Genomic DNA, 144,179 nt, shown 5'->3' on the forward strand with positions numbered 1-144,179 from the left:
CTTGTTGTTCAGCTTCAAATAAAATTTTAGGCTTCAATTAAAATGGAGAAGAAATAGCTAAGTGTTTAAATTCTAAAGCTAACAATGATTTGCCTCAATCCATACCTGAGTCTGGTACATGTAGTGTTGTAGGAGTAGGTTGAGGCTGAGGTCGTGGAGAGGGAGGAGAAGCTGATCGGGCTACTGGTGATGGCAGTGGATGGCGAGACATATTGGATATTTGAGAGGAGGAATTGGACTGGCCTGCAATAGATCCACTTGTAGACAGGAACTCAGACATTTCACGTAGCCTACCAACAAGCTTCCTTTTCTTCATGGTCACCTATATGACAAACAAAAATTAGACACTTATTCCTAGAATAAACAAACAACAATAGTAAACATAATAGACACCAAGTAATTAAAAGATATCACTCATATAATAAAAGAAAATGCACAACAAAACCAGCACAAGTCAAAACCACCATCAATATCATCATGATCTTATATACATGGCACATTGCCAAAATCACAATTTATACAAAAACAAAAAACATGATATGTCTAAATGAATTCCACCTTATCAAGTGAAAATGTCACCATCCAACTCATCCATACTATCAATGTGCACATGGGAGTACTATTTTGACTCCACTTCCCCGACATTAAGCCACCATTGTTCTGAAGGATTTGGATTATACCACACTTGCTTTGGTTGAGAAGCCAAGATAAAAAGCTCATCCCCAACCCGGTCATTCTAATATAACAATCTCCGGAAGTTAGCTAAGGTGAAGTTAAAGGGATTCAACTTCACCCCAGCTGTAGGATGCACCCACTCACATTTGAACAACATGTACTTGATATCTATAGAGTAGATGATCTTGATAATCTCAGTCAGTTTCCCATAATACAGTACAAAACCATCATGCAGACAAACACCACAATTTTGTCTCGTTCGCTTGTTGTCTAGTTTGTTCACACGAAAATATAACCGTTAGCTGTACAAGAATTCAATTTAGCGGCTGAAGGAGAAGAAGGTGAGACAAAGCCACAATTTCTTCTGATAATGAGACATCCCTCGCCTCTTGCAAACTTCGAACATGTTACAAATAACTAAAATTATTAGTTGCATAACAAAAACTAATCCACAATTTGGATTTGTGTCTGAGTAACTTTTGAAGGAATGAAGGCTTTTCCCTTCTGATCAGCATCATTTTTTCTTCTTAGAGGTCTGTTTTACTTGCTCTCCACATCTTTAAGATATTGGGAGTAGAAACTCATACATTCTTCCATTAGATATCCTTTTGCTATCGACGCTTCTAGACATGCATAATGTCTTACGTAGTTCTTCAATGTCAGAATGAACCTCTCTATTCGGTACATCCAACGAAACTACACAGCCCCACCAATTAAAGCTTCCTAAACTAAATGTATCGGCAAATTCACCATAACTTTAAAGAATGATGGTGGAAATATCTTTTTCAAGATCACACAGAGTAACAATGATGCTAGAACGTGCCTCCTTCAAAACAGCGGCACTGTTAACTTTGGAGCACAAGATTTTAGAAAACTTTTATAAATCAATCAGTCCTGAAACCACATTTTTAGGTATGGAACTCCTTACACAATTGTTGTAGAAGGATATGATGGTCATGACTTTTCAGCCCACAAATCGTACGATCCTTCAAATTAACCCGTCGTGCAATACTTGAACAAGAACCATCCGGCATTCTGGACTTTGATAGGCCTAATAGGAATTTATCTTTCCCTTCATTGTCCATATCAAATTCAGCTCTCTCAAAGTACTCGGCACCAGACTCCTTCTCCTTCACATGGTATTCCTTTCTAATTCCCAAGTGCTCAAGGTCACGCCGAGAAGTCAAATTGTCCTTTGTTATGTCTTTAACTCCCGTTATTGTACAAATCACATTTTCAGCCATATTCTTCTCATCATGCATTGCATCTATACTGTATTGTAGCATATTGTGTTCCCAATATGAAAAGCTCGTATAATATATATTTTTTTCTTCCAATTATGTTTTTTCTTTTGCGCTGGATACTTTTCCACTTTCTCAGGTCACATCTTATGCCTTATGATCATGTCTTCTTTTTTATACTGGGTAAGCATACCATTAGACTGAAGTTGTGAGAGATGCTAACTCCATTCATCCTAGGAGAAGGTCCACCAACTTCAACTTTTTAATCATAAAATGACTTTCTATCTCTCCGGTACCTATGATTGTAGGGTAAGAATCTCTTACTGTTCCCATAAGACCACTTGTGCCCATGCTTCAACCATCTTGACCATTGACTTATGTTGCAATTCGGGCATCCATATTCACATCTAGTACTCCACCCCGATAAATTAGCATATACAGGGAAATCATTGATGCTCTAAAGTAATGCAGCACATTTGAAACATTTGATTGGTTGAAGGATCAAAAGTTTATACCCCTTCTGCCCATAGTTCTTTTAGTTCTTCTATCAATGGTTGCAAGTACACATCTATCTTATCACCATGCTGTTTTGGTCCATCAATGAGCACCAAAAAGATATATATACAGTTGCTTCATGATATACTTAGGTGGCAAGTTGTATGGAACTAGTACAACATGTCAAGTACTGCGATTTAAAGCCTAAGTCCTAAATGGATTAAATCCATAAGATAAAATTCCTAGTCATACATTCCTTATATTAGTTGTAAAACTTGGGTGTGTTGTTGCAATATGCTTACAAGCAAGAGAGTCAGTAGGATGCCTAAACACACCATCATCCACACGTTTCTCTTCATGCCATTTCATGAGGGTTGCTGACTGTGTTATTACAAAAAGCCTCTGCAATCTTGGTTTAAGTGGAAGTATCGTGCTTGCTTTGCAGCTCTTCGTTTCCCATATTCAGAACTCCACCTCTTTCCCTCTATCGAGATGCATTACATATTAAACAATGATCAAGATTTGCATCTTCTTTACTAGATAGCATACAACTATTTGGGCAAGCATCCACTATTTTATACGTGAATCCTAGATCATCCACTAACTTCTCGGCTTCATAATAAGATTTAGGAAGGTTCACACCTTCCGACATACACATTAAATATCTCCAACAACTCTTTGAATGAGGTGTATGTCAATCCATGTAAGCTTTTCGCTTGTACAATGCGAACCGCAAATGACAAGGCAATGTGCTTCTTAGAACCAAGATATAGAGGTTGGTTTGCACTTTGCATTAGCTTCAAAAACTACTTAGTAGACTCAGTTGGCCCGAGATTAGCACCCTCACTTTCTCCACCACCATTCTCACCTTCTGTTGTAGGTATATTTGTTGTTCCTATAGCATCTTGAACCAATCTAGTCATCTCCATATCCATATAACCATCTGATCCCGGTAGGACTTCATCTATTTGCATTGATTCCTCACATTGATTAATCATTTCACCATGTTTCGTCCATATCTTTATACTTCACCCAAAACCCATTATCCCGAAGATGCTTCCTGACAACTGCTCTTCCAAAAAACTACCTATTTTGACATTTTCTACAGGGGCAGTATATGCTAGAACCTACATCCTTGTTGGCATATGCGAAGTCTAAAAACTCATCTAACTTCGCAAAACATGGCCATAACATCTAGTGCCCCAGTCAATCCATGACTTGTCTAAAGACATTCTAATGTAGATGTTGGCTACACCTATATGCAGACAGTAAACAAAAAGCTCCACCAATAAAAATCAATATTAGCTAGAGAAAATTAAATTAAATTTGGTGATTGATAGGTATTGGAGCAGTGACACTCGGTGTGCAATGGCCTCCGTATGAGGACCTATGCCAAGTATGTGCTTCATTCGATGTACCGTATCACCATACTAATTTCCGAAACACATTCAAATACAGTTCCAATAAAACATGCATTATTTTATCAAATAAAAACCCACACATTCAGAAATTCCTAACAAGTTACTATAACAACATTAGCTTACTAATAAGTACTAACCTATGGTAGTTCTGAAACTATGCATTTTAATCAACATACATCACACATTCAGACACACTTTCATCATTTCCAAGCATACAATTAATTTGTGTCAAGAAATCTTACCGGTCAAGTCAAAGAACTTCCAGTGAATGCAAGCTGCAACAACTACGACTCTTCTCTTCACATCAAATCCAACGCAGCCTACACAGAAGTCACTTTGGTACAACTAATCCATAATCAATTCAAAAAATATCATGAATCAAGATCAGTATAAGACCTACAAGTTCTTAGATTAATAAACATGTCAAAACTAGATTAATAAAGGCAGAATCTTAAAAATTCATCAACTGGCTAGACATGTTCTTAAATTCTTTAAAACCCAAAATTTTATAAATGATGCACTATTCAGTCATCAAACATTAACTCAAGCACCCAAACAAAGTATATCTGAATAAAAACACAAATGCAAACACATGAGAGAGAGAGACAGACAGACAGAGAGAGAGAAAGAGAGAGAGAGAGAGAGGGGGAATTGACCTCATCAAAATCAAACCGAGCTGACGAGTGAGAGGGTTTTCTGGTTTGATAATCGAATTTGGTATTTGAAATTTGGGGATCTAGGATTTTCTACCCATAAATATATCGAAAATAAAAGAGAGAGAGAGAGAGAGAGAGAGAGAGAGAGAGAGAGAGAGAGAGAGAGAGAGAGTTTCCACTTGTTTAGGATTGAGAGGGTGATGTTTTGGGTTCCGTCAGTTTTGGGAGAGGGAGTTAAGGGTTTTCGGGAGCCTGTGTTTTCAAGGTTTTGGTTTTCTGTCTGAATTTGTGTAAGTATAATAAGTGTTTGCCCAAATTTTAGGAAAAAACTTGCGTACAAACTAGTATGTACGCGTGCGTCCAAACTCTCGTTTATTTGCACACTTTGCGAATATAAAGGAAAAAACTTGCGTACAAACTAGTATGTACGCGTGCGTCCAAACTCTCGTTTATTTGCACACTTTGCAAATATAAATACATGATTTTAACCGTTCAAAAGTTTAGTTTAGTACTAAAGATCATTTCTGTAAAATATCAGCATAAACAAAAATCGTCTTCATAGTCGATTGCATCAAACAAATGAACAGTTATGGTGAAAGTTAGTAGTCTCATGATGAACCGTCAATTTGTTTGATGCAATCGACTATGAAGGCGATTTTTGTTTATGTTGATATTTTACAGAAATGATCTTTAGTAATAAACTAAACTTTTGAACGGTTAAAATCATGTATTTATATTCGCAAAGTGTGCAAATAAACGAGAGTTTGAACGCACGCGTACATACTAGTTTGTACGCAAGTTTTTCCCGAATATAAATACATGATTTTAACCGTTCAAAGATTTAGTTTATTACTAAAGATTATTTCTGTAAAAGATCAACATAAACAAAAATCGTCTTCATAGTCGATTGCATCAAACAAATGAACGGTTATGGTGAAAGTTAGTAGTCTCATGATCAACCGTCAATTTGTTTGATGCAATCGACTATGAAGACGATTTTTGTTTATGTTGATATTTTACAGAAATGATCTTTAGTAATAAACTAAACTAAGAATGGTTAAAATCATGTATATATATTCGCAAAGTATGCAAATAAACTAGAGTTTGGACGCACGCGTACATACTAGTTTGTACGCAAGTTTGGACGCACGCGTACATACTAGTTTGTAAGGAGAATTGGTGGTTGTATTAATTGAGAGTTAGCGCCCGTTAAATTTGGGAGTTTAGCAACGGCAAAGTCAACACTATCGCAAATCCTTCCAAAAATATCTCAAACTGAATTTTACATGTCTTTTTTATCAAATTTTCTTATATCAACTATCAAAATTCGTGAAAAAATAGCTCGGAAAATCTCATATACTCGGGTAGAAAATGTTTACCAAACAATGTAAGAAATTAATAAAGTTGATGCTCTCATAGTAGAGATCCCTTTATACAACTAAAATCTAAATTTTGTTTGACTGATTTGACTGAGATGAAAATGAATGTCGAATGGGTTCATTTTTTTTTCACATCACTTAATAATATGTTCTAAATACATGTATGATTCTAAATTTATCAATTATTTATTTTCAAAACTTTGATCATACAAAATCATCAAACGTCTACTAATGTTTCATAACATGTTTAATGCATATACTACCTCTCTACATCAACAACAAATTCACAATATAATTTTCAAAATTCAACCGTTGGATGTGATCATTATATGAAAATATGACTATCAAAGAAAATCGGCTTGTTTTTATCACTGTATTGGTGTCGATCGAGTTGGTCAACTTTACAAACATAGAACCCTACTCTGTAAAACGCCAATATCTCATACTTCACAACTTATTTTCTAGATCCGTAAGCGCTAAAACAACTCATAAAGGTGAGGTGTATCATCGTATGTTCTTATTTTGAAGTGTTTATGGCTCCATGATATGGCTCACTCTTAGAGAAGAATGATTATAAACTTAGTTGACCAGTTATTTAGCGATGACTGTCATTTTAATACTTTGCGTCGGCAGCGCAAAGCCAATACCAGGGTCTCAATATTTTGCGTCGGTTTGGCATTGCCGACACCTAAATTGCGACAGAGGTAATGTCGTCGCATTGCCGTCCCGAAATTTGGACCAGCGGTGACAGCGAATTCGTGCCATTGCAAATGGGTATGGCTAAATGAATTAATTATTGTAGTGCTAATCACTTTTGCTTTGTTTTGGTTTTAATTGTTAGACTCTTGCACATGGACAATCCAACTTGGGCGGGTTGAAAGTAAAAGGTGCTGATCATATTGTTACCTATGGACTCGTCTTGAAAGTTGATGTTGAGACTAGCAAGCAGCTCATCCATGGTGCACCGTTAAGAAAGAACAATATGTGTGTCTCGTTCGTTTGATTGGTTGTTGACAATGCCAAGCTACGTATTCCTATTCCTGGCAAGTTTGCGACTGTGAAGGAGGCTGTAGGATCAATTGTTGGTTGGCCAAAGAATCTACTTGTTAACCTTGCATTTAGCAAAGTCACTGCTAAGAGCGTAAGTGTAGCAATTGAGGCACCCACCATAGTCTTTTCTAAGATGAGAACATATACTAATGCAAAGGTAAGAATTGCATCATTTTAACTTGTGTTTTCATTTGTAGTAATGTTTTATTTATAAGGAAAAGCGTGATGAAAATTTATATTTTTCTTTGTCAAGAAAACAATTGTTGAGACAGAGAGCAAAATGCTTAAATGAGAGGGATGAAGACTCGCTGAACTTGCTAGACATCCCGAATGATAAACCAATTAGCTTCAGATCCTTGTGTGTATCGGCCAATGCTTTATGTTTAATGGCATCACTATCTATACGTTATTTGAGGATTTAATTTTTGGCCATCCAAGGAAAGCATCTGTGGCCGGGGTTCCTTTACAAACACAAAGGCTAAGCTTGATGAGGTCTAAAGTGACAGGGCAACACATGTTGAAATGTTCATAGAGCAGGCAGTCTAACATGTAACCCTACAAGTTTGTTTTTATGTTCCAAGATCAATGGAACTTAGCAACTACATCTTTTGTTCATTAAATTGATGGGAATGTGGTATGGAACATTATTTTGCAAGCAGTTACTCTATCTACCGTTCTTATGTTCATTTTGTTTAAATCGGTACATGATTGACCGATTGGAGGATATCTTGTGTAGGTTGGAACAAATATTATATTCAATAGTTCTATTTGGTTTGTTTATGACAAAAGTTCATTATTAGTAATATGACTGGTTTACTAAAAGCTTTTTGTATATTGTGATTGAATTGGCATATATGACAACGAAAACTAGTAGTACTCAAATAGCACAAAACTGAGTTATAAGCCTTTTTAAACAGCAGAAAAGCAAAACTAAGTGATGTGTCAATGCCATAATGGAATATCCTAAAACTCATACATCACTTACAATCAAATTCCTGGTCATTCCAAAAAACATAACTAATACCTATAACTAATTCAAATAGCAGTACAGGAAACCAAACTGTTGTGTGACTGCCCTACAAATTGCACAAATTGTGTTGACTCATAGAGCATGTACAATTGCAATATATGTTGTCTAACATACAATTACATAGCAGATATCCCAAAACTTATGTTCTTTCTACTAGCATTGAAGTGAGTTCATCAACAGATAAACGATACATGTGTTCATTTCAAATAGTAGTAACCTAAAACTACTTTGAATGCACCATATATTACACAAATAGTGCTGAGTGATACTCTGCTTGCAATCACTTAACTCGTCATCTTAACTGCAATCAAACAACGTATATCCCAAATATTTGGTTATTACTCCCTTGTTATTATTAAACAAAGAATGCGCTATATCAATACTTTTCATACAACACCGAAGTGTTTTATACGATATTTTTATACAAGAGTTCACTACTATTAGATATCATATCAAACAACAATTGTAGACTATTTTATCTTTTACTCTATATCAAACAACTCCTACAAGTGAGAACTTTGTTATCACCAAGACTTTACACAACACTAACGATAACACAACTGCTTTATCAATGAATTTTACGTGCAATATTAAACCATTAATTAAATATAAACTATGTGTTGTCTGAGTGAGTACAATATATGTGTTAGCAAGTAGTTACTCTCCGCTGTCTGATATACATTCAATAATCGGGCTCTTAAACAATGCTTTGTTTGGTACTCAAACATCGGTTTTTATCCGTTGTCTGAGCAATTTGTGGTATAGCATGTGTTGAGATGCTAGTTACATTATTTTCTTTTTTATTATTATTAACTAATGCTCAAGGTAGCAGAAGTTTCATTGGTTAGTGGCTAAGGGCTAACGGTATATATAACCGTAAAGTACTATCCCGTACGTACGTAGGTGAGAAAATGTAACGTAGAGGACGACGACACACCATAATACTGCATATTACAATGTATTAGTACCAAATACTTACTTATAGTAACCCGATTTTTCCACACGATTTAATGAATTATTTCTAAGTTTAAAAAGTTTGTGAAATTCATTAAACGTGTTTGTTCCGCTTTGTGATGTCGGAAATCGAAAACGGAAACATTATCGGAACTTTTATTTAGAAAAACATTACGTTTCCGCGACGTGAGAATCGACTTTTACTTTGTCGCTCGTTTGTGAAAACTTCCTTCATGAAAGTTGTAGAGCTCATCGATACAAATTTATGGACACATAACATGTTTGAATTGGACGTCGGACGTGAAAGTTATTAACATCGGAAGTTAGTTTCCGATTTTGGAAAGGAGTATAAAAAAGAAATTATTGAGATTAGGGTTTCCGAAAATGGAAACCCCTCTCTCTCTCTCTCTCTCCTCACCCCGCCTCCCTCTCCTTCTCTCTCCCCGATTTCTCTCTCTCTACCTCTGAAAAATTCATCTCCGGCGATCTCCCTCTCCGGCCATCCGTGCCTCTCACCGCCGGCCCAGGAAGCCTCACACGGACCTCCGCAGCAACCCTCTAACTCGCCGCGCCTTGCCTCGCCGCGGTGAAGCCGCATGACATCTCCAAGCTTTTGCGATTCCACCGTCGCTGTCGAGCTCCACTCCGACGCCTCTCCGGCGATTTCAAGGCAAGAAATAGGTAAGGGTGAGTTCAATTGATTCTTTGTGTTGTTGGTTGCTGTGATTTTGTTGAAATTGGATCGATTTGGTGCGGATCGGAGGTGGAGAGGGTGAGGAGATACCGCCGCCTAGAGGCGGCGCGTGTGGGTGCGTGAGGTAGCCTAGAGGCGGTCTGAGACCGTAAGAGGGTGGAGGAGGAAGAGAGGAAGGGTTTTGGGGCGGTGTGACGTGATACGCGCCGGTATCAAAGTAGGCGCGTTGGCCCCACGCGCTGCCACAGTTAGTAGCGCGTGAAAGCCACGCGCGGTCGCCGAAGTTGGCGCGTGAATAGTGTTTTCGAAACAGTAAATTGTAAAATTTATTTTTATGTGCGGTAAATGTAAAATTCATTTACGTATGGTAATGTAAATTTCTTTTACGTACAGTCATTGTAAATGTGAATTATGCACAGTAAATGTAAAAGTAATTTCAGAAGGGTAAATTAGTAATTTTTATTTACTGAGACAATATTTACCATTCAATAGTATGCATATGTACAGAAATACGTAACCAGTATGTACTCGTACATGAATACGTAATTCATGTGTATTTGTACAATAATACGTGAATAGTAACTCCGTGAACAGTACCTTCGTAAAACCAGAAATTACTGAACAGTAAAATATTATTATTGTTCTGGCATTTAAGGTTTACGTAACGATTCTAAATTCTTTTCTTATCCTTTCAAGGTGATCGATAATTCAAGTAAAGGATTTACTTTCGGAATCGTGGAATTTCACTCGAGATTATAAGGTGAGCAAAATCTCACTTTTACGAATCTACCCTTGCGGAGATTCGGGATTATGCTGAATTTTTAAGAACGAAATATGACATGTATATGATATAGTGGAATGTATATTTGTATAAATGGTAAATAGGTACATTTATATAGTTTGCTATATTATATACTGTCATGATTTCGTTGTGAATAAGTTGATTTTGGTGATGAGATTTATGTATTGAGCATGTTGATTTGATTGGTACAATATAATGCGATGATTATTGTATCTTGCTTTAATATGGAGTTTGTTAAAACGTTTTGTCTTCAGACGAGTTTTATGTCTTCGGACGAGTTAATGTCTTCGGACGTGTTTTACGTCTTCGGATGAGTTATGTCGTCAGACGAGTTTTATATCTTCGGACGTGTTTTTGTCTTCGAACGTGTTTATATCTTCGGACGTGTTTGGCATGTCAGAACCTAACCTTTGGCCGGGTAAAAGTTACGATACAGTTAGAGCTCTAGTCTGTCTGCCGGGGTACTGCATATGAGGTAACAAATGAGTCATTGGTTTATGAGTACCCATATATTTTGAAATTGGATGACAAATGGTTGTCCAATGTCGGCGGCGTACTACATGAGGGGTAACAGAGGTGTACAAGTGCTCATGAGTACCCGTATTATAAATGCATTTGGGTAAATATAGGGGTTGCCCAATTTCTCATGAGGACATATATTTTCACATTATTAGACAACCAGATGGGCCATTTAATGAGTCATGAGTGCATTTATAATTGTTGATTTGTGGATTTTCGTATATATTGTTAAGCGAGTTGTATTTGTTATTTTACTCATACGAGCTGCAAAGCTTACCGGGTTTGTGTTTATAATCCCGGTGCACCTATTCGATGGTGTAGGGGATAATTCCGCAGGTGTCGATTAGTGGAAATCGAAAGACAACTCTGAAGACTCGGAGTCGTTTATTTCCATCTTGTGGTGAGGAGTTTTTGTGAATTTATGCGAGGATTTGTGTGGATTTATGTGAGGACTGTGAGGATTTTTACATTTCCATTTGATGTAATGTTGAATTATAAATTTAGTTTGTAATAATTGGTTTGACTGAGTTGTGTTGTGAACTCAGTAATAATCCGCTGTGACCTTAAAACGATTTCGAATTATTGAGATTGTTTTAGAGCTTTTCATGATTTCGAAATTTGAGTTTCATACTCGAAATTTTGGGGTCGTGACAGTTGGTACCATAGCCTCAGTGCGTATTTGGCGATTATCAATATCATCCAGGAGCAATGACCCGACTGCAGTGGGGCCCCATCACATGCTCTTCGGTATTGATATGTCGCCAGGTACGCGAGAGTGTTAGGAGCCATACCTTATGGTTTGGTCCTCTAGGGAGTATTGTGACAATACTTTGATAATTCACCTTATTCTGGAATTTCATATTAATATATCTTGGATCTATTTGGTTCAGATTCAAGACTTCACATGTATTGACTAAGTGCTTAATTGTTTCAAGGTGATGAATTTAGAAAAGGGCCGTGGATAGGGCCGAGGACGGGTGAGAGGTTGAGGCCGAGGTAGGGCTGCAGGCCAAGTCCGGAATTTGGAGAACCTTTACGAGGAGGCAGCCCCACAGGAAGAACAGGTTGACCCCACCGCTGTCACTAGAGATGACGGTCGTGTGCTAAAGCTGATTAAGGACATCAGTGGTGTGTCAGCGCCGTCATTTCATGGAGGCCCGGATCATATGGTAGCGGACCACTGGATTGAGAGTATGGAAACCTACTTTAAGATGATAGAGTGCTCTGAGATAGAGAAGAGGAAGATAGCTACATTCTTCCTGAAAGATGATGCACTAGATTGGTGGAAGAGTATGAGGCAGACGGTAGATGTGTCTACCTTCACCTGGGATGGTTTCACGGCTCTCTTCCGAGAGAAGTACTTTCCAGCTACAGTGCAGGAGAATTTAGAGCTTGAGTTCCTTGCGCTAGCACAAGGGGATATGACTATCAGAGAGTATGATACTCGTTTTTCACAGTTGTATCGGTATGTCAGGCCAATGGGTGTGACCTCCTTAGCCCAGAAGTTTCTACGAGGGCTTAAACAAGAATACAAGACCATCATATCAGCACTATGTCTGTCTACAAAGGAGTTGATGTATGAGAGTGCCATGAATTTGGAACAGGTAGATAAGACTCGAGTAGGAGATGTGGGAGATAGAGATGCTAAGGGAAAAGGCAAGGCAATCAGTTCAGGCAGCGGGCACTCAGGGCCGAAGGGTGGATCATGGAAGAGGCCAAGACCCTACTATCAGATTCCGGCTAAGGCAACATCTCCATCTGTCAGGACTGCACCTATTAGACCATTGGCATCGGTGAGGTGTTTCGTTTGCAACGAGATGGGGCACTACGCCATAGCATGTCTGAAACCAAAGAGAGCACGCTGCTACAGGTGCGGGCAAGTAGGACATATGGCTAGAGATTGTACCCGACCCCTTCAGGGTAGACAGGAACGTCAGCAGAGACAGTTACGAGCGGGCCAAGGTAGGGTGTTTGTAATGGGTCAGCGAGACATAGGAGTGGAAGGTACCTTATCTATTTTTGACTACCTTGCTAGAGTACTGTTTGATACCGGAGCATCACATTCATTTATTGCTAGTTCGGTAGTGGAGATGCTAGGATTGATTCCTACATCTCTTGGAAACTCTTTATGTGTCACTTCACCCCTTGGAGTGTCCCTTAAATTAGAGACAATCTGCAAGGCGTGTCCTATTGTGATTGGAAGTAGAGAGTTCTCTGCTTCGTTGATTGTGATTCCAGACCACACCTATGATGTGATCTTAAGAATTGATTGGTTGAGGCCGCATGCAGTGATTGATTATTTTGACATGGTGGTTTACTTTCATAGATTCGGGGATCCAGTATTTCGTTATCGTTGCCTCAAGTCAGATAATGCCATAAGAACATGAGTTCTGGCACATGTGGAATCGGTAGATCAGAAAGTAACCATTGCATATATTGTGGTAGTATTTGAGTATAGTGAGGTGTTCCAAGAGATACCAGGGTTACCTCCTCGAAGAGTTGTAGATTTCTGCATTGATGTGGTACCTGGTACGGCACTTATGCCAAAGGCGCCCTATAGAATAGGACAAAACAAACTTAAAGAGTTAAAGGTGCAGATTGATGAACTATTGGACCAAGGGTTCATTAGACCTAGTGTTTCACCTTGGGGAGCACCGGTTCTGTTCGTGAAAAAGAAAGATGGTTCTCTGCGGTTATGTGTGGACTACAGGGAACTGAACAAGGTGACCATTAAGAATAGGTATCCCTTGCCTAGGATTGATGATTTGTTCGATCAGCTTAAAGGAGCTGCGGTGTTCTCTAAGATTGATTTGAGATACGGTTACCATCAACTCAGGGTGAAGGAAGAAGATATATCGAAGACAGCCTTCAGGACCCGGTATGGACATTATGAGTTTGTTGTCATGCCCTTTGGTCTAACAAATGCAACAGCTGTCTTTATGAGTTTGATGAACCAAGTCTTTAGCCCGTACATAGATGAGTTTGTTGTGGTGTTTGTGGATGACATTCTGATATACTCCAAGTCTCGAGAAGAGCATGTGGTGTACCTGAGAACGGTGTTGTAGACCTTAAAGGAAGCAAGATTGTATGCCAAACTCGAGAACTGTGAGTTCTGGAAAGATGAGGTCAAATTCCTCGGTCATGTCGTCTCAAAAGATGGAGCACTAGTAGACCCGACAAAAGTGGAGGCAGTAAAAAGTTGGAGTCGTCCAAAGAACCCCACAGAGATTCGTAGTTTCCTTGGTTTGGCAGGTTACTACAGGAGGTTTATCGAGGGGTTTTCTAGTATTGCATCGTCATTGACCAAATTGACCAAGAAAGATGCTCCGTTTGTGTGGAAAAAAGCATGTGAGGAAGCATTCAACAAACTAAAGATCAGTTTAACCATAGCTCTAGTGTTGACGATTCCTACGAGTGGGGGCAGTTATGTCATTTACAGTGATGCTTCACTCCAAGGCTTGGGTTTTGTGTTGATGCAGCATGGAGGAGTTGTTGCATATGGCTCTAGACAGTTAAAGATTCATGAGAAGAACTACCCCACTCACGATCTAGAGCTCGCTGCAGTTGTCTTTGCCTTGAAGATTGGGAGACATTACCTGTATGGTGAGAAATTTCAACTCTTTTCTGATCATAAGAGTTTGAAGTATCTATTCTCGCAAAAGAAATTGAATATGAGGCAGAGGAGATGGATGAAACTCCTCAAGGATTATAACTTCACATTAGAGTATCACTCTGGGAAGGCAAATGTGGTGGCCGATGCCTTGAGCAGGAAACCGAGAGGAGTGGTAGCTTCACTTATGGTTTAGGAATGGTTTATGCTCGAAACTGCATTAGAGTTTGACTTGGTTCTATCGGGAGGAGAACCAAAGGTTTTTCTTGGTAGTGTCACTGTGAAACCGACATTAATCACAAGGATCATACAGGGTCAGGCACAAGATGAATTCTCACAAGCTAAGTTGGCAGACCTTGTAGTAGATACACTGGATGAATGTCCTTCTGAGTGGAGAGTTGGACCCGATAGAAGGTTGAGGTTTGGGATAAGATTGTGTGTCCCAAATTGTGATGATCTCAAAGAGGAGGTCATTCGTACGGCACATCGATCTCGATATACCGTTCATCCAGGGAACACCAAGATGTACAAGGACCTATGCAGGCAATTCTGGTGGAACGGGATGAAGAGAGATGTAGCGGAGTTTGTATCGAAGTGTCTTACGTGTCAGCAAGTAAAACAGAACATCAACAACCAGCTGGCATGTTGAAACCATTGACTATTCCTCTTTGGAAGTGGGAGCAGATATCTATGGATTTTGTGACTAGATTTCCCAGATCCAAGAAGGGTCACGATGCTATATGGGTGATTGTCGATCGGTTGACGAAGTCGGCTCATTATCTTCCAATGTCAATGAAGTACTCAATGGACGTGCTAAGGAAACTATATGTGGATGAGGTAGTGAGACTTCATAGAGCTCCAGTTTCTATTGTTTCTGATCGAGATGCACGTTTCACGTCGAAGTTTTGGGGTGGTTAACAGAAGGCGATGGGTACTACCTTAGATATGAGTACTGGTTTTCATCCTCAGACTGATGGACAGAGAGAAAGGGTGAATCAAGTGATGGAACATATGTTGAGAGCTTGTGTAATGGACTTTAAAGGTAGCTGGGAGGATCATTTGAGATTGATTGAGTTTGCCTACAACAACATTTACCATTCTAGCATCGGTATGGCGCCTTATGAGGCTCTTTATGGTAGACCATGTCGATCACCTATCTGTTAGGCCGAAGTAGGTGATGAAGCACTGATGGGTCCAGAGGTGGTTCATGAAACCACAGAGAAGATCTCGATCATTCGAGATAGAATCTGGACCGCACAGAGTAGACAAAAGAGCAATGCGAACTTAAAGAGGAGACATGTGGAATTTGAGATCGGCGATCATGTATTCTTAAAAGTGTCACCTATGAGGGGTGTAGTGAGATTTGGCAAGAAAGGAAAGTTGGCTCCGAGGTATGTTGGGCCCTTTGAAATTCTCGAGAAGGTAGGAGAACTAGCATATCGACTAGCCTTGCCTACTAGCATGTCGGGCGTTCACAACGTCTTCCACATTTCTATGTTGAGGAAGTATGTACCTGATGAGTCGCATGGGATCGATCATAGCACTATTGAGGTGAAGGAAAATGTCACTTTTGTTATTGAGCCGGTTCGTATTCTGGATAGATCCACAAAGAAGCTTCGTAGGAAAGAAGTAGACCTAGTCAAGGTATTGTGGAGCCATCATGATGAGAGTGATGCATCTTGGGAACTAGACTCGGATATGAAGACAAGATATCCACAATTGTTTGTTAAGTGAAGAACTTGAATTTCGGGACGAAATTCCTTTACGGGGGATAGATTGTAATAACCCGATTTTTTGGAATGATTTAATGAATTGTTTCTCAGTTTATAAAGTTTGTGAAATTCATTAATCGTGTTTGTTCCTCTTTGTGATGTCGGAAATCGAAAACGGAAACGTTATCGGAACTTTTATTTAAAAAAACGTTACGTTTCCGCGACGTGAGAATCGACTTTTACTCCGTCGCTCGTTTGTGAAAACTTCCTTCACGAAAGTTGTAGAGCTCGTCGATACGAATTAGTGGATATGTACGTGTTTGAATCGAACGTCGGACGTGAAAGTTATTAACATCGGAAGTTCGTTTCCGATTTTGGAAACGAGTATAAAAACGAAATTATTGAGATTAGGGTTTCCATTTTCAGAAACCCCTCTCTCTCTCTCCTCACCCCGCCTCCCTCTCCTTCTCTCTCCCCGATTTCTCTCTCTCTCCCTCCGAAAAATTCATCTCTGGCGATCTCCTTCTCCAGCCGTCCGTGCCTCTCACCACCGGCCTAGGAAGCCTGGCACAGACCTCCGCAGCAACCCTCTAGCTTTCTGCACCTCGCCTCGCCGCCGTGAAGCCGCACGACATCGCCAAGGCGATTTCAAGGCGAGAAATACGTAAGGGTGAGTTGAATTGATTGTTTGTGTTGTTGGTTGTTGTGATTTTGTTGAAATTGGATCGATTTGGTGCGGATCGGAGGAGGAGAGGGTGAGGAGATACCGCCACCTAGAGGCGGCGCGTGCGGGTGCGTGAGGTAGCCTAGAGGCGGTCTGAGACCGTAGGAGGAGGAAGAGAGGAAGGGTTTTGGGGCGGTGGTGGCGTGATACGCGCCGGTGTCGGAATAGCGCGTGGGCCCCACGCGCGGTCGCAGGAGGTGGCGCGTGTACCCCACGTGCTGCCACATGAGGCGGCACGTGAATAGTGTTTTCGAAACAGTAAATTGTACAATTTATTTTTATGTGCGGTAAATGTAAAATTGATTTACGTATGGTAAATATAAATTTCTTTTACGTACATGTAAATGATATAGTGGAATGTATATTTGTATAAATGGTAAATAGGTACATTTATATAGTTTGCTATATTATATACTGTCATGATTTCGTTGTGAATAAGTTGATTTTGGTGATGAGATTTATGTATTGAGCATGTTGATTCGATTGGTACAATATAATGCGATGATTATTGTATGTTGTTTTAATATGGAGTTTGTTAAAACGTTTTGTCTTCGAACGAGTTTTATGTCTTCAAACGAGTTAATGTCTTCGGACGTGTTTTACGTCTTCGGACGAGTTATGTCGTCGGACGAGTTTTATGTCTTCGGACGTGTTTCTGTCTTCGGACTAGTCTTTACACGCGTTTGGCACGTCGGAACCTAGCCTTTGGCCGGGTGAAAGTTATGATACAGTTAGAGCTGTAGTCTGTCTGCCGGGGTACTGCATATGAGGTAACAGATGAGTTATCGGCTTATGAGTACCCATATATTTTGATATTGGATGACAGATGGTTATCCAATGTCAGCGGCGTACTACATGAGGGGTAACATAGGTGTACCAGCTCTCATGAGTACCCGTATTATAAATGCATTTGGGTAAACATAGGGGTTGCCCAATTTCTCATGAGCACATATATTTTCACATTATTAGACAACCAGATGGGCCGTCTAATGAGTCATGAGTGCACTTATAATTGTTGATTTGTGGATTTTCGTATATATTGTTAAGCGAGTTGTATTTGTTATTTTACTCATACGAGCTGCAAAGCTTACCGGGTTTGTGTTTATAATCCCGGTGCACCTATTCGATGGTGTATGGGATAATTCCGCAGGTGTCGATTAGTGGAAATCGAAGGACAACTCTGAAGACTCGAAGTCGTTTATTTCCATCTTGTGGTGAGGATTTTGTGTGAATTTATGTGAGGATTTGTGTGAGAACTGTGAGGATTTTTACATTTCCATTTGATGTAATGTTGAATTATAAATTTGGTTTATCGGTTTGACTGAGTTGTGTTGTGAACTCAGTAATGATCCGCTGTGACCTTAAAACGATTTCAAATTATTGAGATTGTTTTAGAGTTTATCATGACTTCGAAATTTGAGTTTCATGCTCGAAATTTTGGGATGGTGACAGTAGTGATCAAATCAAATTTGTCTTTAAGTATTGAATCTGTTGATCGATGAGCTTTCGACCAAGGAAAAGGGATTTGAGCCACTGATAACGACAGGCATATATAGAGCCAATAGTCTTTCTTGAGTGAAGACGGATTCAGCCCATAGTTCACAATTATACTCGATCGATCATCAACTGATGTCCTTGAAACTTATCAGAGAGATCATAGATTCATAGTGTACCTACTCAAGGTCAATATAATGCCGAGAGAAAAAAGAGATGGTCAATTAATCACTCAATTACCCTACCAATTTTCATTGTTAACCGATATTATTTTGAAAATACGTTGAATACCACAAGGTAGAGTAATTCATGCGCATCTACATCCAAGTTTAACCAAATGTACAAGTACCCTCATATGTCACTTTTACTTTCTCCAGAGAAGGGTAGTAAAGATGAAGCTTGCATTGAGAAGGCAGTTTTGATATTTTACTGATTTTCCAAAGGTATTTTATTGCTTATATGTATATTGAATTGGTGGAGTGCTTATTAATTTTTTTTGGTATACAGTACGTATATATAACAAATGATTAATAATGTGACAAGGAAACCAGGATGCAATTTTTTTTGTTTTGATCGACCATGTAAATATATTACACCATAATTCTTTTCAAACATCACAACCAACAGTACGCGCCATCTACTTGGGGGATTTGGCACATTGATCACAATAAGTAGGTATATAGCTAGGTGTTTTACAATTTCGAACACAATATCATCGACAGTTACATTACATTTCAATCACGTTGGTTTGAAGAAGCTCACCTTAATACCAGTATCAATCACAACGTAAGTACCAGACACAATCAAAAGCACACTCAAACAAATACCCACAACCCCAAGTATCCAATTGATCCACCAGCTCGGAGTGTACTTCTTTGGCTTCTTCATTATGAGCCACATGAAACACGGATATGCCAAAGTCACCGGCAATGCGATCCCTCCTATCAGTCCGGCCAAGCTTCCCAAGAAGGGGATGGCCACGGCTATGAAGTAGCAGCCGTAAGTAAACATAGCTCGCATAATAACCCTGAGCCACCACGGAGCGGCCTGCTTGAACCTCCTTGTGTAATGGGACTCCATCTCATCGAACATGGGCATTCCGTAGATTTGGAAGGAGCTCAGTGCATTGACGATCACAAACAAACTTGCTAACCCTAGGACGAATCGGGAAGTGTCTCTTGAATGGAAGGCAAACAAGGCTGCAAACATACCCCCTTGTTCTGGTATCTGCCAATCAAACACAATGTTATTAACTAATTAAGGATCGAGGAGACTATGGTATGCTAACACTAATTTTGAGATTCGATTACATAATGAGAATAAAAGTAGCGTACCATTTGACCATATGCCCAGTAGCCTCCGATTGCGAGAGGGAAGATGCACAATGCTATAAGTGTGTATGAAAACCGAACACCCCTCCACATAGGCACGCGTGATGGGTGTTTTTCACTAGAGGGCATTGTAGCCTGTAGATTTGAAGCAACAAATACGAGGGCAATCAGTAAATTAAAAGTCAGAAGTCCTGTGTTCTAAAATTGCAACTAATTTTGTAATATGTTTTGGTTCAAGAACACTTTGGATAATCATCAGCAATTAGTAGACAGTCAACTCATTTGTGTTGAATTTTTGGCGTTGCCCTTATCATATGCTTAAAGATATTCAAGTGAATTGTTGAGGTTTCATTGTCGAGCACATTAAGACTTTGTCGCCACCACGCAAGTAGACTATAGATTAAGTAAAAACAAATTGTCAATTCAATGATTTGGGTACGTTAGAGAGAGACTAAAGAGTATTCCCACTTGTTTGATATGCAACCAAATTTTGCTACGTAATATTATCAATTTAATACCTGTTTGTCTTGAGGCTACAAAAGTATATAGTTGTTTAGTATATTTTCAGCATTGATTCTGTACGTAATTATGTTTAAAATTGGGTGGCTTGAGAGTAAGCTTAGTCGTCTTGGCATGAACTATATTTCATAACTATGTGATTAGTGATTACGGAAACAACTCAAACGCGAGTGCCAAACAGAGGTAAAGACATATTCACTTGTGAAATGAACATACCTGTATCTCAAGGATAAGGTTGTGGCCTCTGAAGCCAAAAGCAATCATCCCAAGAGCATTTAGAACATCGAAGAATTGTATGAACTCTTTGTGGGCCTTGAGAGGATTGTAGGAGACATTAGGAAGTCTACCCTTGTCGACAGACACAACCCAAATGAGCGTACAATAACCAACAGCAGTGATGGCACCTACAAGAGACACGCCGGCAATGGAGTTCAAGTTGGGAAGCTGAGATAGAATCACTGCTCCGCATGTAAATACCAAGTACCACTCAGCCGGTGTTAAGCTCTTGACGGTGCACGTTGGACCGCAGACGATTGAGAAGAACATCTTGCATGTTGCTCCTCCGAGGACGATTAACGCCACGCAAGTTCCGCCGGAGAGGTAGAGAATAGGGAACAGAGCTATAAACTTCGATAGCCTCTCGCCTAATTTAGAGAACAAAAGTAAAGTTTAATAGAAATAGTTAGAACATACATTTAAATAAACTGGAAATATTTCTTAGAGATGCATAATACTTGAGTTCATAATTAAGGTGATTACGCGCTTATTAAGAAACTGCAAATAACCGGCCATACTTGATGAGCTAATTCTACTAGACTACTAATTCGAAAGTAATGAGCGAAAGTGCTTTCTACAAACACTATAACAACATCCAAAGTCCAAACTGACTCATATATCATATAAACGAATCACTTTAAGAACTTCCAAACTACCTAATTAACTCTTACCAAAACATACGTTGCAAAGTTGAATGTATCTGCAATAACGAAGGCCAGTTTCAGTAGATTCATGAAGCTGCACGAGCAAGAACAGAGTGTAAAGTTGCCATAAGAACGCTAACGTCATGCATATAATCCCCCATGTCCTGTAAACCAGAGCAAAACAACCGTAAAAACTTTGCTCACTTCGAAATAGGGCAGTAACTGTATGCAGTTCAAATAGTTTGGGGTCTGACTTACCACCCAAGAATGGTGAAGGCAACAGGGATCACAAGGGCCTGAATTCCAATGCCGGAGCAAAGAGTGTGGAAGGCAGCATAGTAAGCGTTACCATTTCTAGACTCGGTGATGGGAAGCCAGGCGTCTTCGGGGTCAAGCCTCGTGAGCTTGAGAGCCCTCCGTACAGGGCTCCCTATAGGAGTCATGAAACGTGGAGTACGGGATCTCGGAGTTAAGGATTTAGGGGTTTTGGCCTTTATCTCTATCTGGTCAACACCACCCCGTGGCGGAATCACGAGCGGTTCCCGGGGAACGGACGCCGCCTTGGACAGCTTCGGCTCCGAGCTCGCAGGAGCCGCGGTGGTTGCCGGCGCAGCATCAGTGGTTGCAGGCCGGGGAGTAACCGGAGCGGGACTAATTTCCTCCATACTACTTTCGTTTCTCTTGGTTAAACTAGCAAGAGCTTGTTTACAAGAAGCAGCCACTTACATGTAGTTCTATATATAGCCACTGCATATAATGCTGTTCAAATTAAGGGTTTGATTGAATAGAACTGGATTCAAACAATTTAGTACAACTTTTTTGACCCATTTTGTTTATATATCAATCATTGTTCCTCTAGCTAATGGAAGAAGATACGGAAAGATTGTTTGTCGTAGCAAATCAATTGGCATGGATATATGTTATTCAAACTATCGGCGGCCATTATTTTAAATTTTTTTAAAATTGTGAGGTATATGTCACTATTTGATTATAAGTCGTCCCATAGCTTAGAGCTCATGAATGTTCAGTATGAACGTACCAATCAAGGGCCGCTGGGTTTGTTTATCAAATTGATTTTGCTCTTATCCTCTATCTTTCTTCTTTTCTTTTCACGTGGACTAGGTCAAATTGATCATCCAATATTGAATCTATTCCGTTTCTATGTCCCGTAAGTTGACTTGGAACAAGGCACAAATCAAGCACTTGGGGCCTTGGCTAGGGTCTGTTGAGAGTTGAGATATACATGGAACTGATGGAAGATAAAAATTATGGACCTAGTATCCCACAAACAAATATATGGACTATAAGATAAAAATTAAAATCGTGGAAAAGAAACATGAGTAGTGGAAAGTTATGATCAAAATTAACTTCCGTGAAAATATTCACTTGTAAAGGCTAGTATTTATATATTCATATTGTAGGGCAATATTACTAATATATGACCCAGAATTATTGTTGTCATATTATATATATGGCGCTTATTATGGTAAGACATTCGATTCGAATAGTCATATCCTGTGCTTGTAGGTGAGGGAAAGTTGAATAGAAACAAAAGGATATCGAAGAGTGGAAAACGTAGCAGAAAGGCCAGGATTTACCTGTTCTGCGTCGGTCAATTTTAGTAGAAGGCCAGGGATTTTCATTCTGAAGACAATTAGAAAGAAAACGTACGCAAACAATCAACGATCAGAACAAACACGCAGGGTTCTTGTTGGATCTTCTTTGGTTGTGCATGTCGTTTTCTGCATGGGGTAAAGATGGCAGCTGCTAGCTCCCTCATGAAATTAATAGAATTTGAATCAGTACGTTGAATGTCTATTCAAACCTAGCTATCACGTTAATTAGGTTGGCTAACGTAATTGAAACTAATAACGTACCGCATTTAGCTCTATATATGATCGATGTCCAACCACCTTAACAGCTTTTTTACTTTAAATTTGCTCAACTTCTCCACCAGTCCTAGATATTTAACTAGACAGATCGTTATTTCATGTATCAACTATCCAGCTAGCTAAATGAAACCAAGATGTCTGCTCATTGTACATGGTAATAATACATAGCTAACTCAAATCTATGTATTATTCCCATTTTAAGTTTTCAGTGTCACTTTATTTGGGATTAATTGCTTCGAAGATATCTAAAGGCCTAAAGTCTTAATTTAACATTTGTCAAGCTTAATTGGTTCACTATTATCTTTGTTTAGCTAAAACTACTCATGTTGTGATTATTATATGTTTTACAAGTTCAAGTCTGTGTACTCTTCTAGGCCTTATCACGGATACAATTAGAAAAGATTAACTTAATATATATCCACGTCGACTTGCCATATATATGGATTATATGGTTTGAGACTTGGATGCTTGCTTAAGAGTATCTTCAGCTATACTAGTCAAATTTTAGTTAAATTAAAAGTCAGTTTTGCTAGCTACTTTAGAGATACGTTTACATCAGTTCTCTCTATTTTAACTTAATTTGAAGTAAAGTATTCATTATATGTCTAAGAAGTAATCTTAAATGTATACATAAATTATATATAATTATTATAATGAATGTTTTGAATTCAAATTGTTTTACTTTAAGCTATTTTGCTTAACAAATTATCAAATGTGATAGCTCAAAATTAAAGTACAGTTATAATAGAGTGATGTAGTAACTATTTTTGAAAAAAGCTAAACATGTTCTCTATAATAGCTAAAAAACTATAATAAAGAGTCATGATAAATATGTTATAATCATAGATATTGAAGATAATTAAACTAATCTATAAGTGCGTCGAAATTGACAGACTTAGTTTGTTTATACGCCTATAAGCCTCTTTAATTAGCTAGATTTTAGATGCAACCCCTTTCATTGTGTATTATTAACATTATTTGAGAATTCTTTCATTGTTTAATTAAGTCCACTTTCTTTGTGGATCACAGAACTCACAAGCAATGTATTGTGTGCTAGCTAGAGAAAGACCATTCACACATGCATGCAGTTCCAAATTATGATGTATATATGGATAAGGATAATTACATGCACGCATATATATATCAGTAGACTGATATACAACATGCGGCGCTGTTAATCACAATTTCTAAGTCATCGACTTATTGTGTGATAACTTTCAGTTTATATCATCAACTAAAATTCTTAATTCTGCCTTCGATCATATAAATAAGTTATAACATATAACATATTCTACGTACTTACGTAGTTTGTAATTCACTAATGTCTACGCCTTCTTTGACACTCATTTCTCATCCAGTTCATATGAAACCATTTAGTACGTACTATTCGACCGAAATAAAAATTGTTAACAAGTGGTATTAATTAATTGTAAACACAAACAAATTTACAGCTGTTGTAATCTTGGACTTTCCAATTCCAACAAAGTAATGGTTTGAAACTGAAATTACAGTCAAAAAGCTGAATTCGATCACTAGTAAGCTCAAACCAGACGCTTAGAATTTTTTTTATTTGTTTACATGTTTCAGGTCCAGTTTGGTAAAGAAGTATTCCAAGTTGCCGGCCAACAATTTCACCGAGCAGTGACCCACATATATAAGTCACTGAATGTTTATTTAATTTTTGATCGAATACTAATTAGTTAATCATTTGTAATGTGGTGGTCATTAGGATAGTATATATCATATAAATATAGTGACAACGAAATGCATTCACGGGATTAAATAGTTTGGTTACGAATTATTCGTACGCCAAACTAATCGGTAGATATGAGACACATTTGTGATAGAGACCTGTGAGAATAGTAAGATTTGTGTTGACCCTAATTCTTCAATGTAAACTTTGAACAACAAAGTACACATATACAAGAAAAATATCAAGGGTGACACATGAGAGAATATATGTATTGATCATGGCATCATTGGGATGAGAGTCATAGAACATATATGATCGAATAACAATGCTTGAAGAAATTTTAATATTGGAATTGTCATCAATCTTTTTGATGATGTTATGGTATGAATGGAATTATCTGGAGTCTCATTTTAATCAGCTTGACAAACCTCCAATTGTGATATATCATGAAATTGATAGTCTTCATCTCAAAAGTCTTTCAACAGGTGAAGAAAGGTTCGGACTATACATTTATATTTGGGTCATCATATGAGTTTTTTTAGTTGAACCAATACAAAATTGACGTGTAGTCCGCACTTCTCTAAACTCGCGGGTGTCCGCCAAGTTTTCTTTCAGAGCGGAAGTCCGCTTTGAAATTAAAGAGCGGATTTCCTTATTTGACTAACTTTTCGGTCACATTTCCACATTTCCACAGTTCAGTATTTAAATATGTATGACAAAATCATATGTACAAATTTTCAATCAATTTAGTGATTATTAAGGTATCAGAACTGTATTAAATTAATGAACAAATATAAACTCTTCAAATAATTAAGGGGTCACAAATCCCCCATCCAACATAACAAAGTATAAATAGATTTTAATAGAGAGTTAGGTCCCTAAGTGCTCCGTTATAATCGGATCTTTAGGGTCTTTTAGAAAAATTTTGAGTTCATCCAACGGCGCGTCGATTGATGTTGCCGCTGGACGGGAGTTGTGCTTGGATCAATTGGTGGCTGAACAAGGAGGTTGAGGGTGGAGATCGATGGAGGGTCGTTGCTCCAATAATTTTGTCGATCAGATTGCTTGCTCGTTTTCTGGTTTTGCAGGGACCTTGGTCCAATGTTGATGCTTCTACCGCTATTGAGTTGCCGGGTTGGTCTCGTCGGAGGGTGGTACTATCGCCACTGTGTTATGAGAAGGGGAACATAGACGCCAATTTGGCTGGGTTGCTCCGACAACCCAGGTTGGATATGAGCAACTTTTGTTGGCTTGATTCTGTGTTGACCTTGGGTGGTGGTCTCTGAAGGCAGAAAGCAACAACGGTGGTTCGGTGAGATGGGTTTTAGGTTGGTCAACCTATGGAGGTCTGTGGTGGTGGGCCTAGGATGGGTCAACTAGGGTTTGTGTTGTGGCTTCGGTCTTTGGCCCAAGTCTGTTTAGTTTGTTATTTTTCCTTTGTTTGTCCCTCTTCCTTGAGCAAGACTTTAGGTTGTCAGTTGGTAGGGTTTGGGCGTGTTGTTGAGTACACATGTTTATGTTGCACGTTATTTTCAGAGATTATTTAACTACCAGTTCTTTTTTTGTGTCAATGTAATAGGGAGGTTGTCTATGCAAATATGCGGAAGGTTTTGGTCTATGATGCTATTGAAGCGGTTTTGTTATAGAGATTGATGGCGAGTACATATCAACTACTTCTAGAATCGGTTTTAATTGGTTCGGAATTAGGTTTTCTTGCCTCATGTCTATTAATTCTTATGATATGACTAGCAGTCTTAGTATGAATGAGCGGGTGGAGTCTAATTCTATCATCTTATTCCTCTTACTTGTAATCTTATTTTACTGCTATATATATATAGTTTTTTTCTATAAAATAAAGTATAAATATATTTTAGAAATAAAAGAAATACATTGGCCTTAAACAAGCCCAAAAACCAATTTCTATTCTAATTATAAAGAAAGTGGGGTCATAGTTTTTGTTTCGATCAACTTATTGTAATTCAAATTTTAACAAGGAAGATTTGGTATAGTTAGAAAATTACATATAAATCAATAGTGGAGGTGGCAAACGAGCCATTTTTTGTTGTTGAGAAAAATGAATATGTATTAATAAAACCAAAAGTTACAACCGGAGGGAGATTACAATGATGAACATATTGTTGTCACACACCCCTCCCTACAAACCAGCGATATTACAGTGGACAAGAACCTATGAAAGATTCAACTGTAACCTAAGACGATTCCAGAAAAAGTCGATACCTATTCACTGCCAATTTCAAGAAGAAAACTGTTCCAATAGTGTCACATACCAATACCTCTGGAAGACAAATCTCTCCATTACATTGACAACCAAAAGGAACCAACATTAGATAGTCCTTGGAAAATGATATTTACCATAATCATGGCACACGCAACAACGCGAAAGATCAAACTAAACCTACCGACACCCTACATCCTCCTCAAAGGAGAAGAGACAGCAAAACAAGAAGAAAAAAACAAGAAAAAAAACTTGGGCCAATGAACCCAAGCCCCCTAATTCACCCTAAAGAGCCCAAAGACCACCCCCACCGAATCTCCAACAACTAGTAACCCAACGACAGCCAGAGACGCCACTGCCTTCCGATCGTCAAATCGTCACTCCGTTGCCGACGCCCGTCACCACCCAAGCACCTTTGATCGAGTCACTAGCTGAGATGCAGCACTTGCCCCTACATGATTCAACCAAGAAACAAAGACGCCAAGATATGACCTGGACATGAAGATCAAACCAGGTAAAACCGTCGCCACCACCATCGCTTCCCCTAATCTGAGATCCGCATAATCATAGCTCCACCTGCCACCAATAACCCGACCACCATCCCTAATATGAAGCCCCAACATTGCTTCCGCAAACAACCATCACGACTGGAAAAAAAAATCTATCTCTCCGACCGCACACTAGAGATCCCACCAACACCCCCTGCCCCAGTCGGAATCTCCAAATGACCCATCACAACTCCCATCCAACAACCGCGTCAATCGATGCGCCATTGGATAGAAAATAATTTTTTTTTCAAACCCTAGAGCACCTCTGGTTTTCGCAGTGCTCTCCTCTCAGTTGTTGTGAAGCAGTGCCTTATTACATTTTTACAAACGGGCCGTTAAGCATGAGCAGTTAATATTCATATTAGCATGTTACATTTTTTCCTTATACAACAGAGAGTCAGTACTTTTGTTTTTAATGAATCGTGTTACAATTTATTAATGACCATTATATACATATAAACTATATACACACACTATGAATTATATACTCACACAACTGGGCATTCACACAGACAAACATGAGACATCCAATTATTCATATGAGATTCGTGCATTGGAGAACATTAATAGAGAAACAATTTACTAGTCATAATTACAAGTATAAAAGGGGTGTATTTAACTCTAATTTTAAATAATTATGATTGATTTATTATATTATGTGGATTCTGAGAATCCATATAATCTATGAACTCCACACAGGTTCAGCTAAATTTCAATGTAATGTATTTACCAGATTTGTCCTGATTTGCTTGGATTTCACAAGTGCATGTATGGTTTTAATAATAATATAGAATAATAAAACAGAGAACATGGAAACTTAAGAATTTGGTTTTCTTTTTTAACGAACATAACAAAATAATAATGTATGTCTTTTATAAAGTAACACCTCTCATCGGCGGAGTAATTCCCGGCAAGATTTCTCCTCGTTCCGATAACCAGGCCTGCATGAGCTGACCCAATAGTGCAGGGTGCTGACTCGACATGTCAGGTCACCCTGCCTCTGCCTCAAGCGCCGCCCAAACTTGCTCACCAAAACAGTAAAAGCACACTGTACGGGGACGCTTACCAATATCAAGAAAAAAGAAGAGGCACTTCCCCCCCCCCAGTGTGCCCTATAAAAGGAACCAGAAACCTCCCAAAAACCTATGAACTTGAGTTCAGCCCCAGAGTAGAAATTAAGCTTCGGATACTCATAGGCCGACGCACCGCTGGTCCGTGACCTTAACCCCGGTTTTTATGCAAGTTATACATACCAGTGTTGGGATACAAGCTCCGTGAACATGACCCCCCGGATCAGTTCGAACTAAAAGGAGGGTCCCCGTCAACACAACTCTGCCAATTTTAGCAATGATTTTCATAAACGAAAACGAGGACAACCTGGACGACTTTATTTTTAGGCCCACACTATCCATGTGCTAACAAATCAGTCGCTCCGGCAGGTTCTCGAGAAACCAGAGATTTCGGGCCGACTAGTGAAATGGACCATTAGTTTTAGGAGTTCGACATTCACTTCAAGTCTAGAACGACAATGAAGGGATAGGCAACGGCCGATTTCATCGCCGAATTTATTCCTCCGGAGGGAAGCCATGCGAAGCCCGACCCCGTGGTCCCAATTTGGCATCTGCTTGCAACCTTTACGTTGATAACTCAGCCAACCAAAACATCCAGCGTCGCTGGTATTATTATCACAGATGCAGAATGAAATAAGTACCCCTATGCCCTGAGGTTTGACTTCCAGGCATCTAACAATATTGTGGAATATGAGGCATTGATCGCCGGGATCCAGCTCTGTCGCGAGCTTGGGGCAACAAATGTATGCGTCTTCATAATTGGTGTCAATCAAGTTAGTGGGAACTATCACTTCATCCATCCCCACCTCAATTCCTACCAAAATTTTGTCGAGACAATGCTCCAGAAGTTTGATTTATTCAAGATCACCCATATACCCCAGGGCAAGAACATCAGGGCAGATGCATTAGCACTGTTGGCCACGTCAGAGCCTGGCACCACTCCTCCAAACGTCCTTGTTGAAACTTTGGACAAACCCAGCATATCAAAGCCTTACTCTGAGCCATTCGTCGAACAACTCCCCACCACCATCATGGATGGATCATTTCATTGAATATTTAACAAAGGGGACTTTGCCCGAGGACAAATCTGAGGCCAAACGTCTACGACAAAAGGCCGCTCTCTTTATGGTCCAAGACGGCCACCTTTACCGGAGAGGACAGTCATTCCCTCAGCTCAAAAGTCTTACACCAAAACAAGGTCATCAAGTATTAACATCTCTGCATGGCAGCGTCTATGGTAACAATGCTGAAGCAAAGAATTTAGCCTTCAAGGCCCTTCAGACAGGGTACTACTGGCCCACCATGGAGGCGGACTTAAAGGTCGTAGTCAGATCATGCTTGCAATGTCACCAATACACCAACTACATCAACAAACCCTTAGTCTCAATCTCCATCATTGTCTCCCTAGTTCCTTTTTCACAGTGGGGACTAAATCTAATTGAGGAATTGTCAACTGCTTCGGTGGAATTCCAGTATATCATTTTCACAGTAGACTACTACACCAACTGGATTAAGGCCAAGACCATAGCCAAGATTACCATGGACAAGGTGATAAGTTTCTTATGACGTTCCATCTACTGTCATTTCAGTGTTCCCCAATCATCTATCACGAATAATGGCCTACAGTTCGATAATGACAAGTTTTGCCAGTTTGCTCAAGAAAATGGCACCACCGTCTTATATGCTTCCTCGGCACATCTCCAAACCAACGATTAGGTAGAAGCCATCAATAAAGTTATCAATCGGAATTTGAAGAAGAGGTTGGACTCTGCCACGGGCATATGGGCTAAGAAACGTCCAGAAGTCCTATGGGCACTCCGGACGACTACCACGGAGGCAACGGAACAATCTCCATTTCTCCTAACCTTTGGAACATAAGCGGTGGTCCCAGTTGAGACAAAACTCCCTACAGAACGGGTGGCAGCCTATGACCCGGAAACTAATGTAGTCGGCATCCAGCTCAACATGGACTTCTTTGAAAAATGTTAGGAGATGGCACACCTTTTTATGTGAACTATAAACAGCGCATTGCCCGACACTATAACAAGAAAGTGCTGCCTTTGTGGTCACGGGGGGATTATGTCATGACAGAGGTCATCCCCAGACCATTAGGACTCAAGCCAAAGTGGGGGGGGGGGGGGGGGCTTTTGAGATCACCAGTTGTGTTGGGTCGGCCACGTTTTATCTCCGGGACACTAATGGCTGAGAACTTCCCTATCCTTGAAACGCCCACCATTACCATCTCTTCCCCAAATAAGGATTGTTCAGATGAAAACATGCTTTGACATTATTTTTTAAAAAAACTCATACTAAATCGGGTGGTATTCAAAACTCACTGATTTTGATAGATTTATTAAATGGTTGATTTTAAAGAATTCTAAGGGGCTTGGTATAAATACCAGACCCTATTAGAAATCATTATATTTGTAACCTGATTTCACTTTCCCTTTCTCTCTCTCTCTCTATCTGAAGATAAATTACAAAGGCAAAGGTAGAAGAATACAAACTGACCTACTTCCCCGATGAGCTGATCTGTAATGAGAAGACGAACTGAATGTGTGAATCATATTGGAATCTCTCATTTATTCAAAAGGTATGTATCAATCTCCTTTTCAAATAGGTTGTCACGACCCCAATCTCATTTTCTCCATATCTCTGGAAGATTGATCTACATCCATGTGCTTGTGAAATAACATTAATTATAAGACAAATAAAAAAAAGAAGAAGAAACATCACCTGCAATTCTGCAAGTTCCCTCTAGAGCTATTGCTTTTTAAGGTTGCTGATAGAAATCATATAATTGATCACTGTAGAGAAATAGTGATCAAACAATCCTCCTGTTTGGCCCTAAAATAATACTCCGGTATTACCTAGATTCTTTAGGCTCATGGACCGTTTATTTGGGAAAAATGTATTGAAGAGCAAGATTACATTCCTTATTGGAATAGATTTCGGGGACTGATGCTGTATAGAATCTGAATTGAATAAGGAAGGTGAATCCAAATCAACTAAGGGGTTCTCAAGACTTGATCCGCAAGAAATAACACTTTGTGTTCTCTATATAAAGGGGTCGAATGTGCAAAACCAAAGACACAACGTCAAACAAACTATTGCGCAACCGCATAGTCAAGTCTCCCCATGGAGCAAAAGTCCGATTAGCTTCGGCAACCAAGTCTACCATCGAAGCAGAGCTACCCAGATGTACGCCTCGCGCTGCATGTAGCAACAAGTCGAGTCGCTAGCCTAGCTTCTAGCAAACACAAAAGTCTGCACTAGTCAGTAATTCCCTAGAGCAAGAGAGTCCCGCTATCAACGACACATTATAAGCTCTGCTTTTCCCCAAGCGGTCTAAAGTAAGATCGGCCATCTACTTGAGGTGGAGTGAAAGGTACCTAGCAACTCTAGTTGTGTATAGGTCATTCGAACTTCAGCGGTTTATCAACATGCGGAACAATCGTTCAAGAAGAAGACAGTACGTGAGCGCAATCATCATCAACAAGTAAGAGTTGTACCTAACTCAAAGGTACTGGCACAACAGAGAACGAAGGTTAGAACCATCTAGGGTTCAAAACCCAGGCTTGCTAATTGTTCCCTGAGGAAATCTTTACTTGAGAGGATATCCTCCTTGCTCGAAACCAGAGCACTCGCATTGTGTTCTTCACAACAAAGCGACTTGCAAAGGTTTAACAGCAGTTGAGGCATTACTAAAATTTAGAGTGATGGTGCCACCAGAAGACATGCAAACAGCTTTCAAGGAGTTGACAAAGGTAGTTAAGTCATTGGAGGAGTCATTCGGCGAGAGAATGACTGCGGTCGAGAGAACGTTGGATAATGTGTCGCAACTACAGTCGACACAGGGTCAGTATCTGGCTGAGACCAACGACAGATTGAATAAGCTGGTTCTGAGTGCTAACGAGCACGCGAACAATGCTCGTTTACAGTTTGAAGGCCAGGACGAGCGGTTCAAGCAAATCGAAGAAGCGTTGGGAATACAACGGACTGTCACCGGGCTTTACGAGAAACAGAATCATGACAAGCTTAGGGCCACCAAAAAGACTAAGTCCAACAAGAAGGTTAACGCTAGTGACGACGACGACGACGACGAAGAGGATGAGGCCGGTGACAAAGATGATGAGGCTGACAAATCAGATGCAGAGCCTATCAAACCCGCAAGGAAGAAGAAGATGAATGCTAAAAAGGGAAAGTTCACATTTGGAAATTCAAGACGTTCAAACACATCCGAGTTTGAGGCACTTCAGAGGGCCGTGGAACTTCTTCAACTAAGCGGGAGACAAGAGCGTCAACACCAGTTCCGTCGCGAGCGTCAAGATGAGCATCAAGAAGAGCCTGAGAAAGAAGTAGAAGAAGACCAGATCCTTACCAAAGAGCAGGTTCAGAAGATGATCCAAGAGAGTGTGGGGACCATTCATGGTCATGCTGCCGCGAACATGTCCTATATAAGTCCATTCCCAGAATGGGTGACAGCATGTCCTTGGCCCTCGGGTTATCGACCAATCAAGTTCCAACCTTTCTCAGGAGAGGGGTCCGAGAATGCAGCTGAGCACATCTCTCATTTTCACAGTGATTGCGGGCCATATGCATCTAATCCAATCTTCAAGATGACCGGCACTATCTTGGTTCTCTAAGTTAGCACCAAGATCCATTTCAGATTAGTCCATGCTCGAGTCAATGTTTAAAACGACTTTTGGAAGTGTTGAGCCTGAGGTGGATTTGTCATCTTTGACTTCCATGTATCAACAACCAATGGAGTCGGCAGTGGTGTTCCTAAAGAGGTTCAAGGTTCAGCAAGCAAAGTGCAGAACACCACTCGCAGAACTAGATGCCATTCGAATTGCTATAAAGGGTTTGGAAACCCGTCACCAGGCCAAACATCACGATGCCTATTTTTCTAGCATGGAAGACTTGATGAACAAGGTAGGAAGCTACTAAGTGTTCCTCAGGGAGATGGAGGACAATGCCACAGTTCCAAAAGGTCCACCTATGTCCTATCACCCTAGTACTTTGAAACCACTTTACGCAGTTCCATCTAGAACTAAGAGGGTTTCCACTATCTACTCGCATGTAGATCCTTTCTACACACCATATCCATATGAGGAGCAGTGGGTCGAGGAGGTAGATGATGAAATAGCTGCACTGGAGATAGCCGGAAGACACGCATTGAAGTCCAAGGCTCTGAAGATGTCTAGAGACCATGTCAAGATTTCTACAGCAGCATACACCAAGCCTGAGTATGAGTCATATACCTACAATGCTCACAAGGCTCCAGAGATTCTAGATGAATTTTTCTCAAGTGGGAGAGTGAAGCACGATACTGCAATGCCTACTGTAGCACAAATAGAAGGGAAGAAGTACTGCAGGTTTCAAAATTTGTTCAATCACCAAACAGCCGACTGTGTTAAGCTCAAGGATCAGCTGCAAACCTGGATTAACAAAGGCATGCTTGGGGTAGATACTGAAAGAGCTGCAACATGGGTTGATATTGATCCCCTTCCTACAATGTCAGTGGTTGAAGTTACACCATTGACAATACCTTTGAAGGCTCACCGCCCTTCCAAGTTTGCTGTGTACACTTATGATGCTTCCTTGGCTCATGAGATCTTGGAAACCATTGTACCATGGACTGAGTTCCCGACTGGGGAAGAAGTTAAAGCTAAACGGTATTGTAAGTTTCACAACGTTTGAACTCATGATACTCGTATTTGTATACAACTCAAGGACCAAATACAGCAGTGGTTAGATGAGGGAGTGTTATCTTTTGCCTCAGAGCCCGAGCCGGGTATGAAGACAGCAGCGAAGGAAGTGCCCGTGGCGAAAGAGATTGGAGGAGCCGACCAATCTGAGCAGGGTAAACAGAAAGGTGTAGTCCAGAGCAAGGAACAGAATGTAGCAAAAGCAAGAACTTATGTCCTTTGCAATCGATGCAAGAAAGAGTGTTCCATAAACTGTGACAATTCTGGTAGACACGAGGAAGCAAGAAGACATCGAAGGCCTCGCTCACCGACGAATCGATACGAGAAGGCAAACCCCAAGAAATCTAGAGTTCACACAGACACTTATGCCCAAGCGCTAAAGATGCCAAGCTCAGGTCTTGGTGGGGTTGTGAACGTCCCTAGAGAGCAGCGAGTTGGGGCGAATGTGCTGGAAACACAAGCTACGCGCGACGCGCTGCAGTGGCCATACATACCGCCTGCACCGAGGTCGTTAAAACCAGATGTTTGGTACGTTCAAGAGCATGGAAGAGCTATGGAAGCTACAAAGACTCAAAAGAGTAACGTGCATAAGAGATGGGGAAGGGCCAAAAGAATGTTAGAGGCATATAACAGAGGAGAGCTCTCTCGCGACCAGTTGGAACAACCACCTTGGCTGCTGCGAGAGACAGTTGAAAAGCTTAGTATAAGGCCATACGTTCACATTCGTCAGAATGATAATTACAGGAAGGAGCCATGCCCCAGGAGAAGCGTTCATGATCGAATTGAACGACCAATGGAAACTGCTCCTAAGCGAAGAGTTTCAATCCATGATAGGTTGTCTTACGCATCTACTGATGGCAGGGCAGTAAACGGACAGCACGCACATAGTATTTCTATTCAGCAGAAACAACAGCAAAGTAGTGTTGCACAACCTGCACAATCTAAATGGGTTCCAAAGAGTTCTGTAAGTAGGTCAAGCCACCAGGAACCAGTTCCAGAAAAAATAAAGCCAAAGTTTGAATGGAAGCTGAAGATTAAAGAACTAACACCAGTGGTTCCAATAGTAAAAGAACCAACACTTGCGGTTCCAGAGATGGGCGAGGCTGCGGTAGTAGGTATTCCTCCAGACGCCCATCAGGAGCAATCGCTAACGGAGTATCTCAGAAGCAAGTTCCCCTCGCGAACACCAACTGATCAATTCCGGACGACAGTATAGAAAAGCCAGGCTGTAATGAGCAAGGGTTATAACTTTTTGATCAAGAGGAAGAGCTTGAGGAATGTTATGATGAAGAAATAGCAGCTACCTTAGACTGCAACATGTTCAACCTTTGTCATGAAGATAGCATGGAGGAAGGAATACCATGGCCAAATATTGTTCCTAGTTGCAACATGGTGTTCACCTTATCCTCGAAGTACGCTCTTCCAAGACCAATGCCATCTCATCTATTCATTAGAGGTGAGACACATGCCGAGGAGGTGGGTACAGTCGCAAAGTTGTCATCTACAGAGGTGCCAACTGTGGAGAAAGATACAAGAAAAGAGGGAGTTGATAAATCTCACACGATGACAGAGCTCCAAAGATTCTTTATGATGTTCACAAAGCCTACAGCGACCATGACTCAGCACATTAAACCCTTATACATATCAGCTGAGATGGAAGGTAAGAGAGTGAACAAAATTCTCGTCGATGGCGGTGCAGCAGTTAGCATTATTATAGTGAAGACAGTCGAAGCACTAGGCATTGCAAAGGAAAAGGTTCTCAGTAGAAATCTTAAGGTCAGGAGTTTTGCTGGCAACTTAACTAAGACCTTGGGAGTTTTGATCTTCAAAGTCAAGATAGGACCTTCCGAGCTGTTCCAAACGTTCTTTGTTACAGACTGCACAGCTCCATACAACATCATACTTGGCAGGGATTGGATACACAGAGCTTATTGCATCCCTTCTACTTTACACCAAGAAATGCTGATGTGGAATCCCGCAACTGATAAGGCAGAGCTAGTAAAAGCAGATGATAGAACATATTCAGTCGCTTCCTGCATCTTGGATGCTGAGTACTATTATGGGGACATGAGGCCTTTAGGAGTTGCTGGAATCGACACCAAGGGTCGTCCAGTTGGGGTGACTTCTACATAATTGACACGATGGGGTTTAGTACAGGTCAAAGCAGATATAAACAGACCTGGCTTCATCGTGAAAACAAAAAGTAATCATCCATGAGTACATCACTTGACAAAGAGCAAGAACAAGCATGTGTGTCCTTTCTCCAACGCTTATCTATTTACAGAGAGGAACATGAGGCTTGGGGGCAGTCGCGCTAGTAGAATACATTGAGGATGATTTGACTAAGATTCAAGGGGAGGAGGAGTTTATTCAACACCCCACCTAAAGTGAAAGATCCAGTGGAGAAGATTGATCTTGGGACTACAGAAGAGCCCATGGAGGTTGGAATAAGTAAACACTTGGATGAGGAACTGAGACAACGTTTGAATGAGTTGTTGCAAGAGTTCCGCGATTGTTTTGCTGAGAAGTTTGAGGATATGTCAGGCTTGTCTCCAGATTTAGTTTTCCATCGCTTGCTCATAATGGAAGGTTACAAGGCTGTACAACAAAGTCCACGGTGAATGAGTGTAGACACAGCAGCAGCAGTCAAGAAAGAGGTTCAAAACATGTTTCAAGCCGGTATTATCCAACCAGCTAAATATTCTCAGTGGTTGTCTAACATAGTACCAGTGCGGAAGAAGAATGGCAAAATTCATGTTTGTGTCGACTACAGGAATCTTAATGTTGAAACACCAAAAGATGTATATCCCATGCCCGTGGCAGATATGTTGGTAGATGCAGTCGTAGGACACGAGTTACTATCTTTTATGGATGGCACAGCTGGTTATCACCAGATTCCTGTTTATGAACCGGATAGACAAAAAACAGCGTTTCGATGTCCAGGGTTCACTGGAGTGTTTGAGTATAACAATATGACCAATGCAGGGGCTACGTACCAGCGAGCAATGAACCTAATTTTCCATGATGTACTGGGAGGCAAGAATTTAAGGACAGTGTTCACCAGAATGAGAAAGCACAAGCTCAGGATGAATCCAACTAAATGCATTTTTGGGGTTCGATCAGGAGACTTCTTGGGTTTCATAGTGCATGAAAGAGGTATTGAAATTGCAGAGGACAAGGCAAAAGCGGTTCTAGATGCTTCGGCACCTAGGAACAAGAAGGAACTTCAGAGTTTGCTTGGGAAAATAAACTTCCTTCGACGCTTTATTTCTAATTCAGCTGGCAAAACCGCAGTTTTTTCTCCTTTGATGAGACTTAAAGCAGATCAGAAATTTCAGTGGGGACCTGAGCCAGTTTTTGATAAAATCAAGGAATACCTTACTCACCCACCTGTTCTTAGACCTCCACAGCCTGGAATACCGTTGAAGCTATACATCTCAGCTTCCCCTTACTCAATAGCAGGACTCTTAGCACAAGATGGTGATGGAGAGGGGGGCAAGAAGATTGAACATGCAGTTTACTACTTGAGCCGGACCTTATTAGAGGTTGAAACTAGATACTCGCCAATTGAGAAGTTGTGTTTAGCTTTGTACTTTATTGGTACTAAGCTCCGCCATTACATACTGTCTTTTACCACGGTGGTGGTGGCACAAACTGATTTAGTGAAGTATATGCTTACCAGACCTATGCTTAGGGGTTGGATTGGCAAGTAGATCTTGGCGTTATCGTAGTTTTCTTTACAATATACACCTTTAAAGGCGCTTACAAGACAGGCAGTGTCTGACTTTTTGTTGCATCATCCTATTATTGAGGATATCACAGACCAGAACTTGATTGTTTCCTTTGTCCGCACTCAGCCTTAGGTGCTGTATTTTGATGGCAGCAGCACTGATCATTTATCAGGAGCAGGTGTTGCATTGGTTAACCCCTCTGGAGCAAGACATTGTTATTCCTTTCAACTATAACGGAAGTGCACTAACAATCAAGCAGAATATGAAGCAATCATCATTGGACTGGAACTTTTGCTTGATCTAGAAGTAACAGAGGTGGAAGTATTCGGTGACTGACTCTTAGTCATTAACCAGCTCAAGGGTGTCTATAAGTGCAACAATTTTACATTACTCCCTTTTTGGGAGCTAGACCAATTCACAGACGTGGTACTTGATTATATTCCTAAGGAATGAAACTTTGCTGCCAATGAAGTAGCACAGTTGGCTACTGGTATCCGCTTGGCAGACGGCGTTCGCGAGAGGATTTTAAAGGTTCAGAGACGCACATTACCTTCCTTTATGGCAAGGATAGAAATTAAAGATGAATGGTTGGTGGCTGTTATTGACTCTATTGATGTAGATTGGCAACAACTAATTATCCAGTACCTTATTGATCCGTCTACACCTGTGGACAAGAGGGTTAGATATTTGGCTACAAACTATGTTCTTCGAGGTGATGAACTCTTACGCAGGGCAGAAGATGGCTTGTACCTAAGATGCATCTATGGAGCTGACGTAAGACGTGCTTACGAGAGGTTCATTGTGGCAATTGTGGTTCTTACCAAGCTGGTCCTAAGATGAGATGGCTCATTCGACGATATGGTTTCTATTGGCCTACCATGCTCAAGGACTGCATCAGCTTTGTACCAAGGTTGTATCGAATGTCAAATGCATGGACCAGTCCAGCATATGCCAGTGCTCCACTGCAACCAATAATTAAACCTTGGCCAGGTCGCGGCTAGGCTTTAGACTTCAATGGGGAGATTCATCCAAATTCTTCCTTACAGCACAAGCACATTCTACTTGCTACAGATTTCTTCACCAAGTGGGTAGATGCTATACCAGTCAAGACAACATTTGCAGAGGTGATCACTGACTTTATCTACAAATATATTATCACCAGATATGGCATCCCAGAGTGTTTGGTAGCAGACAGTGGGGCAGGTTTCATGGCTGAAAAGACTCAGAAGTTCTTAGCTGATTATGGAATCAAGTTTCTGCATTCTAGTCCTTATTATGCTCAATCGAATGGCCAAGCAAAAGTTAGCAACCGGGTCATTATGTCTATACTCAAATTAATGTTGGATGCAAATCTGCGATCTTGGCACACAGAGTTGGATCACACGTTATGGGCTTATAGAACTTCCAAACGAACTCTAACTGGTACTACACCTTATGCCTTGATGTATGGACATGATGCAGTTCTTCCTATTGAGATTAATATTTAGTCACTGAGGGTTCGCGAGCACCACCAGTTGATTGGCGAAGACTATGTCCAGGCTATGTATCAAGAACATGAAGACTTGGATTCTCGATGTATGGAATCTTTCAACAGCCTTATTGCAGAAAAGAAGAAGATAGCACGGCTATATGACAAACGAACGAGAGGACGCAGCTTTGGAGTTGGGGACTTAGTTTGGCAAGCTTGTTTGCCTTACGGTGAACGAGTTGATAGTCGTGGTAAATGGTCTGCTAAATGGGAAGGTCCTTTTGTGATTGATCGAGTGATGGGAAATGGAGCTTACTACCTTCGCGACACTGATGGGAATGTTCACAGAAATCCTATGAATGGTCGCCATCTTAAGAAGTACTTCCCTAGTGTTTGGGAATATGAAGATCCACCGGCAGCGGTGCATGCAAAGTAACTGGTGTTCTGACTTAGTGTTTCCTTGGTCTTCATCCTTTCAACCAATTAAACAGGGGGGGCAACACCATGGATAATCAGTACTTAATGGTCGTGAGCGTTATTGATGGTCGCGAGCGTTACTAATGGTTGCAAGCCCAGAATATTTTTTTTCAAAACTTTCGAGTTTCTGAAACTTTATGAGTTTCTTAATCATGCTCCGGCATTTTTTGTCAAAACATTGGACCAATACCTGTGGTGAAGAATTTGTTGTAACTTTTGTTACGCAGCAATGAAACAATACAAGTGTTTGGTGAAACAAGTTGTGTTTTATTCATATGGCTTTGTGGCCAGAAACTTTACATAAGACCTATACTATTACATATGAGCCTTAAGTAGCTCTGATACCATCTATGCTAGGTATAAAGGTCTTCGCGGTTCCTCCTGTTCATCCCACCACCACGAGAGACTTGGGATTAAGCTACACCAATTGAAGGCCAACCAGAACCAGCTTGTTGCCAAACGTAGGTTCTAATTGGAAGACTGGTGGTAGCATGAGAGATCCAGAGCCTTGATTGGTACACTTCTCTTAGCACTCTTTTAGGCAAGGGAGATTGGAAGATATTGCACATAGAGAATGCAGCTGCTCGCGTCGCGTATCAAAAGAGGTACGAGATGAACGAGAAGCACTAATTGGCTCTGGTCCTACATTTGGCTGCCTGCTTCGTGATGCACGTCGATTAAAGAGTGTTGAGTGGGGCTCAGGAAGGGCTGCCATTTCGTCTCTCACTTGTAATGCTTCCCCAGGAACACCTCATAATGCAAGGCAATTCCATAGTTCTGAACTACAAAGAAGGGAGGATGTGAGGGTGGAATAAGACTCCCACCTCACATTTGAGGGTAGAATAAGACTCTCAAAGGTTGGTACAGAGTTTGTAAATCTGGGGGATAAAACTTAAGAAACCTAAGGGGTTGCGAAGGAAGAAATGGAATAGACATTTTTGGAGGCTACAAAGAAGGTGTTTTGTGTTCTTGCCTTAGGATTTAGTTTTATAGCAGAAGAAACTTGGATTCAAGGGCTGAGATTAGAGATACAGATTTGGAGATCATGCCCGAGAATTATTGTAGCAATAGTGGTCAAACTGAAACGATTTGTGCGTTTCCCGAGATTAATTGCCCCTATTTTCGATGGTTTGCAAGCCAACTTGGACGGTTGCGAGTTAGGCTGGGCTCTGGCTTTGGGCCTTTGCTTGGATTTTTGTCGGGTCAAGGAGACTCAAATAGGGTGATCAGATAGAGATAAACTATAATTACCATTACTAAGTTATTTCGCTGTTCAAGTTACACTCTATGTCTGACAAGGCGGATATCTAAAAGTAGTTTGCCAGTGTCACTGGCTTTGTCACAAATCAGGTTGTTCATCCTTCTTTCCTCAACCTCAGAAGCTGCTAGTTGCCTTTTACGCTCTTGTACTTGGGGGGCAGCACTTCTTATCTCTTCCTCCACAGCCTTCAGCTCTCTAACTTGCTCAGCTTCAATCTCCGCTATCTTTGCTTCTATTGCGGCTTGTTGTTGCCGCAATGCACTATGTTGCTCCGAACGGCTGGACTTAGCATGCTGAAGTAGGTCTTAAGTTGGGCAGGGCCTTGAGCAATGAAGTTTCTAGCAGCGGCATTGTGTTGCGACACACTCCGAGATTGGTTCTTCAAAGCTTGACATTCTGCCAAAAGGCATATAATGGTTCTTAGTGATTGTTCTGCCTTTATTACTAGGCCGGGGTCAGGTGAGTGTAGTCTGAGGTAACGAAGGGCATCTTGGACCTTAGCCAGGCGCGCCGGATCAGCTAGATCCTCAGTGGATACATCTGCAAGTTATGCTCGGGCCTGGATGAATTCTGGAGACTCTAGAGGTGTCAAGGTGATGACAGGACCCATCATATCATTTAGAAGATCTTCCAGAGATGGATTAGAGCGATTTTCTAATGGATCAGAGGCTCCAACAGTCAGAATGATTTTGAGAGTTGGAAGCGTTCGCGACGTCTGCAACCTGCAGATGGTAAAGAACGGTTAATAAGACAGCTAAGTGTGTACAGAAAGGAAGGAAAAAGAAACATATAAATCAAGAAGTGGTTAAGTGTTTTACCCCATCAGTTTGAGCGGAGAGAACGTTGTTTCCTGGAAGGGGGTTTGGTGCAGCATTATTGCTTGCTGAGTCCACGTTCGCGAGGGAATGTTCCACATTTTCACCGTCTCGGTGAGAGCTGCTCACATCTTCTTCATCTTCTACCTCACCCTCCAGAATTTGAGTTGAAGAAGGGTAGGAGAGTACAGCTGTTGGGTTGATTAAAGTAAGTGGCTCCAAGGTCCGAGGTCCTGCCACTATGTTGAGGGGAGTAGCTTGAATTGGTTCCCCATGCGTGATTGCAGCCTATTGAATAACAGTCGCGATTCCCCTGGAGGGTGACTGAGTTTCAGCGTGAGCCTATGTTAAGACCACTTAGTACATTGCTGATTCACAGATGAATAATATAAGATAAAGGAACTACATCCTAGCAAATAACAAAGTGTTGCTTGGGGGGTAACAATGTGTTTAACTACTTACAAAGACGTCTTCCCTCGCGGTTGCAGCAGCTTGAGTGTTGGATAGAGATGGTGAAGTTAGGTTCTCGCGAGCCTACAAATTAAATAAGAATCAATCAAAGTGGTTCATGAGTGGATAGTCAATTGGAACAAATAATGTGTTCTTCTTACCTCAATTGCTGTCTCTGGGTTGTTGTTCCCAGTTGCTGTCTCAGAGTTGACCTGGTCAAAGATGAATGTGGTTCTGCATCATTCGCGATTGGGGTAAAGGTGCTTGAGGTAGTTATTCTTCTCCTCTGAATCAACTAATGTTCACAAGAGTTGGTTAGTGGAGAAGGTTGTAGCAGTCTGTAGTATTATTAATCAAATATGGATGAAGACTTACAGGGTTGAAGTCTATAGCGTTAGGATCGTCCTCTTCATTGTCAGAATGAATTATTCTCCCTCGCTTACGGCCTTCGGAGGAGGAAGGACCGACTATGTCCTCAAAAACCTGCAACATGAACCAGTTAGTGGGTTTTAATCAGTGTTGGAATAGAACAGTGAGGGTTCTAAGAAAAGCTAGAGCTTTACCCTGGAGTGAGTAATTTTGGTGGCACTTGGGACTGCTGTCCGCAGCAAATCCTCATCATCAGGAACCTCAGGATCTTCCTGCAAGTATTTTCTGAGCCCAGCCTGGAAGATGCGTTGAAAGACGACTCGTGATCATTGTTCCCACTGGCCATTATTAATCCTTCTCCACCATTGGGGGTAAGATTTGTCAACACGGAAACAACGAAGGATACTCCCACTTGCTATCACATGGAATGGTGTTGGCTGCAGCTGAGATTGATTCTCAGGATTGGTGGAAGTGGTTGAAGCCATGGGGCGTCTCCACGATGAAAACAAATTCAGACTCTCGATGGGAGGGAATGGAACCATCTGAGCCATACCTAGTTGCCTAGAGTAGAGATGTGGGCATAGAGTTCCACACCATTGCAGGGGTGCCGGGGCAAGTCTGTCATTGAAACAACTTGTTGAAACAGATGCCGGCTTTCTCCATCGTAGCGTCTAAGGACTAAAAAGCCTCCACGGAGGGCATCAGGGTGAGTGCAGTCTAGGAATAGTCGTGCTGAGTCAAGAACAGAGGCGTCCAAGTTGTGGAAGTACTCAAAGCACTCTGCATAGCGAAGGGAGAAATTGGGCTTCAGACCAACAAATGCTTCTCCCAATACTCGATTCAGTTGGAAGTCCCTTGCACTTTCATTCCGAAATTTCACAAAGTAGACCTGAATCCAGAGGTCTAGCATCCACATGGGTCCTGAGAGCTTGTGATAATCGAGAGGTTCCATGGTGAGTGAATGCATCATTCGATAGAGTTCTGCCAGAACTACTTGTGCTAAGCCCATAATGTGGCCATTGTAGAGGAGGGTCGTGAGTTGTAGATGACTGGGCGTCATCTTCTTTGAGTTGGAGCAGAAAATAAACTTCGATAACCAGAATTCCAAGAAGGCAAGTCCAGCATTGGTGGTATGATTGCGATCAAAACTGCAGAGCCAGGAACTATATGATTGGTAAATGCCAGTTGCACGAGTGGCTGTGACAGGGCATTCAACAGAAAGATAATCATGGTCTATGTAGGGCTTGGTGCCAACTGGTAGACCTAAAATAGCATACATATCTAGCAGAGATATACCCATTTCACCAAATTAAAAATCAAAGGTATTACTTGCTGAATTCCAGAAGCAAGCAGCGGTCATGATGGCACATCTGTTACCTCCATCTTGAGTAAGCTTGAAGGAAAGATCGATACATTCTAAGATTCCTGCTGCTTCCCAAATGGGTCGATTGATCAAGCGGCGACCTTCATACCATGTTCACATAGTTGTGGAGACAATAGGACATGCTCCAACTGGGGACCCGTGATGACTTTACTGCTGCCATCTGTTAAAAGTGGCCGGGGAATTCCTAAAGGCAAGCGGAGGAACTCGCGAGTGGTGGTGGTAGTCATCGCTGATGTGTTCTGGGATTACGGCAAAAGAGGAGCCCAAGAACACGGTGTTGTCGTCATTCACTCCAATAGTGGTGTGATTGGTAGGTTCGTTGTTTGGGTAGCTGAGGAGAGGCCTTGCACCTTTTTGAGCATCATTGTGATTGGGTCTCGGTGCCATTGTTGCTGAAGATTCGAGATTTCGAAAGAGGGCTTTTCTGGGTTTTCCGATAATGGAAGCAAATGGATTGGATGAACTGGTAGAGTTCGAGATCGCAATTTATATAGAAACTGAAAGGGTTTCTGAGATTGGGACCGATTGGGTTCTGGGAAGAAATACTTATGCTCGTGGACCGTTTATTTGGGAAAAATCTATCGAAGAGCAAGATTACATTCCTTATTTGAATAGATTTCGGGGACTGATGCTGTATAGAATCTGAGTTGAATAAGGAAGGTGAATCCAAATCAACTAAGGGGTTCTCAAGACTTGATCCGCAAGAAAGAAGAATTTGTGTTCTCTATATAAAGGAGTCGAATGTGCAAAACTAAAGACACAACGTCAAACAAACTATCGCGCAACCGCATAGTCAAGTCTCCCCACGGAGCAAAAGTCCGATTAGCTTTGGCAACCAAGTCTCCCATCAGAGTGGAGCTACCCAGATGTACGCCTCGCGCTGCATGTAGCAACAAGTCTGATTAACTTCGGCAACTAGAGTCAAGTCCATCGAGTCGCTAGCCTAGCTTCTAGCAAACACAAGAGTCTGCACTAGTCAGCAATTCCCTACAGCAAGAGAGTCCCGCTATCAACGACACATTATAAGCTTTGCTTTTCCCCAAGCGGTCTAAAGTAAGATCGGCGATCTACTTGAGGTGGAGTGAAAGGTACCTAACAACTCTGGTTGTGTATAAGTCATTCGAACTTCAGCGGTTTACCACCAACTGTGGAACAATCGTTCGAGATGAAGACAGTACGTGAGCGCAATCATCATCAACAAGCAAGTGTTGTACCTAACTCAAAGGTACTGGCACGCCAAGCAACAACAGAGAACGAAGGTTAGAACCATCTAGAGTTCAAAATCCGGGCTTGCTGATTGTTCCCTGAGGAAATATTTTTCCCAGCTCGAACACCTCCATTAATGAGCTATATAGGGACGGACATGTATAAGAAAGGCCGATCTATATTCTAAGTTTTTTCTAAGAATTTAATTAATAGATGTTTAGATCTGGATCAGTGGTGATTGAGATTTGATCGAGAGTCTGGGGAAGAAAGGTTCGACATGTGATTAAACACTATCAATTATTATGATTTAATCTTTCATTTGTTGGGTTGGTGTCTTATTAGTTGCCTGCTAAATTATATATTTGTTCGGGAAGATATGAAGATGCATGACAATTGTGGAGATTTCAATAGTTGAGTTAGAGTCAGGCATAAGATGATATTTGCTTCATCCAGTTAAAATATCTTGAAGAATGAGTCTGCACCATTTAACAAAATTATGATGTTGAAAACTAGTACAAAAATATCCCGAATAGATTCTTCGATTGTAAAAATACAAAATCAATTCATTGTTTTCATTTTATGAAACTATTTTATAAATACTGTTTTGAAAATCACTACTGAACATACCCTGAGAGACCATGAATCTATGTGGGACTATGTCAGTGAGTGATTGGGGATTTCGGTTTGCATATATCAATCCCTTAACAATTCTCAATAAGTTTATTTTCTGAAAAATGTATCAGCAGACCAGTGAATGTAAAAATTCATAACTAATTGTAAGAAAACAATTTAGTACATTTCAACTTCGAAATAACCTTTAAAATGTCTATGTTCAACTCTATGTATTCCTCTATCCGTAGAGTACATTGAATGTACAAAAATGTCTACTATGACTATTATGAAGACACCAAATTGAGTTGTTAAAGGACTTTTGTAGTGTTTAGTAAAACTGCAACTGATGATATAATTTTTCTTAGAAATATGCAACAGACATGTAGCTTTCAAAAATCATAAATAATTCTATAAAAATCATTTTTAGGAGATTCTAACTTTGAAATAACCTTTAGGATGTCTTATATAACTATTATGAAGACACCAAATTGAGTTGTTAACGCACTTTTTTAGTTTTTAGTAAAAATGTAACTAATTTTTCTCAGAACATTTTATGCAGCAGACATGTAACTTTCGAAAATCATAACTAATTCTATAAAAATCGTTACCAGGAGATTATAATTTTGAAATAACCTTTAAGATGTCTATTATGACTATGATGAAGACACCAAATTGTGACAACCAACAGATTTATATAGTTTTCAGTAAAAATGTAGCTGAGTTCAAAATCTCATAAACACATCTTCAAATTTGCAGATTCCACTTGGGTCTAACTAATGGATCCCAATTCTTTTGTGATTGGTCAGGGGAACCACATGTTCCTTTTGTCTGTTGGGAGCTATAATTTGATCATTGGAGTTAATATAAGGTACACTAGCTAGCTGCGGTTAATATGCATTTATATCCTTATGATCATGGAATATATATAGGTCATAGTACTTATGCATTTTGCTAAACATATGCATGCATATTTTTTATCTTGTATTTGTGGACTATATATATTAAATTGATTTGAAAATGTCAGTTACTTTTAAAACACTGTGTTCTTATTATGGTCAATTTTCATTTGTCGAGTTAAAGAATAAGAAACAAAACAAAAGGTTATATATATACTAATGAAAACAAATGTCTATGTATAGTAGAGTATAATTATCATGGTTGATCAACAACAAGATCGGAAAAAAAAAGGAATTATGAGCAGTGGACCAAGGAAGAGAGTTATGTCTTATTAACACATGGTTGATGCTACCAATAGGGGATGGATGCGTATGCAGCCTTTTAATATACTTTTCTAATTCTCTTTGTAATTTTCACTATGTAATATTTAGTTGGCTTTATACTTTTGTTATTTTGTAAAAGACATAAATTATTATTTTGTTATGTTCGTTAAAAAAGAAAACTAAATTCTTAATTCTCCATGTTCTCTATTTTATTATTTTATATTATTATTTAAACCATACATGCACTTGTGAAATCCAAGCAAATCAAGACAAATTTGGTAAAAAAAATTACTTATCGCTTGTGGCAAAAAAAACCCTAGCAACTAGCAACGCTATTTCAGAAATATGTCTGTCCGGCGGCGCGTCGTCCTGTCATCGTTGTCGAACATGCCTTTAGGGGCATCGGGCCCAAAAATAAGAGGTCAAGTCGACAACAAGGAGGTAGGGGGAGGCTATCGTTGTAACCCTCGCTTGGAGGTTCTAATGTCGAACGATAGCGATAGTTGGAGAGTTTGCCGATAAGTTCGGGTTCGTCTTTTGCTAGAATGGAGTGCGTATGTCCTTACAGTGGATTCTGGTTGGGGTTGGAGGTTCGAAGGTCTCCTGGCAGTGACCAACAAGCAAGGACGTTGCCGGGATCTACTGATTTTCGATCGGATCTTGGTCTCATTGAAAAGGGGAGGTGTGACTCTATTATGGAGAGGAGCAGCTCGTCTTGCTGGTGTAAGGGGAACCGTGGAAATAAGATGGGGAGGTTGATGACTTTTTGGCATCAAGATGGTGTCCGAACGACGATGGAGGCGCCAGCAAGGCTACGTAGTGGCGTCTTCTCCTCTTTTTTTGGCTTGGGCTTGTTGATATCCGGGTCTGGGCTTTTGCTCTAGGCCCACTTTATTTTCAGTATTGTTTTCTATTTTATGTATTTCTTGCGTAAACATAAATAACAAATGGAATTAAGATTTGAAGCAAAGAGGTTGAAATACTGTTTTATTATAAAATAATGGAAGGTAGCAAATACTTCAGAAATGATCAACAACAATGTGAATAAAAGATGTCATCACAATAAGTATGGGCCAACGGGAAAGAAATGCAAGTCTGAATGTAAATAAACAGAGTACATGACAATGCGTTTATTGAAGTAGGAACGGAGATCGAGAAATAAGGAAATCACACCGGAAGCTGGCTCCTCGTTATCAGAAGTGAACCACGAGCGATGCAATGCCACTAGCACTGAGTTCAAGTCCTTACACCCCGGCTGCCAGGTACCTGAAAAGTAGGGGTAAGCACTCATCCTCGCTAACCCGATTCGGGTGAGACGACACAACCGTAGTTAGGTTTAAAAAAATTATATATATATATATATATACATCTATAAATATAAGAGTATATGTATAGACCGTTAACGTAAAAATACATAACGAAAGTCAAACCAATACAATGACATGTCTCCTGACAAATAGGGCAAGTCAGAAAAATCATGCATATGTGAAATATGTGACTCAGCTCGAAATATCAAATGCATCAATGAGGTATATTCAACCCGAACGGCTCTAAGGTTCGCCTTCGGGCGAACCAAGAGCTATAATGTACTAACATCATAAACTACAATGTCAAACATCATGACATGGTTATCACCGTAGTAATAAGCCATACGGCGCCGGACATCAGAACAACGGCAATTACCGTGGATAAATCATGGTGCCAGACATCAGTACACGGATTCACCATATAACAATAAAACATGCGGTGCCAAACATCAGTACACGGAATCACTGACTTATAATCATGCATAAAATAGAAGGTCAGTCTCAAGACATAACGACCAAAGTAAAATGCAAATGTAAGCATGCAGGCGATAAAGACATATAGCACATATATTATATACATAGAAAACCACTAACCCGGAAGGTACCGGCTCACTCTACCTGAGATAACAGTGCCGAAGTCCGCGCCCCAAGTCACACTTCTCGTGCTCCACATAGAATCACGTTCCTTAAGTCCATCTCATAACTAGGGAAGTAGCGAAAAGAAGGTGGTAAGGTTTAAAGTCCTTCGGTCAATTTAATAGTCATTAACTGGTTGAGTAAGTTGGCTACTCAAGTCGAGGTCTAGAAAAAGTAAGTTGTTTATTTAAATAGGAGTGTGAGTTTCCGATTAACGTATATTCACATTTTAATTTTAAATTAAAATGCAAATAATACTAAATCGTTAAGACTTATTTTATTCTTCCGACAAAATAAATTCTTACGTTTACGACTCCTCGATTTCCGATCTGAACGGAAATCGAGTTTAACGTTTTATCCGAATTCTAACATGGTTAAACGTTGGTGAAAACTAATTATTTTTCCTATTTATTAAAACCAATAATTTTAACAAAATTACCTAAGGGTGAAAAGTTAAATTGCCTAGGGTAATTAGATTAATTACTCAAACAAGCAAATTAACAGTAAAATAGAATTTTTTGAATATTTATTGTCCAGCTAAAACAATAATAGTAAAAAGGGTACTTTCACAGTGATAAAAACCAAAACAATTAACCCTTTCTCCTCCGGCGGGTTTTCCGGCGATTCTCTCCATCCAAACTCAACCAAAATCGACATGCAATTATACTACGAGCATCAAAACAAGATTTCCAACACAACCACATCAAAAACAAAGAGATTCAAGCTCGATTGATACCTCAACCAAGATCTGAAGACGATCCCATCGCCTCCGAGCTCCAACACATTCGATCCAAGCTGTTGCGACCTCCTTTTCACCTCCCAAGCCTTTCTGTTGCTGCTTATGCTTCACCACAACCCAGAATTCACAGTGCGCCTCTGAGAACGATGAACACAGTCTCCGGGGTTTGAAGAACACGTCGAAGACAATATCCAGATACAAGTGAGTCTAAATACCTAATCATAGTTAAAAGCTAGCCAATCGATTAGGAATTGAGGAATAGGGAAGGATTTTACAAAGAGGAGCTCATCCTCATCGTCGGAGCTCGAGGAAATGGCGTCGAACAGTCGACTGCTTCAAGGCTCGGGTTCGCCGGCGTCTAGCTACATGGCGCTTATGTAGATACTGTAGGAGAGAGTAGAAGGATCACATCGGCGGTAGTCTCGAGGCGAGGCGTCGTCAGAGAAGATGGCGACAGTGGGTTTCTCTGTTTGAACAGAGAGAGGAGAGAAAGACACGTGAGGCAGATGGAAGGATGGGTGAACAATGTACACTAATGGGTATGGGCTGCTAGGGTTTGGCCTCCCTTTATAAAGAAATCAATGGTGGAGATTAAATGAGGTAAATCAACGGCTAAAATCCTAAAATGCAAGAAGGTAATTTTTTGAAATACGTTTTAAGTTCGTGACAACGCATAGTTTAATACAAAAATAATAAACTAAGTTTTTGACATCTCGGAAAAATGTCGATGAACATGTTAGTTATGCCGGAAAAATAAAGAAACTTTTCAAGGGCTCACAAATTAGGATATGTATTTGCTGCTTCATCGTTGATAGAGTTACGTATCTAGTGATCTCTCCACCATGTCACTGCTGGTCAAAAGCAAATAGAGTTGTCATTGAAGTAGTACTCTTTGCTGATTAGTGTTTTGTTATGTACTTGTTTGTAGGGATCTTTGATATTATGTCAAGTCTTTGTAATTAGGGGTTTAGGCTTCACGTCCTCTCTTGTATTCGACGGTTTCATTAATGAATGTTTGAGGGCAGCCACACTAGCCCTTACATTAAAAAATAAAGACAAATCTGATAAATACAATACATTAAAATCTCACTGAATCTGTGTGAAGTTTAAATAATCTGTAAATAGGTAAAATTCTTAAAATACACCCAAAATTTGGCTGCAATTGTCAATTTACACCTTGTACTTACAGTTGTGTCAATATACCTCCATAACATATTAAAAATTGCCAATTTGCACACCCTCCGTTTAGTTTAACTGTTTTCATCTAATTTTGTGTCACATGTCATGCCCATGAGAGATAAGGTTGTCATTTTATATTTAATATTCTTTAAAAGGAGAATTATTTTTTTAATCAAATTATTTATTTACATATTTTTTCTACATATTCAACCATACTTCAAATTATATATTATACATATCCACCCATTTTCAAATATAGTGTATATTTACTTCCATAATCTCATTGTTTCATTTTTCTTTAATTCACAATAACTCATTCGTTGGTTATTAGGAGCATCTTGAAAACGTCCAAGTAACTTGAATAAAAAGAAAAGAATTGACTTAGACAAATCTTATGTATACATATAATTATATATGCACACATTTATTTTGAATTTTTTTATTTTATTATGTATTTATTTATATTTTTTTAATATATTTTAATATACAATATCACGTAAATTAATAAATTTATAAATCAATAACATATTTCAAAAAATAAAAATATAATTTTATTCATTTATTTTATTATTAAAAATTAATAAATATATAATGACAAGAAAAATATGACTTAAAATTAGATGAGAAATATTAAATTTAACGGAGGGGTGCAAATTAGCAATTTTTACCAAGTTTAGGAGGTAAATTGACTCAATTGCAAATTCATGGTACAAATTGACAATTATAGTTAAATTCAGAATACAAATTAACATTTTTTCCCATTAAATATGATAAATCAATAATAATTTAAAATCAGAGTTGAACAAAGCGAAGTCATATTCGGATTCGGGTTGGTTAGATTTGTTCAAATCCAAACCGGGCAGGCCGGCACTACCTAAAATGTGAAGAACCTCTTAATACGTGGACCTGTATAATGAGCGTATCCACTATATAATCTCCCATTTGAAATTCCACTTCCCTTCTTTCAATTACAGAGAGACACCACAGCCATGGCGAGCCTGAAGCTCCCACATCCTTTACGCAATGCCTGCCATGTCCTTCCACTTCCAGCTTCGAGCTTATTGCCCAACTCAACATTCCCCTTCTACAGAGGCCGCAGAGTTTCCGTTTCCACCGGTACTTTCTTCTCCGACTTCATTTCATTGTTTTAGTTTTTGAGTGCAATTACTCGACTTTGCGCTAATTTGGTTACTTGAATAAAACCTATTTCCTTGTTTATATTCTGGGTTCTGCTGCTTTAAGCTTTTTTTTTTATATGTTTTCATTGTTCTTTTATATTCTGGGTCCAAGAATCCAAGATTGGTGCTTGATATTGATGCATATTGCGAATTGCACACACGCTTGTTTTGCTGAAATTTTAATTTAGCTGAAGAATTCTTAGTGTTGTTCAAAACCCCATATTGTTCTTAGAAAATGAAGTTCTTCTTTGGACTCACCACATCGTTTTGAGATGGTAATTAAATTTGTATATTTTACCATTGAATAACATAAAACCCAAGTTAACCGTTTGCTTGAATTTATTTTGCTCCGCTCTAGTGTCGATATAAATGTTAGTGGTGATATTTGATGTCCTGAGTCCTGACAGAAGAAATTTCAGGGTTATTGACTGGCAAAAGAGTAGATTGAGTTCCAAAGCTTTAGTTTAGTGTTTGGGTTTTAGTTCTTATTAGTATCTTACGACATGCACATTGGAGTGTTCATGTAGGCATGTATGGTGTGTATAAAGGAAACAAATATATTACATCGATAATGAGAGTTTCACATATGTTGTTTACTTGCTGCATCAACAACCTCCTGTTAAGTTTCACTAGCTTTATTTGATGGAAGAGGCCAACTTGGTTCAGAAGACTTTTTAGTGCTTTCCTGGTATGTTCTTCCTGTGGATGCACTAGTTTCTGATCTGTTATCTTTTGTGGCGCTTTTTCAGGCTTTATCACATCATCAACCGTAGCCCTCTTTTCTCCCAATATCTTTCCCTCCAGGCACTGCAGTGTAAAACAAGCTCGGAGCACACAATTTAGCACTAGAAGTACATCAGGTTTCTGTGGCTAATTGTATGAGTTTTGGTTTAAGACCTTATCCATTCTCTTTCATTTTTTTTTCTTATGGGACATTTTTCTTACCTAGTTGTTTCTCAGATGCTGTACAGTCTGAAACGGATAATCTGGTGGAGGATAAGGCTAAGGATCTGTCCCCAAGTGGGGATTCTATACGCCGTCGATTTATTGATTTTTATGCTAAACGTGGTCATAAGGTTCTTCCAAGTGCCTCTCTTGTGCCAGATGATCCCACAGTTCTACTCACCAATTGCATGAATGCTTCAATATAAGCGTATGTTCCTTGGTCAGCTATGTAGCACCGACACTTTAAAGGCTGAAGTGTCGGAGTGTCCGACACTGCCCGACACGCCGACACGGCCCGACACGGTGTCCGACATGCCACATCAGCATTTTGAATTTTTTTTTCTTAAAAAAAAACCCAAGCCCTAAGCCTTAACACTCAGTTCCCACCTTGCAACTTTCCTTCTGTTTTGCTTCAAAGCATAGGACGACGCAAAAAAAACATTATCTGTGATTTTGTGGTGGGAATTGAAGTGGGTCTCTTTGGAATTTAAGAACCCAAAAAAGATTTGACTGCTAAGAATCTGCTAGATGTGAAGAAGAAGAACATTAATATATATATATATATTAATATATTAAATATATATATTAATATATATCTAAATAGTAGCAGAAGAACATTAATATATATTAAATTATATATAAATTGCCGTGTCGCGGTGTCGCACTGTGTCGGTGTCGGTGCTACATAGGCTCGAATCCTTCAGAATGTATCGGCTTATCTTCCAGTGTTACAACATAATGGACACAAAGTTCTTCATAACATAATAATTTCACAATCAAACAAACTAATCTTATGTTCACCATATAATATATTCATTAGAATGCCAATATATCAAATTGTTCAGGACTTTTCATCGAGTCTTTTTTTTTTTTTGCAGGTTCCAAACAACTATGAAACTGACCTGATTTATCCAATTATAGAGAAGACCTCAGAATTGGCAAATGTATCATATAGCTTAGCTGATGATAATTCAAAATTGAACCTCAAAGTAAGCCCTCTTTTCAAAAAAGCTGCAAGTTCTGTTGATTTATTTTCAACAATCAAACCACTCCTCAGAACAGAACAAATTAATCAATTTTAACAGAGCTATATTTACCTTAATCATTATTTTTTTTCTTTTCAGATCATAGGAGATCATACACGTGCAATTGTCTATCTCATTTCAGATGGTGTTGTTCGTTCAAATATTGGAAGAGGTATGTGGTTTGACGGCTAATCAGAAGGGCTGTTCGTATTGGTAGGATGCTTGGTATTAAGGGGGATGGTCAGGGAAACCTTGAAGGAGCATTTTTACCTATCATTGCAGAAAAAGTAATAGAGTTGAGCACCCATATAAATCCGGATGTAAGAGGTAGAGCAGCCCGTATTTTTGTAGAGTTAAAAAGGGAAGAACTAAAATTTGTACAGACATTGGAGAGAGGTGAAAAGCTACTTGACCAAATGCTAGTTGAGGCATTATTAACTGCCAAAGAAAGTGGAACCATACCATGCTTGTCTGGCAAAGATGCGTTTCTTTTGTATGATACATATGGGTTTCCTGTCGAAATAACGACAGAAGTGGCTGAAGAACGTGGTGTAGGTATAGATATGCATGGTTTTGATGTTGAAATGGAAAATCAAAGGCGGCAATCTCAGGCTGCACATAGTGCTGTTAAACTTGCCATGGGAAATAGTGCAGATGTTACAAAGAATATTCCAGACACTGAGTTTCTCGGGTATGAAAGCCTTTCTGCAAGAGCAGTAGTGGAAAGTATTTTAGTGGATGGGAATCCAGTCGTACAGGTTTCAAAAGGAAATGATGTAGATGTATTGTTAAACTGAACTCCATTCTTTGTAGAATCTGGTGGTCAGATTGGAGATAATGGATGTTTATATATTCCAGGTGAAAACCAACTTGATGTTGTTATGGAAATAATAGACGTACAAAAATCATTGGGTAATATATTTGTACACAAGGGTACAATCAGAGAGGGAGTTCTAGAGGTTGGCAGAGAAGTTGAAGCGGCAGTAGATGCAAGACTCAGGCAACGAGCTAAGGTACAGCATCAAATGCAGTGTTAGCTCGTGCGTCTCCTTCTAGATAATGAAGTTACTAGAAGTATCAAAATAATAGGTGCTATGAACACATCCTGATATTTTATTTATGCATAGATAACTGGCTCAATTGCAAACCAGAAAAGTCAATGTAAATGGAATCATTTAGTTGTCTTTGCTTGGAATTTGAATAAACATCTTTGGAAATTCTGTTTGCAAACTGAACCCTATTTGGTATTCTGCAGGTGCATCATACTTCTACTCATTTGCTGCAATCTGCACTAAAGAAAGTTATAGGTCAGGATACTTCACAAGCTGGTTCACTGGTGGCTTTTGACCGTCTAAGATTTGATTTCAATTTCCACCGGCCAATCACTGGCAGTGAGCTTGAAGAGATTGAAAAATTGGTTAATAGATGGATTGGGGATGCAACATCGCTTCAAACTAAAGCGATGCCTCTTGCTGATGCAAAAGAGGCAGGGGCTATAGCAATGTTTGGTGAAAAATATGGCGAAGAGGTATAATGTTCAAAATAATTTCAGAGCAGGGTATCGCATTTGGAGTCAGGCGAATAGAAGCTGTGGCTGGTGAAGCGTTTATTGAATATGTCAATTCCAGAGATTATTATATGAAACAGCTGTGTTCCACCCTCAAAGTTTGTTTTCTTCATCCTGCCTACGCTTTCTTGATTTTCATAGTTATATAAGTAGAATTTCTTGCTGAGATCTGCATTTTTTACATGATTGTTCCTACCTTAATAATGTGATTCCTATAACCATATGCTTCTTTGAGCTTCTGCTTCTTAAATACTTATAATAATAAAATTTTGATCTGGAAGTCCCTATTTTCATATTAGGCTAATTAAGTATTTTGGTGCTGCAAGTGCTCAAGTGGTCATATTAGTATCTGATTGTTCCATCATAGGCTTAAACTATTATAAAATTCTGCAATTCTTCATTTAATCATACTTTTAATGCATCACCTCATAAATCAGAAAATTCAATGTCTTTAACAATTATGACAGTTCCACCTTCTGTCTCAAACTCTCAACTCAGTGTGGCACTTTTTACTCCATTAAGATTGATAATATAATCTTTCTCCTTCCATTTATCAACTTGTTTGTTTATTTCATCCAGTGTGGATTTTGGCATTGTTTTCTTTATTTCTTCTTTTTCGTTCTCTTATCCTTTTTAACCTTTGAAGGCTTCTATTCGTAATACTTCACCTGTGAGTGGAACTAAAGGTTTTTACTGTACTGTTGCTTTTGAAGGTGAAAGCTGAAGAAGTAACAAACAGAGTAGACAATCTATTAGAGGAGCTACGAATGACAAGGAATGAAGTTTCTAGTTTGCGTGCAAAGGCTGCTGTTTATAAAGCATCACACTTGGCTGCCAAGGCAGTTTCTGTGGGAACTTCAAACAATATCAGGTACTATCTACCTCATCTTGGCCGGTATAAGAGTCTACGTCATCATCATTTCTCACCAAAACTCTAACCATCACTCAAATGGAGGGGCAATTAGTCCTCTTCTTTGGTGCTTTTTTATGTGTCTGAAGCTCCTAACTCCTAATGATATTCATTATGAATATGCCAGTTACATGCACATCAATGGTTCAAAATCTTTTAATCTTGGTGGAGAATTATTTGATATCTATAGTAACCCATGTCGAGGACTTCATCTCCACTCATTGCATGAGGTCAAAAGAGGAAAAGAAAAACAGTGGACAGTCATTTTTATTTTACCTATGTATTTACAAAAGGCAATTCCTACTATTTCGGTGATTGTCGTTGTTGATTTTTCCTGTTTTAATCGCAGGGTACTAGTTGAATCTATGGATGACATCGATGCTGATTCACTAAAAAAGGCAGCTGAATCTCTGATAGATACGCTACAAGATCCGGCCGCTGTAATATTGGGCTCTTGTCCAGGTGATGAGAAGGTAAGCTTGGTTGCAGCATTCACTCCAGGGGTTGTGAAGTTGGGACTACGGGCAGGGAAGTTTATAGGGCCTATAGCTAAGCTGTGTGGTGGGGGGGGGGGGGGGGGAGAGACCCAATTTCGCTCAGGCAGGTGGGAGGAAGCCTGAGAATTTGTCTGATGCACTTGAAAAAGGCTCGATCAGAAATCTTCTTACTTCTCTCTGAAAAGGCAAGTTAAAGTCTTTCAAGCCAGCCGTGTACATGTGAAGGGTTTCTCATGTTCATTTGTGCAATATTGTAGATTTGTAGCCAGTAAATATAACTGAGATAGGGCATAGGGTGGCTCAATATTTTGTTCAACAGTATTTAACTATTCTTTTCTATTTTGCCATTTTAGATACAGATAGTTGTACAAAACTACAATACAGCTCTATGGGTGTCGATTGCATCATTATTTTGTTAGTTCAGAACGATTTGGACATTGTGACAATATTTATCGATATTTTGTTCCAGCTACTGAGCAGCATCCTTCTCTGCCGGCAATGTCACCACCGTTTATGGATGTATGGATTTGTTTATTACAAGGAAAGAGAAAATGCTATGTTAAGAAAATATTGACTAACCCGATTTCTTGGAAATCAAGTCTCTTGTTTTCTTGTTGCACAGGGAATCACTATGCCTTTCTGTTTCTGATGTGCAACCATTATATATAAATACAAGGATAACCCCAGGGATATTCCAATTTGCAATCTGAGTACCGGCAAAAGATATGGACGAAGGCAACAACTTCAAGCATCACTCTGGGGATTCAATCCTTCGTCGTTTTCTCCAGTTTTTCGAATCTCATGGTCACAAGGTTGTTCCGAGTTCTTCTCTTGTGCCAGATGATCCCACAGTTCTCCTAACAATAGCAGGAATGCTTCAGTTTAAGCCTATTTTTCTTGGCCATGAATAAAGCCTAGTACCTCGCGCAACAACTTCTCAAAGGTGCATCCGCACTAATGATGCGGAGAATGTAGGTAGAACAGATCGGCATCATACCTTCTTCGAAATGCTTGGCAACTTCAGTTTCGGAGATTACTTCAAGCAGGAAGCGATCCAATGGGTTGGCAGCTTTCGACTAAAGAATTTGGAATTCCAGATGAGAGGTTCTGGGTTAGCGTCTTCGAAGATGAAGATGAAGCTTTCGAAATATGGGTTACTAGTGGAGCATATCAAGAGAATGGGTGAAGAAGACAACTTCTGGACTAGTATAGTTACTGGTGTTCGAGCTGGGAAAACGGATCATCCTCAGAGAACAATCAGCAAGCCCCGGTGTCGGATCCTAGACGGTTCGACCATTCATTCTCTGTTGTTGTTGGCGTGCCAGTACCTTTGAGTTAGGTACAACTGTTGCTTGGTTTGACAATGATCGCGCTCACGTACTGTCTTCTTCTCAAACGATTGCTCCGCAGTTGCTGATAAACCGCTGAAGTTCGAATGATCTATACACAACCGGAGTTGCTAGGTACCTTTCACTCCACCTCAAGTAGATGGCCGATCTTACTTTAGACCGCTTGGGGAAAAGCAGAGCTTATATTGTGTCGTTAATAGCAGGACTCTCTCGCTGTAGGGATTTGTTGACTAGTGCAGACTTTTGTGTTTGCTAGAAGCTAGGCTAGCGACTCGATGGACTTGACTCTAATTGCCGAAGTTAATCGGACTTGTTTGCTACATGCAGCGCAAGGCGTACATCTGGGTAGCTCCGCTCCGATGGGAGACTTGGTTGCCGAAGCGAATCGGACTTTTACTCCGTGAGGAGATTTGACTATGTGGTTGCGCGATAGTTTGTTTGACATTGCGTGTGTTATTCTGCACATTCGACCCCCTTATATAGAGAACACAAATTGTTTTTTCTTACGAATCAAGTCTTGAGAACCTCCTAGTTGATTTGGATTCACCTTCCTTATTCAACTCAGATTCTATCCAGCGTTAATCCCCTAAATCTATTCCAATACGGCATGTAATCTTGCTCTGTGATATATTTTCCCCAAATAACCGGTCCACGAGCCTAAAGAGTAGATAATATCGGAGTATTATTATAGGCCCAAACATTGCCCCCCAGGCCTTGAAATTGAAGACCCCGCGAAATTGAAAAGGGTTAGAAGAAAAACCCAAACGGTTATCTTTTTAAAATAATCTGAAACGCTTTACGTTCTCCCGTTGCCAACTGACGCGCTACTTCACCTCAAACCACTACAACCTTTCGAGCTGAAGTACGCGAGAAACACTTACTGTTTCAGAAACTCAAACCAGCTCCAATCGAGCATACGCGACTCTTCCCCGAACCCGTCAGTTTCGATTTCAGAAACCCCTTCAGTTTCTATATAAATCGCGATCTCGAACCCAACCCGATTGCTCCATCATCAGAAAACCCAGAAAGCCCTCTTTTGAAATTCTTAATCTCTGACAACAATGGCACCAAGACCCAACCAACGTGATGCCCAGGCAGGTGCAAGGCCTCTTCTCGGCAACCCAAACAACGAACCTACCAATCGCACCTCCATTGGAGTGATTGACGACAACACTGTGTTCTTGGGTCCCTCTCTTGCCGTAATCCCAGAGCACATCAACGCCGACTATCACCACCGCTCGCGAATTCCTCCGCTTGCCTTTAGGAACTCTCCAGCCACCTTCAATAGATGGCAATTGCACAAACATCACGGGTCCCCCGTCGGAGCATGGCCCATTGTTTCCATAGCCATGCGAACATGGTATGAGGGTTGCCGCCTGATCGATCGCGACATCTGGGAAGCAGCATGAATCTTGGAAAGTATCGACATCTCCTTCAATCTAACTCAAGATGAAGGCAACAGATGTGCCATCATGACCGCGGCTTGCTTCTGGAATTCCGCAAGTAATACCTTCGACTTTCAATTTGGTCAAATGAGTATATCTTTGCTAGACATATATGCTATCGTAGGTCTACCAGTTGATACCAGGCCATATAGAGATCATGATTATGTTGATGTTGAGTGCCCGGTTACCGCCACCCGCGAGGTTGGTATCTACCAATCGTATGGCTCCTGGCTTTCCAGTTTTGATCGCAACCAATGCTGGAATTGCCTTCTTGGAATTTTGGCTATCAAAGTTCATGTTCTATTCCAACTCCAAGAAGATGACTGGGCACCACCTGGAACTCACAACCCTTCTCTACAATGGCCACACTGTGGGTCTAGCACAAATAGTTTTGGCAGAACTCTACCGTATGATGCGCGCGCTTACTATGGAACCCCTCAATTGTCATAAGCTTTCAGGGCCCATGTGGATTATAGACCTCTGGCTCCAGGTCTACTTTGTGCAATTGCGGAATGAAAACGCAAGGGATTTCCGTCTAACTGAAGTGTTGGGAGAAGCATTTGTCGGTTTGGAGCCCAACTTTACTCTTCGCTACGCAGCATGCTTCGAGTACTTCTACACCCTGGATGCCTCAGTTCTTGACTCTGCAAGGCTGCTTCTAGACCGCACTCACCCTGATGCCCTCCGCGGAGGCTTTTTAATCCTCAGACGATATGACGGGGAGAGTCGTCATCTGTTTGAACAGGTTGTTTCGATGGCGGACTTACCCCGACATCCCTGCAATGGAGTAGAACTCTATGCCCCCCATCTCTTCGTGAGGCAGCTAGGCATGGCTCAAATGGTTCTATTCCCTCCCATTGAGAGTCTGAACCTGTTTTCATCATGGCGACGCCCCATGGTTCCCGTCACTGACACTAATCCTGGGCACCAGCCCCAGTCTCAGTTGCAACCTACTCCCTTTCCTGTGATAGCAAGTGGGAGTATCCTTCGCTGCTTCCGTGTCGACAAAGCTTATCCCCAATGGTGGAGAAAAATCAATTCTGGCCAGTGGGAGCAACGATCGCGAGTCATATTTCAATACATCTTCCAAGCGGGGCTCAGAAGATACTTGCAGGAAGATCCCGAGGTTCCCAGTGATAAAGATTTACTGCGAACAGTTGTTCCGAATGCTGTAAGAATTGTTCCCTCAAAGGGTAAAATCCTAACGTTTCTTCGAACTCCTATAGTTCTTATTCCAACACTGATTAAAAACCACTAACTGGTTCATGTTGCAGGTTTTTGAGGATACAGCTGGTGCTTCCTCCTCCCAAGGCCGTAAATGAGGGAGGACAATCCCTAGTGCTGACAACGACGAGGATGATCCTGACGCCCTAGACTTCAATCCTGTAAGTCCTCACCCATATTTGATTTTCTTAAAAGATGTTGCCACCTTCGCCACTAACCAATGCATGTGACCCTCAGTTGATTCAGAGGAGAAGAACAGCTGCCTCAAGCACCTCTACCCTGCTCGCGACTGATGTAATGCCGCGTGCATCAACCAACCAGGTCAACCATGAGCCAGTGACTGGGACCAACAACCCAGAGACAGCTATTGAGGTAAAAAGAAAACCCTATTTGTTCCAACTGGCAATCCATTCATGAACCACTCTGACTGATTCTTATTTGATTTGTAGGTTCACGAGGACCCAACTTCACCACCTCTGTCTACCACTCAGGCTGCTGCCATCGCGATGGAAGATGTTGCTGTAAGTAATTAAACACACTGTTGCCCCCCAAGCAACACTTTTTTGTTTGCTAAGATGTACTTCCTTTACCTTATGTTGATCATCTGTGAATCAATGATATCCTTCATGGTCTCTAACACAGGTTCATGTTGACGCTCAGTCGCCTACCCTAGAAGTCACGACCGCTATTCAACAGGCTGGGGTTGTGTACAAAGAACTCATTCAAGCTACTCCCCTTATCACGACGGCGAGCACTCGGATCTTGGAGCCACAAACATCAATCAACCCAACGACAGTACTCTCCCACTCCTCTTCAACTCAAATTCTGCAGCCTGAGGCAGGAGATGAAGAAGGTGTGACCAGCTCTCACCGAGAAGATGAAAATATGGAGCATCCCCTCGCGAATGCAGCCTCAGCGAGCCCTGATGTTATACCACAACCCCTTTCAAGAAACAATGTTCCTTCTTCTCAATCTGATGGGGTAAACCCTTAACCACCTCTTGGTTTATATGTTTCTGTTCCCATTTGTAAATACTTAATTGTCTTATTAATTGTTCTTTATTCTCTGTAGGTTGTGGCAATCACAACTACTTCTAGCCCGCCAATCGTGCTAACTGTTGGAGCCTCTGGATCCACCTCAGCTGTTGACCCATCAGAGAATCGTCCTAGTGTATCTCCGAAAGATCTTCTAGATGATATGTTGGGTCCTGCCAGCCCCTTATCATCCCTAGAGTCTCAAGAACTTGTCCAGGCCCAGGCACAACTTGCGGAACTATCTTCTGAAGATCTAACTGATCCAGCTCGCCTGGCTAAGGTGAAAGATGCCCTTCGCTACCTTAAGCTACACTCACCTGATCCCAGCCTAGTAGCAAAGGCTGAACAGGCACTGAGCACCATTCTATGCCTCCTGGCAGAATGCCAAGCTTTGAGGAACCAGTCTCAGAGTCTGTCGCAACACAACGCTGATGATAGACACTTTATCGCACAAAGCCCTGCCCAACTTAAGACCAAGCTTCAGCATGCCAAGACTAGCCATTCGCAACAAATCAGTGCATTGCGGCAACAAATAGCGGAGCTTGAAGCCGTGCAAGCTAGAGAACTCAAGACTGTGGAGGAAGAGATAAGAAGTACTGTACCCTAGATATAGGAGCGCAAAAGGCAACCGGCAGCTTCTGAGGCTGAGGAAAGGAGGATCAACAACCTGATATGCGATAAAGCCAATGATATTGGAAACCTTCTCCTAGATATCCGCCTTGTTGGACATAGAATGTAATTTGAACATCAAAGTATTTAAGTAGTAAGAATTGCAATTTATCTCTGTCTGCTCATCCTACTTGAATCTCCTTGACCCGTCAAAAACCCAAGTAAAGACCCAAGGCCAGAGCCCAACTCAACTCACCACCGTCCAAGTTTGCATGCAAACTCTCGAGAACAGGAGCAATCAATATTGGAAAACACACAAATCATTTTAGTTTGACCACTATTGCTGCAATAAATCCCGGGCGCGATCTCCAAATCTGTATCTCTAATCTCAGCCCTTGAATCCAAGTTTCTCCTGCTATAAAACGAAACCCTAAGGAAAGGACACAACACTCTCTTCCACAGCCTCCAACCATGTCTGTTCTATTTCTTCCTTCGAAACCTCTTAAGTTTCTTAAGTTCCATCCCCCAGACTTGCAAACTCAATAGCAATTTTTGAGAGTCTTATTCTACCCTCAAATGTGAGGTGGGAGTCTTATTCCACCCTCACATCCTCCCTTCTTTGTAGTTTAGCACTAGGGATCTACCCTGCATTAAGGGTTGTTCCTAGTGAAGGATTACAAGTGAGAGAGGAAATATCAGCCCTTCCTGTGGCCTATTCATCATGGTTTAGTCGCCGAGCATCAGGAAGCAGGCTGCCAAATTCAGGACCAGAGCCAATAGGTACTTCATGCTCGGCACGTACTTCTTTTGATACGCGATGCGAGCTGTTGTATCTCCTATTTCTAATATCCTCCAATCTCCCTCATGCTACCACCAGTCTTCCAATTAGAATCTATGTTTGGCATCAAGGTGGTTCCAATCGGCCTTCAACTGGTGCAGCTTAATCTCGAGTTTCTCGTGGTGGTGGGATGAACAGGAGAAACCGCGAAGACCTTTCCACCTAGCATAGATGGTATCAGATCTTGTTAAAGCTCACATGTAATAGTATAGGTCTTGTATAAAGTTTCTGACCACAAAGCCATATGAATAAAACACAACTTATTTCATAAAAACACTTGTATTGTTTTATTGCTGCGTAACAAAAGTTACAACAAATTCTGGACCACAAGTATTGGTCCAATGTGTTACAAAAAATGGGGGAGCATGATTAAGAAACTCATAAAGTTTCAGAAACTCGATAGTTTCGAAAAAAAAAATTTCTGGGCTCACGAACGGTAGTAACGTTCGCGAACATCAAAATTTTCTGGGTTCGCGATCGTTAAGTACAGAGTATCCATGGTGTTGGCCCCCTGTTTACTTGGTTGAAAGAATGGAAACCAAGGAAACACTAAGTCCGAACACCAGTTATTTTTCTTGCACCGCTGCCGGTGGATCTTCATACTCCCAAACACTAGGAAAGTACTTCTTAAGATGGCGACCGTTTATGGGATTTCTGTGAACATTCCCATCAGTGTCGCGAAGGTAGTAAGCGCATTTTCCCATTACTCGATCAATCACAAAAGGACCTTTCCATTTAGCAGACCATTTACCACGACCATCAACTCGCTCACCATAAGGCAAATAAGCTTTCCAAACCGAGTCCCCAACTCCAAAGCTGCGTCCTCTTGTGCGTTTGTCATATAGCCGTGCTATCTTTTTCTTTTCTGCAATAGGCTGTCGAGAGCTTCCATCCGGCAAGAGTCCAAGTCCTCATGCTCTTGATACATAGCCTGAACATAGTCCTCGCCAATCAACTGGTGCTGCTCGCGAACCCTCAGCGACTGAACATTAATTTCTATAGGAAGTACTGCATCATGTCCATACATCAAAGCATAAGGTGTAGTACCAGTCGGAGTGCGTTTGGAAGTTCTATAAGCTCATAACGTGTGATCCAACTCTGTATGCCAAGATCGCGGATTTGCATCCAACATTCGTTTGAGTATAGACATAATGACGCGGTTGCTAGCTTCTGCTTGGCCATTCGCTTGAGCATAATAAGGACTGGAATGCAGAAACTTGATCCCATAGCCAGCTAAGAATTTCGGAGTCTTTTCAGCTATGAAACCTGCCCCCCTGTCTGCCACCAAACATTCTAGAATGCCATACCTGGTGATAATATATTTGAAGATAAAGTCAGTAATCACCTCTGAAGATGTCGTCCTGACTGGTATAGCATCGACCCACTTGGTGAAGAAATCTGTAGCCAGTAGAATGTGCTTGTGTTGTAAAGAAGAATTGGGATGAATCTCCCCAATAAAGTCTAAAGCCCATCCGCGACCTGGCCAAGGTTTAATTATTGGTTGCAGAGGAACGTCAGGCACATGCTAGACTGGTCCATGCATTTGACATTCGATGCAACCCTGCGCGAAGCTGATTCGGTCCTTGAGCATGGTAGGCCAATAGAAACCATATCGGCGAATGAGCCATCGCATCTTTGGACCAGCTTGGTGAGAACCACAATTACCACAATGAACCTCTCGTAAGCACCTCTTAGCCTCAGCTCCATAGATGCATCGCAGGTACAAGCCATCTTCGGCCCGGCATAATAGATCACCGCCTCGAATAACGTAGTTAGTAGCAAAATATCTAACCATCTTGTCCACCGGTGCAGAAGGATCAGTGAGGTACTAGATAATCGGTTGCCGCCAATCTACATCAATAGTGTCGATAACGGCAACCAACCATTCATCATTAACCTCTTTCCTTGCCATAAAGGAAAGTAATGTGCGTCTCTGAACCTTCAACATCCTCTCGCGAACGCCATCCGCCAAGCGAATACCCGTAGCCAACTGTGCTAATTCATTGGCAGCGAGATTTTGTTCTCGAGGAATATAATCAAGCACCACGTCTAAAAATTGGTCTAACAATTCCGATGCTCGCTCCCAAAAAGGAAGTAATGTAAAATTGTTACACTTATAGACACCCTTGAGCTGGTTAATAACTAGGAGTGAATCCCCTAATATCTCCACCTCATGGACTTCCAGATCAAATAAAAGCTCCAGGCCAATGATGATGGCCTCATATTCTGCCTGATTGTTAGTGCACTTCCATTCTAGTTGAAAAGAGTAACAATGTCTAACTCCAGAAGGATTAACCAAGGCAACACCCGCTCATGATAAATTATCAGTGCTGCTACCATCAAAATACATAACACAAGGATGAGTGTGAACAAAGGAAACAACCAAGTTCTGGTCTTCGATGTCCTCCAGAATAGGATGATGCAACAAAAATTCAGACACTACCTGCCATGTGAGCGCCTTTAAGGGTGTATACTGTAAAGAAAACTCTAATAACGCCAAGATCCACTTACCAATCTGACCCCTAAGCATAGGTCTGGTAAGCATATACTTTACTAAATCGGTTTGCGCCACCACCACTGTAGTGAAGGACAACATGTAATGGTGGAGCTTAGTACCAACAAAGTACAAAGCTAAACACAACCTCTCAATTGACGAGTATCGAGTTTCAGCCTCCAATAAGGTCCGGCTCAGGTAATAAATACATGCTCAATCTTCTTGCCCCCTTCTCCATCACCATCTTGTGCTAAGAGTCCCGCGATTGAGTAAGGGGAAGCCGAGATGTATAGCTTCAACGGTACTCCAGGCCGTGGGGATCGAAGAACAGGTGGATCAATAAGGTATTCTTTGATTTTATCAAAAGCTGCTTGTTGCTCAGGTCCCCACTAAAACTCTTGATCCGCTTTAAGCTTTAGCAAAGGAGAGAAGACTGCGGTTTTGCCAGCGGAATTAGAAATGAAACGTCGAAGGAAGTTTATTTTCCCAAGCAAACTCTGAAGTTCCATCTTGTTCCTAGGTGTCGGCGTGTCTAGAACCGCTTTTTCCTTATCCTCCGCAACTTCAATACCTTTGTCATGCACTATGAAACCCAAGAAGTCTCCTGCTCGAACCCCAAAAATGCATTTAGCTGGGTTCATCCTGAGCTTGTGTTTTCTCATCCTGGTGAACACTGTCCTCAAATTCTCGATGTGATCTTCTTTCTTCTTAGACTTGACCACCACGTCATCGATATATACTTCGAGAATACCCCCCAGCACATCATGGAAAATCAGGTTCATTGCTCGCTGGTACGTAGCCCCTGCATTGGTCAAACCAAATGGCATATTGTTATATTCAAACCCTCCAGTGAACCCTGGACACCGAAACATTGTTTTGTATCTATCCAGTTCATAAACAGGAATCTGGTGATAACCAGCTGTGCCGTCCATAAAAGATAGTAGTTCATGTCCTGCGACTACATCGACCAACATATCCGCCACGGGCATGGGATAGACATCTTTTGGTGTCGCAGCATTCAAATTCATGTAGTTCACACACACGAATTTTGCCATTTTTCTTCCACACTGGTACTATGAAAACAGACCGGTAGACTTGAACCTTGTTCCTACATGACCCATACATCCCTTATCAGTATATGGACAGCTATCTCTCGAGCACATGTTTAGGTTATCGACAACCACTGAGAATATTTAGCTGGTCGGATAATACCGGCTTGAAACATGTTTTGAACCTCTTTCTTGACTGCTGTTGCTGTGTTTGCACTCATTCGCCGTGGACTTTGTTGTACAGGCTTGTACCCCTCCATTATGGGCAAGCGATGGCAAACCAAATCTGGTAACAAGCCCGGCATGTCCTTAAATTTCTCAGCAAAACAATCGCGGAACTCCTGCAACAACTCTACCAAACGTTGTCTCAGTTCCTCATCCAAGTGTTTACTTATTCCAACCTCCATGGGTCTTCTGTAGTCCCAAGATTGATCTTTTCCACTGGATCCTTCACTTTAGGTGGAGTGTCAGCCAAAGCTGCTGGCGCTGGTTGAATGAACTCTTCCTCTGCTTGAACTTCAGTTAAATCATCTCATGTTCCTCTCTGTAAATAGATAAACGTTGAATAAAAGATATGTAGGTCTGCTCTTGTTCCTGGGCCAGTGGTGTACCCATGGATGATTACTGTTTGTTTTCACGATGAATCCATGTCGATTTATATCTGTTTTAACCTGTACTAAACCTTATCGCGTCAATTCTGAAAAATTCACCCCAACTGGAGGACCCTTAGTATCGATTCTGGCAACTCCTAAAGGCCTCATGTCACCATAATAATACTCTGCATCCAAAATGCAGGAAGCGACTGAGTATGGTCGATCATCTGCTCTCACTAGCTCTGCCTTGTCAGTTGCGGGATCCCACATCAGCATTTTTTGGTGTAAAATAGAAGGGATGCAGTAAGCTCTATGTATCCAATCCCTGCCAAGTATGATGCTGTATGGAGCAGTGCAATCCTGTAACGAAGATTGTCTGAAACAGCTCAGAAGGTCCTATTTTGACTTTGAGGATCAAAACTCCCAAGGTCTTAGTTAAGTTGCCAGCAAAACTCCTGACCTTAAGATTACTACTGAGAACCTTTTCCTTTGCAATACCAAGTGCCTCGACTGTGTTTCCTGTAATAATGCTAACTGCTGCACCGCCGTCGACGAGGATTTTGTTCACTCTCTTACCCTCCATTTCAGCTAATATGTATAACGATTTAATGTGCTGAGTCATGGTCGTCGTAGGCTTTGTGAACATCATAAAGAACCTTTGGAGCTCTGTCATCATATGAGATTTATCAGCTCCCTCTCTCCTCGTGTCTTTCTCACCAGTTAACACCTCTATAGATGACAACTCTGCGACTATACTCACCCCCTGGGCATGCGTCTCACCTCTGATGAACAGATGAGATGGCATCGACCGTGGAAGAGCATACTTCGAGGACAAAGTGAATACCATGTTACAACTAGGAACAGTGTCTAGCCTTGGTATTCCTTCCTCGACGTTATCTCCATGACAGAGGTTAAACATGTTGCAGTCTGGGGTAGCTGTCATTTCTGCATCATAACCTTCCTCCAGTTCGTCCTCTGGATCATTACCACCTGATTCTTCCATATTGTCGTCTGGAATGGACCCAGTTAGTGTTCGCGAGGGGAACTTGCTTCTGAGATACTCCGTAAGTGATTGCTCCTGATGAGCCTTGGGAGGAGAAACCACTGCCATAGCCTCAACTACCTCTGGAACCACAAGCGTTGGTTCTTTCAATGTCGGAACCACTAGTGCCAGTTCTTTGATCTTCAGTTTTTATTCAAACTGTGGCTTGGGTTTCTCTGGAACTGGTTCCTGATGGCCTGGCTTACTTACAGACCTTTTTGGCACCCATTTAGATTGCGCATGTTGTGCAACATTACTTCCCTGTTGTTTCTACTGAATAGAAACACCATGTACGTGTTGTCTGTTTGTTGCTCTGTCGTCAGTGGACGTGTAAGACAACCTATCATGGATTGAAACTCTTTGTTTAGGAGCAGTTTCCACTAGTCATTCAATTCGATTATGAACGCTTTCCTTAGGGTATGGCTCCTTCCTGTAATTATCATTCCGACGAATGTGAACGTATGGCCTTATACTAAGCTTTTCAACTGTCTCTCGCAGCAGCCAAGGTGGTTGTTCCAACTGGTCGCGAGAGAGCTCTCCTCTATTATATGCTTCTAACATTCACTTGGCATTTCCCCATCTTTTCTGTACATTCCTTTTCTGAGTTTTTGTAGCCTCCAGAGCTCTTCCATGCTCCTGGACGTACCAAACATCCGGCTCTAACGACCTCGGGGCAGGCGGTATGTATGGCCGTTGTAGCGCCTCGCGCAAAGCTTGAGTTTCCGGCACATTCGCCCCAACTCGCTGCCTTCCAAGAACGTTCGCGACCCCACCAAGATCTGAGTGTGGCTTTTCAACACTTAAGCAAGTGTCTATCTGAACTCTAGCTTTCTTGGAGTTCTTCCTCTCGGAAATATTTTTCGGCGAGCGCGGCCTCCGATGCCTTCGTGATTCCTCGCGTCTGTCAGCATAATCACAATTTATGGAACACTCTTTCTTGCATTGATTGCAGAGAACATAAGTTTTTGCCTTTGCGACATTTTGTTCCTTGTTCTGGAAAACGCTCTTTTGTTTACCCAGATCAGATTGCTTGGCTATTGCAACCTCTCCTGCCATGGGCACCTCTTTCGCTGTTGTCTTCACACCCAGATCGGGATCTGAAGCAAAAGACAACACTCCCTCATCTAACCACTGTTGTACCTGGTCCTTAAGCTGTATACAAATACGAGTATCATGAGTCCAAACGTTATGAAACTTACAATGCCGTTTACCTTTAACTTCTTCCACAGCTGGGAACTCGGTCCATGGTAAAATGGTTTCACCCTCAGCAATAAGCTTGTCTAAGATCTCATGAGCCAATGACGCATCATAAGTATACTCAGCAAACTTGGAAGGGCGATAAGTCTTCAACGGTGTTGTCAATGGTGTAACTTCCACCATTGACACTGTAGGGAAGGGATCAACATCGACCCAAGCTGCCGCTCTTTCAGTGTCTACCCCCAGCATACCTTTGTTAATCCAGGTCTGCAATTGATCCTTGAGCTTAACACAATCAGTTGTGTGGTGATTGAACAAGTTGTAGAATTTGCAGTACTTCTTCCCTTCAACCTGCGCCGCGGTAGGCATTGCAGTATCATGCTTCAGACTCGCGAACAACTCATCCAGAATTTCTGGAGCCTTGTGAGCGTTGTAAGTATATGAGTCGTATTCGGGCTTGGTGAATGCTGCTGTAGAGATCTTGACAGGGTCCCTGGACATCTTCAAAGCCTTAGACTTCAATGTCTGTCTTCCAGCTATCTCTACGGCAGCCACTTCATCATCTACCTCCTCGACCCACTACTCTTCGTATGGATATGGTGTGTAGAAAGGATCTACATACGAGTAGATAGTGGAAACCCTCTTAGTTCCGGATGGAACTGCATAGCGTGGTTTTAAAGTTTCAGGGTGATAAGATAGAGGTGGACCTTTTGGAACTGTAGCACTGTCATCCATCTCCCTGAGGAACACTTGGTAGGAGTCTACCTTGTTCATTAAGTCTGCCATACTAGAAAAGTAGGCATCATGATGTTTGGCCCGCTGACGGGTCTCCAAACCCTTTATGGCGATGCGAATGGCATCCTATTCCGCGAGCGGCATTCTGCATTTTGCTTGCTGAACCTTGAACCTCTTCAGGAACTCTACTGCTGATTCCATTGGTTGGTGATACATGGAAGTCAAAGATGACAAATCCACTTCAGGCTCAACACTTCCAAAAGTCGTTTTAAACATTGTCTCAAGCATGGACCAATCTGAAATGGACCTTGGCGCTAACTTGGAGAACCAAGATAGCGCCAGTCCTGACAAAGATAAACCAAAAGCCCTCATCTTGAAGACTGGAACAGATGCATATGGCCCGCAATTGCTATGAAAACATGAGATATGCTCAGCGGCATTCTCGGAACCCACTCCTGAGAAAGTCTGGAACTTAATTGGTCGATAACCCGAGGGCCAAAGACATGTTGTCACCCATTCTGGGAATGGACTTGTATACGATATGTTCGCGGCAACATGACCATGAATGGTCCTCACACTTTCCTGGATCATCTTCTGAACCTGCTCCTTGGTAAGGTTCTGACCTTCTTCCACTTCCTGCTCAGACTCTTCTCGATGTTCCTCTCGTCGCTCACGACGGAACTGATGTTGACACTCTTGTCTTCCACCTGGTTGAAAAAGTGCCAATGCTTTTTGTAAAGCTTCAACCTCGGGTGTGTTCGACCGTCTGGAACTTCCAAGCGTGAAGTTTCCCTTTTTTGTCTTCACCTTCTTCCTCCTTGCGAGTTTGACAAGCTCCGCATCTGATTTGTCAGCCTCATCATCTCTGGCTTCGTCCTCTTCAGCGCCGTTATTGTTACCGGCCCTGTCTTTCTTGTTGGAACTAGCCTTTTTGGTGGCATTAGTCTTGTCATGGCTCTGTTTCTCATCAAGCCCGGCGACAGTCCGTTGGATTCCCAACGCTTCTTCGATTTGATTGAATCGCTCATCCTGGCCTGCGAACTCTAAGCGAGCATTGTTCGCGTGCTCATTAGCACCCATAACCAACTTTTTCAACCTGTCGTTGGTCTCAGCTAGATGTTGACCATGTGTCGACTGTAGTTGCGACACATTATCCAACGTTCTCTCAACTGGAGTCATTCGATTGCCGAAGGACTCCTCTAACGACTTGACTACCGTCGTCAACTCCTTAAAAGCTAGTTGCATGTCTTCCGGTGTCGCCATCACTCCAAACCGCAGCAATGCCTCAACCGCCGATAAACCTCTGCAAGCCACTGTATTGTGAGGAACACACTGCGAATGCTTTGGTTTCGAGCAAGAGGGATATCCTCGCGAGTAAGGATTCCGGCTTGCTATCTTTGGCATTGTCCCACTGCGTATGCCAAATGTTCGAGTTGGGAAAACGGATCCTCCTCAGAGAACAATCAGCAAGCCTCGGTGTCGAACCCTAGACGGTTCGACCCTTCGTTCTCTGTTGTTGTTGGCGTGCCAGTACCTTTAAGTTAGGTACAACTGTTGCTTGGTTTGACAATGATCGTGCTCACGTGCTGTCTTCTTCTCAAACGATTGCTCTGCAGTTGCTGATAAACCGATGAAGTTCGAATGATCTATACACAACCGGAGTTGCTAGGTACCTTTCACTCCACCTCAAGTAGATGGCCGATCTTACTTTAGACCGCTTGGGGAAAAACATAGCTTATATTGTGTCGTTAATAGCAGGACTCTCTCGCTGTAGGGATTTGCTAACTAGTGTAGACTTTTGTGTTTGCTAGAAACTAGGCTAACGACTCGATGGACTTGACTCTAATTGCCGAAGTTAATCGGAGTTGTTTGCTACATGCAGCACAAGGCGTACATCTGGGTAGCTCCGCTCCGATGGGAGACTTGGTTGCCGAAGCGAATCGGACTTTTACTCCGTGAGGAGATTTGACTATGCGGTTGGGCGATAGTTTGTTTGACGTTGCGTGTGTTATTCTGCACATTCGACCCCCTTATATAGAGAACACAAATTGTTCTTTCTTGCGAATCAAGTCTTGAGAACCTCCTAGTTGATTTGGATTCACCTTCCTTATTCAACTCAGATTCTAACCAGCGTTAGTCCCCTAAATCTATTCTAATACGGCAGGTAATCTTGCTCTGTGATATATTTTCCCCAAATAACCGGTCCACGAGCCTAAATAGTAGATAATACCAGAGTATTATTGTAGGCCCAAACAACTTGTCTATGCGGTCCGTGCTCAGAGATTTACTATGATTTCTATCCTGAAAGGGGGCCAGACCTAAATGATGATTCTGGTTTTTTAAATGAAGATTCCAGATTTTCAGAGTTTTACAATTTGGTTTTCATGGAGTTCAACAGAAAGGACGATGGTTCACTAGAGCCCTTGAAAAAGAAGAACATGGATACCGGACTCGGCCTGGAGCGCTTGGCTCGAATCCTTCAGATGGTATGTTTCATTTGAATTTTGCAGTTTTTTCCTGGATACAATTATACATGCATTTGCAAAATTTGCTGTGAAATATTGAAATTTAAATTTCATGTCATTTTGGACTAGACTTTCAACTAAGTCATACTTGTTGGTCTTGCAGGTGCCAAACAACTATGAAACTGACTTGATCTATCCAATTATAGAGAAGGTCTCTGAATTAGCAAAGGTTTCATACCCCGAAGGGAATGACAAGACAAATGTTGAAAATGGTGAACTGAACTTGTTGAAAATGGTGAACTGAACTTGGCAAAATGTTCATGTTTCATTCAGTTAAACAAAAATGAATACCAGAGAAAGACTACAACTACACCTTACTATCTACTGTTTAAATATATAGAAAAGCCTCTTAGCTATATAGTGCTCAAATCAGCTGAACCAAAGCATGGATCAACTGAACCAAAACATGGAGAAGCCTCTTCTGCATGATATGCAATAAATAAATGCAGCACTTGACTTCAAACCGACAGTAAGTGAAGCAAACGACATCCTTGCAGCAGCGAATGCTGCACCCTAACATCCTTTACCTTTGCCATTCGTCAGTCATTCGCCATAGAGAGTAGAGCTGCAGCTACACTTGCTGCCCTGCACCAAGCACATCTACGCTTGCAAGCTGCAGTTCCAGTTGCAGCCTGCACAACCTCTACAACATTTCTTCCCTGCAGCACTCTGCAGCCATGGCTTCACCGCCAATATTTCAACACACCACCATGATACTTCCAATAACGAAATTGAAGTTTAAGGTTGTTGGAGATCATCTACGTGCAATTGTGTATCTCATATCAGATGGCGTCCGACCATCCAATACCAAGCAAGGGTATGTCCTTCGAAACCTGATCAGAAGAGCATTTCGTGAAGGCAAGTCGCTTGGTCTAAAGAAAGATTGTCAGGGAAACCTTGGAGGAGCATTTCTACCGGCCATTGCAAGAAAAGTGATAGAGATGAGCAGCCACATTGATCCGGATGTGAAACAAAAGGAGCCAGGAATTCTCGAAGTGTTGCAAAGGGAAGAGCTTGTGTTTATGAAAACATTGAACAAAGGAGAGAAGAAGCTTCACCAAATGATAAGTGAAGCAAAGAAAAGTGGGTGTGTGCCTTGCTTGTCAGGCAAAGATGCATATGGATTTCCTGTTGAAGGATACATATGGATTTCCTGTTGAAGTAACGAGGGAGGAGGCTGAGAAAAATGGTGTAGGTATAGATATGGTTGGCTTCAGAACTGAGTTGGAAAATCAGAGGCGTCAATCTAAGGCTGCACACAATCCTGTAAAACTTGTCGGATGCAGTTGAAATAGCTTGGGTTTGTATTTTTTTTCACAGCTAGAGACTCATTCTGCAATATATCACATATTCACAATTTCACATATGAGACACCCTGGTTCACTGTGTATATCCGTCGCTCATGTCATTCAAGTTTTTAGTTATCTTTCTGCAATCGTCTCTTTGTTGTTCTTGTTTATTGTGCTGTGTATTCCATTGGAATGATTTTGGCCTAGTCCACCTTCCCTTTTGTGGAACTTCTTATCATACTGGTAAGATTTTGAATAAGATGTAAGACCCATGAAAAAATAAAGAAAATGTCACTTGTATCTCTCTACCTTAAGTGAATTTTAGACATAGCCTATAGTATTTGTCCATATATATGTAAAATATATTTTAGGTTTTTTTCCGTTAAACTCAATTCACGTGCTAGGTGTATCAAATTCTTTTTCTTTTTGTAATTTCTGCCCAACAGAATGTAACCTCCGTTTATTCATGAAAATCATGACGACCTTATTAGATAAATTAATAACCTCAGTTCATTCTACCGGTTCTAACTCGGGTCAATAATACTAAAACGGGTCACAAGTACATGGCCCGGAAGCCAAAAAGCCCACAACAACAGCGCAGGCTCGAGTCTAAGCCTATAACTATACAACCCGCCTTTGTCGTCTTCCCCCTCATTTTCCCGCCCCCCAATTCCACCTCTCTGGGTTCAATTCTAGGGTTTAACAGACTCCAAATTCCCACACCGCATAAGATGCAAAATTACGAGATATCGCCGCAGATGTACTGTTTGTCGGTTATGGCGGCGATGATGATCCTGTTGAAGCTGATAGGCAGCAATTGTATGAGATTTTCAGGTTCATTTCTTTTCTTTATACATTTTTCCGAGTGCTTTCGGTTTGATAGTGATTCAAGTCGTTTTACATTTAGTCATTATACTTATTATAAGTAGTTGTTATGGTGAAATGATGCAGACAGCTTGGAAAACCGGTGGTCCATCAGTGACCAGGAGTCGCTTCTTCAGCGGCTTAGAACAGTTACCAAGAATGGGTAGGACCGAAGATGAAAGCTGGTTTTTATATGCAGCTTCTTTGGAACATGCTGGAGCTGAACTTCCTTAGGTACGAGTTCTTTAACATAAAGTAACCTGTTATTGACCTTTTCGGTTTACTCATTCAAGACACTTGTATTCTTGCATCATAACACAGAAAATAGTAAAGAGATTGAACATGTGTAGATGCATAATTTGACCCAGGTATTCTTACCAATACTTGATGAGGGATTCTGCCTGATGATTGATACCTGTCAATAAATGTGTCCATTTTGTGTTTTTGTTTTGACTGAAATTTCGTATGTTCTATGAAATACCCAATTTTTCCTTTTTTGTTGTTTTTTGAAGTAATTGATGGTCTCCAGGGTCATGCTATTTCTCAATTTTGGTTAAAGGATCTTAGAACCAATGGCAATTGTTTTGTGTGCTTGGTGGTGTCCTCCTGACGCTTAGCAACAGAATGTTAACTAGACATTCTATGACTAAATTATTGGAGTCTGGAATGGTACCCATATCTTATCTTCCTCATCTTGAGTCAAATTTAGAAATCCAAATTCGTCCTATACCTATTCTGAGAAACACTGCCTTGTTTACAAAACAATGCCTCTGAACCAACACATCCAATTTACTTTCAAAGCCTGACTACTGGAGTACTTGACTACTGTACAATCTACAGTCTCATTATGGACAATTACGGGGGTTATAGCTCATAGGCAGTCATAGGTTGGGTTCATTTTACCTCTGAAAGCTTCCAGCTCCCAATATGTGGCTCCGATCAGTGTGGTTTGATGATGCCTTACTCAGTTACTTGGCTTGTCATCTTTCCTCAATAGTTTTACTTTTTATGTCATCAGAAGTTACTATGAAAGTTCTGTTTTCCTACTTTGAGTAGGAGTTTATAGCTTTGATCATTGTAGGATACGTCTATGCAAAAATGGTTTCCGTATTTACTGCTCTTTGGATGTTTCTCCTTTGTTTTCCTTGTGGTTACAAGAATGTGTTGTAGATTTGCTATTACCAAAAAAAAAAAAGAGCTACCTTAAGCATAAGTCTAAGACATCTACAATTTGACTTATAATAGAAAAATCCTTGAAAGGTGGAGAGCATAAACTGCCTATTATTTTGGCTGGAACCAAAAGCAAGGGGATTGGCAGAATTTAATTGCACTGCCAAAATACTTTCACATATCTGAACAGTTTGATACTAGAAGGCTTGGATGCTATTAGGATCATTGTTTTGATATGAGATTATTAAGGACATCACTTTACTTTTACATAACATGACAAAATCTGTAGTTATTCATTACTTGATATTGGGATGTTGCTGGCTGCTAGTACTTCAATTCTTTGTTCTTTGTTTCTGCTCGATTCTCATAGTAGTATCTTGCTTTTGGGATATGCAGGAAATGCTTACATTTGATCCAGATAAAAGAATCACAGCTAGAGCAGCGCTGAACCACCATTATTTCGAGGACATGGTCATCTAAATCTGGATGTCAGAACAGTAACAATGGAAATATTGTACTTAGACCTTGACAAAGTTTGACACAAACAGAAAATATAGTGCTTGAGAAGTAGCGTTGTATATATCCCAGTTCATGTGTATATCGCTGAAGTTCACAGTCAGCACGTAATACATACTGGTAGCGATGGCTATATCTTTCAGATTCTATGCTACTTGGGTTGTCTGAAATTTGATGATGCCATATGCAATGAAATAATTGTGTTCTTGTTAGGACCCAATTATATGCTTTGCCTTATACTCTGCTAGACCTAGAAGATTTGTCTTCAATGTTGATGAAGTTGAACGGTCCTAATCACGTCGGCCCTTCTAGGACCGTACACTCTAAATTGCCATGTAGAATTTGTAGAAATACCATTTTCAGGCAGCTGGAACCAACACCTTGTTCATTGTCGATGATGGCTTATAGTGGATAATGATGCCAAGCGCAGCTGTTTTGTTGAAAAAGATGGTTTTGACTTGGAAAGGGTAAAGGGAAAAGCTTAAGTGGAGAAAATTAAGTAACCGTTATAAAAATTACATGGTGAGAATATGTAAATGTTACAAAATAGTCGAGTGAAGTCGGTAATTTTTGTAACACTTACTCAAGAGTATCCGCTTTACCGGAAAAGATTTTGACTATATATCATTATCTTAAGGGAAATTGTACGAATTATTAGAATTATGAAATATGAAGTCAGTAAATTCCTTTGAAACTAGTCACTTTGCTACATAGAGCAAGTCGGATTCAGCTTAGCTGGTGTTAGACGCGGCAATAGTTGTGATTCATGACTAAATGAAGTAATCCAAGGAAAGAACTCGAGAGCCTCTCTCTCTCTCTTTTAGAAAGAGAAACCAGATATGAACCCCCCCCCTACCCAGTTTGAGATCCCTCCGAATCTTGATTTTGGGACCGAGAGTTGGGGGAGGGGCTCCTTTGTTTCCCTATCTTGTAATCTCTTGCTTTTCATCTGATCTTCATCAAGTTTTTTAGCCTAGTTTGATCCATTGGTGATCTTCCCTACCCATTGTGGTGATCCTTCGGTGATCTTCATTACCCTTTATGGTGATCATTCGATGATCTTTTGTACCCTTTGTGGTTATTACCCGGCTTATGTCTAGATTGGGAGGACCTCATTCCTCTTTTGTCCTTTCTTTTTTTCATTTTCATCAATCAATCTCATATGCTTCCAAATCGGTGGTTACCCCCAATTTTAATTCATCTCATCTGCATGTACTCATATCGCCCAGGAGGAATCGTATGGCTGTATTTAAAGTGCATGTCACTTACCATGGGGAGTATGGGTGCTTTGTGCGTTTGAGTGTTTCACCCACCATTCTCTCGTCGGTGTTGTTGGTGTTCTTGTTCTACGTTTTGGCTCTTGGTTCCATCTTGGCAGTTATAATTTCCTCTTGCTTTGAGTGTCTATGGTGGAGAGAATTTGGATATTGGGTCTCATATGATGCTAGTGTTGAGATTCGATCGTAACATGAACATCAATGCAACTATGCAAGCATGTGCAGTGCTATTTTCTGCTCTATGTTCGACGGCCTCCCTTAGATGACAACGGCTGTTTTTAGTTCGTAGGATAGTCAGATATTGCTAGGCTCTTGTTGAGACTAGTTGTATGCTTATTTTCCTATTACTTTGTATTGCATGTTTCCGTTGTTCTGGACATCTTGGGCTTTGTCCCTAAATGAAGTATTTTCATTTTCAAAAAAAAAAAAGTTGTGATTCATGGCTTTCCTAGGTGTCACAAGCTGCACAAATGGTTGTGTCATCGTGACACTTCCTAGGCGCTATGCCGAAGAGAAGGTGTCGAGCGACAAGCATGCAGACTGTTTGCAGGGTGATTGGCTGTCTAGTGGCATGTCCTGGCAGTTTCGGACGGAAAAGTCTGAACACGGAAAATGTCTGGGACGTCGAAAAGAGTTTGATGCACTTGACGGCATATTTTTATGAGCTTGTATGAATTAATTATGGAAGTTGCCCCTCCTCGGATATTTGATGTTTCCTCTTGCAAAGTCCAGTTTTCTCTAATATGCTCTATAGGGGGTACCTGGTGTCTGACTCTCCACCACCCTCGGTGTCGGCCTTATGGGGCACTAAGCGAGTCACTCCTAGGGGACCTTGGGGAACCTAGGAGCCGGGCGGATGTCGCCAAAGAGTGGCGGCATGCGTTTCCATGAGTCAGGAAGTCTCATGGACAGTATTGGCCGGCAGGCCGATATTGCGGGTCCATGCGGGTGGCGAGGTTCGTACGTGGGCGATCCTTATGCCAGCGGCATGGGCGAACTTGTGGGCTTAAGGAAAATGTGTCGGAACACCGTGGTGCGCAATGGCCACGGAGTAAAGCGACGTGGGCATAGGTTAGGAGTTCGACCTTGTCCAAAGGAAAGAGTTGTCAGCAAGCCCGGAAGGGCGACACCGTGCTAGAAGGAAGGAAGCCTATAATGGGCAGATGCGGGCAGGTGGCCTAAGAAAGAGTATGCTGGCAAGACGGACATGATGTTGGGATGATATGTCGGAGGCAAGCCATGGGGGCGAGCCTCGCCCAACAAGTTAACACCCTGGGGCCGAGTTGCCCATATGATTATCCCCATGGGTGAAGTGTGGACAAAGGATGCCTATATGCCGAGTGAGCATGATGATGGATGCTCAGGAGGCAAGTAATGTGCGCATGCTTCCAAGGGACGATCAGATAGAAGGACGCGAGGACCATCAATGTCTCGACCTATTGTCATGTCGCTTGCAACGAGGTGCAAGGTGCACGCTTGTTAGTAAGGGGTTGGCATGGAAGCATATCGGTTGGGCGAGTGTCATGGGAGCACCATGACACGAGGAAGCGATCGGTAAGGGGTTGGCATTGAAGCCTATCGGTTGGGCGAGTGTTGTGGAAGTACCATGACACAAGGAAGCGATCGGTAAGCGGATGGCATGGAAGCCTATCGGTTGGGCGAGTAGCATGGGAGTACCATGACACGAGGAAGCGATCGATAAGTCACAAGTTGTGAGACTCATGCGTGAGTAGGTTTCATTAGTGGAACCTCATAAGCAAAGAATGTAAGAAAGAAAGATCAAAATGACACGGGAGGCGCACAAGTAAGAAAATAAAGTTGGCATCAGGAATGCATGTTGAGTTAGGTTGGCCTTGGTTAAGAGTAACCTTAGCGCCGCACAGATCGTATTCCGCTGCGTAGAAAGTAGGCATGTGACAATTGGTATCACAAGTTGGTCATGCGTAGGCCCAAAATTGTTCTTATCTCTCCCACTCACTCATATAAAGTATGAAAGCAATCATCATCATCATCATCATCATCATCATCTTAATCATATCCATCAAACTCATCACCTCACGCGTTGTTTCCTTTTTGTTCTTCATTTCCTTTACTTCTCTTGTGGATAAACTTTCCTCTCTGTTTCTTTACCTCTATCACTACGATCACACAAGATCCTTACACATTAGTGTTTTTTTTTTCTCTACTCTCACTAATCAATTCGTAGAAATGCAAGACATGGTCACAAACTCACGAACTTTCCTATAAACATGTGCTTTCAGATATCCAAAATCCAAATGCAATAAAAAATAATCCTGCTTTTTGTACCCTAATTATAATATAGCCCCTCCTTCAATAGAGATCGACTTGGTCCTAAAAGTGCAATATGGTCGGTCAGTCCGTCAGTCCCCTCCCTAACACATATTTACACATGTAGACTGCACACGAATTGGACACTAATATTGATACACATAGCAACAATCTCATGATTACACACACAGACATAGAATAGAGCACTGAAAGCATAGAGTCGGTGACAGACCCCATCTCCCACCAATTGCTTTGTTCCGCGTTTCAATCAATATTTCCTTGTCCGCTTCCTTCTTGTCTAAGCCACCAGAGCAAAATCCCACCATAATCAACATTAACAAATCAGTCCAACCCTTTTCTACCGCATGCTGAACTGTCCTCCACGCTCCTCTTACTCTATATATCTCATGGCTTTCTCATCCACTTCAATACTACAAACCCTTTGTGGATTTTGATCACCTAAATATCAATATGGCTTTTCTTCTCGGCTCATTCCTCTTCCTTCTAGTCTCTTCTGCTGGTGCCTGTGATCGGTGTGTGCATCAGACCAAGGCAGCTTACTTCTCTAAAGCCCCTGCACTTTCTTGTAAGTCTGATCATTATGTTCTTGAATTTCCTACCCTTTATGAAGTTTGGAATTTTGATTGAGACCCTGTTGGTATTTTTGAGATTGATGAAATGGATTGTCTTTGTTTTGTGGACGCAATGCAATGTAGCCGGGGCTTGTGGGTATGGGTCTTTAGCTTTGGGACTTAGTGGTGGACACCTTGCTGCTGCTGTGCCTACAATTTATAAAGATGGAGCTGGTTGTGGTTCATGCTTTCAGGTAATGAACAACACAATCCACCTTCCAAGTTTTCTTTCTTGATTGGTTGGAAATTGAAATTTAATTTCTTTACTGAATTTGTTCACTGATATTTCTATGTCATGCACTTGCAGATAAGATGTAAGAATGCAACACTATGCACAAGACAAGGGACTAGAGTGATCACAAGTGATCTCAATCGCAATAACCAAACAGATTTTGTTCTCAGCAGCAGAGCTTTCATGGCCATGGCTCAAAAGGGTTTTAGCCAGGCCATTTTGAAACATGGAATTGTGGATGTGGAGTATAGAAGGTAAGCATATCCAATACTTTTAGTTAGTAATTTAATTATGTTCTTACTCAACTAAGAATATTAATCACAGAGTCAACAACTAGATACTAGATCAAGATATTTTTGCAAAAATAATTAATTCATTGAGTTGTGGACCAATTTTTTTTTAATGATAGGTCCAGGAGACAAAAAACACAGGCACAATAATGTTTATAACGGTCTAAAATGCATCACAAAAAGAAACTTATTAATTGAATTTTGATCTTATTGTCTGTGTTGATGGAATAGGGTGCCATGTGAATACAAGAACCAAAACTTAGCCTTGCGTGTGGAAGAATCAAGCCAGAAGCCACATTACTTAGCAGTCAAAGTTTTATGCCAAGGTGGTCAGACAGAGATAGTAGCCATTGATGTAGCTCAGGTTAGCCACATTAATCATAAATTGCGACCAAAATTTAAATTATTTGACTGATTAAAAATAAAGACTTCAATTGTGTCTGGTTTCTTTCATAGGTTGGTTCTGCTAATTGGAGTTTCCTGAATCGAAATCACGGTGCAGTATGGGACACCAGTAGGGTTCCGGCTGGAGCGTTGCAATTCCGATTTGTGGTGACGGGCGGGTTTGATGGGAAGACGGTTTGGGCAAAGAATGTACTTCCTGCTGACTGGAAACCTGGGATGGTATATGACACAAAGGTTCAAATCAGTGATATTGCTCAAGAGGGTTGCACTCCTTGTGATGATGGGATCTGGAAGTGAGAGCCTGGATACAAATACACAAAGGTTCAACAAAGGATCAAATCAGATGTCACCATACATTACGAAATAGGAGTTAATAGTACTCTTTTAACTTAAAAGGTGTAACATGTAAACTAATTTTCGTGTTATAAGCAATGAACTTTTGTAGTTGAGCCTCAGTAGTTAAATGTGTTTATGTTTTATTCACTGTTAACTCGAATTTAAATAATCTTAACCGTTTTGGGTAGACTAGTAGACTAGAAGACTCAGTTACTCCTTTTGTAACGCGAGCAAATTCTTTAATTCTCAATGTTATCGATCAAAGTCTCCAGTTCCATGCAATTCATTTCTCACCGTAAAATTACAGAGCGTCGTTGAGAACTCCATCACGACTTATTAAACTCAAATCGTGATGAAATCAGGATTGAAACCCTAAATCTCCTTTAGGAAGCAAATTTTGCTCCTTACCTTTAGTGCACCACCCTCATCCCCACCCACTCATGCGTGTCCTTTTAACTTAACTACTATTATCATAGATAACTCAATAATAATTTATTATAATTTTTAACAACGAAATAATAAATCATAGCATATCTCTCCCCAAATAGGTAGAGCCCAACATTTAGGGTTAGGAACGAAGTTTGCTGACATTGAGGATTTCTTAAACAAGGTCTCGACCAAAAAAAAGGAAAAAAAGAGGATAAGGAGTTTGATTATATATATTCTATTGAATATTCAATACAAATCCTTATTAGAAAAAGTTTATCCCATAGCAGATCCGTGGTTTTGGAAAAAAAAAATAGAGCTAAGGCAATATAAGAAAAAGGTTTCCAGTAGTTTGCCAATATATGATGTGAAGAATTGGAACAAAGTGGGTATTACAAGTACATATTCAAGCCAAGCTCCTAGTTAAAATAAAATTGTAACAAAAAAATTATAACACCTTGAGTTAACCATAAATAAAGTGGTTATGTTAAAAATACACGTGTCATTCATAGAGGTGGGTGGGGATGAGAGTGGAGAACTAAGAGTAATATTCTAAATATCCCGATATATCCCCAATATTAAGAAAACGATACGATAAGTTGCTTATCGGTCTATTATATCGGTCAATCCTAAAAATTAAGTCAAATAGTGATATATCGGGTCAAACCGAGTTTGACCTGATATATCGGTGTTTTTTTTTAAACCACGTTATTTTGAAAAAATAATTTAAAAAAATGAAAGTTTCGTCGATAACATTCGATGACGAGAGAGTTTATGATAAATTATCACCTCTATTTTTATTAATTAATACTCTTTATGTATTTTAATTGTCAAAACAATCAAAAAAAATTTATGAAGTTTATTTAGTACATTTACTTCTATAAGTTTTAATTTTTCAAGTTTATTTGGTATATTTTGATGTATATGTTTATAAATACATTAAATTTAATTAAAATTTAACAAAAACGATAAATCCGATATATCTCGATATATCCCCGTTATATCTTTATTTTACAAAACTGATACGATGCCGATAACCGCTATTTAGACCATTGACTAAGAGCATCTCCAACAGTTTTTCCATATTTTCTCCAAAATAGAGAAGTAAATTTCAAAATCTCCAAAATTTTCATGCTCAAACTCCAACAATTTTTCTTATTTTGCAGATTTCTCATTTATTACAATAAGAAAAATATTCAATTTTATCATTAATTATTACCATAAAGTATCATATATTCTTATATTGTTAGCTTACAATAAATTCTTCATATTTTTGATTGGTTGTAATCTAAGTTTGAATTGTTAGAGAAAATGTAGCATTTAATATTTGGTTATGCAAATTTTTTTGCCAAATCTTGTAAATATGGAGAATCATCTCTCATCTTTCATCTATTTCTCTAATTTAGAGAATGAGATGAAGAAGCTGTTGGAGTGAAAATTTGGCAATTTTTCTTCAAAATGCATAATCTGTTGGAGATGCTCTAAGAGTGGGGAGCAAATTTGTCCCTATCACTTAACTATAATTATCTTCTCAAAAATAAAAATGGTTGGTAATAATAAATTTCTAATTTTTAATTCAATTGATCCTCTCTCCCTTTTGTCTTTTATGGCAGTATCACCCTTAATGGTTCCTCGAGTATCATCTCATTCACACCACCACAAGTCGATGACTAACTATTCAAGAATTAGTGTTGATTTTCAAATGGACAAATTCTCTAGTGGTATTGGAATTGCTTGAATTGGGTTCAAGCTTCCTTACGGTGGTCGTGGATTTTCGGTTAGAGCTCTTAAATCGAATCAATAAAACCGAGTCCACCTCTAAGATATTATATGGTAACGGGGCTTTTCAGGTAAGGAGGTTTTTATCTTAGCTTAAGGTACGGATTTTTATTTTTGACCAAGCTTTCAATCGAGTTTTCAAATCTCCACCGTCCAATATGTAGGTTATAACGTATAGATCATCTCCACAAAATGTCAGCCAATTTCATCACCGTTAAAGTACTCATAACTTCGATTTTCTACTTAAAATATGAACGGTTCAGGTTTGGCAAATTTAATACGTCCATTGGTTTTGATTTGTTCGATACCTTAACGATCATGAAAAATCGGCTGAAATTTTGTGGAGATGATCTATACGTTGTAACCTAGATATTGGACAGTGACGATGTGAAAACTCGATCGAAAAGTTAATAAAAAATAAAAATTCATACCTTAGTTTAATGTACGGAACTCCGCACGTGAAAAACTCCTTATATGTTAAATTATCTATATTGATTCAAAAGGTTAGCTATCTTTTCGTTTGAAGCTCGATCATGTGGCAATTGGAAAAAATTGGGTACGTAGACTGTAAAGAGCACCACACGTCATTCAGACCCATCCCCTGTCTCATTCAATAAAGTGCCCATCTTCCTTCTTGTCTACTAAAGAGAGGTAATGTGACTAGAGGAACACATCGCTGTTGAATTTGAATGTTAACTTCAACTATTTCGATGGGTCCGCAATGCATGAAGAGGACTAGAAAGTAAGAGACATCATGAAGATTACCATCCGATCCCCACTGACTTGGAATAAGAATAACAAGTTCATTTTGAACTTTGAATACATTGGTATATATAGAGCATGGACTTAAAAGAATAGGCCTACCCTCTTTCTCGATCCCTCTTGTAGCTTGGGGGTCTTAGGCATTGATCGCAAGACGTAATCTCTCTTCGAAATATCGTCGATATATCGCTGATATTTCGAATCCGATACGATAAGAGCATATCGGTCAACGCAAAAATGATGGTCAATGGTCAAATATCGGTCAAACTTTGATTTTTTTTTTTCAATTTTTGTTTAATTTTTTAATATTTATTTCCTCTTTTTTTTTTTTGAAAAACTTATATATTTTTTTTTTCATTTTTTCATATATATTTTTAATTTATATAAAATTTAAATATATATGATGAATTTCAAGTCTAAATAATCATTCTTAAATACCTATTTTTATTATTAGATGTCGTTCGTGTACTTTAATTGTCATTAAATCAAGTATTTATTTTCTTTAGTTTACTTAGTACCGTTTTTTTAGTTTATTTGGTACATATTGAAGTATAACTTTATAAATTTTATTGAAAATAAGCAAATCCGATAAAACCGATATATCCCCCGATATATCGTTTTACCTCTCGACCGATACGATGCCAAAAACGATATTTAGACCATTGGACGTAATGACGTTCACAACACTCGACCACATATCAAGGTGGTAAATATATTATATAAATTATATATATATAATAGCAACAAATTGAAGTTGGAGAATTAACTAGGTACGTGACTTGCTCACTATTATTATAAATGCACAATGATAAGTGAAATCCACTCTTTGTATGTGATTTGTACATATGTCTGCGTTACTTGGTTGCATGTTGTAAAATGAAAAACAAAAATATCAAATTATAAATGTGGTAATTTTACGTAAAATGAGTATTGGTAAAAGAGCAGGTAAAATGATCGCATGGTAATTAACAATTACTAGAACTGTCCTAGTAAAATGAATAGGTTCCTATAGTTTCATTGGTAGCAACTACAATGGAAACAGAACAAGGGAATAAAAGCGAAATTCAACAGAGCATTGAATTCAACACAGGCTAGCTATACGGTGGGGAACAGTACTGAAGAGGCTGTATAGAATTGAAGTTTGATTGATAAACATGTCGTCGTGATGAGGATTCCGGGCAGATGTATAATCATTGCATCCGCCGTCTGGTATTTACAGACCGGCCACTCCTCCTTCAACTCTTCAAGGTCTTCTTCAATCATCTCCTACCATCTCTTTCAATCTGCAAATCTCATAAAAACCAGTTATTCTTGCATTCATGCACTTCACTGCACTGTGCTCTACATTGAGTTAAGACGAATGACTACTGTACGTTATGAACCCGACCGTACTCGTATCCCTTATGACAGCAGAGTAAGATGAGTCACTGCAACACAAAACATGATTTCCGACCCTGAAAATGGTTGAAAAAAACCCTGATTTGGCCGCTAATATTCTTTCTGACCAAATAAATTTGGTCGAACTCGGTCGGTACTACCCCGGTCACAAATGCTCTTTTCCGACCATTTTGGTCGGAAATAATAGCCATTTACGATCAAAGTTACGGTCGGAAACTTTGTCGTAAATGTCACTTTTTCCAACAAAAAAACCCTCGTCGGAAAATGGTTAGGAATAATATCATTTCCGATAAAGTATTTCCGACCATACCACTGTCATAATATTTATTTTTGACCATTTGGTTCCATCCTGTGTTTTGTCGGAAGTTCTTTTTTCCACTGATTATTTCCGACCACAGTTTTATCGACCAACGTTGTCATAACTCTATTGATTGTATGGATTTCTTATTTTTCAATTACAATTAATTTTAATTATTATATTGAATAAATATATTTCAAACAAAGTAAAAAAGAAAATAAATGCACATTGAAGATTTAGACAAATGAAATTTCATTCATAACAAATTATCCATAACATCCTTACTAGTACAAATAATATAAGATATCATCCTTACCATCCATAACAGTAGAAATAGTGAAGAGATATGAGAAAACAAGAACAAATAGTTTAGTCACTTAGAGGCTATATTGCCTCATATAGATATTTCTAGATAACTAAAAAGGTGAGAAGTAGATAGATAAGGTGTCCGACAGCTACCAACTCCTAATCAAGGTGCACATTCTTTTTCAGCATCTCCATCAGTAAGTGAAATGATTGTTGCATTTGGAGGTGAACTTGAAGAAGCACCCTGTAACACATAAACCCATTATGTTAAGTACAAAATTCATAGCAATGGTTATTTAAGCTTATTTAACTCGTGACAACATAAGACATACTAAAGATTAGAAATTAATAGGATTCTAGTTCAATAAGATTGTAATAGGGTAGCACAGTAGATCTAAACAAATTTCAAAGGTTCACAATCAAAAGTTTAAATCAGAAATAGCTACAGATCCAATCCAATATCACTAATCTGAAACAACACCAATAATTCAACAATGTAATCAGCTACAATATACTAATCGAGTAGCTATAAAATTACTAAATTACAGTAAACCACAACAAAATTTACAACACACAAACTTCAATTAACACAACAAAAGGTCTAAAATCTACTAAGCATACAAATCTACTAAGCTACTGAAACCAAATTAGTAAATGGATCTGAGCTGTTTGCTTCAATGTCACATACAAATTTCACATGAGATATGAAGCCATGAGAAAACCCAAGGGTGTATCACATGACATATTTGTTGTAGTTCAACCTCAGTACCACTCATGGCTTTAGATATATGGTAACAATTTACTAAAAAAAAGATCTGTGTACATAAATAACAGATTTCCCTATCAGGAAGCATTCCAGTGACAAAGATTAAGTCAGAAAATGGGTAATGTTTACCTTGTTCCTTACTGATTGACACCTTCATTTTTAAACAACTATTACATAATCAACAAGCCATTGTCCTTGCACATCAGCCTCCTTTGAACTTATCTTACTTGACTAAAAATAACAATTAATGGAATGTTATCAAACTAAAGATATAACTAAGCTTGCTGACTTCCAAGAGGAAAAATATTTATCTACATAGACCAGTTTAACATTTGAATGTAATTTTGAATAAAATCAAGGACCCTTGATGATTCATTTCAGGCACACATACCTGAACTCTATTCTTATCTCCTATTTCATCCTTCAGTTTTATATTTTCTTCCTTAGACGGTGTAGTCTTCACAACATCATAATGTATCTGAAAGAAATTCTTGTGTAAGGTCTTCTCCAGAATATAACAGCCGATATATTATCAAGATCTGACCAAAAGAATAATTATGTTACCTTGCATTTTGGTAAAGAAGAAGAAGAAAAATTAATCTTGCCTAAACTAACCAATTTGCCTATCATCCAGTTACTCGGCAAATGCTTTGCATGTTCATAGTTGTCAAACTACAATACACATGAATAGGAACATGCTAACATAGGCACCATCATGAAGAAGCAAAGAGCATATAAAGGTAGCAGCTCCGCAAACTATTCCCATATAAATGGAGGCCAAGTAACCGACTCGGTCAGTTGAAGACGAATCTTCCATTGGTCAGCTGAAGATCCATTGCTTAAGACATTCCTATCATATATATTCCATTTTGTTTTGCTGCTACCTAGATCACATTAGTAATCAAATTAAGAACCATCCCTCCCTACAAGGAATCAAAACCATATGGTACCAATAAGACGAGGACATAGAAGAATAAACTATTTGCTATTAATATTGAATGAAGATATCCGTTGAAATAATAGTAAGGACATGTTATATCTATTAACATCTGTTCAAATCATTCATTGACTTTTGTTTAGGTTCTTAGAGAACTTGTTACTTGAATTTTTAAAAGCAATAAAAGATTTGCGTAAAACTAAAGAAAACAAAAGACCAAACAAACAAACTCATGCAAATTGTAATGCCTATGATGTTAGTGAATCTCCTGATAAGTATAATACACAGAATCAAGAACCAAAGGTCAAAGTAAGTTTGAACTACAAATTACCTGTCCTGAGAAGCACCAGAACAGACGCACCGTAGGCAACCGAGAAGTTGGTAATGCAGCATAATTGTCTTCATTATGGTTCATTTCCTAAAATAATTCTTATACCACTTTAATTTATATAGGGATTCCATGCAACTAAGAAACTAAGAGAGACTGGGTATCTCTGGCACATAGGTGTTTCAATCATCATAATAGGCAAAGATACAAGCCAATATGGTAATTATGTGTCAAAGGAACTGGTCAATAGATCAAAATGTCTATATCTGTGAACATCAACATGATCTAGAACTTGATCACACAAACACATTTGACATTTCGTTCCCATAATTAATCATATTCTTATCAAAACGCTTCCCATGGAACAGACAAACAAACCTTCAAAGCCTCTATAACACCCATATTCTACAAAGAGACTTCTAAGAAATGTGTAATTATAGGCTCATCAACAATTACCGTATTGCACAACAACTTGATCAAAGCCATGGGCTTGTGCTTCATACCCCTCTGGTTATTATCAACTACATCAAATCCAAACCAACCAACTAAAAGTCTAAAACCCAATTCCCAAAACTTAATATTCAATTGAAAAATTACATGTACTAAGCCATAGAAAACACAATACCTTTTGCGAGCACGAGTAGGGAAGAGATTGACGAGTTCGTAAAGTGACATGTCAAGGAGAGCATCGAGATCGACGACTCTGAAACCAAAGTCTTGAATGTTATCTTCTTCAGGTTGCCGCAGGTTAAAAGTTGGCCATGATCGGGACAGTTTGAGAGTCAGTTCAGTTTTTTTTTTCTAAGAATAGAGAGTTCGTTTAGTTGTTGAAGACGTGAAGGGTGAGTTGGATAACAAAAGACCTAAATCAGATTTGGAATAAAACTGAACTAGTGAAGCGAAGATGAAGTTCCCAAGTTTCGAAATTGAGGAGCGTCGTTGCGTCTGGAAGTGGGGAAGTTACGAAGAAGAGGAAGGAAGGAAGAAATGGTTAGTCTCTGTAGTAGAGTGAGGGAGAGAGAGAGAGATGAACTACCGAGTGTCGTGGCTTGTGTGCGATGCGTTTCAGGGAGCATTCCTTGATTCTGGGTCATGTGCCCGCCACATGAAAATGTATTTTGTTTTCTGTAGTAAAGTAATTTCTCAATCGATTATTATCTATTTTCTATTTTTTGTTTTTACCATGATCTCTATACATTATAATTTTTTTATCTGTTTGAGTATTTAATAAAAAAAGAGCAATTACGGAAAAAGAGACTTGATAGTTTCATATGGGAAATTTCCTTAACTAAAAGAGATAGAAAACATAACTTCAAATTTTTTATTTTAGATTTTTTTTAAATGGACCTTAATTTATACCGCTCGATCACATAATTGTCACTAATTTGAGAAAATGCTTAAAATTTTAGTGTCCTAAAACAAATTGGACACTGATAAAGAAAAAATTGGTCATTAATTGATAATGAATGAGCGAGAGAACAAGAATTTTTTTTTCATCTACAATAGCATCCATTTGGCAAGGTTGGAGTTTGAATATCGACAGCGTCGGGAAAGTATGACAAAATTAGAGATGCAAACTAATGTGCATTGTAACGTGGATGACTATTGGTGTGCACATAAAAAACGAGGATAATGTATTGGCAAGAATGTTAGACCACAAAGAAGCTATCATATATATCTCATTTAATTTGAGTTGTATATCTTTGTTGGTAATTTGTGTGCTTTGGGAGTCCCTTTTTTTGTACACTAATAATTTTTTTGTAGCATGGGTTTAAGCATTATGCCCCCACGTTACAATTATTTTAGTAAATTTAATAAATAAAAAGCAGGTGTGGGGCTCAGCCTCTCAGTGAGACTAAGTTTCACATCCCATTAAATAATAATAATATTAATAATATCATATATCGAATATGAGCAAACAATCTACTCTTTATTTGTTTATTGAAATAAAACTTTTTGATTAATTATATTATGTCATGTGACCATCTTTCGTTAAATTAAAAAAAAATCACATAAGAAATAATTACGCAGTTTTTTAGACGACTATTAGAAATGTATTTTTTTTTCTAAAGACTTTCTGACCAAACAAAATATCATAAAAAATGACTGCATTTTTTCTGACAACTTTCCAATTAAACATAAACCTAGTCGTAATTATTTATTTCCGACCAAATTTATGACGGATTAGCAACTGGTCGGAAATAAAATCCGACCAAAAATTTTATTTCCGACGGACAAGTATATATGGTCAGAAATATCATTATTACCGACCAAAAAAGACTTTAGTCGTAAATCCATGGTCGGAAAAGGGTGTCATTGTTGTAGTGAGTGTTGCAGGTTGTAACCCTAACACACAAGACACAAGAAGCTAGTTAGGGTAAGAAAATTCTCAGATTTTAAACTTTTAATGCTAAGGCACCATATATTTTAGAAATATGCACAAGTAAACTATGTCAATCCAATGTTAAGAAAAAGGGCTATCATTCTGACCAGTTTATCGATCTATGACCTCGTACAGAATAGGAGGTCTGGTTCATCCTTGCAATTATTCTGCTCAGCTTGTGGAGATTCATTACATTAGTGCCTTGACAAACAAGCTAAAATGTCTAATATGTAGATAATTAAGATATAGAGCTTTTGATTCATTTGGTATTCTACGTATAACGCCTATTATATAGTTATATACGATCGATGGGGATGATCTATTTGCAAATCACAAGAGGCAGGAACACCCCAAGAAAAAGGCTAGGGAAAGGAGAGTCTGCCTATCTAATCATAAATGCTATGGACTATTCATTTCATCGATCAACAATTAATTAAAAGATGACGCAAAAAGAATGAATTAATTAAGAGTTATACGAATGTGAATAAATTACCGAGCTACTACTTCACATCGGTAAACCTATGAGTTCTTTTTGTATTATCAATTTTTTGAAAGGATAAAATAATTGTTTTTGTTAATGTTCGTATCTTTGGTATCTTACTCATTGTTATGATCCGGTGTAGAAGTATAGAATTGTGATCAATGACGCCGGAGATCGAGGGGTGCAAATCGTGCAATTGTGTTTGTCCGACAAAAGAGTTATAGGGTTCACTCCCCATCCCCATCACCTACTGAAGTTGGCTCTTGGAGGACTGCAAGAAAAAGTGAAAACTCTGGCAAACAAAATAAGTGGCGACCCTTTTGGCTCCAGGTCTCCAACTTCCTGCAAGAATAAGAACCCACGCGGCCTAAGACAAAAGTAGGCGGAATGGGAGCCGTGAAAGGAAAGTAATTTCATGAATGAATGTAAGTTGATTCTCGATGTCCATTTAGGGCACGACACTAACAAAATATGGGTCATTTACTACACACATTTTACTTATTACACACATTGTACGACACATTTAATGTCAGTTGCAAAAAAAAATCATTCACGACAAATATTTTATATGTCGTAAAAAGTACGTAGTCATTTACAACCTACATTTAATTGTGTCGTTAAATATAGTCATTCACAACATATATTTTATGTATGTCGTTAATGTACTGAGTCATTCGTGACTATAATTTATGTGTGTCATAAATTTGATTTATATTAATGAATTTGCACAAATTTGTGTCGTAAATGTGTCTCTTATACTTTAAAAAAAAACTGATTTAAATTAAATTAAGGGTGGTTCTATTTACACCTCCCACCTTACTATTTATACCTCCAATATTTTTTATAAAAACTCATTTTCTGTTTTACCTTCTCTCTCAAGTCTCAATACACTTTCTCACCGGGCCTTGTATTAATCAACTCATCCAAATCCCAAAAATTCTTTATTTGTCTCTCTTTAACACTAAGTATGACGATTCAAAACCTCTATTATTGAGTGATTCTAGATTGAAGACGCAAGAAGGCTATGGCTATGCCAAGGTATCAATTGAAGTAAAACATGATAAAATATTAAAATATGATATCACTGTTTTTACTTGAATGCCGAAGTATAGAAAAATTGAATTATCTGCATCGTTAGAAAGTTCTTCCCCTCTTGATCATGAGTGATCTTAATATTGGGTGAATTCTGAGTTCCACATGAAAATATTAGAAATGGAATAAAAGAGGTTTCTTCCCCTTTATTTTTGTTTTTGTTAATTGGAGGATAAATGGAGAAATAAAATTGTATCTAATTATCTCAAAAGATTAAGGTGAAAGAATGCTCTCTCTATCGGCTTCCTCCCTAGCCGCCGCTAGGCAGGCAATCCGACCAAATCGTCAATTTTATTGACAAATCTCCCAAATCTCAAGGTTCTCGTCGTCTTCGGCTTGATTCTTGGCTTGCAAGTTGTGATTGGTTTTGTTGGTGGATTGAATTGGGTGTCGGGGAACCTTTATCTGCCTCCCCTCCTTGGTGGGGGTGATCTGAACAGATTGGCTCGACCTGTTGGAAGTCTAAGGGCGGTGGGAGACATCGGGATCTGGCCAGGACTTGAGGTTAGAATCGGGTGTGTCGGTTTTGATTCTGCCTATTGGGTTGGGCATTCAAGCTTCTGATGGTGGCTGGAGCAGAGCAGCGACTGGATGTCTCTCGGAGGCTTTGGTGGTTCTAATTTGGATGCCGGCGGAGGTGATGACTTTTGTCCTTTTGATAGTTTTGGTTGGATGCTAAAATCATTTGTGGTTGGTAGAGAGGTTGGTGACTTGGCGTCGAAGGGTGACAGTGCTGGTTTGCAGGCGGATTTGCCTGCTGGGGAGACTCAGATCGCGATTTGAGCCTCTGTTAGTGGTGGGCATGCTAGGGCTTATCATTTTCGCTGCTCATTGGATTGGGTTTGTCTCTCGTGATGGGTTTGGGTAGTTTGGGTGTTTATGGTCCAATATCAGACAACACTAGTCGTGGAAAAGTTCGCCTTGTCCGCTACTAATTTGGATCAATTGATTCCAGTCACATTGCTTAAAAGGCTTGGTTGCAACGATTTAATCAATTTTTCAAGTCTTACTAATTATTGAAATAATGATGTTATAAACGGTATTCATTGTAAGTGTATGTTTTTGATTTTGTATGCTTAGTTTTCTAGGTTTTGATGACTAAATGAGATGTTTTTTATTATCGACATTACGGATGAGTTAATTTTATACTCTTATTAAATTAAATCTTATTGACTTTCCAAAAAAAAAAATGGAGATATAAAATTATTCAAAAATTAAAAGAGGAATACATAGTAAAAGCGGATGTGCAGATAGAATCCCCTTACATTAATCCTATTTTATCAGATAAGATAAAACCTTCGAACTGCATTAATCTTGTTCTTCTCTGAGAGAGGAAAACCTTCTCGTTTTCCCATATGAAACCCTAGCCTTTTCTGGCAACGATGGTGCCGCGTCTCCGATGATGCAATTCAGCGGCAATATACCGCCGGGATCCCCTTCGCCGGTCACGAACTCATGGTGCCGAGATTGTTCAGAACGGAAGGATTTAGCTCTCCAATTGAGGATGGCTTGCTGATCGTTGGACGCACTGCTTGCCAAATCGGCCAGCTCCAATGTCGATCTCGACCTCCCCAGGTTCGTTTTCCTCCCATTCCTCTCGATCGCGCGATAATGTTTATTTGTTTTAATCGTTTTTCTATCATATATTGAGATCAATCTGCTGAACTTACCTAACAACCTTAATTGCAGGGCTTAGGTAAACTGGGTTGAATATGAATTGGTCCACCAGGAGGCCACAAATGGATTTTCCAGTACAGGTATGGAGAGCCAATCTTAACTTGTGTGGAATTGCCTTTTCTCAGTCTATTATTTGTTCATTAGAGGTTGAGTCAATGAGACTGTTAGCGTGAGGTATAGAGTGATCGGTCGATCATGATCTGATCTGAGCAATATTTGTATATAATGCTATAATCTTCATAGGATGGAGCTCTTATTCTTGATCATCAGTGTATAATCCTAGCAATTGTAACCACAATTGTATCAATCAGTATCATAAAAATTGATTCTCCAAATACCGTCTTATTGACTCTCACTAGTTTTGAAATACACAAAATACACATGGTGGGTATTGGATTAAAAGTTTTATCACTTGATCACCTAGAGCTTTACTTGAATTAAATTTTTTGAGTTTTTGAATGGAGAATGGTGATGAAGGTCCCAAAGGTTATTGAGTTCCTCCATGACGCCCTACATGGTAAAATCGGCCGTCAAGCGCGTCATTCTTTTAACTCACGGAGTCGCTAGTTATGATTTCAAGAGATTATTTTTTTTCGGCAAAAATGCCGATTTGCACCTCAAATTTGGTCATAATTGTTAATTTGCACCATGAACTTGCATTTGAGTCAATTTACCTCTTAAACTTGGTAAAAATTGCCGATTTGCACCATATCTGTTAAATTTAATGTTTTCCATCTAATTTTAAGTCACATGTCATGCATTTTAGGGGCAATATTGTCATTATATATTTATTTTTATTTAATAATGAAATAAATTAATAAAATTACTTAAGGTGAACACTTGTTACAATATTTTTTTTCGAAACATGTTATTGATTTATATATTTATTATTTTACGTGATGTTATGTTAAAAGATATTAGAAAAAATAAATAAATACATTGAAAATTAAAAATAAATGTATGTTCTGGGAGAATTACTATTATACAATTGTGTGTGTCTTAGCCTTATTAGGTTTCCTGTTAGAGATAGATTCGCATCTCTGATAATAGATTAAGACTCTGAATCCTACGAGATTGTGGTCATGAAATGCCTATATATAGGCCCCATTATCAATAATTAAACGGTTACGATTTGTTCCATTACGTCGTTATTATTCGCGTTTCGTTCCTCCTCCAACAATGTGTACATATAAATAAATATATATATATACATATACACAACACACTATATTTGAATGGGTGGGTATGTTGAATATATAATTCGAAGTATGGTTAAGTATGTAGAAAAAAGATGTAAATAAATAATTTGATTAAAAAATAATCCTCATTTTAAAGAATATTTTTATTTGTTTTTAAGAAAAATATAAATATAAAATGACAACATTACCCCTCATGTGCATGACATGTGACGCAAAATTGGATAGAAACAATTAAATTTAACGGATGGGGTACAAATCGGTAATTGTTACCAAGTTTAGGAGGTAAATTGACTCAAATATAAGTTCGGGGTGCAAATTGATAATTTTAACCAAATTTGGGATGTATTTTGACAATTTTACCTTTTTTTTTCTTAATAATGTATATTTTTCTTTTCTTTTCTTTTTTTACCCTACATGAAATTGGTTGAAGCACAAAAGCCATTATCTATCTTGAGGACCCCGAGGGATTAAACCGCTTGCTAGGCTGCAAGTTGAGGATACTACACGATGTTTAGGTAACATGAAGGTTCCTGGTCCGAGACCCAAAATTGTGACAAACATCCTCGGAAATGTACCATAGTTAAATTGCTCTTGGCCGGAAACAGTAACTAACTCGACCACAATTTTTACTTTAGAAAAAATTCTGAATATCTACGCTTTTCCCCACAGTAGATTTATTACACCTGTAATTATCTCTCGAAAAGTATCTAACAAAATCACTCACTGCCCCATAGCCAATGCTCTTCCAAAGTTTTAATTCACTAGCCCACCACCCTAAACCCTCTAACTCAGAAAATATTAAAACACTTCTCAATCTTTGATGAGATGCAGAGACTCCATGGACCTCTAAACAGCAACCATAGTTCATGATTACGTGTATTAAAGACGATTCCGACACAAACTCTGAAGGAAAGAAATGAACCGACGACACTCTATGCCATTGCCACCTCCGCCAGCATTGGACGCTCAACCTCACCGGCAGAGACACGAAACCCACAAAACATTCATTTATGAATTCCCTCCACGTGTCAGAGTGGGTTAGGAATGCTCCGAAATTGTACCACACAGACCTTTTTTTTTTTTTTTGAGAAAGCACAGTCACAGACCTCTTCCTACAGTGTCTCTTAATCTCTTGTTCTTTGGCCCTTTTGTCTTACTTGAGTTACTTCCCTCTCCTCTATCCAAGTGTGACAGAAAGGAACCACAGTATGATGTCTTCCATTTTTTTTCCTTGATAAAATTGAAAATGAAAATTTTTGTTTTGGGGTCCTACCCCTCTAGTATTATTTTTGTGTGGAGTCTGTGGCTCTATATATATAGAGAGCTGGTTCCATCTCACTTGGCCACTCTGCATCCTCCATATTTTATGAGTCACTTTTTTTCCTGTCTAAACCAACAAAAACAAATCCAAGAGCATTGGAAAAGGTTCAAGTGATTGAAATGGAACATAAGGAGGAGGTTGTGAGGTCAAGATTCAAGAGGGTTTGTGTGTTTTGTGGAAGCAATACTGGAAAGAGAGAAAGCTACAAGGCTGCTGCAATAGAATTAGGCCAAGAGCTGGTACTTATTTTTCTTTCATAGTTTGCTTCTTCTTTTTTTCTCTTATATGTGCTTGTTGTGTTGTGTCTGAGTTTGAGATATTTGAAGGTGTCAAGGAGGCTGGACCTTGTCTATGGAGGTGGAAGCATTGGACTGATGGGTCTGGTTTCACAGGCTGTGCATGATGGTGGACGCAAGGTTCTTGGGTAAGAAATCATCAAGCTTTTTTTTCTTTTTATTGGGTTACTCGTATGTTTTGTAACTCATTCCATTTTGAATCTTCTTGTTGTTCCACTTTCTGATTTAGTTTGCTGCTCATTTCATAGGATCATCCCCAGACCTCTAATGGGTGCAGAGGTAAATCCCTAGCTAGTAGCTAATCTCATTTGGGTTTTCTTCCTCTTCCCCTCATCTAGGTTCAAAGTTGGCTCCTTTTTGCAGATTTCTCACAAAATGTTTGCATGTGGTTTGCGTCTGTTCATCAGATAATAGGCGAAACAGTTGGGGAGGAGAGGTCTGTAGCCGACATGCACCAAAGGAAGGCTGAAATGGCCCGCCATTCTGATTGTTTTATAGCATTATCAGGTCCCAACTCTTGAAATTTTTCCAAGTGTGGCCCTTTATATCTGGTTCATTTCTTCCTTAAACTATTCAAATGGGGGGATGTAATCCCTTGCTTTGGTTTTTCAGGAGGGTATGGAACTTTAGAGGAGTTGCTGGAAGTGATTGCTTGGTCCCAACTTGGTATCCATAACAAACCTGTAAGAGCGCGCATTATGATACTGAGAAACCCACCACCTCACAAATTCTTTCCCTTGAAGTTTCTAACTTAAAAATAAAAAATAAAAAAAAATTGCAGGTGGGTTTGCTCAATGTTGATGGCTACTACAATTACCTCCTCATATTTATTGACAAAACCGTGGATGATGGCTTTATCAAGCCTTCCCAGCGCGCCACATCATAGTCTCTTCTCAAAATGCCAAGGAGCTTGTTGAAAAACTTGAGGTATGTGATAGAAAATGTGTTACTTTCATTTTCATTAAACACTAATATGCATGCTTGTATTATTGGTTTGAAGTTCATTTATAGCATTTAAACTGTCCTGTGATTAGAGAAAGGGTCAAAGGATCCTGACCCAATTACCATCTTGGCCTCTGATGTTTTCTTTTGCCTCTTGTTTGGTTGTGTGTGTGAATGATGACACTGCTTTGTTTTGTTTTGTTTGGGGTTAGGGGTATGTGCCAGTGCATGATGGAGCCATAGCCAAGGCAAGTTGGGAGGTTGAGCAACAAGAACAGCAGGAGAAACAACAGGTGGGGTTCAATGTTGCTCCTGCTCCTCCTGCTACTACTTTGCAGACTGAGATAGCTTTGTAAAAGAGGGAAGGAAGAAGATGAGGAGGGGATAAGGGATGAAAGAAAGTAAGTTGCAAGTTAGGGAAAAAGGTGCTTTGGGCTCTCTTTTGAGTTTTGTTTTTGCTTTGCTCTCTGATTTTGGTCATAATGACCAGACTAAAACCAGAATGGTATGACTAGCTTTGATTGACAAGTAGATAAAATGATGAAACATCTGACTGGTCCAATTGTCCAATCTTCTTTTGTATGCTTCAGTTTATTAAAAGGAAGGGTCTCTATGCTTAGTCTAGAAATATCAGTATCATTATGCTTGTAGTTTGTGATTCTGGATTTTATGTACAAAGATTATATGAAACAAGAAGCAGAGATCCAAAAAATGAAGCAGCTTTATCCTCTCTATTTGATTGCTCTAGGCATGCATGCCATTGCTGCTTGATGTTATTATTTCCCTTCTTCTTTTTTTTCTTCCCCTTTTTTGGTCTGCCAGTTTTAAGGTACTGTGGTGTTGTGTGGAGGTTTTAAGGAAGTAAACATTTTGCATCACCTTGAGGATTGAGTTTGATGAGGTCCATAGTGGAACCCTTTTTCTTAAATTTTGTTTCTTTTTTTTTTTTGTTATCATGGGTTCTTGGCCAGGATTAGGATGGGTTATGATTATGAGTGACCAAACTGTTTTTATTTAGGCTCTTTATGCTTTGCTTTCACTTCTGAATGATTAATATGCAAAAATTTGCCTTGTGCTTTTTCTGTACGTAATAGAAGTAGGTAAATAAAGATAAAAGCTGGTATCATAAAACTGCAGAAAGCATGCCACAAAAGAATGTGATTATATAGAGGAGGCTGCAACTAATTGTTTTATTATTATTATTGTTCATTTCATTTTCTTATCTGTTAAATTTGGTACTGTTATGACGTATTGAATGATGTCAATGATTTGATCTGAATTGTTACTAGCCTGTGCAAAATATCCAGGACATTAACTTAATGTTCAGAGTATCATAACTGAACTGAATATGGTTCTATATATGCGTGTGTTTAATTTTCATGCTATTTCTTAACATTGAGAATGTCATTGGGTAGAGAAAACCATATAGCCGTGGAAATACTTTTTGGTTAACTGAAAATTTTGGGGAACATCTAAAGACTTAATTGTTAGGGGAGGATGAGAAACATATTTACTCATATCTGTACTGGCAAAAACCTGCCTGAAAATTCTGCAGGACGTTGGTTCAACGCAATCCATTCTAATATATATAGTCTCATTCCAGAGCGGAGACCCGCTTTGAAATTAAAGTACATAGGTCCTTATGACTAGTTTTTCGGTCACTTTTTCATATCTCCACTATTCAGTAGTTAGATATGTAGGTGTAGATCATGTATAAAAAATTTCACTCAATTTGGTGATCGTTAAGGTATCGAAATACTATTAAATCTATGGACCAACCGAATTTGTTCGTTCTTGTAAATCATAATTGTAAAAACTCGAACGGTTACCAAATTGAATGAAATTTTGTATGGATGATTTATACATACATATCTAACTATTAAATGGTGGAGATGTGAAAAAATGACCGAAAAACTAATCAAATAAGGACCTCCACACTTTAATTTCAAAGCGGAGCTCTGTTATGGAATGAGACTATATATATATATATATATATATATAATATATATATATATATATATATATATATTTGTGTGTGTGTGTGAGCTTACGATCAACTATGTATTCCCAGAAGCAACAAATTGGTGAAGAACATTTCTTACCATCCTTATTCTACAATAACTATCCGTATGTACATGATGATCGATCCATGTAAGTCGAAGCTTCATATGAAGCTTATCGATCATGAACCTACTAAGTACTAACATGTCATCTAAGTAAATTATCGATCTACAAAACATGGAAGGATGTGATGAAATACTGAAAGTAAGAAGTAAGAACCGGCCATCTGGTGATCATGACATATCAGTACCCAGATCCCAAATCCAATGAGTATGCATACGTACTGCAAAGAGTTTCATAGGTCTCGATCTTCAAATCTTCTTATTGCAAGTTTGGAGGGTATATTAAAGGACCGATCCGGACTCATGATCTAGAACACCGAAGACATATGAATCACTAAACTTTGAACAGAAGTTTGATAGTCTGATCACATTGATCTTCCAAGTAATTTGGCTAATTAACATTCTAGCTTGCTAGCAATGAGTTTGTTGAAGACTCGAAGTTCGTTTAGGAGTACTACTCCGGCAGGTACTGTACTTTTGAATTTGCACTCGATTTATAGAAGCTAGCTAGACGACTAGCTTATTACGGTTCGTTCTATCTTTACATCATGGGATCCGACATTGCTTTGAGGCAACGAGCTTGTTCATCAACCCGAGTTCTTCTCATTGCAAGCTTCCAAACATTGTATGGTAGGCTCAAACAGACGTTTGAGACATATATGAAGACCCAAAGTCTGGTTTTCTCGCCACCTGCTCTGTGAACGTGATAAACTTCCATGCATGTAACTTCCGTCTCAACATATATTCTCAAAAAATCATACCGTCTCAAAGCAATTGACGGTATAGAAAGTTGCAACAATCGTAGGATGTAATTCTAAGGCGTATAGTCGCAACTAGCAAGTATGATACATGTTTTAAAAAGCGAAGGCATACCCCAATGCGTTTTCTTGAGAGTCTTGAGTCTTAGAACTTGAGGCGCATAAAGCATAAGCCTTATGTTATAAAAAAATTAGTAGTTAAATGTGTAAATATATAATTATACACGTACAAAAAGAACAAATATACATAAGAACTTATCAATTTATTGCATTTAGATATACTGAAATTCATAATCCAAATGTGTTAGATAGTTTTCATCAAATTAAACACATTATATAAATAAATATAAAAATATACTTAAAAAATTATTTTCTAAGGCGTGGTAAAATGCGTAAAAGGCGTAAAAAACGTAACATAAGGTGTAAAAGGTGAGCCTCGGTGTCTAAACTGAAAAACATATGCGTTATGTAAGTAGCTTTAAACTTTTTAAGCCTCAGACGAGCCTTGAGGCGAGTTTTTTAAACATTGAGTATGATATATCGTTATGTTCTTTCTATTAATCGCTGTCTGATTAGCTATTCAATTATTTTCATTTAATTTATTCTTAATGATTGCATTATTAATTCCCGGCAACCAAAGATGATCACTTAGTGAATACTAGATTCTTAAAACAACACAAATATTTAACGTAACGTAGAGTTAAGCAGCACTAATTGAGAGAGTGTGCAACCAGATCGATGTACCTCTGCCTTCAACAAACAAAAAAACTCGATTTACCTCTGTCTGTGTCTGGTCCCAGAAATACATGCATGTAAAGCTTGAGCAGAGTTTGCCAAAACTAGTCAGTGGCTAAGGTCGAAATTTAATTTAAAATCTGGAGCAAAAAGTATAGTTGACGTCTAGCTGCGCTTGGCCAATTATCAGTGCTGTTCAGCCTGTGCTGTTACGTTCTCGATAAGAGTCCGAGTACTTAGAGGATCCACAGCGCGCGAGAGTCTTTTGTTCTGATATGAATACTGGACGCAAGATCATGATGCATGCTCGTTCTACCTGTTGTGTCGGCAAATAAGGCAATGATTATTCAAAGAGTTGTGATCTGGTAATTAACAAAAGCTTGTTCCGTTGCGCAGATTGATAATAGCTGGCGAGCTACTGTATGGCTCGCCTGGTACAGAACCTAAGGCCGGGGACCATAGACTAGCTAGTACTGTAGTGGCGTAGTAATAAGATCGATATATAATGTGAAAATGCAAACCTTCATTATTTATCATATTAAGTTTTTTTAAAACAAATAATATAAAGCATTTATGCATCACTAGTGTATAATAATTAATTAACATATTCATCAATATTGGCAATCATATTAATTAATTAATTATAATAAGTAATAATTAATATAAAGCATTTATGCATCAATATGGCTCGTCAACAAGTCCGGTCATAAGTGGCGGGTCCGGACCATGGTACGTTTAGATAAGTGCCGGGCCGGGTCAAATATTTTTACAAATATGAAGATTCAAACCGCCCATTTAAAGCGGGTATTGCGGGGTTTTATGGACCGCGCTTTGTAGACTTATTAGAAAAAAAAAGACTCTTATTTAAGGGTTTGGAACAATAAAAGAATTCTTGGAAAACATTTCAAAAACAAAGTCACAAATAAATTCTAGTTTCGAAATATTGTCGATTGCCACAAGTAGATGTGATCGATATATATTTAGGGACTATGTAAAAATTTCGTCCATTTTGAATATGGTTTAACCGTCTGTACATACGGTAAAAAATGCGTTTTAACATATTAAAACCCTAATTGACCAAATCTTTGCTAAATGGGTTTTCTCAGTGCGACCGCGCACGATCGGTGACAAAAATTAGGTGATTTCAAATATATAAATGACATTCGGTGTTTGCATCTTGATAATGGATCTTCCCTTGGGGAATATTAGTGGTGTTTTTGGTTTACCAGAAATTTCAGACGGTCAAACAATGTCCGAATTGGATGAAAATTTTATATGGTCATTAAATATATATACCCATCACATCGGCTGGTGTCGATCGATCCCAAGAAGTTTCCTTCATATAGTCGTTTCATAATGCGATAGTTTTATTTTAAACCTAATATAAAAGTTAGGATATATTAGTAGACACTTCGGCGATCGACAACTCCAGTTTGAAATATGGTATATCGACAACAGCTGATGTGATCGGTATATATATTTATGGATCCCATAACATTTTTTTCCGTTTTAGAAATGGTTTGACAGTCCGTACCTACGGTCAATCAAAAAAGAACGTTTTAACATATTAAAACCTCATTAACTGGGGTTTTCCCAAATGCGATTCCTTGGAGCGACCGCGCTTGATCGGTGACAAAAATTAGATGATTTCAGATATGCAAACGGCTTTCGGTGTTCGCATCTTGGTAATGGGTTTTCCCTTAAAGCATATTAGTGGTGTTTTTGATTTACTGGAAATTCCGACTGTCAAACGAGTTCCGAATTGGGTGAAATTTTTACTGGGTCAATAAATATATATACAGTTCATATCGGCTAGTATCGATCGATCCCGATAAGTTTTCCTTCATATAGTCGCTTCATAATGCGATAGTTTTATTCTAAACCTAAATAAAAGTTATGATATATTAGTATACACTTCGGTGACCGACAACTCTAGTTTGAAATATGGTCGATCGACATATATATTTAAGGATATATATTTAAGAATCCCGTAAAATTTTCGTCTGTTTTGGACATAGTTTGACCGTCCGTACCTACGGTCAACAAAAAAGAGGCGTTTTGACATAATAAACCCCATTAACCGGGTCTTGGCCAAATGAGTTTCCTCGATGCGACTGCACACGATTGGTGACAAAAATTAGATGATTTCAGATATGCAAACGACTTTCGATGTTCGCATCTTGGTAATGGGTCTTCCCATAGGGCATATTTGTGGTGTTTTTGATTTACTGGAAATTCTGATAATCAAACGAGGTCCAAATTGGATGAAATTTTTACTGGGTCACTAAATATATATACCGATCATATCAGCTGGTGTCGATCGATCCCGAGAAGTTTCCTTTATATAGTCGCGTCATAATGTGATAGTTTTATTCTAAACCTAATATAATAGTTATGATACATTAGTATACACTTCGGCGATCGACAACTCTAGTTTGAAATACGATCGACACTAGCAGATGTGATTGGTATATATATTTAGGGATTCCGTAAAATTTTCGTCGATTTTGGTCACAGTTTGACCGTCTGTACATACGAACAAAAAAATGCGTTTTGACATATTAAAACCCCATTGACCGGAGATTTGCCAAATGGGTTTTCTCGATCTGATTATGCACGATCGTTGACAAAAATTATGTGATTTCAGATATGCTAATCACTTTCAGTGTTCGCATCTTGGTAATAGATCTTTCCTTAGGGCATATAAGTGGTGTTTTCGGTTTACCAGAAATTCCGACGGTCAGACGAGGTCCGAATCAGATGCAATTTTTATAGGGTCAATAAATATATATACTAATCATATCGGCTGGTGTCGATCGATCACGAGAAGTTTCCTTCATATAATCGCTTCATAATGCGATAGTTTTATTCTAAACCTAATAGAATATGTATGTATAATATTTTGTAACATGGCAGGCTTTTACGGGCTGGGCCCAAGAACCAGGCCGGGTTTCACACCTCTAAACTAAGCCCGGCCCTCTACCCACGGAAACGGGCTTTTTCGCGGGTCGGGCCTAGTAAAAGCCCATCATGCTTGCGGATCTCCGTGGACTTATCAAATCCGTGGGCTAAATGATGAGGCCTAGTTGGTGTGCAGGTTATCCACATTTCTACCGTAAACCTTAGAAGTTAGAATGCCTTAGAGATATGAAAAATGCTAACCGATCACTTTTGAATATATTTTTTTTGAAGGCAACTTTTGAAAATATAAATATAAAAATATATATATATAGCTTCTTAGCTGTGGATCTCCACACCAATGGTTTTGGTGCAGATTTCAATTTTGTTTTACCACCTTTTGATCAAATTTTCTCATTTCCACCATATAGTATCTAAATAATTTTATGTATATTATCTCTGCAAAATTTCAGACAATTTGAGAATCGTTAAGGTCCTCAAAATTGCATTTTTATGTTATAAACATGAACGATTTAAGTTTGACAAATTCAGTTCCTCCACATGTTTTTCGAGTTTGAGGGCCTTAACGATTACAAAATTGGTTACAATTTTGTAAGGATGATATACACAATATTATCTGGATACTAGATGGTGGAGATGAGAAAATTTGATTGAAAGTGAAGCTAAAATGGAAATCCGCCGCAAAACATTGGTACAGACCTTCTCAACTAAGGAAAATCCTATATATTTATATACAAATTTTATTGCTAAAGAGGTCCTTTTTTAATCAAATGGTGTGGATTTCTTATTTTGACCAATTCTTTCATCATATTTTTGCATCTTAAACATTCATATATTAGGTCATGTAAGCAAAATTTCAGCCAATTTAGTGATCGTGAAGGTATCAAACAAGTATTAAAACCATGAACGAGCGAAAAACTGCAAAAGCTGAATATTTCATTTTTTAATACTAACTCGCAGTTTTGAATGCTTTAACGATAATTTAATTGGCTGAAATTTTGTACAGATTGATAGGCGCAAAAGCACCTACAAAGATACCATACTATAAAATCAATTATATCAATTATATCAATGTAGTAAATGGAAAATAGGGGTCATTACCCGTAGAGAATTGGTGAAACTAAGACTTAAAAACACAAACAGATGCGTAAACCATAAATCTGGCAGACTCGACCTAGGAGCGGACACCTAATTAATTAGCTAAACTAGACTCAACCAAATATTACGAAATTAAATAGACACTAACTAGACACAGTGGCGGACTACCACATAAATGTGGAGGGTATTCGGAATTAGTTTGGTTGGTAAACAAAAATAAATAGGACAGAAGTACTGTTAAAAACAGAATATTAAAAAGTAAATATGGATATAAATATGAGAAACACAATAGCTAGGAACTTCTCTCCACCAATATGCTTCAATCACCACAAAGCCATGTCAATAATTATAGATGAATATACTCACAGTTTAATAAATGTTATTAGGTCATTAACCGTATTACGTCCTCTTACTTGTCATGTTAAGCGAAAATGTCGGTATCGACTTAACTATATTCTCAATTAATTGATCTATGAAATGTCGGTATCTAGACTAAAATAATTAAAATCATGAAGTTCTAAGAACGTTTGAGTAACAATAAAGAATCTACGGTCAATGTCGATAATCTTAGATTACTAAGGAATCACTTCACACAACTACCTGCAAAGAACTTGTTATCTCTCACAGAATATGCAACGATATGCCGGTCATATACATATTCAAGATAATAAAACCCTAAAACATGCATCAAAGTATCGACCCAATGAGACATGCAATATAATTATCAATGAACAATCAGTAAAAAAAGTCTCATCTAAATATATATAAATCAATTGAAGTTTGAAATCGAAGACATATCTATAGCTTTGATTAGTCCCTAACTATTAATGAATTTAGTTACACATAATATTGAATAAAAGCATCAAAGAATACATGAGAGATAAATTAAAGGAGAAGAGACCGAACTTCCTTTTTCTTGTGGAGACTTGATGAGATTTTGGCCCCTGAGGAGATGTGGGTTGTAGCTTGAGGAGATTGAAGGTGACTTCGCTTCGGCTCTCCCTATCCGTCTTCTCCCATTTCTCTTCTATTCTTCTCTCTATTTTGTCTTCCCCTCTCCCTCTGTTTCTCTTGGTTGGTCAAAGAAAATGGTGTGTATGGAGATGGTGGTGATTAAGGTTTTTATAGAGGAGAATAATAGTGGAAAAAGTAGAGAAAAATGAGAGATAATGGTGTAGTGAGTGGGGTGGTTGGTTATGGAATAAGTGAGTGATAAAAGAGGAAGTGAGTGATCATGGAAGGAAGTGGGTGATCATGGAGGAAGTGAATAATCATGGAAGAAGTGAATGATCATGGAATAAGTGGGTGTTAAATGAGGAAGTGAGTGATCATGAAAGGAAGTGAGTAATCATGGAGGAAGTGAATGATCATGGAAAAAGTGGGTGATGACTAGGTAATGATGGACAAAGAAGATTACACCCAAAATCAAATCAGATTTTTGCATAATATAGATGTGGATTTTTGGATAATGGGAAGCCATGATTTTGTGAGAAAGAGAGAAAAATAGTGTAGTTAAATCTCAATTAAAAAGATGAGATCTAGTTGTGATAGAACAATATGTTGCTCCTCCATAAAATTAGCCCGAAAATGCATGGCACCACCAAAAGTGGTAGTGCTCGGAAAATTACTGAAATTTCACATTTATTCTCTTCTTGTCAAGATATTCGAGTTAGAAATTGAATTCCCCTCACTTTCTTCTCTCTTATTCTTTATTCCACTTCAAAATACCTAAAAACAAATAAAATTAATAAAAAAAATAAAAACATTACAAAATAGCTAAGTAAAATGAATAATTAACACAATAAAAGTCACATAAATATGTGATTATAAGAGATGATTTATACAATATTAGCTAAAATCTGAACGGTTAAGATGCAAAAATATGATAAAAATCTGACAGCGTGGATGGTGCTGATCGTGCTCCCCTATCCCGGTGCTCTTGTCTATGCCGGACGGAGCTCCAGCTCATGCATATGGCAGATTCGTCCGTTCCGGAGTCGGTGACGCACGACGACAACGTGGATGGTGCTGATTGTGCTCCCCCATCCCGGTGCTCCTGTCTATGCCCGACGGAGCTCCAGCTCATGCATATGGCGGTCGAAATCTTGAAATTTCTGGGCACCGTGCGGAAATTTTAAAATTTTGGCCGACACACAAGAGCACCGAGAGGGGGAGCACGGCTGGTACCATTCACGCCGTTGTCGTGCGTTGCCGCTACCGGAACGGACAAAACCAGACTAGAGGTGGAAAACGGGCCGGGTCATCCCTATCCATTTTAAACGGGCCAAAACCGTGCTCGTGGCGGCCTATTTATTTATCGTGCCGGGTTCGGGCTGACCCATTTGCTTAAATATTAAGCCCGACCCAGCTCACGGCCCGGCCCATTAACATTATATGACACAATTAAAATAAAAAAGTATTTATACTTTTTTTATTTGTTTTATATAACTATTTAGGATAGTAAAATAAATAAGATACTATAACACATTTCATAACTTTATTTTTAAAAAGTTACGTATGTCAAAACAATGATGTTTTCTTCACTATTTTGATAATATTTGTGAAATATTGTAGTTAAAATAATGAAATAATGATAATTGTTGATATAAATAATATCAAATTATGTGTTTAACAGACCGACCCATTCATTTATCGTGTCCGGTCCGTTCTGGGCTAAAAACAGACTCAGACCGTGCTGCGCTCATATGTCAAAATATCTCGGCCCATTATAATAACGGGCTCGGGCCGTGCCAGGCCGAGTTTTAACATGCCGGATCCGGACCGAGCTCGGGTTTTTGGGCATATTTTCCACCTCTAATCTAAACGATCCGGACGTCTGAAGCTAAGAATTTATGTATATATGTGTGTGTGTGGAAAAGCCAGTGTTACGAAGTACGACCACTTATTAATCCAAACCCAAATTTCAACCCGAGCTATGGCTATTTTCTTCCCCCAAAGTGCTAGACAAAACGAATATGCTCCCAAAAGACATGGATTTGCCACTTTAGCTTAACAAGTAAAACCATATGTCGAATCAGCTAATACAACACGATTTGTGAGTCATCTTAATTACAAAAAAACATATGACAGTAAAATCTCGTTAAATTATTATGCGATTAAGTAATAACCTCGTTAAAATAAAAATGTTTTTGTCCCGACTCGGGGTTAACGTGCTAAATTAATATTTTGCTAAATTTATAAGATAATAGAAATTCGAGACTTTTTCATTGACCCGATCAAATATACAAATTAATAATTTCTTATTATATATATAAAAATTATTTTTACGAGTACTTTGTAAAATACGACTCATGTGTTACTTGTGTTTTTCTTGAAAATGATGTCATTTTGAATCTCATTATGTTTTTTTCTTAAAATAATAAAAAACTTCTATTGTTTTTCTCTTAACGCAATAAGAAATTATATATTCAATGTCTTCGCTGTCATGATAAGTTGTTGAATAATGTAGTATATCGAACAAAATAATAAATTGATAATGTATATATTATATGAATAATGTAATACATCGAACAAACTAATACATTTAATAATGTTTTCAAAATAAATTATCAATGTAGTACATTGAATAAAGTACAACATTTATTTTCTAAAAAAAGTGTTTATTGTAATTTGATAAATTAATAACTTATGAATTTATCAATAGATTAATATTTATTAATTTATCGATATAATTAATAACGTAATAAATTAATATTTTATGTTGATCTTGATGTTATTAAATTATAGAAGTTTTACTGTAATATACATTTTTTTATATATATGTCACGTGTTCATGTATCATACGGAGAGAGGTGTTCATGTGTCATGAAAACAAATTAACCGACTACCATTTTTGTGTCCACCTTTTAAAACTCATGATCTGTGTCTTTTCTCAACTCATATTTAGATAATGATAGAAGAATTGAACACATGTCATAAGTTTAAAAAGGTGGGCAAAAGGTGGGCACAAGAATGATGATGGGTAAATTTGCTTCCCATGTGTCATCCGGAGGGAGAGAGTATTGAAACAGTCCAACGCTCCAACCCAATTTGCGCCAGGACTGTGGCTTAATTTTTCCATTTATGTCAAGATTTTTAGGAGGTCAGGCAAAGCATATCTTTCGACATTGTGTCCCAATGAAAATCACATCTCAAGTACGTTTTGACTAATTCCAAGACCTAAAGACTTAGAAGCAGTATCGTTTTGGGGTCCTAGGCTGACATATTGTGACATGCATAGTTCAAGCTGTTATATATATATATATATATATATATATAGTCTCTATCCAGAGTGAAGCTTCACTCTAAAATTACAGAGTGAAGTTCCAATTTTAGCACACTTTTCGGTCAAATTTTTTCACCATAAGCGATTCAATATTTAGGTATGCTATTCAAGATCATCTCTACAAAGTTTCATCCAATTTGACAATGGTTTGAGCTTTCAAAATTGAGATTTACACGAACGGTTCACGTTGAACAGTTTTAATTCATTCATTGATTTAGTCTAATTTTAATACCTTAACGATGTCCGAATTAGATGAAATTTTGTAGAGATGATCTTGAATAGCATACCTAAATATTGAATCGCTTATGGTGAAAAAATTTGACCGAAAAATGTGCTAAAATTGGAACTTCACTCTGTAATTTTAGAGTGAATCTTCACTCTGGATAGGGACTGATATATATATATAGCCCTTTTTTGGCTGTGGAGGTCCGCACAAATATTTTGATGCAGATTTTCATTTTTTCACCACTTTTCGATCAAATGTTCTCATCTCTACCGTCTAGTATCTATATAATATTATGTAGATCATCTCTGTAAAATTTCAGCTAATTTGGTAATCGCTAATGCCCTCAAAATTTCGTATTTCTGTTAAAAGTATGAACAGGTTCATGTTTGACAGAATTCAGTCCGTCAATTTGTTTTTCGATTTTGAGGGTCTTATCGATCACCAAATTAGCTGAAAATTCACAGGATGATCTACACAATAGTATCTAAATACCAAACGGTGGAGATGAAGAAATTTGATCAAAAAATAGTGACAAAATAGAAATCCGCACTAAAACCATTAGTGCAGAGCTCTTTAACTGAGAAATTTTTTATATATATTTATATATATAAACGATGAAGTGGCGAGAATTGTCCACTATCACATAGATTTAAGAATAGCGGCCGGCCGGGTAAGGTTTAGGGTGCGGAGTTGGTGTGCCAAATTATGTGTGAGACGAGGAAATGTAGTCGTAGTGATTATCAAGTGCAGCCTTTAGCTGTTACAAGACAATTGGTGTTCCCTATAGTGCTAGTCTCTATAGTACAATTGACCCATGAGCTGCAACTAGTGGATTCCATCTACCCATTTCAGTGAGAAAACTTACACTCCCATTTTTTTTGGCACTGTGGTGTGAGGAATACCAGAAAGTTTCAGTGCGAGGAGATTTGAGACCAAGACCGTATGCTTCATCTTTTAATGGTCGTAATTGACGAGCGTCGATCTTGAGGAGGTAAATGTGAGAGCTCTACATGCTTATATATGTTGTATTCTGATGGCATTTCTTTGAACCATAAATGGGATTTGGGACAGTATTAAATAAGTAAAGAAAATGAGGTTAATCCAACTCAAAAGGGTACTGTCCAGTGTTCCTAAAACTCATTGGTGAAGTTTAGTGATAATATATCGATCCATAGAGATAGAGTTTCTCACACAAGGGACATAGTTTAGTGTAAAGGTTTGTTGTTAGAGCTCTAGCAAGGTTTAACTAGTAGTATCACTAGTATGTGAGCAACTCTTTTTTTTTTTTTTTTTTTGAAGAAGGGTCATGGTGCGGCTACCCTTAAGCCTCAACTAATGAACTGATGATCAATACATGTGGGGGGACATTGAGCCTGAACATCTGATTACAAAGACTTGAAAAACTATCAGAAATCTCTCCAACAACCATATACTCAAACAGACACCAACTAACAAATAGTGCTCTAACGATAATTCCATTTTCTTTAATAATATGATGACACAATGGAAAAAACATCAGTTGACATGTAACACAAGTACATATCCTAATGTCTACTAAACCAATTTTCCCACTATGTTGCCGATGGAAGAAAGATCCGACGACACTTAGTTTCACCCTACCACTAGACGGCAACGATCATCTGACAAAACAAGAAACTCGTTGTCTACCTAGAGCAGACAAGACACTAAAAGTGCACACACCAGGACAATGCCCACATCTTTTTATTGAAAATAAAAACTTAACTCCGAATAACATAAAAGAACAAAATAGTAAAAACATAAATAGCCTAAATATGCTACTTTTATTGACCCAAGTTAGGTCCAAAAGAACAGGTCCAACCCAGATCGAGGCCTCACCCCGGGGAATTCGAAAACCACAGGTTGCTCAAAATATCCATCCAACCCTAACCACCGTCACCCAGCCGGATCACCGCTGGTATCAGCCCTCTAATCTTGATCGCTCGTCACCAACAATCCCTCGTCATAGTGTGTGAGCAACTTAGAGGGCTGGAGAACATCATCTTAATTTCAAATTGCGAGCTTTTCTCAAAATTTTCCAATGCACCGCAAAACTATCTCTTTAAGGGTATCGCATACCTCACTGCGTCACTTTTGTTTGGAATGTAAAACGAAATGGTTCGTTACATGCTCCCAATTAAGACTCCAAGAGATTCATTTTCCTCTTTCTTTTCTTGCATTGTTATCAATTTTTTTTAACTATTTTCTTTAGGTTACCGAACACTAGAATCAAATTCCTTGATTCCATGACAATGACAATACAGATAATCTATATATTTTTTCGAAAACTAGATAAGACCTCAGTAAAAGATGAAACATATCGTTCATTTCATTCTGCATTAGAATCATCTAATGGTAGCAATGGGTGTGTGTTATGGTACCCTGTTAGACCCCATTGGTCAGAGTTTCTCAAAGTACTTAACTAATTTTAATTTGAAAATAGAAGAATGCATGTCACATTACACACATACACATGCATGTACATGAGAGCGATATGAAAATTTATATTTTAGATACTAGTGAATTTTTAAATAAAAAACGAACAAACATTATATATATTAGTGATTTGAATTTCAATTATTTTTTCTGATCAAGAAGAGATAGTTGAGTTATAGTCGAGTTGCTTCTAATATTAGCGTGCATTGTAATCTGGGCATAATTATTTTAAGCTCATTATATAAAGGCAAAATTGCTAAAATACACCATGAATTTGGCTCAAATTGTCAATTTATACACCGATTTTGTAAATGCGAAAATTTACCTCCTCAACTTGGTAAAAACTGTCGGCTTACACCATCATCGTTAAATTTAACATTTTTCATCTAATTTGTGGTTACATGTCACACACATGATGGACATTTTTGTTATTTAATATATTTTTCATTTTAATAACAAAAAACACAAGAAATTTAATATTTGTACAATTATATTTGTTCACTCATTTACTTCATGATTTTTTTTCTTAATATGTTTTCCCCGCTAGTACACTTAACATTCATCATTAGCTAATTAAGTGAGGACACAAGACAAAACTCAAACCTCTGAAACGACAAAACCTTGGAAGTAAACTTGACGATTAGTAGAGACTATAGACATAATTAATTAGTTATAGTTTTTCACTTATGGTCGTAATTATGTATCGTTATTTTAGAAATTTTTTTATCAAGAAAGATAAATATCGTGAAGTGAATGAGTGAGGAAATATAATTATACAAAACTTAAATTCCTTGTACATTTTTATCATAAAAAAATGAAATAAATATTAAATGACAAAAATGTCTATGATGTAAATGACATGTGACCACAAATTGGATGAAAAATGTTAAATTTAACGGTGAGGGTGCAAACCGTCAGTTTTTGCCAAGTTGAGGAGGCATATTTTCGCATTTACAAGTTCATGGTGTAAAATTGACAATTTGAACTAAGTTCAGAGTGTATTTTGATAATTTTGCCTTATATAAATGACCTTGCATTCAAAACTCAGACGAGAACATGCACGTTGCGTCATTCTCTCCTTGAATGTTTATGTCATCTATAAAATCCTTGCAAATTTCGACAAAATTCCTTGAGTATATAACTTATTTCCTAAACAATAATGTGAAGTGATGTTAAAACTACGTACCATTCTTTCCACAATGCATGAAATTGACATCTAGTTGTCTTGATCAGTTTGATATAGTTAATACATTGGCTTTAATATGGAAAATGATTGGATTTCAGGAAGAAAAGAAGTTATCTAGCTAGTTCCTGAATTACCAACCAGATCAATTGTCTGTGAACTCCATCGAAGTGACCGGCCTTTAATTGTACGTATCATGCATTCATGCATCAAGTACGTACAACTCCCAACATACATAAAATTCCAGGAACCAACCAAGAAAGCCACAGCCTGTACTGGCCGGGTTTCATATTCGGTGATTTATTTGCTTTTCTTCATTATTTTCATGTAAGTGATAGGAAAAACAATAGGGGCCGGGCAATACCAGAAGAAGTAATTAAAGAATGTTCATATATGTTGGTGATTGAAGCTTATCGTTTACATAAGAGAACGACTTGTTGAAGTCTTTACATAAGACTTCCAAGTCAAAATTCACATAAAAAAGTATATATTCCCCAAATTAAATTAACAGAGCAGTTTTCCTTGAAACTTATATTGTATGTTGATTTAAGTAAAACAAGTTATGATTTGAAAAGGAATGCGCGCATCTAAGTAATCAACGCGTATAGTTGCGCGCTTTGAATCGTGACAGCATTTCTGGTCAGTGGTTACCCTGTTTATCTAGACTCTGGACTTCTTGAGATGAAGTATGATACTCACAAATTAAACGATTCCAACCCACATAAGTTAAGTACTTGATTAAGAAACAAGAAGTGCTAAACTGCTAATTGTTTAATAATGCACCATCTTCTCCATTGGTTAATTATAGACTTGGCAACTAGAAAGAAACACTTGCTTTCAATGATTTAAGTTTTTCGAAGTCCTGCTATGGGACCCTTAAAGTCAACCCAACTCCAGCTATAATATTCCTTTCATCTTCAGAATAATTCGATTTGTTTAATTTTAGCATCATAGATTTTGAGCAACAAGCTGGATACACTTTAATCATCGATTTGGGATTGTGGTTTTCATTTGATCGACGATGTACCAAGAGAAACTGTTTTCGGAAAGAACCATACATTTTCCTAGCTAGACATACTAGGACGTGATAATGATTTAGAAAGTTACCCAATTTTTTTGGTTTTTCCTTCGGGCTACATCTTTTTTGCATGCATGTGATATGAAATATCAAGGAAGCCTAACAAGTTAAGGCCTGCAAATTACTAGAAGGTTGCGGTGACAATTTGGTGTTTGATTCCAAGTAACAAGAGGAGACTGATGAATTCAAGTAAATTAATTAGACTTGCTCAAATTGATACTACAAATAACATCAAACCGTTGAATAGACTATATTAGCTGACCAGAGACCCAAAGAAATCTCGAAGCTCATAGCTAGCTAGCGATCGAGCTGGCTCGTCCAAATAAAATGGATCATATGGTATAGAAGTATACTTGGAAATTATGTGAATAATATTCTGGTGTCGCGCGATCTGTGCTAAATTTCCAGGTAAAAGTCCAAAACCCTAAGAATTTCGAAGTCAAGCAAACGCAAATCGCCAAAGCTATCCCAGTCCATGTCACCATGATTTCTCTAAAATGAAAACCGCGTGGGTCCCGGTCCGCATATAACGCCAATATTCTATTGACTATCGATTGGAGACTCGGTCTAGTGGGTCCCCACCTCCGATGGCCCCAAACCCTTCAGTCTTCACCAACATACATAATCCTGGGCTTCTATAAATATTCCCCGAGATTATGTAATGCTTTTCAGTACACCAAAAAATAACCAAACACATTGTGCATGCCTTCTTGAGAGTCATATATAACCTAGCTTCACTACTGATCGACAAGTAAGCATAGCTTCCAATATAATGGCAGCTGAAATGACACCAGAACTTGAACTTCCGGGGTTTCGATTCCACCCCACAGAGGAAGAGCTTCTCGAGTTCTACCTCAAGAGCGTTGTTTTCGGGAAGCGGCGGTTTGATATAATTGAGTTTCTCAACATCTACCGTCATGATCCTAGGGACTTGCCTGGTATTAATTCTACATGCACACATTTTCCTTTCATACTATATAATTCGTCTTTGAATTTAGTTAACTTGGTGATTAAGAAACTGGAGTAGTGATTAATGGGTGTACGTTGTTTGTTTGGTGTTATAGGATTGGCAAAGATTGGGGAAAGGGAGTGGTATTTCTTCGTTCCGAGGGACAGGAAGCATGGGAGTGGAGGAAGGCCTAACAGAACCACTGAAACAGGGTTTTGGAAAGCGACTGGTTCCGACCGGAAAATTGTGAGCTTATCTGATCCGAAGAGGATTATCGGGTTGAGGAAGACTCTTGTGTTCTACAAAGGAAGAGCACCGAGAGGAACCAAGACGGATTGGGTGATGAACGAGTATCGTCTGCCCGACAATTGCAAATTGCTCAAGGTAAATATTGATGCATCCCAATTTTCTTTAAGAGATACTACTAGCCATTAACGTCGAACAGCTTTAAATTGTGTATACCACGAATATGCAATCCAAATTAGTACGAAATAATAGTTCTTTCCACTTTATAACCTCATCCAAACATATTATTTATACGACGGAACTCGAGCGCTTAATCAAGTCAAGTCTACATTAGTGATTAACTATCAAGGAGTTTTAAATCACTGATAGAGATATACATGACATTTCTTGTGAAGTTTCCGTGCAAATTCGTTGAGTCTGTATATGGCTTGTTGATTTGGTGGACCCTGAATATATATCAAGATGAATTTTAGTGTAGAAGACTAGAAGTCATTTTCGACTAATTAATTTGGTATATATTTTGCTAATGGAAATTATATTTGATTCTGAATGTAGGACATAGTACTGTGCAAGATATATAGAAAGGCAACTTCCTTGAAAGTGCTAGAGCAAAGGGCACAAATGGAGGAAGACATGAAGATGGGCTTTCATGCCAACTCCCCTAACATTTCATCATCCCCTCCTACATCAATGGACACCATCTCATATTCCAGCTTCCAAGAACAAGAAGCACAACACCATCATTATCATGATGATCTAACTGTGGAAATTCCCACAATGCCCACCAACCTCAAGAAAGAATTAGCAGATGATGCAGCACTTGCAGTAGTAGTAGAGCAGAAACAGGAAGATGAGCAAGCAATGGAGTTGAAAGAGTCTCCCACATCTCTTCAGACTCCTTTTGGAAAGGACAAACTGCCAGAGCTTCTGCTTCCCAAAATGACCATGGACTGGACGCAAGACCAATTCTGGGCACCCATGAACAGTCCTTGGCTTCTGTCGACCCCTTATGCCAACATTCTCAACTTAGAGTTACTTTGATTAATTTGATCGGTACTTAGGATGAAATAAAAATTTGGGTCTGTAAATTTTGGTCGCAACTTGAGGAGAGTAAATGTGTCTCTAACCCGATCTCTGAATCAACTTCGACTATGCGTTGGGGAGATCTAAGTTATTTAAGTAAGAAGTAGGAATTTAAATGTCCATTTGAAGCTTTGAAGCTATAGTTCGTATCCACAAGTAGATGCAGACTTAAAGTTGTTTCACTAAAACTTTGCATGGGGTTAGTGTTTGCTGTTCTAGAAAATGAAGAGCAAAGCAGTTTCCTAGCACAATGACGTACTTGTCTCTACATTTTGTACGTTTTTTTCTCTTGAAATAGAGTAAATACTATCTACCTACATAATTTGTAACATAATAAATGTAGTACATTATGTAATATGCATGCGAGGGTGGCTAGGTAGCAATAATAGTTATAAACTTTGCGGTGCTTTCTCCATTATCACAAACTTCATATTGTCTTTCGCATTTTAAGTGTGTTTTGACCAGGTCGTGAGTGTATACATAGTCCCTTTTAAGAATTTTCAAAATATGTAACCAAATGCCTAGTGTTATTCGACTCTCGAGTTGTTCCAAGATAATTCATAGAGAGAGAGAGAGAGAGAGAGAGAGAGAGAGAGAGAGAGAGAGAGAGGTTTCATTAAATTGGCAGAGATGTCTTCTATCGTTAAACTTACTGGACTCTGATCCAAGGGCATGCAGTGAGGTTGCTCATAAAGATGAATTCGAATCTCAATTAACAAGATTGTGGCATCTTTACTTTTTTAGGCTAGGCAAAAAAATAAATTTACCATTGGTCTTTTAGATCGAAGGACGGTTTGAGTGGAGATCAGGGCTAGTTGTTCAAGGTGGTCGCATTAGCGATATAGCTGCTTTAGTCGCATAAATTCTGTGGTATACGTAGAGAACATGCTTGCTTAATTGGACAAGTACTTTGATATGTAATCGACTGGGGTCTTTTCTGGTATGCATGCATCACTACTACACACAAACATATCCATGTCGTTGGAAAAACGCCATCAAAAGCCTACTATGGCGTTTTTTGGCGCCATCCTTAAACACCGTAGAAACCGGTACCATGCTTCGAGAGTTGCTTTTCATGTCGTTTGTCAAACACCATGAAAATACTTTTGATGGAACGCCATGGAATTACTTTTCATGATGTTTGACAAACACCATCAAAAGTAATTTCATGGCGTTAATTGATATTGACATCCAAATACAAATATAACATTGTAATCCAAACTAGCTTGCATATCTAAATCATCTAAACTACTATATATCATAGTTATAACTACATTACATCTCCAAATATTAAAATATAAAGTTTTCCTAGCTGAGCAGATTGAATATTGAAACCATGCCAGTAAACTCTCCAACCTTCACTTCCAGGCTCCAAAAATCAGCACACAATCCTTCCATTCCATGCTCCAAAAACCAGCAAACTCTCAAGCAATGTAAAAACACAAGAAGCCTTATGATTCCTGATAGAGCGTTTTAAGACGTCTATAATAAATCCTGTAAAATGTCATCGTTAGTATAGAATAAGCAGGGATCGTTCAGTCCGAGGAATTGATGAAAATGGGAATAATTATCATCTTTGAGCTTAGGTCTTTACTATATGGGCCTGACTTACCTATTCCGTTGTTAGTAAACAGCATCTCGTTGAGATTAGATCTTTACTTTCATCAGCTATTATAAATTATTTCTACTTCATTATTGTTTCAAACTTAAGCCGTTGTCATTTCATTTTTTGTCCAAGATATATATTGGTCTATGGTATCAGAGTTGTAAGTAATGAATCTCTGTTTTTTAAACCTCTTAGTCCCTAGGTGGAGGCTCTGCCTCCTAAGAGTGGATCATAAGTCGATCTATTTTTATTAACACTTCTCAATCCCCGATTGGCAGGCCTAGCCTCCTGGAGTGGTTTTTTAGTTGAATCTTTAAATCCTCTATTTATTGTGCTACTTGTTTGTATTCACGTTTATATTCTTAAAACTTTAGGAATTTATTTGTGTTTACTAGGTTTCTGGGTTTTCTTCTTCTCCAACCAAACAGTAAGTTTTCTAGGTCCAAACAATAAGTACCAAGTGAGACATGAGCGGATGCGGCATGAGCGGAGGAAGGAAGAGTGTTACTTTTAGGTCTAAGTATTCTGAAGTCAATTTTCTATCATTTTGAGTCTAGTACCAGATCCCTTTCACCTAGCACAATGAGCAGACTTTTCAGATCCAATTCAGTCTCCTCTCGAGGGTCTAGTTTCTCCTTGAATAGGATCACAAACATTGTTAATGAAGAACAGATTGAATACCAGTCAAATGATAATATTGACCCTAATGATTGGAACATACTTAGAGTACCTACCAGTGAAATTTATAGAAAGATATGGAATCTTGCAGTCTTTAAAGGAGAACACCACATTAAATTAGTAGAACAAGTATACGCTTTAAGTAAACAACATGAAACCTGCCAACTTCTCAGTCCAGATTCAATTAAAAAATATCATAAGGATGGTCATCATTTCCTTCATATCGGCTTAGTTCAAATTGGTATTAAGCCTTTAACAAGGCTTGGCCTTAATGCCTCCATTCTCTTATGCTTAAAAGACGCAAGGTTTACCAACTTCACTGATAGTACCCTTGGTTTAATCGAATCAAGCCTTTTTAATAGACCAATTCACTTCAATTGTTTCCCAAAATTTTCAATCAACTTAAGTGATCCTCATATTTTAAAAACATTAACTTTAAACATTAAGACCTCAGGATACAATATCCTTAAAGGAACCCAACCTTTTGCTTTAATCTATCGAATCCATTACAAAGTTACTGGCAAAAATATGAATTTCAAGCCATTAATAGAAGTAAGAGCCAAATTTTGTTAATTCAAAGTAGTCAAAATAATGCAAACATCAATGTTCCGCAAACTATCATATGGTCAGATGTCCATCTTCCGGCTGAATGGTCTCTTACCAATGAATATCAACCAACAAATACTCAACGGAATCTTTCTGATTTAGATTCTATTCATCAATACAACGATGGAACTATAAGAATTAATTTCCAAAATTCAAGAATTAGCAAAACACCAAGAATTCAAGAAATTGGAAATTCATCTAGGCATTCTTTTGCAACTGCCAGTCACTCATTCCTAATTCAACTGAAATATTCTTTCTTAATTTCCTAGACCAATTAAATGAACATAAAAATATTCAAACTTTAACAAATACAAAATGGCAAGCTGTCATTCCTAATTCAATTCAAACGAACACTATTTTTCTAGTCATCCTCCTTCAGAAACTATAGTTTTTAATCACAAATCAAGCCCAGTTTTAGCATCGTCGTTTAAAAATCATTCTGAAGATCCAAAAGTTAAAGAACTTTACCCAGATGCTAAGAAAATCATTGAACAAAATAATTACACAAATAACTACTTAGTTACCATTGGAGAACAATTAGATAAAATAGAAACAACACTTGATCATGTTACATCTAAAGTTCACATTCTACCTAACCCTAAAGCAGAATCTCCTATAATTCACTTCAACAGTAAACCGACTGTCATGCCTACAAATTCAATTCAAAAAATAGAAAAATTATTTAAAAAATCTAAAAAAAAAGAACCAAGATCATCTAATACAATCTGTGTAATCAATACGAAACAAACTCTTGATTCTACTTCTGATAGCGATTCTACCATAATTTCCCAATTAGACAAGGCATTCCAAATTTTGAATATTGGTCGAATAATGCGGCCAAATAAACAACACTCCAAAATTGGACTAAAAGGCCACTTCCAATAGATATTCAACCAAACACTCATTCAAATATACAATTTACAGTTTCTTCTGACAAAACATATGAATGGAACATTAATAATTTATCAGAACAAGAAATATTAAATAAACTACATCACATGTCCATGGCAGAAAATAGTTACATCACAAATCACAACCTCACACAACCCGAAATTATTGATATTTTATCCTCTGGGTTCACCGGAATGCTGCATTCTTTGTGGGAAAAACATCTCACTCTTGATGCAAGGTCTGGTATTAAACATGCAATACAATGTGAACCGGATGGAACCCCAATCTTTGATGAATGTTGTAATATGGGTATTTCAAATGCAATAAACACCTTATTCTATACAATCATTCAACATTTTATAGGTACTCCGAGTCATATCACTTCTCGAATTCATGATCAACTCAGTAACTTAAAATGTCCAACCTTAAGTGATTTTAAATGGTACAAAGATGTTTTCATATCTAGAGTAATGCTTCGAGATGACAGTAAACAACCATTTTGGAAAGAAAAATTCATAAATGGTATTCTCAAACTTTTTGAATATAAAATTAGACAAGTCCTCAGTAATGAAACATGATTTATTAATTATGACTCTTTAACATATGGAAACATAATGACAGTTATACAGAAAGAAGGCTTGGAAATGTGTATTGATATGAAACTAAATTCCCAACTAAAATCAGAAAAGAAATTAGCCAAGTATGAGTTAGGAAATTTTTGCGAACAATATGGTTTACCATCATTACCTCCTTCCAGACGAAGAAAGTCATCCAATAAATTCATTCATCATTCAAGATCTAATCGTCACGAACCTTATTTACACAAAAGGGAAAATTTTAAATCAAACAAATTTTATTCAAAAAACTGATTTGCTAGAATTATTAATTGATTTAATTGCTAGAATTGATAATCCTGACTTAAAAACTGAGTACCTCAAAAAATTAAAAAAATTAATTACCCAAGAAGATGTTAGTAAAACTCCCCCACCAAAAGTCAGCCTGACCTCAACATTTGATAGGTTTGACAAAAGTAAAAGAGAAATTGCCATCCAAGATTTACAACAAGAAATTAAGAACATTAAAATAAAAATTCATGCTTTACAACAATCTCATTCTAAATTTATAGATGATAATATAAATATCAAACAAGAATTAAACATTATTAAAATAAATAATGCATTTTCTAACCTAGAAAACCATCCAATTAATGAAATATTAGATGAAGAAAATAAAATCTCAAATGATGAAGAAGTATCTGAACAAAATATTCTTAGTGTTATTAATTGTATTCAACGCAAAAAATGGTATACCAATATCCAACTCAGAATCAAAGATTTTGAACTCACAACAATAGCTCTTGTAGATTCTGGAGCCGACCTTAATTGTATCCAAGAAGGTTTAATACCTTCAAAATATTTTGAAAAATCTAAAAAATCCCTCAGTTCAGCAAATGGTTCAAAATGAATATCAAATATGAAATCCCTAGAGCACATATTTATCAGAGTAAAGTTTGTTACAAAAAACATCATTTTTCCTAGTAAAAAACCTAACTGATAGGCTCATCTTAGATCTACCATTTATTACCTTAATTTATCCTTTCTTTGTTAACTATGATGGGATTATTAATTACCCTTTTGACGAACTAGTCAAATTTAATTTTCTTTCAAATCCTGAAATTCATACTCTAAAAGCATTATAAGAAAATTCAGTTACAAAAACTAAACAAATTAGTTTTCTCAAAGAAGTAATTAACTTTAAAAGAATTGACAACCAACTCCAAGATGTCACTCTTCAAAATAAAATTAAAACTTTTGAAGAAAAAATAATTAAAGAACTGTGTTATGATCTTCCTACGGCTTTCTGGCGTAGGAAAAACATATAGTTTCATTACTATATATAAAGGAATTCAACGAAATAAATATCCCTACCAAAGCTCGACCAATACAAATGAATCATGAAATTATGGAATTTTATAAAGATGAAATTAATTAATTACTCAGAAAAAGAATAATTTGACCTAGTAAATCACCTTGGTCATGTGCCGCTTTTTATGTTAAAAAAATGCTAAACTTGAAAGAGGTACTCCTCGTCTGGTCATCAACTATAAACCATTAAATATAGTTTTAGAATGGATCATATATCATATTCCCAACAAAAGAGATTTAATCAACAAGCTAAATAAATCGGCCGTTTACAGTAAATTTGACATGAAATCAAGTTTTTGGCAAATCCAAATCAATGAAACTGATAAATACAAAACTGCATTTGTTACTCCTTTCGGCAATTATAAATGGAATATGATGCCATTTGGTCTTAAGAACGCTCCTAGTGAATTCTAAAATATTATGAATGACATATTTAATCCTTACAGTCACTTTTCAATTGTGTATATTGATGATGTTCTAATCTTCTCTCAGTCTATTGATCAACATTGGAAACATCTTCACCAGTTCTTTTCTATTATAAAGAACAACGGTTTAGTGGTATCTGTTTCAAAAATAAAACTATTTCAGTCAAACATCTGATTCCTATGATTTAATATCAATCATTTACAAATTCAACCCATTAACCGAGTAATCCAATTTGCAGACAAATTTCCAGATGTCATACTAGACAAAACCCAATTACAGATGTTTCTTGGATCATTAAATTACATAGCAGATTTCTATCAAAATCTCCAAAAGAAATGCAAACCCTTATTTGACGGATTAAATAAAAATCCTCCTCATTGGACTATTACTCATACATCTATAGTCAGAGAAATCAAGAGTCATGTTAAAACATTACCTTGTTTAGGAATTCCTCTTCCAGATGCCTTTAAAATAGTTGAAATTGACGCATCAGATATAGGATATGGCGGTATCCTTAAAGAACAAATTTCTCCTAGTCATCCCGAACAAATTGTATGTTTTCATTCTGGAGCTTGGAACCCGGCTCAATCTAATTACAACACAATCAAAAAAGAAATTTATCTATTGTCTTATGTATCATCAAATTTCAAGATGATTTATTAAATCAAAAAATTTTAGTAAGGGTTGATTGCAAAAGTGCCAAAGATGTTTTAGAAAAAGATGTTCAAAACATTGCTAGTAAGCAAATTTTTGCCAAATGACAGGGTATTTTAAGTGTTTTTGATTTTGAAATTACATTCATCAAAGGAAGTGACAATCATATTCCAGATTTCCTAACCAGAGAATTTTTACAGAGATCTTCATCATGCAGCCAGCTTCGGCCGTCCGACGGCGAAACATCGGAAAAGAAAAAGTCAATCCTACCACACCAATAGTCAGTCTTGCAACACCATCTCCAGTCAAAACAGAGATAATTAAGTCAGAAATTCCTGAGTCATCCACAAGTTTAGTCCTTCACATAGGCCATTCCTTATTGCCAATTACCAATAAGTACAGCCTATTAGGTACTACTCTCAGTCCTTTCAAACCAAATTATCAGTGAGCACTAGTTAGTTCATTTGACCCTTATAAGTCTGATCACCCTAATAAACTTCTGGTCTTCATTAACAGGAAGTCATCCCCTTATCAACTTTGACAACGTGATTTCTACCTTTTTGTTGAGTCATCTCTGAGTCAGTTAAAATCCCTAGCCGTCATAGTCAAAGCCTTTTTTGGCCCAAATTGCCATTATCCTTCTAGTAAATCCTTATCATTTTATAGGGATATTTTATATAAAACTCAGTCGGTCTCCATTAACTCAATCAAAGAGCCCAATGAGCCAAATAAAACATTGTACTATTTCTTTTACATTAAACAAATCATCTCTTTATCTAAGTGGGAAGAAACCCCATACACTCCTCACCAATCATTTGCATGCACTTACCATGAGTATATTGATGCATGACATTGCATGGTACAAGATCTTCCTCTTCCAAACAGAGGATTTCAATCATTCATGGTTCCTTACTTTTGATAAGAATTTCAAACGCCAATTTCCCCTGTGCTTTGGTGAATGGTGGGAGTACCATGGAGCTTTCTATGATCTCCTTCCCCAGAACTTCAAAACTTAGTCACCAAGTATTTTGAAGTAGTTCTCCATTCAAAATATGAACATAATTTCACTCCTACACTATTATTCATGTCCAAATATAAAATCTCTTGGATCATGAAATGGCATTATGAATTACACGACATGAATGTCGTCTCTCGAATTTTCTTAGTCAAATAGTGGGACAAATTCAAAACAGAAAGAGTCATAGAACAATTCACCAGAGAATTTGTAGTCACACCGCAAACACTAGTCACTACACAATCTCCAATTGTTGTCTAGTCTTCTTCCACAGATGCAACTTTGGTCCACCAGCCCTTCACGACATTTCTAATCCAAGCCCGAATTGCTCAAAGAAAATGAATTCAAGCCCAGTCTTCTTCAATCAAGGCCCAACCGGCTCAATCATCTTCCCGTCAGAAAGCAAAGTCAGTTAAATCTGCCACTACCACTGTAGAAGAATTACAAGAAATTGCTAATAAGCTAATCCAACAGGCTGTCAATCTCTGTCAGCAAGCTGCCAATTTATCAACAAACAGTGAAGGAGGCGATATCGAAGACGAAGACTGTTCTTCATCGTCTGAAGCAGCTCCAAGTCAACCAGTCAGATGGGCTGACTACCAAGATCGTCAAGACCCATACGAACTATAGACAATCCAGTATGTCTCAAACCCAGTCAAGATTCAAGCCCAATTAGAACCAAATCAAGATCCAAGCAAAGTCAAGACCAGTCAAAATCAGCTTTTCCACCGAAGCTACAGTCACCCGGAAAAACACTATTCACTCACATGTCAGACAAGTCCACTGTTCTGCAAAAGTCAACAGTAAAAAGCAGAATCGTTTTCTTATATAAGGAGGCCCTCTCCTTCATTAGAAAAACACCCCGGAATTTTCCAATTCCTCTCTTCTCTCCCTCTCTGGACAATCCGAGAGCTTATTCATTGTAATAATTTCTTCTTTGTAATTCATGCATAAGTTCATAGTCAAATAAAGGTATATCGGATCTAAGCATGAGTTGTCCATAGGCAGCGTTCCCCCATTGCATAATTAGTTCCTCTGTTCCAGTAATTATCAATAAATTTTTATTAATACATGCTTATGTCTCTGATATCATATATATATTGATCAAAAAGCTAGCTAGGTAAACAAAACTAGAAAATTCAAATATACATTGATCGATGCATACTATGAATCTGGATCCTGGGAGTATTATAATTTTTTTGTGTGATCAGAAAAATAAGTTTTTGTTAACCGTCCATCTTCAATGCATATACATTATGAATAATTGTATAGTAGAGGTACAGACCCAACAAAACTAGTCACTTCAAGCTTAACTAGAATGAGTGGAATGTTTGTAAATTTTTAAAATAAATAGTTTTACTGCAAGGACCTTATTGTAAATAGTGGATATAGGATTTTTGATACGTGGGTGGCTACTGCAAATATAAGTGGGTAATTATGAATATATGTGTGGTTATTATTTGAAAATTATTGATTTTCTTTTCTTTTTCTATTATATGTTGTTTTGTAGTTTGACTATTTTAATCTTATCAATCTTCTCAGTGTAAATGATTACAGGATCAAAATTGTACATTTTTTTATTTTGGTTGATAAAAGAGTTTTTTTCACCAACAGTCCCTCAATTCTGGTGTACCTACCAATTTGATACCTCAACTCTTAATCGTACCAATGTGATACCCAGACTCTAGTATTGCTATCATTGAAGTACTTCCGTTAGTTTTTTTAAACTTTTCCGTTATCTTGGTGACGTGGCAGGTACGTGAGGCCCACAAAGAGGGTTAAAATACAAAATTAACCTCATCTGAGAGGAGCAATGTTTTTCCCGCCCTTTACCTTGAGAAAGACACCCAACAATTACAATTTTGGCGCCAATTTTCACTCCATACTCCTTAATTTGTGTCTAATATCTAAACTAAAGAACTACCGCCAACCAGTCGACCACAATCTGATAAAACCTAGATCAATCACATTTTCTATTTTTACCCTAGCACTTGTTAAACTAACAGAATAAATATATAAATTTATATGGAACATCTCATTTCCACAATCTCATAAGAATATAAAAACACATAACTTAACGAAATTCAAATACATGTTTAAGTACCATTAGTTGCCACATTTTATGTTGATCTGCCATGATTTTTGCTTGTAAGAACTAATGGTACATGTAGTTGAATTTCGTTAAGTTATGTGTTTCTATATTCTTATGAGATTGTGGAAATGAGATGTTCCATATAAATTTATATATTTATTCTGTTAGTTTAACAAGTGCTAGGGTAAAAATAGAAAATGAGATTGATCTAGGTTTTATCAGATTGTGGTCGACTGGTTGGCGGTAGTTCTTTAGTTTAGATATTAGACACAAATTAAGGAGTATGGAGTGAAAATTGGCGCCAAAATTGGAATTGTTGGGTGTCTTTCTCAAGGTAAAGGGCGGGAAAAACATTGCTCCTCTCAGATGCGGTTAATTTTGTCTTTTAACCCTCTTTGTGGGCCTCACGTACCTGCCACGTCACCAAGATAACGGAAAAGTTGAAAAAAACTGACGGAAGTACTTCAATGATAGCAATACTAGAGTCTGGGTATCACATTGGTACGATTAAGAGTTGAGGTATCACATTGGTAGGTACACCAGAGTTGAGGGACTGTTGGTGAAAAAAACTCTTGATAAAACTATGTTCTAGTTATTCATAGTATAGATACATCAGGTAGACCGGTACATTCTTGCCCTTCCTGGTATTAAGTTCTATCCCCATTTATTAATTTATTTATAGCAATGGACATGCATGCATATACGTGTTTATCTTAATTTACGTACAGATCGATAGACGGTAATTATTAGCTCACATACAGCTTACAGTACAAGTAAGATAGCTCACAAAGGGATAGTTAAATGAGCTACTCACAATTATTCTTACATGAAACAAAAGTATGCATGCATGTCACAGGTACATTGTGGATAACAAGAAACCGCCAACCACAACGAAGCCGCGAATTAGAAAGCTAGCTAGCAAACGCATTCTACATCGACTCTTCTGAGGATGAATAATATGTACTGAGTCCAGACCCAAAAGGCCTCTGATTATAACAGTCAAGTTTGTCACCATAACCGATTCCAAGCAAATCACAGTACCTCTTGAAAAAGCCAATGCGGTCCGCCACTCTCCCATCCCAGCCCTTACCACATTCAAGTCCACCGTTGATGATGTTTGTGGTCGTACCGTACCCGGAATACCTGCCAGCTGACGTATCGGCTCCGGAAGGGTTCCATCTATAGGTGATAACATCATGGCAAGAGGGCTTGGGTGACTGAGGGGTCATCCAGAACCAGAATGCTGTCTTGAATGAGATTACAGGGTCTGTGGCAACAAGGTCGGGGTTATTCAGCAAGTCCGCTCCTATGGCTTGTCCACACCGTCCATAGTTGTAGTTCCTATGAGCAGTATTGTAACATCATGCAGATCCCATTAATTTTGGTGTAAAAAACAGAATATCAATGGTGTATAACAAGTTCATAAGATAAATTAGTTGCTTACCAAGAAAGTTGAATCGGACCACGGCCATAATACTGCTTACCACCAGCACATGGATAATTTGGATCTGCGGCGCAGTAAGTTCCTGGATTTTGCTCCTTGTTAAAACAGTAGCCCCATGCGTACGGTCCATCAGGTGCAGTTTCCCATCCCCCTGAAAGTTGCAGGCGTTTGATTAAGAATATATAAATGGTTTCTTGGAATGTGTTTTTCTATGTTATGCGGCTAACAATCAATCTAAACATGGGAGATATGCAAAATTTTACTAAGTACCAGTAGTTTCATGAGAAGTTTGAGATAAGAAAGCAGCAACCTCCCTCTTACGGGTGGCAGTATCACCAGTTGTAGCAAAGGCGGGGAAAGCTTTTGCAGCTGCAATGAAAGCATCGTAAGTATAAAACCCTTTGGCCGGGCAACCACCGTCGTTCCGATGCTTGAGCATCTCGTTAAAGGCGGCCCTTGAGATCACACCCCCAATGTCACCACCACCACTACCACCGCATTGACTCTGGCAATCGGTGCCGCAGTAATCAGATGTAGTGCCACACCAGCCAAACTTGCTGCAGCATTGCCCTCCCGGGCACAAAGCACCCCCTGCTTGGCTTCCGCATTGTTCTGCCGAGCCTCCTCGGATATTGAAGAACAACAGGAAAGAAACAAATGACAAAGCCAAGTACAACATTATGGTATATATTGATCGATTTGGTTTGATGTTTGAGAAAGCCAGGCATGGCAGGATATATATAGCTAGCTATAGGGTGATATGAAACAACGAAGTTATGATCAAGATGGCTTTTGTTTCATTATTAAGTCAAAACTGGTGGGGAGAAATTCTGTCAATTCCCTCTGTATCTAGTTTCTATTGAACGATAAATTAAGAATTAAGGGCGGCTTCAGACCCTTCTGTGCTACTAATTAATGTTGATCGATATTACACGCGGCATTTTAAAACGGATTGTATCGTAATATTCATCACTGTTCTGCTGACTTTGTTAAATTAAATAAATTAACATTAGTGAGATATTCATAATATATACTTTAAGTATATACGAATGCTTTAGTTCGTGGCTGCTAAGATATCAACATTATTATAGATTTATATATAATACTATATTATGTGGGCTAATTCATGAATTGAATAAAATGGATCCTTTTAACCCCCCATAGGGCAGCGAGGAGCATGCCGTGGAGGAACCAACGTAACCACGTTGAGGACACCATTATAAGGATCCCCATTATTAAGGATTGAAAATGACCTTGTCTTTGTTTTCTTTGCAATGAATTATATGTTTTATCCTCATAAATGAAAAGTTTACTACATGTTGTACGTCATCTTGGACTCGCCTCTCATTCACCGGAGACTCGTGTCAAACTTGCTTGGTTCTAATGTTTGGCCGTTCTCCACATACAAAGTAATCTATCATTAGTCTGATAATATTTGTATTAATTTTGGGCCTATAGGTGTCTCTATGTTTCAGAGCATAAAGAGACGAGTAACAGTAAGCAATAGTTTAAAAACCGAAAGGAACTCAGGATTAGAGGATAAGGATATGACATATGTATGCTTCTGCTTTGGGAATATTCAATTAATCATCCTGGCCGATACGTAACTAATTTGCCATTGAAATGATGACACTGAATTATGAAGACCGAAAACGGGAGGAGCTAGTTAGTACTCAAATGATCGAATCCAAAGCCAACTGATGACCCAAGTGATCGACTTTGACCTCATATGTTGATCTGGAGATAACTGCATAACGATACCGCGGACCATCTCATGCCATATATAACTGCTGACATGAGTATGTTTTCCTTAAAAAAAATTTCTTATTCGATGCATACAATGAATCAAATGTCACATGCAAAATGTTAGCAAATCATTTGCACTCGGTAAAATTGGTGGTTACCTAGCTCGTAGATGTTCGTCTTTATTAAAAGGGTTATACCACTTATACACAAAATCAACATGCATGAATGACCAATGGACATATATATCATTTTCGAATGCTTACATTCTTCACACGACTTACTCTGTTGAAAAGAGGCCTAATTAAAAGATTGTGATGTATGAATTGCATTTGGGAGTTGGTTGAGCTAAATGTGTTCCTCTAAAACTTGATCTTTTTCTGTATGCAATATTGAAGGTATGTGTTGAAGGTATGATTCATATTTTCTCTTTCTTCAAGCATTGATTTTCGGTTTCTTTCTTTTCGGAGTATTGTTTTGATTGATTTCTATTTTCTTGCTTACTTTGGTTGTATCTTTGTGGATTTTAAGTGCAAATGACCTCACATGCCAAAGCCGATAAAACTTCTACTATATGATCATCGGCGTATACAAAGATCAATATCTTGATAAAAATGGGAAGAATTATTGTAATATGGTAATTTTGATATATGAGGTAACTGTTCTCAAATAGTATATGCCAAAGCCGTTTAATTTTTCTTTTTAGTGTAGGGAGAAATTATTATATATACCCTTTTAATGTTATTGGTTTATTTTTTACTGTAATCATTTCTGATTGGTTCTTATATGTAAATAAACTTTTATCATTTTCACCACGTGCATGTTAATTATACCATGAAGTAATATAATTAGTTTGGTACACCACATGACAGTGTCACGTGATGTGGTGGGTACACAGAATAATTCCTCGTAGTGTAGGTTGAAGATCATATGATTGGGGGAAAGTTTTACCTTGCTAGTGCTATTTTACAAAGAAAATAATATGGTAAATTCCTCCTATGGTAATTTATGTATGGCTACTTGAACAATTTGATATCTAAAGTTCTTATTTGTAAGCCAATTTAGTACCTCTATCAATTTTGACCATATTTTAAGGTTATTTTCGTCATTATAAATCCAAACTCATTAATTCATAATGTACTTCATTTTTTCCTATTATCTTCATATTTCCACAAAATAAATTTGATATAACTTTTTCACTTAGCATTTGTTATGATGTATATATATAAATATATATATATATATATATATCTAAATATAAATCTTATTAATACAGCTATCATATCTAAATTATTACCAGTTATAAGTAATTTATTTTGAATACATAAAATTGAGATTGCATAAAGACAATTTATTTTCTTAAAAAGAAAATTTTTATTTTTTGATATATTCAAAGGACATGATAAGTGGAGGAGATATGTCAATTTAATTATTTCCAAAGAGAGGGAATTATAGGAAGAAATAAAATGTGGATTTAGAGAGTTTATGGTTAGAATGACGAAAATAACTCTAAAATATCTCTACTATTATAAAACAGACACCCAAAAGTTTTCACAAAATTGTGAGTTTTCGAATATAACTACTTATTAGTTCCACCGACAAACAAACTATCAAAAGTATTATGGTAAAAAATTAAATAGATTAATTAAAATATATTATTATTTTTTTTTCAAATTTTAACCACCCACTTTTTAACATAGATAACTACCTATTTTTTCATGCTCATAGAGTGTGTGTGGTTTTTAGTATGATTAAAACTAATAGTGGTACCAAAATGAAGAATTTTACGGGAAGGTTTAAAAAGCCCCGATCACGGGGTGAAAGCCGATTTGCAACTCTAAACGACTTTTTGGAGGTCTAAACAAGTTTGTTTCCTAACGAGTATCAGGGTATGGGGTGAAAAGTTGGACGGTTGAGCTTGGGTTGCTGCTTTGCAGCCCATGGTTTGTTCAATAGAGCTTATTCTATGCACGCCCAGTCTATATACACGGGTCCAACGATATTGCACGCGTTGTGTGTGAGGGTGGTGGAAACATGATACATATGACTTAAATAAAACCCATTTCATATGACCAGAATGGCCAAACCCGAATCATCCCTCATCCTTGCTCGGCCCTTGCTCGGCTGAACCTCGCCATCGAGATGAAGAAGGCAGTGCTCTTCGACGTCCACCTAGATCCTGGCCGCCTAACTCCTCTGGCTAAAGGCTTGATCGTTGTTGACATGGAGTATGACCCTGACATGGAGTTACACAAAAATTCATCGAATTCGGAAGATAGCATAAACATAGAGAGATTCATAATTCGGATATTGTATGTTGGAGGTCTGAAGTTTGACGACTGCAACACTACCACAACGACTCACTTCTTTGATACCTGATCATTATTTGATCGAGTCAATGAAATTAACAAACCCAGATGTTCCTTGGATTGAACTTTTAGGCTTCTGTTACTTCTTTCTATATCTCCTTAATTCAGCAAACCCAGATGCAAAACCCAGAGAATCCAGATGCACTAGAGACTTACCCTCATGCGCGACTTCTGTATGGATTTGGCGTTTGATCTCAAACGTGTGAAAAATTTCTCCATGTGTCGAATTGAACGGCCAAGATAACCCGCCCATATACACGGCCCGTGCACCGAATAAGTTTCGTTTGTTCAAATATCATTTTAGGTTAAAATCACGACCAAAAATTTGAGCCTATTTTTTCTATGGAATAGTGAAAGTCCAAAGATGATACTGTTGTGAACGGGTAGAAGAAAACTGCTTTCAATGGAGTCTGGATGTTGATGACGATGATAGGGTAGAGCAACACAATTCGGCCATTCCGATCGCGATCGGTAAGTTATTCCATTCTCTCCCTTTAACAGAAAACTAGTTAGAAGTTCTTAAGTTCATTGCTTTACACCGCTGAGTACTATGCAAGTTTCATTCAATTTGGAGATCTTACATGATCATACTTGAGATTTAAAAAAAAGAGATGATATTTGTGTGTGTGTTTCCATACCTATATTAATCATTTGGACGAATAATTTCGATGTGGTCTCAAGTTTGGTCTCTCAGTGCTAGACTGCTAGTTTGACAATGGACATCAGACAAGTTACTTTTCATTGTTGTATAACTTGTATTAAAAATTTCACGACCCCCAAAATTTCGAATGATAAAAGTTTAAATTAGAAGTCATGAAAATTCTAAAATAATCTCAAATATATTGAAATCATCTTACATAAATAATGTATCGAGACTGAGTTCACAGTACGACTCAGTCGACTTGAATAATACATCACAAGTTTATACACTCAAGTATTAAAACAATTGGAAATGTAATATACTCAATCCTCACCACAATAGAAGAAGGAAACACTCAGTAATCCTCCGAGTAAGCTCTCTGAACCTGCTAATCCCCACTTGCACAACTATCCCCTACACCATCGATTTGGTGCACCGGATTTGTGTTTACAAACCCGGTAAGCTTTTCATCCCGTATAAGTAAAACAATATTTAAACATACATCACATACAAATGAAATGTACAATTACAGTATGTGTACTCATGAGACTCGAGAAGCCCACCTGGTTACCCGTAACAAATAACATATTAAAATATGAGCACTCATGAGACTCGGGCAGCCCACCTAGTTACACAAATATCATTTTAAAATATGTGTACTCATGAGACTCAGGCAACCCACCTAGTTACCCAAATATCATTTTAAAACATGTGTACTCATGAGACGGGAAGCCCACCTGGGTACCCCTCATGCAGTACAAGGCAAACAGACTAGAGCTCTAACTGATTGTAACCAACACCCGGCCAAGGCTTGGTTCCGATTTAAATGTCATCACTGTCCGAAGACCCGAAAACGTTTTAACATGACTCAATGTTAAAACCATGTACAATATAAAAATCCACGCATGTTTATGTACTACAACCAAGCGACTCGTGCACAACAATATATATACCGGAAGGTACATCATCTCCCCTTCCGGTCCCATCCGCCACAATTAATCGAAAACAATAAAATTTCATAATTTAAATAAAAACCGTAGCATTATATAATATACCAAAACATATATATGTATCGTATTTACCATTTTTGTACACATACACAACTCATTATATTATATCGATGTCACAGTTCACTCATTTAAAGAAATCATAAATAAAAGTCACCGCCAATGGTAGACTTGTTATAGTGAGACTTACTCACTTTATTTCCTACATGCAACTTTTACGGCACGAAGCATAACAACGTGTTTAGAAAACGACCCGCATAACAACAGGTAAATATTAATTATAGTACAAAACATTGTTTTCACGCAAACACTATTCACCAAACACAGTTCACAAATTTCGAATGATTAAAATTCAAATTTGAGCCATGATAACTCTAAAATAATCTCAAATATATTGAAATCATCTTACAACAACAGTGTATCGAAACTAAGTTCAAAGTACGACTCAGTCGACATGAATAATACATCACAAATTTATACACACAAGTTTTAAAACAATTGGAAATGTAATATTCACTAGATCCTCACCAAAAACCAAAGAGGGAAACCCTCAGAAAATCCTCCGTGTAAGCTCTCCGAGCCTGCTAATCCCCACTTGCAGCACTATCCCCTACACCATTGATTTGGTGCACCTGGATTATAAACACAACCCCGTTAAGGTTTTCAGCCGGTATTAGTAAACCAACATTTAAACATAACCTACGCTTTGATACCAACTGTAACGACCACGAAATTTCGAATAATTAAAATTCGAATTCGAGCCATGATAACTCTAAAACAATTTCAAATATATTGAAATCATCTTACAACAACAATGTAATGAAACTGAGTTCAAAGTACGACTCAGTCAACTTGAATAATATATTACCAATTTATATACACAAGTATTAAAACAATTGGAAATGTAATATTCACTCGATCCTAACCAAAAACAGAAGAGGGAAACCCTCAGATGATCCTCCGTGTAGGCACTCCAACCCTGCTAATCCCCACCTGCAGCACTATCGATTTTGTGCACCAAGATTGTAAATACAAACTCGGTAAGCTTTTCAGCCTGTATGAGTAAATCAACATTTAAACATACATCACATACGAAGGAAATTCAATAAATAACATTTTTGAAACATGTGTACTCATGACACTCGGGCAGCCCATCTGGTTACCCCTCATGCCGTACAAAGACAGATAAACTAGAGCTCTAACTGATCGTAACCAACACCCGGCTAAGGCTTGGTTCCCGATTTAAATGCCATCACCAAGTCAGAAGACCAGAAAACATTTTAACAAGACTTAATGTTAAAACTACGTACAATATAATAATCCACGCATGTTTATGTACTAAAACTAAGCGACTCTTACACAACAATATATAACAAGTCACAGCAATAATAAATTATACCGGAAGGTTCATTATCTCCCCTTCCATTCCTATCCGCCACAACTAATTGAAAACAATGATATTGCATAATTTAATAAAAACCGTAACGCATATAATATAGCAAACTATATATATATATATGTATTGTATTTACAATTTTTTTACACATACACAACTCACAATATTATATCGGCGTCATAGTTCACTCCCTCTAGAGAAATCATTTCATTAATCTTAAATGCATCTTAACATAAATGGAAGTCACCGCTAATGGTAGACTTGTTATAGTGAGATTTACTCACCTTATTTTTTTGCGTGAAACTTCTACGACACTAAGAGAGATTTCCTCACTCATTTCTTCGGTCACCTAGTGGCATAAGAACATACTTAGGAAAAACGACCCACATAAAAGAAAATAGAAGAATAATAATTACAGTTAAAACACTGTTCAAGAAAAAATGTCTAAGAAACACTGTTCAAGAAACAATGTTTACGAATCACTATTTATGAACCACTGTTTTATGAAACACTGTTCATGCACCGCCCTATACGGACGCGCGTGGTGCTCACGCGACGCCCAAGCAGCCGCGTGTGACCTCACTTATAGCCATTAAAACCAACCAATTTTCTTCCTACCACCATTCTAGGGCCTAATACCCAGTCTCTGCCGCCGCACCTCCTCCCACGCGCCGCCCTAGGCGGTGGCACACGCAATTCAAACACCTCCACCCAAATTTTAACAAATCACAAAACTTATAACATCAAAAACGTAGATCACAAGGAGTAGGTCATAGCCATACCTGCAGTTAGCTCCAATCCAGTCGGAGACTGCTGGAAATGCCGCCGCAAGAAACTCGGATCGGAGGTGAAACAGCTCGATTCGAATCCCTCTGCCGGTGGATTTGCGTCTAGAAGGTGGACGTAAGACCTGCAGTCGCCGCCTCGTGCCCCAACATCGCCGGCGACGTCGAGCTCAACGGTGCTGCAGCTGTGCTCTCTCGGTGGCGGTTGAAACACGACGCGGGGTACAGTGCCACTACCACTGGTCGATGTGGCTCGGCCGTGCAGTTCCAACAACACCCGTGGTGTTGAACACGGCGGCCGGAGGAGATCGCCGGAGAAGAAGCTCGGTGCGATTTCTAGAGAAAATGGGGATCGAGGGAAAAAAGAAAGCTATGGATTGGTTTATGATTTTGGAAAGTTGGGGTTTCCAAAAATGCCCCGTTATACTCTTTCCAAAAACGGCAACCAAACTTTCGTTGTTAACAACTTTCAAACGCGATGTCCAATTATGGCGTGTTTCGTGTGTACTCGAATTAAAAGTCAACGGATGAGCGACGGATTAAAAGTCAACTCTAGTTACTCGAATTACCAAGCATAATAATTTATAGGAAATTAAAAGAAATTAAACTCGAAAATTCGGGTTATTACATTATACCCCTTTTAAAAGGAATTTCGTCCCGAAATTCAAATAATGTACTCAACAAACAACTGCGGATACCTTGTCCTCATATCCGACTATAGCTCCCTAGAGGCATCACCCTCATCATGGTGACTCCCCAAAACCATAACCAACTCCACCTCCTTCCTACGAAGTTTTTTTGTCGTCCTATCCAAGATACGAACCGGCTTAACAATAAAGGTGACATTCTCCTTCACCTTAATGGAGGTGTGATCAATCACTTGTGACTCATCTGGTACATACTTCCTCAACATGGAAATGTGGAAGACGTTGTGAACACTAGACATGCTGGTAGGTAAAGCTAGCCGATATGCTAAATCTCCTACCTTCTCAAGAATCTCGAATGGTCCAACATACCTCGGAGCTAACTTTCCTTTCTTGCCAAATCTCACCACAACCTTCATAGATGAGACCTTTAGGAACACATGATCCCCAATCTCAAACTTGACATGTCTCCTCTTTAAGTCTGCATAGCTCTTCTGTCTACTCTGGGCTATTCGGATCATATCTCGAATAATCGAGATCTTCTATGAAGTCTCCTGAACAACCTCAGGACCCATTAGCCCTTTATCACCAATTTCGGCCCAAAAGATGGTGATTTACATGGTCTACCGTAAAGAGCCTCATAAGGTGACATGCCGATGCTAGAATGGTAACTATTGTTGTAAGCAAACTCAATCAACTTCAGGTGATCCTCTCAACTCCCCTTAAAATCAAGAACACAAGCTCTCAACATATCCTCCATCATTTGATTCACCCATTATGTATGCCCATTAGTTTGAGGATGAAATATTGTACTCATATCTACGGTAGTACCCAAAGCCTTTTGTAAACTACTCAAGAATTTCAAAGTGAAACGTGCATCCCTATCTGCAACAATAGAAACAGGTGCACCTTGAAGTCTCACTATCTCATCCACATATAACTTCCCTAACACATCCACTGAGTACTTCATTGATACTGGAAGAAAGTGTGCCGACTTCGTCAATCGATCCACAATCACTCACCCACACTGTATCGCGACCCTTCCTGGACTTAGGAAATCTTGTCACAAAGTCCATGGAATTTTGCTCCCACTTCCAAAGAGGAATAGGCAATGGCTTCAACATGCCAGCGGGTCACTGATGCTCTCCCTTCACTTGCTGACAAGTAAGACACTTTCATACTAACTCAGCCACGTCTTTCTTCATCCTACTCCACCAGAATTGCCTACATAGGTCTTTATACATCTTGGTATTCCCTGAGTACAATGTATCATGAGATCGATGTTCTTCACGAAGAACATCCTCCGTCGGATCCAATTTTCCACTCAGATGGACACTCATCAAGCGAATCTGTCACGAGATCTGCCAACCTAGCTCGCGAGAATCTATTTGTGCCTGACCTTGAATGATCCTTGAAATTAGTGTAGACTACATTGAAACAATACCAAGAAAGATCGTTGGTTCTCCTCTTGATCGCACAAGATCAAATCCAGATGCGGTCTCAAGCATAAGCCATTCCTGAACCATGAGAGAAGCTATCATACCTCTCGGTCTCCTACTCAAGGCATCGACAACCACACTTGGCTTTCTAGGATGATACTCCAAAGTGAAGTCATAATCCTTAAGGAGTTCGATCCATCTTCTCTGCTTGATGTTCAACTCCTTCTGTGATAACAAATACTTCAAACTCTTATGATAAAAAAAGAGTTGAAATTTCTCACCATACAAGTAATGCCTCCAAATCTTTAAGGCAAAAATAACTGCAGCAAGCTCTAGATCGTGAGTGGGGTAGTTCTTCTCATGAACCTTCAACTGTCTAGAGCCATAAGCAACCACGCCTCCATGCTGCATCAACACAAACCCCAAGCCTTGATGCGAAGCATCACTATAGATGACATAACCACCCCCATTTGTGGGAATTGCCAACATTAGAGCCGTAGTCAATCTAGTGTTTAGCTCGTTGAAGGCCTCTTCACATTCTTTTGTCCACACAAACAGAATATCCTTCTTGGTCAAAGACGAAGCAATACTAGAGAACCCTTCAATGAATCTCCAGTACTCTTAGTATGACTCCAACTCTCACTGCCTCCACCTTTGATGGATATACTAACACATCATCATTCGAGACCACATGACCAAGAAACTTAACTTCTTCTTTCCAAAATTCACACTTCTCAAACTTGGCCACATGACCACATACAACCTTGCTTCCTTTAGAGTTTGCAGCACAGTTCTCAAATGCATCACATGCTCGTCTTGGGACTTGGAGTATATCAAGATATTGTCAACGAACACTACCACAAATTCATCCAAGTATTGGCTAAATATTTGGTTCTTCAAATTCCTAAAAATGGCTGGAGCATTTGTCAGACCAAAGGGTATGACAACAAACTAATAGTGTCCATACCAGGTCCTAAAAGCCGTCTTAGGGATATCCTCCTCCTTCACCCTGAGTTGATGGTAACCGGATCTAATCTTAGAGAACACCATAGCCCATCTAACCTGATCGAACAAGTCATCAATCCTAGGCAAATGATACCTATTCTTGATGGTTACTTTGTTCAACTCCCTATAGTCCACACACAACCGTAGTGAACCATCATTCTTCTTCACGAACAACACTGGCGAATAACCTATCCATATGCATCTTCAATTCCTTAAGTTCGTTCTGCCCCATCCGATAAGGTGCCTTCGACATAGATGCAGTACCAGGTACAACATCAATGCATAAATCAACTCCTCTCCGAGGAGGTAAATCTGGTATCTTCTAAAACACCTCACTATACTCGGACACCACAACAATGTCTGCAATAACTACCTCATTATCCACAGACTCAACATGTGCCAAGACCCCTGTCCTCATGGCATTATCTGACTTGAGGCAATGATAACGAAAAACTGGCTCTTCGGGGTCATGGAAAAACACTACCATGTCAAAATAATCAATCATAACATGATGTGGCCTCAACTAATCAATCCCTAAGATCACGTCATATCTGTGGTCCGTAATCACTATCAAGGAAGCGAAAAATTCTCTACCTCCGATCACAATAGGACAAGCATTACAGATTGTCTCAACTTCAAGAGACACTCCAAGAAGTGAAGTGACACATAAAGAGCTTCCAAGAGATGTAGAGATCAAACCTAGCACCTCCACAACCGAACTAGCAATAAAAGAATGTGATGCTCCCGTATAAAAAAATACTCTAGAAAAGTAGTCAAAAATAGATAAGGATACCTTCCACTGCTGTGTCCCGCTGACCCACTGCAAACACTCTAGGTTGGCCTAACAGGTAACTGCCTTTGCTGATGCTCTTGTCCATTCTATTGAGGTCGGGTGTAACCTCTAGCTATATGTCCCCTTGCCCACACCTGAAATATCCCTGCTTCTAGTGCTTCAAGCAAGCTGAGGCATTGTGACCCATTTCGCCGCAAGCGAAACACCTCACTGATGCCACCTTAGTTGGAGTCTGGTGATAGGTCCTCAGCTTCTTCCAAGATCCACCTTTCGGTCTCGTAGACCCACCACCTAAAGTGATTGCCTTCCCTTTTTCTCAAGCATCTCTATACTCCACATTGCCTCCAGGAGTCTTATTCACCTGCTATAAATTCAAGGCACTCTCATAAATCCGCTCCTTTATAGTCAGACAAAGTGCTGCTATGACGGTCTTATACTCGCGCCTAAGTCCCCGTAGGAACTTCTGAGCCAGGGAGGCTACATCCATCGGCTTGACAAACTGATACAACTGTGCAAAACGGGCCTCATACTTTGTGATGATTATATCTCCTTGCACTAGACAAATAACTCAAGCTCAAGTTCCTCCTTCACCGTTGATGGAAAGTACTTCTCTCGAAAAAGTTCCACAAAACCTTCCCAAGTGAGACTGGACACATCCATAGTACGTCATGTACTCTTCCACCAATCCATAACATCATCCTTTAAGAAAAATGTGGCTATCATCCTCTTCCCAATCTCAGACCACATCACCATCTCAAAGTAGGTCTCCATACTCTCAATCCAATAATAAGCCACCATATGATCCAAAACCCCATGAAATGATGGCGCTGACAGCCTACTAATGTCCCTGAACAGCTTAAGCACACGACCCTCGTCTCTAACGACAACCTCTGGGTCAACCTGCTCGACAGGTGGTGCCTCCACTTCATAAAGGTTCTATACATTGCGGACTCGACCTCCACCCTTAGCTCGGCCTCGGCCTCTCGCCCAGCCTTCCCCCAAATTCATCACCTTAAAACATTTAAACACTTAGTCAATATATGTATAATCTGGGAGCCAAATAAAATAAATCCAACATATATTAACCAAGAAATTGTGTAGTACTAAGAATATTTTGAAGTATTATCACAACACTTCTATTTACTGGACCAAACCTTAAGGTGAGGCTCCTAACACTCATGCATACCTAGTATCATATCAATACCGAAGAGCATGTGATGGGGAGTCCGCGTGGTGCTCACGCGCCACCTCTAAAACCGAGCATGTGATGGGGATCCGCTACAGTCGGCCCATCGCTCTTAGATTATATTGATAAATCACCAAATACACAACATATTCTCTGATACCAACTGTCACGACCCCGAAATTTTGAATGATTAAATTTTGAATTCGAGCCATGATAACTCTAAAATAATCACAAATATATTGAAATCATTTTACAACAACAGTGTATCGAAACTGAATTCAAAGTATAGCTCATTCGACTTGAATAATACATCACCAATTTATAAACACAAGTATTAAAACAATTAGAAATGTAATATTCACTCGATCCTAACCAAAAACAAAAGAGGGAAACTCTAAGAAAATCCTCCGTGTAAGCTCTATGAGCCTGCTAATCCCCACCTGTAGCAGTATCCCCTACACCATCGAATTGGTGTACCAGGATTGTAAACACAAACCCGGTAAGCTTTTCAGCTCGTATGAGTAAACCAACATTTAAACATATATCACATACGAAAGAAATTCAGTAAATAACATTCATAAAACATGTGTACTCATGAGACCCGGGCAACACATCTGGTTAACCCTCATGTCGTACAACGATAGAATACTAGAGCTCAAACTGATTGTAACCAACACCCGGCCAAGGCTTGGTTTTTGATTTAAATGCCATCACCAAGTCCGAAGACTAGAAAACGTTTTAACAAGACTCAAAGTTAAAACCACGTACAATATAATCCACACATGTTTATGTACTAAAACCAAGCGACTCTTACACAATAATATATAACAAGTCACACCAATAATCCATTATACCGGAAGGTTCATTGCATAATTTAATAAAAACCGTAACACATATAATATAGTAAACCATATATATATATATATTTTTTTTTATTTACCATTTTTATACACATACACAACTCACTATATATATCGGCATCACAGTTCACTCCCTCTAGAGAAATCATTTCATTAATCTTAAATGCATCTTAACATAAATGGAAGTCACTGCTAAGGGTAGAGATGTCATAGTGAGATTTACTCACTTTATTTTCTTGCATGCAACTTCTACGACACTAAGAGAGATTCCCTCACTCGTTTCGTCGGTCACCTAGTGGCATAACAACGTGATTAAGAAAAATGACCCACATAAAAGAAAACCGAAGAATAATAATTACAGTAAAAACACTATTCAAGAAACATTGCGCGGGGTACGGTGCAACTACCATCGGTTGACGTGGATGTGTTCTCTCGGTGGCGGCTGAAACACGACACGAGGTACGGTGCTACTACCATCGGTCGACGCGGTTCAACCGTGCTGGTCCAGTGACACCAGCGGTGTTGAACACGGCGTCCGGAGGAGGGAGATCGCCGGAGAAGAAGCTCGGTGCGATTTCTGGCGTAAATGGGGGTCGGGGGGGGGGGGGGGAGGGAAGGGAAGAAAGCTGCAGGTTTGTTTATGATTTTAGAAAGTTGGGGG

At 38.8% G+C, this 144,179-nt stretch overlaps 10 protein-coding genes, 1 long non-coding RNA gene and 1 pseudogene across 11 annotated transcripts; 8 read left to right on the forward strand and 4 right to left on the reverse strand.

Annotated features, from left to right (window-relative positions):
* The first annotated feature begins 12,082 nt into the window (after positions 1 to 12,082).
* On the forward strand, positions 12,083 to 13,303 carry LOC126784026 (uncharacterized). Its single transcript, XM_050509534.1, has 2 exons — positions 12,083 to 12,786; positions 13,243 to 13,303. Exons 1-2 carry the CDS (start codon positions 12,083 to 12,085, stop codon positions 13,301 to 13,303), a joined length of 765 nt encoding a protein of 254 aa, XP_050365491.1.
* A 5,704-nt stretch (positions 13,304 to 19,007) lies between these two features.
* On the reverse strand, positions 19,008 to 21,944 carry LOC126782679 (lysine histidine transporter-like 8). The gene is made up of 5 exons (XM_050507977.1): positions 21,485 to 21,944; positions 21,254 to 21,390; positions 20,523 to 20,950; positions 19,791 to 19,922; positions 19,008 to 19,683 (listed from the first exon to the last, which is right to left on the reverse strand). Exons 1-5 carry the CDS (start codon positions 21,889 to 21,891, stop codon positions 19,195 to 19,197), a joined length of 1,593 nt encoding a protein of 530 aa, XP_050363934.1. The 5' UTR covers positions 21,892 to 21,944; the 3' UTR covers positions 19,008 to 19,194.
* A 7,756-nt stretch (positions 21,945 to 29,700) lies between these two features.
* LOC126784027 (uncharacterized) lies at positions 29,701 to 30,231 on the forward strand. Its single transcript, XM_050509535.1, has one exon. It carries the CDS (start codon positions 29,701 to 29,703, stop codon positions 30,229 to 30,231), a length of 531 nt encoding a protein of 176 aa, XP_050365492.1.
* A 6,766-nt stretch (positions 30,232 to 36,997) lies between these two features.
* On the forward strand, positions 36,998 to 40,011 carry LOC126784029 (uncharacterized). Its single transcript, XM_050509536.1, has 4 exons — positions 36,998 to 38,081; positions 38,583 to 38,935; positions 39,154 to 39,408; positions 39,595 to 40,011. The coding sequence occupies exons 1-4, from the start codon at positions 36,998 to 37,000 to the stop codon at positions 40,009 to 40,011; spliced, it is 2,109 nt and encodes a 702-aa protein (XP_050365493.1).
* An 8,317-nt stretch (positions 40,012 to 48,328) lies between these two features.
* LOC126782714 (uncharacterized) lies at positions 48,329 to 50,537 on the reverse strand. Its single transcript, XR_007670795.1, has 3 exons — positions 50,049 to 50,537; positions 49,295 to 49,379; positions 48,329 to 48,635 (listed from the first exon to the last, which is right to left on the reverse strand). It is a non-coding gene; the product is annotated as an uncharacterized LOC126782714 (long non-coding RNA).
* A 1,662-nt stretch (positions 50,538 to 52,199) lies between these two features.
* LOC126784030 (alanine--tRNA ligase, chloroplastic/mitochondrial-like) lies at positions 52,200 to 57,595 on the forward strand. The gene is given in 12 exon segments (XM_050509537.1): positions 52,200 to 52,346; positions 53,158 to 53,268; positions 53,369 to 53,547; positions 54,232 to 54,342; positions 54,478 to 54,547; positions 54,550 to 55,391; positions 55,634 to 55,907; positions 55,910 to 56,043; positions 56,659 to 56,816; positions 57,205 to 57,433; positions 57,435 to 57,497; positions 57,499 to 57,595. Coding segments are annotated over 12 exon segments (2,346 nt in total). The 5' UTR covers positions 52,200 to 52,219; the 3' UTR covers positions 57,547 to 57,595.
* Positions 57,596 to 58,077: 482 nt separating this feature from the next.
* LOC126784031 (alanine--tRNA ligase, chloroplastic/mitochondrial-like) lies at positions 58,078 to 74,776 on the forward strand (annotated as a pseudogene).
* Positions 74,777 to 81,317: 6,541 nt separating this feature from the next.
* On the forward strand, positions 81,318 to 82,940 carry LOC126782707 (expansin-like A2). The gene is made up of 5 exons (XM_050508005.1): positions 81,318 to 81,477; positions 81,608 to 81,717; positions 81,831 to 82,009; positions 82,277 to 82,409; positions 82,502 to 82,940. The coding sequence occupies exons 1-5, from the start codon at positions 81,363 to 81,365 to the stop codon at positions 82,745 to 82,747; spliced, it is 783 nt and encodes a 260-aa protein (XP_050363962.1). The 5' UTR covers positions 81,318 to 81,362; the 3' UTR covers positions 82,748 to 82,940.
* A 5,935-nt stretch (positions 82,941 to 88,875) lies between these two features.
* Positions 88,876 to 90,675, reverse strand: LOC126784032 (uncharacterized). Its single transcript, XM_050509538.1, has 5 exons — positions 90,412 to 90,675; positions 90,243 to 90,307; positions 89,790 to 89,876; positions 88,919 to 88,999; positions 88,876 to 88,884 (listed from the first exon to the last, which is right to left on the reverse strand). The coding sequence occupies exons 1-5, from the start codon at positions 90,473 to 90,475 to the stop codon at positions 88,876 to 88,878; spliced, it is 306 nt and encodes a 101-aa protein (XP_050365495.1). The 5' UTR covers positions 90,476 to 90,675.
* A 4,383-nt stretch (positions 90,676 to 95,058) lies between these two features.
* LOC126782708 (cytokinin riboside 5'-monophosphate phosphoribohydrolase LOG5) lies at positions 95,059 to 99,884 on the forward strand. The gene is given in 10 exon segments (XM_050508006.1): positions 95,059 to 95,317; positions 95,432 to 95,499; positions 98,031 to 98,178; positions 98,266 to 98,363; positions 98,484 to 98,514; positions 98,643 to 98,742; positions 98,848 to 98,918; positions 99,017 to 99,106; positions 99,109 to 99,162; positions 99,390 to 99,884. Coding segments are annotated over 8 exon segments (708 nt in total). The 5' UTR covers positions 95,059 to 95,317; positions 95,432 to 95,499; positions 98,031 to 98,058; the 3' UTR covers positions 99,534 to 99,884.
* A 16,834-nt stretch (positions 99,885 to 116,718) lies between these two features.
* Positions 116,719 to 118,331, forward strand: LOC126782705 (NAC domain-containing protein 6). The gene is made up of 3 exons (XM_050508003.1): positions 116,719 to 116,974; positions 117,101 to 117,369; positions 117,787 to 118,331. Exons 1-3 carry the CDS (start codon positions 116,809 to 116,811, stop codon positions 118,270 to 118,272), a joined length of 921 nt encoding a protein of 306 aa, XP_050363960.1. The 5' UTR covers positions 116,719 to 116,808; the 3' UTR covers positions 118,273 to 118,331.
* Positions 118,332 to 128,854: 10,523 nt separating this feature from the next.
* LOC126782702 (endochitinase-like) lies at positions 128,855 to 130,435 on the reverse strand. Its single transcript, XM_050508000.1, has 3 exons — positions 129,922 to 130,435; positions 129,652 to 129,802; positions 128,855 to 129,548 (listed from the first exon to the last, which is right to left on the reverse strand). The coding sequence occupies exons 1-3, from the start codon at positions 130,328 to 130,330 to the stop codon at positions 129,137 to 129,139; spliced, it is 972 nt and encodes a 323-aa protein (XP_050363957.1). The 5' UTR covers positions 130,331 to 130,435; the 3' UTR covers positions 128,855 to 129,136.
* Between the last annotated feature and the right edge of the window lie 13,744 nt (positions 130,436 to 144,179).

This window comes from Argentina anserina, chromosome 2 (assembly GCF_933775445.1).
Source record: "Argentina anserina chromosome 2, drPotAnse1.1, whole genome shotgun sequence".
NCBI lineage: Eukaryota > Viridiplantae > Streptophyta > Magnoliopsida > Rosales > Rosaceae > Argentina > Argentina anserina.

Coding starts and splice junctions, on each gene's coding strand:
- LOC126784026 (XM_050509534.1), top strand. CDS start 12,083: ATGGTAGCGGACCACTGGATTGAGAGTATGGAAACCTACTTTAAGATG. Junction 12,787..13,242: donor AAGAGAGCACGCTGCTACAG/GTGCGGGCAAGT, acceptor TTACTTTCATAG/ATTCGGGGATCCAGTATTTC.
- LOC126782679 (XM_050507977.1), bottom strand. CDS start 21,891: ATGGAGGAAATTAGTCCCGCTCCGGTTACTCCCCGGCCTGCAACCACT. Junction 21,391..21,484: donor GCCTTCACCATTCTTGGGTG/GTAAGTCAGACC, acceptor TCTGGTTTACAG/GACATGGGGGATTATATGCA. Junction 19,923..20,522: donor ACCTTATCCTTGAGATACAG/GTATGTTCATTT, acceptor TCAAATCTACAG/GCTACAATGCCCTCTAGTGA.
- LOC126784027 (XM_050509535.1), top strand. CDS start 29,701: ATGGATCATTTCATTGAATATTTAACAAAGGGGACTTTGCCCGAGGAC.
- LOC126784029 (XM_050509536.1), top strand. CDS start 36,998: ATGAGTGTAGACACAGCAGCAGCAGTCAAGAAAGAGGTTCAAAACATG. Junction 38,082..38,582: donor TATGCTTAGGGGTTGGATTG/GCAAGTAGATCT, acceptor CCAATGAAGTAG/CACAGTTGGCTACTGGTATC. Junction 38,936..39,153: donor TTGTGGTTCTTACCAAGCTG/GTCCTAAGATGA, acceptor TCTTCCTTACAG/CACAAGCACATTCTACTTGC.
- LOC126782707 (XM_050508005.1), top strand. CDS start 81,363: ATGGCTTTTCTTCTCGGCTCATTCCTCTTCCTTCTAGTCTCTTCTGCT. Junction 81,478..81,607: donor TAAAGCCCCTGCACTTTCTT/GTAAGTCTGATC, acceptor AATGCAATGTAG/CCGGGGCTTGTGGGTATGGG. Junction 82,410..82,501: donor TAGCCATTGATGTAGCTCAG/GTTAGCCACATT, acceptor TTTCTTTCATAG/GTTGGTTCTGCTAATTGGAG.
- LOC126784032 (XM_050509538.1), bottom strand. CDS start 90,475: ATGCTCTCCTTGACATGTCACTTTACGAACTCGTCAATCTCTTCCCTA. Junction 89,877..90,242: donor TCAAGTTGTTGTGCAATACG/GTAATTGTTGAT, acceptor GAATTATTTTAG/GAAATGAACCATAATGAAGA. Junction 89,000..89,789: donor TCTGGTGCTTCTCAGGACAG/GTAATTTGTAGT, acceptor AATTTCTTTCAG/ATACATTATGATGTTGTGAA.
- LOC126782705 (XM_050508003.1), top strand. CDS start 116,809: ATGGCAGCTGAAATGACACCAGAACTTGAACTTCCGGGGTTTCGATTC. Junction 116,975..117,100: donor TGATCCTAGGGACTTGCCTG/GTATTAATTCTA, acceptor TTGGTGTTATAG/GATTGGCAAAGATTGGGGAA. Junction 117,370..117,786: donor ACAATTGCAAATTGCTCAAG/GTAAATATTGAT, acceptor TTCTGAATGTAG/GACATAGTACTGTGCAAGAT.
- LOC126782702 (XM_050508000.1), bottom strand. CDS start 130,330: ATGTTGTACTTGGCTTTGTCATTTGTTTCTTTCCTGTTGTTCTTCAAT. Junction 129,803..129,921: donor AACTTCTCATGAAACTACTG/GTACTTAGTAAA, acceptor TGCAACTTTCAG/GGGGATGGGAAACTGCACCT. Junction 129,549..129,651: donor GGTCCGATTCAACTTTCTTG/GTAAGCAACTAA, acceptor TACTGCTCATAG/GAACTACAACTATGGACGGT.